This window comes from Cavia porcellus, unplaced genomic scaffold (assembly GCF_034190915.1).
Source record: "Cavia porcellus strain 051 isolate PalLab524CR breed Dunkin Hartley unplaced genomic scaffold, mCavPor4.1 scaffold_7, whole genome shotgun sequence".
Taxonomy (NCBI): Eukaryota; Metazoa; Chordata; class Mammalia; order Rodentia; family Caviidae; genus Cavia; species Cavia porcellus.
The window spans coordinates 18762925-18884820 of record NW_026947490.1 but is presented as its reverse complement, the minus strand read 5'-3'; the positions used below and the strand labels follow the sequence as shown (position 1 = coordinate 18884820).

Below are 121896 nucleotides of genomic sequence, written 5' to 3'. Positions count from 1 at the left end.
GAAGTCTGCTGTGATTCTAATGGGCTTTCTTTTATAGGCGATTTGCTTCTTTGGTTTTTTTTTTTTTTGTACCGGGGATATAACTCATGCCCTCACACTTACCAGGTTTATGCTGCTGAGCTAAATCCCCAGCCCCCAGTGATTTGCTTCTTTTTTCTAACAGCTTTTAATATTTTGTTCCTGTGTTGAATTTCTCAAATCTCGACTATTACATGCCTTAGTGCAGATTTTTTTTTCATCATGGCTAATGGAGTTCAGTATGCCTCACTTAACTGCATTCAAATTCTTTTTCCCACCTTGAGACGTTTTCTGTCATAACTTCTGTGAACAGGTTTTCTATGTGGCTTGTGCTGTCTCCTTTTTGATTGACTCTGATGAATCTTCTGTTGTTGTTCTTTGCATCATCTAGCAGCTGTTGGATTGATTTTTCATGGTCCCTTGCTTTTTAAAGAAATCTTTCTTTTCATGATTACTAACCACAATCCTGTCTTCTGATTCTGAGATTCTGTCCTCACATTCGTTTATTCTGCTGTGGATACTTTCGATGGAATTTTTAGTCTCCTGGATATTTGCTTGAATCTGTTCTATGGATTCTATTTCTTCCCTATGTTGGGTGTTCATGGTTGCCATCATTTTCTTAAGCTCCTCTGTTTAAAAAATCTGTATCTGTTCTAGAGTCACTAACCATGTCTTTTATTATGGTCATCATCTCTGTAGTTATCTGAGAGATTATTTTACACTTTTTCTTGTTTTCCTTTCATTTTAAAGAGGATAAAACAGAATAAAACAATAAAAACAAACCAGTGTAAGAAATACAAGACTTCAAAATATTATGAAATCAACAATAGTTAGCATAATGCCCCTTGACATCTTCAAAGTAGCTGCAGAAAACTTTGGACATAGTTAAAATCAAACAGAAGAGAATAAAAACAATAAAAACAAAACAAATGAATGCAGTAAAGGACTTCAAAACAAGCCAAAAGCAAATCCAAAATTGCTACCATAATGTATCTTGCTATTTTTGAAATAGCTGCTCCTGCCATCAGATATAATCAAACAAAACAAAAATCATGTTTTTCTCTAGAGCCTTATTCCCCTGTTTTGTTACTTCCACTGGTACCATTTCAGAGAGTCTGTTACAAGATCCTACCTCTTCAATGTATTTGGGACAAGAAGCTGCTCCCTATTTGGTCCAGCCCCTGGTTCTTTGGCCTGGCCTGTAGTATTGTTTGTGGCCCTCAGGCAATCTCAGTCTTGGCATGAGGAAGAGCAGCTGCTTAGGACAGTTATATCACTTTAGCTAAAGTGACAGTCAGCAATAACAGGAGCGTTGAACACAGCCTATGAAATGACGAAACTCTGGTGTTAATATGCCACCTCTAACTGTGTGAACTCTCTTTATCATTATATAGCAAAATCTAAAATAAACTAGCAAATGTATACAGTAAATATGTCCTCAATGTGGTGATTTTACCCTTGGGAGAAAAATGTAAAAGGGAAAAAAATAAATAAAAGAGAATTTTAAAAAGGGTTAAGAGGAAAAAATAGAAGAGGAAGAGATCAGAGGCAAGACTGGAGGAAAAAGGAAAATTGTGCAACTTTGGGAAACTGGTGAAAAAGACAGATGGGAAAGAAAAGAAATAAAAAAGAATAGAATACAAAAAACAGGAAACAATGTTCACATTCATACAAAAACAAGAACAAACAAGAAAAAGTAAAACAAAAACAAACATGGCCACTTTAGGGTATGTCTCTGTGGCCAGTCCTAGTGTGGGCAGAAAGAGCCCGGACCCTGATGCCAGCTGTAGGTTTACAGTGGGGTAGGGGATAATCCCAGCAAGCCTGCGCCTTTAGTTCCACTGAACTTGAGGCTGGCTTCTTGCTGTGAGGTTGGAACCCGATCTGGCCAGCCTGCAACACTCTGTCTGTCCCTTGCTGGTTTGAACGTGGCTCCTTGACCTCCTGTGGACTGGAACTGAGTTCTGCCTCACCCTGATGCTGGGAGCCTTTAGATGGAGCCAGCCCAAAGCTGCTCCAAGTTCTGAGCTCAGGTGGTCTCTCCAAGATGGTAAGTGGCCAGCTGTCCTCTCCTGAGGACATCTGAACCTGGATAACTCACCAGCTACTGCAGTCGGCTGTGTCCACTGCTCTGTTCTACTGGTGTGTTTCTCCATGGAGGCCTCTGGGGTTGCCAGTAGTCACCATGCACCTGCAGGTTCAAGCTGAATCCCCTGCACAGTGAGTCAGGGCTCGGAGAGGAAGTGCTACTTGCCACCTCCTTCTTTATTTTTATTATTTATTTATTTATTGCCACCTCCTGTGTTGAGATTGCTCCAGTCTCCCCATGGGCTTCTGTTCTCATTTCAGTCTTTCTGGGTTCTGGGGACCCACTTCACTGCTTCTTGTCTTCCTCTCTTTCCTGTATTCCAGCATCTGAACACCAAATCTCAGGTGGTTTCTGTACTCTTCCCACTCCACCATCTTCCTGGAAGTCTCCAGAAATAGGAATGTGATGTAGTATTTTTCCTCTTCTCTTGTAAAACAGTGTGTAGAAGCCGGCTCCAAGGCAGGGTGGCATGGCAGAGGAAAGTCACTGAGAAGAACAGTCTGGCGAAGCAGGGGAGACAGAAGGCAGCACAGCAGCCGGGGTCCCCTGGTATCTGGTGATTATCCAGGATTGCGCTTAGCTAGGACCTCAGCCTGTGCCATCTTCCAGGGGCCTACTCAGGGCTTTTCTGTGTCAGCTGGGCTTCTCTGTCCCTTGGCTCTGGGTTCCAAGTGGGACCTTTATAAGAGCCAAAGCAGCCATTACTTTTGTTTTTGTGTATTTATGTATTTATTGTGAGATATAGCGTCACTGTGTAGCCTAGGCTGGCCTCAAACTCACAGCAGTCCTCTTGGGGCAGACTCCCAAGTGCTGGGATCATGGTGAGCACCACCGTGCCTGGCTCTGTCCTCCTAACACGGCATCAGGGTCCCAGTGCTTCGCTGCTGCTGCTGTCCCCGACCCTCTCAGATTCAAGGGAAAGATCACAGAGCTCACTGCAGCAAGGAGGATGTCTGTGTTTCACTGCAAGAAGAGCATGTAAGATGAAAAGTTACTTTATGGCCATTACAGAAAGTTAGACATTTTTTATTGGCTATATTATACCATATGTTGCCTGTGGGATATTGTACATTAAGAGAAATGGACTACTGTTGCACATATCCATGTGAATAAACCAAAACAATGAAAAAGGCAATCACCGAAGAATTTATGTAGTTTAAAATATGCAAAATAGTGCATATTATTGAGGGATACTTACAAGATAGCAAATGCATAAAAAAGTGAGAAATGGTAAACTCCAAACTTGCCTCAAGGGATGGGGTGTGTCACAATTGGAAGGTAGCATGTGAGGGTTCATAGTAGTGACGCTGAAAGCCAGGTGGTAGCCACGGGTATTGTTATTCTTCATGCTTTTCGGGGTCTCTCTTAATTAAAAAATAATTCTCCTATTCTGAGTAAGTCACCAGGTTTCTCTCTTGGAAGGCAATCAGTGTTGCTTGGATTCTGTATGTCCTTCCGGAAGTGTTTGGAATGTTTACAAGTATAACTGTTTATCCACTCAGTTGGTCACATATACTGTATTTTCCTTTTTCACTTAATACATCCTGGAAGTCATTTTGTATCAGTCCAGGAAGTTCTGTTGTTGTTGTTCTTGTGGTTCTGAAACAGGGTCTCACTGTGTAGTTAGTGCAGGATGGCCTTGAACTCACAGGGAGCCTCTGCCTCGGCCTCCTGAGTGTTAGGATTACACGCGTGGGTCACCGTGCCCATCCAGGACATTTTGAACAGCTGGGTTGAGGTGGGATTCACATTCCTGCAGATTCACCCATGCACAGGCATATCCAGTAGCTTTTAGTTATTCAGAGTGGGCATCTGTCGATGTCCGCTCCCGGCCGGCAGGAAGGACACACGACACAGTCTGGTAGTGGACAACCTTTTCTTTTTATTTTCCTTCTCCGTACAGCCTGCCCTGGGTTCTCCCAGCTGAAGCCTCCTTTGGTCCGCTCTCCGCGGCTCCTCTTGTGCTTCAGTCTGCCCCGAAGCCTCTATCGGTCCGCTCTCTGCGGCTCCTTCTGGGCTTCTACTTCCGGGCTTCTACCTGGCTTCTTCTTCCGCCCAGGGGTGGCACCGGTATATATACGGGTACAGTGTCCAATCATGTTAAAGTAAGCAAGGCAAGCTGATTGGCTAACATCATCAGTTGCCAGGCAGACTATATTGTTGAGCGGGTTGTTTACGCGGTAAGCAGGAAACTAACATATTCGATGGGAGGGGTAATCTACCTCAGGCCTCACTCTTTACTACAGGCCTCACGTCCGCCAAGTGAGGCGACCGGGCTCGGGGCTGCGGCTCCCAACATCTCCCCCTTTTTTATTTTTTATGAATGTGCGCATCGTAGCCCTTCCTGGACTGGGTGCAGAGGCTTATGCCCTATGCGTAGGCCCACCGTAGGTCCTTGGCTTAGACCCTGGTCGGCCGTCCCATGGTCTGCCAAGGCCCTGAGGCCCTCGTCCTTTTTCTAGGGCCAGGCACAAACTGGACGGAACCTGGATGCACACAAGCTTGCACTCATTTCCTCTCCGTAAAGAAATCCCCTCGGAGAGAAATTTAGACCTGGGCAGCATCTAACAGTCCAGCGGCTTACGTGCAGGATGGGGTAGGGCCTGGCTTAGGTCGAGTCATGCTGGGGAGGCACGCTCTTACCCGTCATTGACTCATCTACCCTGCTATATCATAATTTTTTAGAGGAGGAGTGTGGGAAGCTCACCGTCCCTAGACTCGGTCGTAGGCTAGGCGAGCGAGCCATGCATATGCCTGAGGATCTTCTTGTCCATTTCGGGCTACCGCTATTTCTATTCATCTTGTTGGTTGGTCTGTGATGGATCTCCAGTAGGGCAGGTCTGATCTTCAGTCGAGGGCTTTGTTGCCCGTGTCAGTCTCTCCGGTATCCACAGTGGTTCTCGTCCCGGTTCCTGTGGGAAAACACAAACCGCGCCTCGGTTCCAGCTGATTACCGGATCCGGGCCCATCCATTGTCCTGTCAGGACATCTTTCCACTTCACCCACCCTTTATGGTTGGGGGAAGGGTTGCAGTGCTCCACAGCTGGGGAGCGATTATCATTATTTAAATTTAAAAAATTGTGTGTGAATAGTGCCATGGATAATCGTGCCTTTGGGGCCAGGCCTTGGCCTACTCCCCCTTTTTGTTTTTGTAAAATTTCTTTGAGGCTTCTATGAGCCCTCTCAATGATTCCTTGACCTTGGGGATTGTATGGGATACCATGTTTTAATTGAACCTCCATCATTTTGCAGAACTCATTGAAAGCTTTGCCTATATAGGCTGGTCCATTATCAGCTTTTAATATTTTTGGTTTGCCCCATGCGGCCCAAGCCGCCAGGCAATGATTGATCACATTAGACACTTTTTCACCTGTTTCTGCTGTTGCAAATATGACGCGAGAACAGGTGTCTGTGGAAACATGAACATATTTAAGAGTCCCAAACTCCTGTATATGTGTGATGTCCATCTGCCAAACATCACCAGGGATCAAACCTCGAGGGTTTACTCCCCCTTTTTGTTTTTTATTTTTTATTTTTATCTTTTTCGTTTTTTTTTTTTTTTTTTTTTTTTTTTTTTTTTTTTTTATTAGTACCAGGGATCGAACTAACAACTGCACACTTGCAAGGCAGGCGCTTAAGCCGCTGAGCTAAATCCCCAGCCCCTTTTTCCTCGACCGGCGTTTTTCTCAGCCTGCTCGGCAGAGTAGCCGCCCATGAAAATACCGTCTGCCCAGCGGCGCGACGTCATAAGACTGCGGTCGCGACAGAGTGAAACGGGGCGTCACTTCCTGTGCCGGCTGAGGGAAGGGAGGGTTTCCTGTGGCGGCCTCTCGGCGGGGAGCCGCTTTTAGAAAAGAGCTCCAGGGCGGAGCGGATGGCTCTCTATCTCCTCCCCGCCAGAGAGCGCCGGGGAACCGAGTCTGACCATCAGCGCGCCGACCCTCTCCCACAAGCATTCTCTTGTTCCACCCCCGGTCTCCCCGATTGGCGTTTCTCTCAGCCTGCTCTGCAGAGGACTCTGCATACCAGGCTCGCCAATCCAGGTAACCACCCGAGGGCAGACACGCCCCCGCCAGCTGAATCCAGTCCGCGGGGGTGAGGGGCCCAGAAGACAGATTCTCCAGCATGGCAATGGTGTAAGGCGCAGTCGGCCCAAAAGTTGTAACTGCATTTTTAAGTTCTCTAATCTGCTTTATCTCAAAAGGCTCCCGTACATTGCGTCCCTGGCCTATAGCCACTTGTACAGGAAATATCCCATAGGGGTCACTATCCATCCCAGGTGGTGGATGTACCTCATGAAACAAGCGTCTCCCCTGCCAAAGCCACCTGTGAAAATACCGACCTGCCGGCGGCGGAGCATAAGACAGCGGCCGTGATTGGTCGGAGAATGGGGGCCCGTGCATCACTTCCTGTTCTGACAAAAGGGGGGGGGGCTCCCAGGCGGCCGCCTCGTGGCGAGGGATCGCCTCCGGAAACGGCCCCCGAGGTGGGGCGGAAGGCTCTGCCTCCCTCTCGCGCCGGGGCGCACTCAGGAGCTCTCTACTCTTCCGCAGACCAGGTTGAGCAGAGCGCAATTCGCGGGGCAACGCTGGAAAAGAACCCTGCGACTCCTTATTGAGCGATTTAGGCTCCTGACAGCTGGTCTCTTTGGCCTCCTTGCCATTCAACTTTCCCTCGTCCTCGGAGTCAGACGACTCCGAGGCTAGAGCCCCGTCCTCCTCCTTAGCATCCTTGTTCCCCTTGACAAACACCTCTCGGGAGCTCCCTGACTGGGCCTGCTCAGATACCCTGCGTACTTTTGTAAGCTCTTGAGAGCTTTCTCCACAACCACCCTCGCTCTTAGTGCCGCTACCTAGCATGTTTCCCATTTTTTAATATGTTACTCACCGCGTGAGGCCCAAGGAATCCGCCACTTACGCGTGAGCCTGAGGGGAGTCTAAAAGCCCTGTAGGTGCGCGCCACCCAGAGCCCAGGCTTATCCCCAACTCACCTGTCTCGCAGCTCTGTACTGGAGCGTTGTCCACTTCCACGTCTCGGGGGTGATCAGTCCCCGGGCGGGCCTCCAAATGTCGATGTCCGCTCCCGGCCGGCAGGAAGGACACACGACACAGTCTGGTAGTGGACAACCTTTTCTTTTTATTTTTCTTCTCCGTACAGCCTGCCCTGGGTTCTCCCAGCTGAAGCCTCCTTTGGTCCGCTCTCCGCGGCTCCTCTTGTGCTTCAGTCTGCCCCGAAGCCTCTATCGGTCCGCTCTCTGCGGCTCCTTCTGGGCTTCTACTTCCGGGCTTCTACCTGGCTTCTTCTTCCGCCCAGGGGTGGCACCGGTATATATACGGGTACAGTGTCCAATCATGTTAAAGTAAGCAAGGCAAGCTGATTGGCTAACATCATCAGTTGCCAGGCAGACTATATTGTTGAGCGGGTTGTTTACGCGGTAAGCAGGAAACTAACATATTCGATGGGAGGGGTAATCTACCTCAGGCCTCACTCTTTACTACAGGCCTCACGTCCGCCAAGTGAGGCGACCGGGCTCGGGGCTGCGGCTCCCAACAGGCATCCATCACCACAGTCAACTTCAGAGCATCTTTGTTACCTATAAAGAAATCCTGCGCCCCTTACCCTTCATTCCCCACATGCTCCATCGTGCCTCCTCAGCTGTACGCAGTCATTAATGTGTTTTCATCTCTCTGCATTTGCCTGTTCTGGAAATTTCACACAAAGGGAATCACATGTGATCCTTTTTTTTTTTTTTTTTCGTCAAAGAACTGAATGAAATGACCATGAAGCAGTGGCAAATTTATTTGAAAAAGTAAAAGTGAAGCATGAGGGAGAAACTGGCTCTGCCTAGCAAGCTTGGCCAAGTGAAAGAGAAAAAGCAAGATACAAGTACGTGTCAGAGAAGACAGTACAGGCTTTTGCAAGGAAAGCCGCAGTAGTGATTGTTTTCTTGAGATTTTTAGATTATGTACTTATTAGTACATGTTTGTAGTACACAGGGATTATTTTATCATAGGGAGTCTGTATGTGTTCATAGCACTTTAATCCTTTTCTTTCTGTCACCTTCCCCTCCCCTCCCTCCCTGTTTTCTCCAACTCCTAATTACCTTTCCATTTGAAAAAGCTCTAGTTCCATTCTTTTCTTCAATTCTTCTTTAAAATTTTTTTCTCTCTTTCCCCCACCCCCTTTTTTTGGTCTTTCTTGAGACAGGGTCTCACTATGCAGTTCACGCTGGCCTTGGACTCACTTTTCAGCCCAGGCTGGTCTCAAATTTGCAACAATCTTCCTGCCTCAGCCTCCCAAGTGCTGGAATTACAGGCGTGTGCCACCGTGCTCAGCTCTCTTGTTCCCTTTACATCCTTTATTTTGCTCTTAATTTATATTTCAGGTTTCTCATATAAGAGAAACCATCCAGCCAGGCATGGTGGCACATGCTAGTAATCCCAGCACGTGGGAAACTGAAGTGGGGGAATCACCATGAGGTCAAGGCCAGCCTGCACTACACAGCAAGGCCCTACCTGCTGGAAAAAAATATATCGAAAGCTAGATGTGGTGGCATTTGCTATAATCTCAACACTCTGGAGACTGAGACAGGAGGATCATGAGTTTAGGGTCACCCTGGGCACATTAGTGAGATCTTGCCTCAAAATAAATAGATAAGAAAGAAAAGAAGAAGAAATTTGACTAGTGATGTAGCTGAGTGGTACAGCATTTGCTTAGCAAATAAATGCCAGGCCTAGTGTGAACCCCAGCCCTTCAAAACAAAATAAAGACAGCTGGGTGTGGAGGCTGAGGCAGAAGGACTCCATAAACTTGAGGCCAGTCTAGGCTATGTAGTAAGACCCTGTCTCAAACCAAACAACAGCAAAAATATTTTAATTTTTTCCCCTGGTACCGGGAATCAAACTTAAGACTTTGTGCTTGGCGGGCAGGTGCTATGCCACTGAGCTATATCCCCAGCCCTCAACAACAAAAATAAATGAAACAAATCAAGAAATCTAATGTGGGTGCCAGGGGGTGAGGGCACACAGTTGTAATCCCAACACTCTGGGAGCCCGAGGAGGCCAGACAATTGATTGCAAGTTTGAGTCTAGCCTGGGCAGCTTATCGACTTAGCAAAACCTTCCCTCAAAATTAAAAAATAATAAAGGCTGGGGATACAGGTCAGGTCAAATGCCCTGGGTTCAATCCCCTAAACTGAAAAAACAAAAACTCTTTTTTTTTTTGTCTTTTTCGTTTTTATCGGTACCAGGGATGGAACTCACGACTGCCTGCTTGCAAGGCAGGCGCTTATGCCACTGAGCTAAATCCCCAGCCCCAAAACAAAAACTCTTAACAGGGAAACAGCTCTCTAATGCACAATTCATGTTTCCATTTTATCACTTGTCTTGATAATGTTCATCATTGCTATTTTCCCTCTGGCTAAGAATCCAACTCGAAGTCTTCTGTTTAGATGTTACATAAGGATTTCTTTAAACAGTGAGCGGTAAAATAACAGCACACGAGTCCCAAATTGCTGTAGGAAGAGATGGCCGGCTCATGTGGCGCCACCTTGTGGCAATAGTGTGAATACAGTAAATAGATCCCACAGGTGGTTGTCAAACTATCCCTACACCCGACCCAATCTGTCCTGAATATGGAATCTAGGGCCTTCCCACTGAGCCACATCCTTTCCTCACCCCCTTTCCCTCTTTCTCTTTGAGATAGGGTTTCATTAACTTTCCCAGGCTGGGCTTGAATTTATGATTCCCCTGCCTTAGCTTCCCAGAGTGCTGAGATTCCAGGAATGTGACACCACACACAGCAAAACTGTTCCCTTCTTGATGCTGTAAAAAAAAAAAAAAAATTGCCTGGTAGAAATACTTTGATTTTTCTTCATAATATGGGAGAATATGTTTGTTGTGGTCAGGGTTTGCAAGGGAAAAGAGTAAATACAGGATGCATAATTTACAGGATTATTTCATAATATTCACCCAAAGAGTCAAATGCAAAAGAGTGCAGGAAGTCTGTCCACAAAGTAGAGACTCTAACAATCCAGCTGAGGGTCTAGATTCCATGGCAATGTCCTATATGAGTCTGCTTGAAGACCTAGAGCCCGTGGCAATATCCAGCACAAATCCAGCTGAAGGCCACGACAATGTCTCATGCAAGTCTGTATCAAGGATCTGCACTGGGAGGGCCCAAAGGTCAATAGAAAGTCTGTGCCAGCTAGGGTGAAGGATCTGTGCCAGCGGGCTGAGAGATCTGCATTGGGGCCAAGAAGTGATGCTCGATGTAAGGACCAGAGCTCCCTGAAAAGTACCACAGCCATCCTCAGCAGCGAGGCCCTTGCTCTTCCAACGATGAGAACAGCAGAGTTCATTTCAGGAGAATCAGCAGCATGCCATCTTCCCCTGCAGTTCCTTTTATGCTGTTGGCAACAACCCTCAGGTGGGCCATCCACACCCAGTACCAAGCTGATTCAGTTCAGCTGAGGGTTACAAGTTGCCCATTAGTTAACCCACCTGTCTAATTCACATACTTTCATTTAGCATAAAACGGCTGGCTATCTTTCAAATCTGGACCCTTAGGAGGTAAGTCCAGTGCTGTGGCTGTGGTGGGCTTGACCGGGGATATCTTTGGGAACAGATGACATTCTGGCTGGGTAATGGTTGGCAAGAGATGTCCCCTCTTAGGACCTGTTTACTTCTGCAAAATAGGCAAAAGAGCATTCTGAATGCCTGTAATTCCAGCACTGTGGAAGACTGAGGCAGGGGAACTGCATCTTCAAGCTGTCCTGGGCCAGTTAGTGACTTAGCAAGACCCCATCTGAGAATAACATAACAAAGGGGCTGGGAATGCAGTATATTTTTGAGGAGGGTTGAGACAAGGTTTCACTATGCAGTTTGGGCTGGCTTTGAACTCACTATGTAGCCTAGGGTAGCTTCGGACTCGAGGTGATCCTCTTGCCTCAGCCTTCCAAGTGTGGGGATTTCAGGCATATGCCACCACACCTGGCTTGTAAATATTTTTTGAACCCTGAGTTCCAAGTATGTGCCAGGCATTCAGGCATCATTCTATAAGCTGGGAAGACAGTGGTGTCCAAAACAAAGTCTTGAAGAGGTGAGGTGGCGGGGCTGGGGATTTAGCTCAGCGGCATAAGTGCCTGCCTTCCAAGCAGGCAGTTGTGAGTTCGATCCCTGGTGCCGATAAAAAGGAAAAAGACAAAAAAAAAGAGGTGTGGTGGCACATGCCAGGGATCCGAGGCCTTGGGAAGCTGAGGCAGGACTGCTGTGAGTTCGAGACCATCCAAGGAGTTTAAGGCCAGCCTGAACTATGAGATGTCTCCAAAAAAAAAAAAAAAAAAGATGCCTGAGGATTAGCTCAGTGGAAATGGCAGAGTGCCTGCCTGGCAAGCACGAGGTCATGAGTTTGATCCCTGATACCAAAAAACAAAAGAGAAAAATGTAGGGTAGGGCAGGAGCAGCTGGAGATGATTCAGAAGGCTAGGCAGGGGCAGCCACACTGGGCCCTGGAGGCCACGGAAGCCCTGATTCCGGGCAGCACAGGAAGCCAGCTATGTGGATGGGAAAGGCACTCAGTCTTACTGTTACACAAGTAGATATTAATGAAGAAAATATGAAAAGCATTCTTCTATGAAAACATTTATAACGAAATAAAGAATACCAATAGAGGGGCTGGGGATTTAGCTCAGCGGCATAAGCGCCTGCCTTGCAAGCAGGCAATCGTGAGTTCGATCCTTGGTACCGATAAAAAAAGGAAAAATGCAAAAAAAAAAAAGAATACCAATAGTTAATACAGTGTACCATAATCTTAAAAGAATGTCCAAAGGGGGCTGGGGGTTTAGCTCAGTGGCGTAAGCGCCTGCCTTGTAAGCAGGCAGTCGTGAGTTCGATCCCTGGTACCGATAAAAATGAAAAAGACCAAAAAAAAAAAAAAAAAAGAATGTCCAAAATGTTACTCAGAGTTTAAGTCATAGACCATGAAGACTCTTAGAAAAAGCTGGTAATAGCACAAGATGTTCTTTTAAACAAAAAAAGAACAAAAACGATACAAATTTCAAAACAACAGGAGAGTAAAAACAGTTAATATAATGCATATTGTTATCTTCAAGGTAGTTGTTCAGATTATAAGATACAGGCATGAAAAAATAAACAAAGCACAACCCTTTGATTAAACTGGTTCAGCCACTGTGGAAATCAGTATGGAGAGTCCTCAGAAAGCTAAGATGTTCTTTGCAGTGAACTAAGAGGAACTAGTAATATAAGTGAAACAAAAACAATAAAAATAAATGAAACAAATAGGTATCTTTTAAAACAACGGAATGGAGAATTTGAGAAAATGCTCAGTCTTATCAAGAGCAAGGTGGGGGATGATACAAGTTTATCATCCTAGCACTCAAGAAAAATTTAAAACATAAAAATCGCAGTGTGTTGGTACTTACCTGTAATTTCAGCACTCAGGAGGCTGAGGCAGGAGGACCACTGAGTTCAAGGCCAGCCTGAATTATGTAATGAGACTTTGTCTCAAAACAAAACACCACACACACACACACACACACACACACACACACACACACACGAAGGGTAGAAAAAACTTCATTTTAAGTTCTACACAAATACATTGGCTTAATATAACCACTGAACCACTTTGGGAGTTTCTGGTGGATTATGAAATCAAATGTGCATGGTGTCTGCTATTAAACCCTTTGAAACAGAAACATTTTATAACAAGGCAATTGGGGCCGACGTTGGGATGCCCTGAGGCCTCTGCACCTCTGCCAAACACCGAACACTGCTGGAAAAGGACCTCCCTAGCACCGCAGGGAGGCTGAGGCTTTGACTTCCAACTGAAGATACGAGGTCAACAATTCTTCATAGCATGGGCTCTTTTTCAAATATTTTAAACAAAAACAAAAACTTTGGTTTTTTTTTTTTTTTTGTATTTGTTTGTTTTGAGACAGGGTTTTAGGATATAGTTTAGGCTGGCCTTGAACTTACTGCTGGACATAGTCCAGGCTGGCCTCAAACTTGTGGCAATACTCCTGCCTCAGTCTCCTGAACACTAGGATTATAGGCATAAGCTACCATGTCCCAAAGAAACCTTTTTCTTAGTGGTTTCAGATTTCTTTGAGGATCTGATCAAGGCTATGGATTGCTCCCCTGAAAGTGTTTGGTGAGGATGAGAAAGTGGGTCCTCATTCTTCCTGCTGTGTCTCTCCCTCTCCTCTCTTCCTTTCCCCTTTCTTTTGTGGGATACTGGGGATCAAATCCAGAATCTCTGCTCTGAGCTGTATTTCCAACTCTTTAAAAATCTTTGGCTGGTGGTGGCACACACCGGTAACCCCAACACTCGGGAGGCTGAGGCAGGAGAATTGCTATGCATTTGAGGTCAGCCTAGGTTACACAGTAAGTTCAGCCAGCCTGCAGTACACAGTGAAATCTCATCTCAAAAACACTTTCTTTTCTTTCCAAGACACGATCTAGTCAAGTCACTGAGTTGCCCAGGTGGACTTGCACTTGCAGTCCTGCTGCCTCAGCCTCCTAGAGTTCTGTGTCTCTAAATTGTCCATGTGGGCCTTGGGACTTAGCTCAGCAGCATAAGTACCTGCTTGGCAACGTGTGTGAGTCCGATCCCTGGCACAAAAACAAAAGCAAAAAAAAAAAAATAAATTGTCCATGTGGGAGAGAAGTTTCTCCCTCAGTGGCCACTGCCACTACTGCTGAAGTTAGAGCCCCAGGCCCCACAGGGATGGAGTAGAAACCTTGCTGTTGAAGGCTATGAGGTTCCTGTGGCTGCTTCATGAGGCTTCCTGGGCACCAGGTGAAACCAATCACTGTGCAAATGTTTGACTTGGAAGCTGGGGCCTATTTCTGCTCCCTGGGGGCAAAGAGGAGGTTTTGAAGAGATGTCTTCCTCATCTCTTAGGAAAGGATCCTTTTTTCCCCCTCTACAGGGCCTTTCACATACCGACCTCCTTTTCATTTTGAGCCAGTCTGGCTAAGTCACTAAGTTATCCAGAGCAAGCTCCAACTTACAATCCTCCTATCTCAGCCTCCCAGAGAGCTGGAATTATAGGAAATGTACCACTCTGCTAGGCTTCATCTTTTTTGTTCTAAATCTAGTGGTGTTTGGGCAGATTTTGGATAAGAAGTTACTGTTGTAGCTCCCCAGAAAAATACATGTGAGCCCACAGTTATAGTTTTGGGCAGGAGTTCACAGAGTAGATTGGAGGAAAGAGAATGAGTTTGATCTTAGAAAATTTTCGCTGGGCACGGGGGCACATGCATGTAACCCAGCACTTGGGAGGCTGAGGCAGGAAGATCACCATGATTTAAGGCCAGCCTGGGTTACATAGTTCAAGGTTAGCCTGAACTACATAGCAAGTCCTTGTCTCAAAATCAAAAACAAAAACAAACCTCCTCCATTACTTGTGATGTTGAAATTGAGAAACTGAAGACCCCCCCAACAATAATTAAATGATTTGCCAAAGCAACACACAAAGCAACACAAGGAACAGAAGTAAGGTGAGGACTTCCCATTTTGCAACATGATGTGTGTTAAAAGCACAGGTTGTGGTACCAAACTGCATGGGTTCAAATCCTGCCCCTCCTGATTGTCCTGGGAACTTGAACAAAGCCCAGTAGTATCAGATTGAGTTGTATTTATAGAGAGCAACAGGGTAAGTTAGTAGGAGTGTGTTAAGCACAGATCTTGCTTGTAACAACTATTACATAAATCCTGTGTGTATGCACATGTGTGTGAGGGCTTGCATCAAACCCTGAGCCTTCACACTGAATTACATCATCAGCCCTTTTTTTAATTTCTATTTTTCATTTATTTTTAGACAAGGTCTCAATAAGTTGCTAAGTTGCCCAGGTTTGGCTTGAGCTTGAGATCCTCCTGCCTTAGTTTCTCAGAGTATAGGGATTGTAAGGCTGTGCCACCATGCCTGGCCAATTGCTACCTAAATTCTATTAATATTGTTTTGCAATGAGGAAAAAGCATGGTCAGAGGAAAGATGTCTTTTTTTTGGTACCAGGGATTGAACTCATGACCCCATGCTTGCAAGACAGGGGCTTATGCCGCTGAGCTAAATCCCCAGCCCAAAGGTGTCATTTTGGACAAAAAAGACAGGAAAGACATCATTAGACTCTACCCATCTCCCTGGGCCAGCAGTTTCCCAAAAGCTCAGCAGGACCTATTAGTGTCCAGGAAGTCAGCACGGGTGGTTCTCAGCACTGAAAAAGAATATTAAATACAAGAGCTCAAAGAAGGAAAAAAAGAAAACTTATACAAGATTACACCATATGGAAGGATAAATACGCTGGTGTGGTGGCATGTCCCTGTACTCTCGCACCCATAGACAGGCAAGGGGATCAAGGCAGGTTCCAGCCAGATTGGGCTACACAGTGAGTTGAAGACCAGTTTAAATTGCATATTGAGAGCCTGTCTCAAAAAGCCAAAAACAAAACATAAGGGTAAGCAGCATTTGATGATACAGGTGGAAGCCATCAGCCTTGAAAACTGGTGCTCCCAAGGAGTTGGTTCATACCCAAGCTCAAGGGGGTTTTGGTGAGAGCTCAGTGTCATCACCCATCATGTGCCCTACGAGGAACAGGGGTCCCAGTTAGCCTATAGAGACCTAGAGGCAGGAGGATGGGCATGGTGGCATCTGCCTGAAATTCCAGCATTTGGGAGGCTGAGACAAAAAGATCACTCCAAGTTTCAGGCCAAGATGAAGTACACAATGAGACCCTGACTCAAAAAATTTTAAAAAAGTGTCACTGGGCTGGGACTGTGCATTTCCCAAAGCTAAGCTACCTGGGTGTGACAGGCTGGCTGTTTCCCATCACAGAGAAAGATTTCTCAGGACAGGGAGCATTTACAGAGTAGCACACACTCATGGGAATGCAAATGCTCAGAGAAATGAGACACATTACATAAATACACATTTGAACTGAGTGTATTTATGCTCTTCTTGGGGTCGAAAGCTATGAGAAAAAGTGGCTACCCAGCACCACGCCCACAGAAGGGTACAACTGGTTAGCAAGCATGTCTTTTTTTTAAAAATAGGTAACTTAAAAGTCTTCTGGATTCATTCAACCTTTTGTTTACTTCCTTTTTTCTTTTTCTTTTTTTTTTCTGGGGATCGAACTCACAACCACATGCTTGCAAGGCAGGTTTTTTTCTTTTCTTTCTTTTTCTTTTCTTCTTCTTTTTTTTTTTTTTTTTGGTCTTTTTGAGACAGAGTCTCACTATGTAGTTCAGTTTAGGCTGGACTTGAACTTGTTTACTTAATTGGACCAATTTATGGCCTTTTGATGATGAGGCTGGTAAGAAGAAGAGTAAATTTAGCCAAGGAAAGTTGGCATGGAGCTGTGTTGGGTGACTTCTGCTAAGTCCTGCAAGGTGAAGTCCTCTTACAAAGTTTTTTTTTTTTTTTTTAATTGGTACCAGGGATTGAACTCACGACTGCCTGCTTGCAAGGCAGGTGCTTATACCGCTGAGCTAAATTCCCAGCCCCACAAAGTATAAGTTTTAATTATGATTTTCTTGTCTCCTTTTTACTTATCTTTTATTTCTTTTACCTCAGAAGGGCTTATTCTGCTTTTCTTCCAGTACTGGGAATTGAATCAGGGTCTTTACACTAGCTATGGCCACAGCCTTTTAAATTTTTTTTTTTTTGTTTTTTAGAGATAGGTTCTCACTAAATTACTAAATTGCCCAGGCAAGAGAAATTTTGACCCTCCTGCCTGCCTCCCAGAGTGCTGTGATTACAGACATGAGTCACTACACTCAGGTAGAATGGCTAATTTTTTTGTTTCCCTTGAGTGTGTGCGTGTGTTTTTGCATTTTTTTAAATTTTTAAAATTTTTTTGCATTTGTTTTTGGGATGTGCCTGAATTCCTCCTCCAGATGGAGGTAGATACAGGATTCAATTCCCTGCCTAATATTACTTACCAATGCCTACTTCTCAAACTTTGTGGCATATTGAAACCTAAATATAGGCAGTAGCAATCTATCTCTCAATCTATGTGAAAAAACGGTGTGAAAAACAAAACAAAACAAACAAACAAACAAAAAAAAACGGTGTGGACGCCTGGTGTCTTGTAACTATCTTGCACACTAGCTGCTAGGCTGGCCAGCATCTGTGTAAAACTACCACCTCTCCTTTGGTACTGGGGATTGAACCTGGACCTTTACACCGAGATGTACCTTCTTCAGCCTATTTATTTAAACAGAGTCTCGCTGAGTCCCAAATTGTCCAGGCTAGGCTCAAACTTGTGCTTGTCTCGCCTCAGCCTCCCAGAGTGCTGACATTAATGGTGTGTAGCACCACGCCCGGCTTCGTCAGGCGATTTTAAGGTCTTTGCAGGACCAATTGTTCCTTAACCAAGCTACGTAGCCCATATGCTTTTGGCTATATATAATGGGAAGGTAGCACTAATATTTTGGAGTAAAAGATTTTCAGATGGATAAAAACCATACTTCCCATAAAACACTTCAACCACCCAGCGATTTGTTTCCATTTTGGATAGCAGTGAGGCATAAAAACCCGGCCTCTCCACAGTCATCAATCAAAAGAAAATTCAAATCTGAAGTTGTGTGGCTCAGAGCCTGAGCTCAACCTGACAGACACTGCCGGGTGTGGTGGCACACGACTCTTAATCTCAGCACTCGGGAAGCTCCTTGTGAGTTCGAGACCAGGCTGGGCTACAAAGTGAGCTCAAGTGCATAGTGCGACTGTCTTTAAAAAAACAAAAACCAAAAACCTACAGACACAGTGGAAGACAAGTTTCTCCAACTCCTGTGCCTTGGCCCTTTAAAAACCTCGCGTAGACACCGCACGAGCAAAGCGTATGTAAATAAGGACCAGAGCTTGCCGGGAAATAATCACTGCGGCTGGCCTGTAGGGAAAAAAGGCATCAGAGTCCTACTGCGCCTGCGGGTCATTACCTCTTTTTTTTAATTCCGCGCCTAAATTAGGCCCTTTACCTTCGCAGGCCCAAATTGCCTAATTTAGTACGCAGGCGCTCTGAGAACCCAGCGCCTCCCTCTTGAGTTTGCGCTCGGGAGCCCTCCCAGGCTCGTCTTCGCTCGTTTGTACGTCACTTCCTGTTTGTGGCGGGAGAAGGCGGTATTTCCGGCTAGAGGGTGGGAGGGGGCGGTAAGCGGGGGCTGGGGGGAGGGGGCGGGGGGGCCCGCGCCGCGCTAGCCGTTGGGCCTGGCTCCGAGAAGGCGTCGCCGCCGCCGCCAGGAAACACAAGGAGCGGGAGAAGCGCAGCGTGGCGATGGGCGGGGGTAGAGCCCCGTCGGAGAGTCTGGGCGGCCGCCGGTGACAGGTGAGTGCGCCAGCGCATGTCCCCAGGCGCCCCCCCCCCGCGATGGTCGCGTCCGGGCCCCCCGCGGTGCCGCGCTGGGCCGTACCACCCGTGCCCGCCGGGCGGGGTCCGCGGTCCTCGAGCCCCCCCTTCCGGAACTGAGTGGGGGTGGCCGCGCGGAGGCGGGGGCAGTAGACTGGGAGGGGGGCCCGGGCGCGGGGGTGGGGGCGGCTGAGGCCGGGGCGGGCTGTATCTCTGGAGTAGCGTGGGGAAGGAATTTACCCGGCGTGCAAGGGCTAAACCACTGAGGGGCTGTGGCCCGCGCCGGAGGGGTGTAGAGGAGATCGTGCCTTGGTTTCAAGTACTAAAGTACCAAGGGCTCACTGTTTCAAAGGGAGAGGACCGTCCCATACTGGGAGTTTCGGGAAGGAGTTCTATAGTCTATTTCTATAGAGGGGTGGGGGCTTGTGAAGAGGGGCCTGTGTCAAACGTGGCTGGGATGGGGCTGCTTGGGCTATTCCACCGAGGCACGGGGGAGCCATCCCGAGAACGCAGAGGAGAGCTGTGTCAGGGCGGGAGGACAGTGATGTTTATAATCACTTGAGGGACAGGGCGCAGGGGGCCAGAGAGGCTCAGGTGGGTGTTTAGGGGCGTACTTTGAGAGGACCGGGATGCCGAGCGGTGAGGAGGGGCTCCAGCTTCCTGTATTTAATATGTAGGAGTGGGCGTTTATACGAAACTCCCTTTGTTGAACTTTAATAACTTTGGGGAGAGCTGAATGTTTACTGCTGTGCTTGGAACCCTGGAGTCGTCTGCTCGCGACTCCAGAATCTTCTCAGATTATTTAAGGTGTGTAGGACATCCTTTGTCAAGTTTTTTCTTCCGGGGTTAGAGGAGATAGGTCTTAGAAATCACTGAAATTTTCTGAGCCTTAGGCATCCTGTTAGGAAAGAGGAGGGGGTACTGGGCTAGGAATTGAGAAGCTGTGCCCCTGGCCCTAAAGGCTGACTTTGGAGGAAAGAGTGTTTGGAAGGGCAGCTGTGCTTATCAGGATTCTGAGACCTCGTTTCTCATTTGGAATCTTCTTGGGGCTTAGCAAAGGCTGGCGCTGGGGTGCTGGAGTAATTACGACTTTGAATTGGACTGCTGGTCGACCTTGTCCACTCTTCCCAGAGAAGCAGCAAGAGTTAAAGCCCCACCCTGACCTTGCTGGGTCTGGGCACCAACACAGACTACTTCAAGCAAACTCATCCTGGGCCAGGGGCTGTTTGTGCCTCCTAGTTACAGCCAGTCTGTTTACTGCTCCCTACCAGTTGAGTGATAACAGTTGGCCTGAAGGTGAGGCCTAGAGCTGTTTTCACAGCTGTTCCACTCTGTATAAGCCAAGGGGACTTTCAGGAGGGTGCCCCCGGCTAGGCCCAGCCCAGCCCTGGAGGAAGGCTGTTTTGAAGGGTTGGGGGCAGTCAGATTACCCACAGATCTGGTTTCTCATTGTGATCATTTGGTGGGTGCTGGAAACAGCCAACCCTCCATATGTGTGGTCAGTGCCCTTGCTCCCCAGGCCAGCTTGTGACCTTGGCTTGCCGTCACCTTTGCCTTGGGTCTGGATTTCCAGAAAGGCTGGCCTGAAGTCCCTGATTGATCCAGCTGACTGGGCTAGTGATATTATGGTCAAGGGGACAAACGGTGACCTCTGGTCTGCAGCAGTGGCTTTCAAGCTGCCTGACTTCCATGGGTCATGGTTCCTGGAGAGAAAGGTCCCTTGAGTCATTGAGGCAGTGGACATGCTCTAGGGTTTTCCTCCATTAGAGGTTCATTCCTTGTAGTTCTGCTAGCATTTAGAGGGTTTGCCTGATGGAGTTCCTCTTTCTTTCTTTCTTTTTTTTTTTTTTCTTTTTGTCTTTTTCCTTTTTATCGGTACAGGGGATCGAACTCAATGACTGCCTGCTTGCAAGGTAGGCACGTATGCCGCTGAGCTAAATCCCCAGCCCCTGCCTGATGGAGTTAATAGCAACAATGGCCATGAAAATAGATGACTGATTGTGAGTGAGTGCATTCTGTGTGCCATGCTGTTCAAGAAGCTTCACATAGGTTGGTTTGCTGAACATGTGTTTTAGAGTGGCAGACATTGTAGGTACTATCTCCCTTTTTATTTTTATTTTATTTATTTATTTTTACTAGCTCCCTTTTAGAAGAGGAAACTGAGGGCCAGGGATTTAGCTCAGCAGCATAAGTGCCTGCCTTGCAAGCATGTGGTCGTGAGTTTGATCCCTGGTACAACAACAACAAAAAAAGGAAATCGAGGCACAGAGAGACATCATTTCCAGTTAGTAGACAGTCTATGTTTCTTGAACATTCACCCTTTGCTGGACGCATGCCTGTAATCCCAGCATTCAGGGGGTTGGGGCCGGAGGATTGTTGCAAGTTCAAGACCAGACTGGGCTACACAGTAATCTCAAGGCCAGCCTAGCTGCATAGGGAAACCCTGTCTCAAGACAAAACCAAGCAAAACAAAAAACTACACTTTCAGTTTTTCCCATTTCGTAGAGTCCTGTTAGTGAGATAGGAGAGTGATACCCATTCACAGATGAGGAAACCAAGGCACTCACTGTGAGATGAAATTATTTCCTCCCAAGTCTGGAAGTGGTCAAACTATGATGTGAACTCTTTGCCCATTTGTGCTTTTGAGTGGTCCGCTTGTTAATGGGTGGCTGGGGCAGTGGCTTTTGTTTATGAGCAGATACTCTGTCTGACCCTGGGCTTGGGTATTTGGTGTTTGTCTCCGTTTTGCAGTCAGACATTAAGTGTTGGAGGAGGAATTGACTTTTCCCTAGGACCCTCAGAGGCCAGGCTTGGGTTCGAACTCATGTTCATTAGGCTCTGATACCTACCACATACTCTTTGCCTACTAGGTCCCAGGCTGGAATGGTATTCTGTCTCCTTGATTCCTTCCCTTTGTTCCTGAGCTTGGGGCTACCATGAGTGCTCTGCTTGTGGCCTGTCCAGTATTTCTGGGTTTGCTGGGGAAACTTAGTGTCGCCTCAGAATTGAGCTAGAACTTCTTTTAGCCTTGCCCAGGTGTGTGCTGGGAGGAGGAAGAGACAGAGAGAGCTCTGCAAGGGTGACACAGCTTTGGGGCTTGCAGTCAAGGCAGGATGTAAATGGCATGGGTGTGAGTGCTGGCATTTTCACCTTCTGGCTGTGTGACCTTAGCATACGGTGTTCAGCTCCATGCTGTGGGCTGAGAAAGGCACCCAGTTTGGGCTCTTGTGAGGATTCAGTGGGTTAATCCACAGGAAATTCCTCCAGTCATGCCTGGCACTGCGGCAGTCTCAGTGGAAGTCAGTTACGTTACAGAACCGAGGTATCCTCTCTCACAAGGCTGGCCTTGAACTTACTATGGAGCCATAGATCACTTGGAGTGATCCTCTTACCTCAGGCTCCCAAGTGCTGGTATTACAGGTATGTGTCACCATGCCTGGCAAGGTGGACATTATGGATTCTCTCCATATGTTAGGCTCTGTGCTCTGTGTCCTTCCTCCATATACTTTTGTGGGATCTCTGCAGCCCCTTCAGCAGTGCAGAAGGTGGGACTGGGCAGAGGGTAGGGCTGCTGGGTCCATGTGACCAGTATGGGTTTCATCCTGAGGACACTGTGGAGCTGGGAAAGGCTTTCATTTATCTGTCAGCACTTAGTGATTGGTTGATTGATTGACTGATTTTGGTGGTACTGGGAGTTGAACTCAGGGCCTTGTGTATGCTAAACAAGCACTATACCATTGAGCCCTAGCCATCTGCCACCACTTGTTGAGCACCACTATGTGCCTGCATTGTATCAGGTGCTGGAAGTGGGTGCAGTTGTCAGAATCTCTGTCTTCCTGGAGACAAGGATAGAACAGCGTGAAAAAAAGCAAATGGCAGGAGCAGGGAATGGTTCTGAATGACATGAGACAGTGAATTGAGGCCTGGTTCTAGGGGTTGACAGGGAGCTTCTTTAGATGGCATGGTAGAGAAAGCTGCCTGATTGGGCAGAATAAGTCAGGGCAGTCATGGCTGGGGATCCACAGCACATAGGTCTGAAGGGAGGACCCAGCCCGGTAGGTGCAGGGGCTGGCTGCACAGGGACCTGTATGGCTGGGCATAGCAAGTGAGGGGCGCCAGGTGAGGGTGGGGAGAGCGTGGTCCCTTAGAGCCTTGTTGACTGCTAGAAAAGGAGTTTGCAGTTTGAGTGGGAGCAACCTGGTCAGATTTTGGGTATCAGAAAGTCACTCTGCCCTTGAGTTCCCAGGCTTCTGCTCAGGGACAGAGTGTTACACTCCTGTCACTTCCCCCTTGAGCAGAATCACTGCCTTACAGCTGGCAGAGGCCCAGTGGTCACTTGCCTTTTCTGTGGTTTTCACACTCTGTTCCCCAGAGCCCAGGGCTGGTACCTTTAGGGAGAGGGGTGGGCAGCTCTGTGGGCTGATTGCTGCCATCCCTTCCCAGCGCAGCTGGCTGGGCTGGTAGCAGTTAGTAGTGTGGAGCAGCAGCTACACTGATGGAGACTGTCTTCCCAGTTGGGGGTGAGGGGGAGTAAAAAGGGTAAGGATGTTCCTCTCCTTTAGCTGAATAATCAAGGAGGGTTTCCCTAAGGAGATGATGTGGAGAGGGCCTGGAGTGCCATGAAGGAGCTGTGACAGGGCCTGGGTGACCTGTGGACATAAAAGCATTGGCTGTGATTCCCACTTGATGATGGTGAGACACTCTAACCTGCTCAGGAAGCGTTGAGGCCAAGTAATGAATTTGAGTGGTCTGGTACCAGGGTCTCCCCAATGCACAAAGGTTCTTGTTACTCTAGGTGATAGTGACTTCTAATCACACCTATGAGTTTTGTCCCTAAGTCATAGTACAGTAAACTAGAGTCCTGCGGTTTTTTTTTTTTTTTTTTTTTTTTTTTTTTTTTTGCGGCTTCTATGGGGGTACTGTACTGGAAGAAGCAGAGTCCCCTCAGAACAAGCCTCCTGAAGTCTCCAGAAGTCCTCTGGGCTGTGATGTCGGGAAGGAACACCTCCTTCTGCAGTAGATCTCAGGCCTCTGGAGGACCCAGTGACACCCCTCTCTGTGCCTCTCTTCAGCTTCCCAGAGCTCTTAGCAGAAGGCTCTCAGTCACCAGGCCTCTGGGCTGCACGGTAGGGTGGTTCCGTGGCAGGCTCTTACGGACAGCCAGCCAAGCAGCGAGAGGCCCAGCTGGGGGAGACGCCTGGGAGCAGGACCAGGAGGAAGGGAGGGCGCTTGGGAGGGGCGCAGGGTGGGATCTCAGTCCAGTCCCTTTGGGGTAGGACCCACTGCCACCTCGGCACCCACAGCAGGGCCTGGGTTCCCTGGGCACGCCAAGTAGGGACAGCAAGCCAGGTCCAGCTAAGAGGAGACTGCATGTCAGAGAGGTCCTTGCAGGAAGTCCTTCCAGCCCAGCCGTCCTGCCTGGAAAGTTCGTCCCATCCGCAGATGTTCCTGAGGGTGAGGCCTGCAATCAGACTTTTCTCGATTTGCTACCTTGTGGACCCTTGTGAACAGGCAGCTGCCACTGCCTTGTTCCCATCCGGCCTGCTTTCAGTACCCTCCCCCATTGGACTGCCTGATAGTGGAGAGCCCCCTTCCAGCGCCCCTCACCGAGGAACCCAGGGAGCCCTGGTCCATCTCTGCAGTGCAGCTTGCTCACCTGAAGATGAGGCTGTGTTAGAAAGCACCGTGTCCTGAAAAGGTGCGTGATATGCTGCTGCCGGTTAGGCTGGGCCTGCTGGGTCCCTGAGAGCAGAGGAGCGTTCTGGGGATGCCATCCTGTGCTTGTCAGTTGCCAAGAGTGGGTTTGAGGCTGGAGCCTTGGGAGTGTCGGGAATTGGTTAGCTGAGGTGCCTGCCTGGGCGGGCTGTGCACTGAGCCGCTTTAAGCACCCCTGATGTGTTACTGCTGTAAACCTGCTCGCAGCTTCCAGTGTGGGCAGTGTCATCACCCTGTTTTTGTAAATGGGAAATAGACATAGAGAGGCACATAGCATACCAGTGTTAATCTCTCTCTTGCTTTTTTTTTTTTTTTTTTTTTTTTGGTATTAAGGGTTGGACCCAGGGCCTTCACACTAAGCTACAGCCCAGCCCTTTTAAAAATTTTTAAATTATATGGGGTTGGGGATTTAGCTCAGTGGCATAAGCGCCTGCCTTGCAAGCAGGCAGTCGTGAGTTCGATCCCTGGTACTGATAAAAAGGAAAAAGACAAAAAAAAAAATTTAAATTTAAATTTTTTATTACTACCTTTTTTTTTTTTTTTTTTTGTCTTTTTGAGACAGGGTCTTGCCATGCAGTTCAGCTGGCCTTGAGCTTACTTTGTAGCCCAGGCTGGTCTTCAACTTGCAACGATCCTCCTGCCTCAGCCTCCCGAGTGCTGGGATTGTTCTTTATTTTTGAGATAGCTTCTCACTATGCAGTTCAGGCTGGACTGGAATTTACCATAGCTCAGGCTGGCCTTGGCCTTGGGGCAATCCTGCCTCAGCCTCCCAAGTGCTGGGATTACAGGTATGTGCCACCACCACACCTGGCCTAATTAATTTTTTGAGACAGAATCTTCTTATGTAATTCAGGCTGACTTGAATTCACTATATAGTCCAAGCTGGCTTAAAACTTATGATGACCCTCCTGTTTTAGCCTCCTAAATCCTGAGATTTGAGGCATGAGTCACTATTCCTATTTACTTTTTAATTTTGAGGCAAGGTTTTGATAAGTCACTAAGTTGTCCAGGCTGTGCTTTGATTTGGGATTCTCCTGTGTTAGCTTCCCAAAGTGCTGAGATTTCAGGCATGCCAGTGTTGTTCTTAAGAGTAGTTAGCCGAGCAGCTTCTCTGTGCTGGGCATAGCTCCAGAGCTGAACACATCTGCCCTCATTAGTCCTCCTTGAGCCTGGGTTCCCGGGCCAGTCTCCTCATTTTATAGGCGAAGAAACAAAGGCACCAGGAGGCTATTGCATTTGCCTCAAGTCAAAGTATTAGTAAGTGACAGATACGAAATTTGAACCCAGCTGGATCCAAGGTCATGCTGCCTTTCTTTAACTGCTATTAAGATTTTGTTTGGCTTTCATTGATTACTTTCAGTAATGTTCTTTATATGTTTTATTATCCAGTTTAGGATCCCACAGTGTATTGGGTTGTCATGTCTCATTTGGCTCCCTGATCAGAGGCAGTTTCCTGTATTTGTTGGCACTGAGTTTGGGAGATTATTGACTTGATATTTTGTGGAATACTCCTCAGTTTGGTTTTCTATTTGCTTGTTTTTCTTGCATATTCTACTGAGTTTTTTTTTTCAAGAAAAAAGATGAAATGTCTTTCTAATCACATCATAACAGGAAGTACATGAGTTATCTATGTCTTCTGACTGATGGTATTAATCTTTTTTGTTGTTGTTGTTGTTTTTTAATTTTTACTTTTTGGCCTTTTAGACAGAGTCTTGCTATGTAGTCCATGCTGGCCTAGATCTCACTATGTAGCCCAGACTGGTCTCAAACTTATGGTGATCCTCTTGCCTCAGCCTCCTGAATTGCTGGATTATAGACATGCACCACTATGCTTGGCTAAAATTTTATTTTTATTAGTACACGTTTGCTTTACATAATGATTATATTCATTGTGAGAAATTGGTACATGTACATAGCACATGGCAGTTCTATCTCAGTCCCCCCCATCAAGCTGCCTTTGTAAAATAGCCCTTCCCAAATTTTTATGCTAATAAGGAGACTGAAGCAGCAGGATCAAAAGTTCTAGGCCAGCCTGGGCAACTTAGTGAGACTCTATTTCAAAGTAAAATAAAAAGGACTAGGGTGTAGTTCAGTGATAGAACACTTGGCTAGTATGCAAAAGCTCCTGGGTTTAGTGTCTGGTACCCTGCTTCAAAAAAAAAAAAAAGCAAAAGCTTGGTATTACCTCTGTGGCTGCTGTTACTAGGGTCATCGTAGGTTTTATAGTGAATTCTCCCTTGGCTTTTTCTTCTAGACAGAACTGGCACCCCATAGGCCTCAGTCATCCTGGAAATGCTTCCATTGGAGGCCTGATCTGGAGTTGGGCTGTGGCTGCTTCTCTTCCCGGAATGGCCCTGTTGCCTTGGCCTTGGGCATCCTTTCCCCAGAGGTCAGGGCTCGCCCCTCTCCTGCCTTGGGTCTGATTCCTGAATAGCAATGGGGGCCAGCCCTGGGCTGTTTTTTATAGTCCTTCGCGTATTCCACTCTGTCACCAAGTATTTGTTGAATGTGTAGCTCTGGATGTTGGAGAGTGGCAGTGAGCCTAGTGGGGAGGGCCGCTGAGGAGAGATCCAGCCTGAGCCAGCCCAAGAGGAAGGCTCTAGAGGAGTGTGGGCCGTGGCTGGAGGCCTGGAGGGCGGGATGTGCCCAGCTGTGGAGCGGCTGTGGAGCTGGCCAGCGTGGCGCTGGAGCTGAGGGCGTGGGAGAGGAGAGGGAGGCAGGGCCCGCGACCCTTGCTGTGATGAGGAGCCAGGGCTTTAGCGGGCGAAAGGGCAGGGCGGAGGGTGGGGAAACACTGCGTGCAGCAGGCTGGCTGGATCCCTGTGGCCCCGGGAAATGGGTGAGGGCCCCACAGCAGACCACACTTTGCTTTGGAGACTGGGACTCACAGGGCCCAGGTTTTCAGGCATGTCCAAGGCCTTAAAGTGAAACATCTGTAGACATTCGTTTTTTAACCCTGGATTTCATTTAGATGTAAGCCAATACAGGCCTAGATGGTTCTTTCCTAAGCACCTAGTGGCCATATTAATGTATGCCATTTCCATGGTCTCCTGGCTCAGGATGGCCCTTGGAGTTCATGGTTGGCCTTCATGCAGTGGCTGCCTCTACCAAGGCACTATCCTTATTCCCTGCTGGTCACGGAGCATATCTCAGTGGTCCCCATGCAGTGTAGAGTTCTCTAAAACATCTTTTGAGAGAGCACCGGCATATGCGTGATCCCACCTGTCTTCCCACTGGATTTCCAGCAGAGAAGCCGGTGGGTAGAGAACAGCCCTGTGTACCCATAAAGTGGCAGAATCAGGACTGGAGTTTACTTGAGGGGTGAATGGGCCATGTCAGTCCAGCCTCAGTTCTAGAGGTGTTCTTAGAGTCGCGCCAGGGTGCCTACCCTCTCAGGTTGAGGAGAATCTCTCTCTTCCCCGCCTAGGTATCTAAGAAGCCTCTAGAGAGTGATCTGTGGAGCTGTACACTCACTATACTACTGTGACTACTTGTGCTTTAATGAGTTAAAATTAAAATAAAAATGCTGTTCCTCCACTGTGCTTGCAGCTGTTCTGATGCTTAGCGCTTAGTGAGCTTGTGTCCACCAGTGCAGGTGCAGGGTCATCCTCCCCGCCAGGTGTGGTCTTCTCATCTGTAAGAATCACCTGCCTCTCAGGAATGTTGGGAGGACTCACATTAGTTTGATGCTGGCACTTCATGAGTGCTTGTTGAGTACATAGCGTGATTGAAAAATATGGTGAATGTTTAAATTCTAAAACATAAAATTTATTACAATAAAAAACACATTGCCATTAAAGGCCCCCCCCCATAGTCTCCCTCATTTTGAAGACAGTTATCTTATCACTCTTGCCTCTTTCTTTCTTTCATTCTTTCTTTCTTTCTTTCTTTTTGAAACACAGGCTGGTCTTAAACTCACTATGTAGCCCAGGCTGCCCTTGAACTCACAATGATCCTCCTGCCTCAGCCTCCAAGTGCTGGAATTACAGGCATGTGCCCTTTTCTGAAGTAATTCTGGAAATTCTTTTTCATCAGTGTCTTTTGTCATGCTGTCTTGGCTGCCTCAGTGTCGTGAATTGACTCTAAAGATGTATGGCAGTTTGTCAAGGTGCTGTGTCCTATTCCATCCTGTTCACGCAGTCTGGTACTTTGTGACTTTTGGCTCGTCCTCTAAGTCAGAAAAACCTTGGATGATGAATGTGTTGAGTTGGTTCAGGACATCCAAGCAGCCCCAACAGTGTGCCTCAGGGAGGGGAGAGGACATCCAGAACTGCTTCAGAAGGTGACCAGAATGGAGGGATAAGTGTGTGCAAAGCAAGGGGAGGATTCTGAGGGGATTCATAGCAGTGTGTCTTTTCCTGTAAAAAAATTTTTTTAAACATCTGTGTTGGTTCCTTTTCTCTCATTGCTAAGACAAAAAACGCAGTGCCCAAAATCAAGGAAGGAAATGTTTATTTATTTATTTTGTGATACTGGGGATCGAACTCACAACATCACGCTTGCCAGGCAGGCGCTTAGGAAATGTTTATTTAGCTCACAGTTTGTGGAGGTTTCAGTTCATAATCAACTGGCTCTAAGCCAGGTGGTGTGGCACAGGAGCAGCAGTTCATGGCAGCAGAAGATGGCAAATGCAAGGAGAGCAAAAGGGGAGGAGCAAGAGAACAAGCCTCTTTCCCTCCTTTCTGTTCCTCACCCTAGGGCGGGTGTAGCACTGACACCCAAAATCTGAGCCTTGGATCATGAATCAATCACAAAACTCTAGAAACCTGTCCCCATGATTCCATAAGGCTTTGGGGGACATCTAGACGCAAACCATTATAACATCCATCCTATTTTTTGATTGCACTACATCCGAGCCTTGGTTAAACCCCTTGTGTTTGCTCTGCAGTGTCCCTGGGATGAAGTGGGCACTCAGGCCTCCAGGCCCTGTCTCAGCTCAGAGGTCCCACAGGGGAGGCAGATGGTGATGACGCAGAGCAGTGTGTGTGCAGGAGGGGTCCTGCTGAGTGTGCTGGGAGAGCTCAGCTCTGCAGGGCTCAGCGACAGTAAGGGAGGGGAAGGCTCAGGGTTCCAGTGGTATGGCTGCTCAGGAGTCCTTTCTGTCCTTTATTTCTTCATCTGTTAAGTGTGGTTCTGTGGTCCCCAACTGAGACACGAGCTAGGTGTCAGGCCATTGCACAGGGACAACAACTGGCTAAGAAGGCTGTGATGTGGTCTGCACCTCATGGAGGACCTGTGCTTTGGTACTGGGGCAGATGGTTTGCCGTCCTCCTGCTGCCTGCCTCAGCCAGCCCACCCCACACTCCACCGTCTCACTCTGAGAGAGAACCTCGGTGTTGTGCGCCGACTGCCAGCTTCCTGCCCCTCCCCACCACCGTCTCCTGGAAGAAGCCTGGCTCACGTGGCCTTGCTCTGCTCCCTCGCCTGCCTGGAGTGCTCTCCCCCGGTCTTCACGTGAATCTCCTGTTTCGCATCTGGTTCAGTTGTCGCCATCCTGGGGAGCGCTTCTGAGACCACACTGTGTGAAACCAGAACCCCTCCCCGCTTCCCCCATTCCTAATCCCCCATATGCTGCTTTTCTCTCTAATAGTTGTCATTTGGATATACTGTGTAAGTAGCTTATTTTGCCACTTAGATAAGTCCCAACCAGCAAGGGTTCTGTTTTAGTCCATGCTGCGCTCTTGGTGGCCTAGGCAGTGCTCATATAAAGTTGGTACCGTATTTGTGGAATGAGCAAATGAAGAGGTTCTTGTTTCACCCTCACATGGGCGAACTCTGAGCACAAAAGCTGTGGTTCTATTTGTCATCCCTTTCTGGAGTTAATTAAAGCTCTGGGCCTGGCCCTGTGCTGGGGCCAGGAATATAGAGGAGACTAGGGCAGACTCTGTGGCCTGATGGCACTCCCAGTCTGGGGAGGGAGACCACATTACCCAGATAATAGAGCAGGTAGCTAGGCAGTGAAGGTGAGTCCTGTGAGGGGTAGGGAAAGGTCTGTCCTTGGTGTGGGAGAGGGGCAGTCAGGAAGACTGGACAGGTGAGTGATAACATGTGCAAAGGCCCAGGGGTGAGAGAACAAAGAGCCTCTAAGGGACCAGGAGAAGTGGGAATTGCATATGTTTGTGCTACTTGACTGATGCTGTGGAATGGAGAAAGGGGAGGCAGATGGACCCTGACATCCTCTGTAATGGCCTTGGATGTATGCTGTGGGTACCTGAGAGTACTCTGAGTAGGGTCAGAGCTGTGCGTAGAGGATCCTGCCAGCTTGGTCCAGTATTCTTAGTATGTTTGACATGATTTCTGTAGGTGCGGTAAGCCCCTGGGAGGCAGCTTGGGGGAAAGGTGTATGTGGGGGCAGTGGAGAAGGCAAGCAAATCTGTTCTGATGCTTATTCTTGTCCCGGTTTCTTTTGCAGCCTGCCCACACCCTCATCCTGCCCCCAATTCCACCTGCTCTGAGGAGCCAGAAGGGGTAGGTGGAAGGCGGTGGTGATGAAGAGAAAGAAGCAGCTTTAGCACCACCTTCTTTCTCACCAAGGAGGCAGAATAGGTACGAATTCACATGTTCAGAAACACACAGATGGGAAGCGAAGTTCCCACGTCTCCACCCTCCAGAGGAAGTCATGATCCTAGTAAGAGCCGGGCTCTGCTGGGAGGACTTGCTGTGGATCAAGCTGTGTAGTCCCCTGCAGCCTTGGAGGTCTGTGCTCTTTACTATCTGTCCTGGGCAGATGAGGAGAGGGACGGTGACTTGCCTAAGGCCTCACAGGCAGTGGCAGGGCTGACTGTGGAGGTCTGGTATTTGGTTCCTGAGGCCGCTGTGACTCCTGCACTAAGGATTCAGCCTCTGTTAGCACATTTCCTCCTGATTTATTTTTCTGTGCATGTGATACTTAAATGCCCCGTCATCCTTCTTATGGCCTGAAGACTAGGACACTGCACCCTGTAAGGCCCCTCATTGATCCCATAACTTAACTTCTCTGAGAGGGTGCTGCCCATGAATTTTATGCCCGAGGCTTCAGCTGAGTGGCTTTTCAGTAATGTCTATGTGAGAAAAAGTAAGCACATGGTAGAACTGAGTTGAAGTGGTATGTGAATGTGTTTCCAAAAGGCCGTGGTCATTCTCTAAGCTCTGTTGGGCACCTTTGTTACCAGGTGCTCGGGATGGCTGCTGCGGTGGCACTGAGTGGCTGGAGCCTCTCAGGCTGGGTGCTGTGGTGGTGCATCCTTCCCTCCAGAGCTTGTGGCAGAAGTCCTGCCCATTGTCCTTGCACAGAAGACAACCTAAGGCTTGAGAATGCTGAAAATCAAGGAGCAGAATCTGGTTTCCCTACCTCTAAAGGCTGTGTGGCCAGTGTGATGCCAAGCCAGGCCACTCGGGGCTGTGTCTGCTCTGTGCTTTCTGTTTGGGTCATTTCACTTGCATGCTTTGTTTCTTTATAAAGAGAGGAGAATGCCTACCATGCTGTGTTTCCGTGCAGGCTTGGTTTGCTGGTGTGTGGAGCACTCGGTGGGCTTGGTGCATGGTAGTGCTGTTGAGCAGTTCATTGTGTGAAAGATCTCCGCAGCACCAGGCTCCTGTTGGGAGCAGTCAGGTTGTTTTCAGATTTTTCCTACTTCAACAGTGATATCTGTGGAACAGTCGAAGCCAGCTGTGGGTGGCTTTGTCTTCCCAGGTGACATTTGGAAATACCTGAAGACATTTTTGATGGCCTCAGAGGGGGAGAGTGTGCTGTTGGCTTAGTGAGTAGAACCGGAGATGCTGCTAAACCTCCTGTGGGGCACAGGACAGCAGGAGTTACATGGCTCCGTATGTCACTAGCGCTGAGGTTCAGATCCTGCCTTAGAACTCTGTCTGATGCTCCAGCTCTCCAGGCACATGTATATTTTGTGTTTCATCAATTTTGCTAAATTACCCACACAAAACATGGACCAGTTAATAGGATGGTGAATGGCCAGTGGCCGGGAGGGAGTTGCTTCCCTCTGCTTTTGAATTCTGCTCAGTTTCCCACAAGCAGATCTACTGTCAATGCCAGGTTTCTGCCTTTGAATTTGCTTTCTGAGCAGATCTTTCTCTCGGAACTGTGGCAGGGCCAGGGCCACAGGGAGGCAACAGGCTCCTGTGGGTTCCCTGTCACTGCTTTAGTGAGGCTCAGCAGTACCAGGAAGGAGCCCCAGCCCACTTGTGTCAGCTCCCGAAGGTGCAGGTCTGCTTCCTGCTTCCTCCCTGAGCCCATCTGTACTGTCTGGCATTGAAACCAGGTCAGTGAGAGGAGGCGAGTGAGGACTCAGGAAGAGGTGACTCAGCGAGAGGCAGGGACAGAAATTGAGCTTATTTTGAGTAGTTGCTGGGCACAGGGCTTCATTCTACACATGTTCACAGACTTCTAAAATTTATTATTATTATTTTTTTTGTGGTAGTGGGGTTTGAACCTAGGGGCTTAACACTGAGCTACATCCCAGTCTGTTTTAAACCAGGCTTGGTGGCACATGGTGGCATGTAGTCCTTGGGACACTGAGGCAGGGGCATTGTTGTGAGTTCAAGATCAGTCTGCATTTCATAATGAGTTCAAGGCCAGTTGGAATTACACAGGGAGACGCTGTCTTGCCAAAACAAAAGCTGAAAAAAAAATTTTTTTTTCATTTTTTTAAAATTTTGGACCTGGTATATAGCTTAGTGGCATATGAGCCTAGCAAGTATGAGATCGTGAGTTTGATCCTGGGTACCAAAAAAAATTTTTCTTTTAAATTTTGAGATAGGGTCTTGCTAAGTTGCCCAGGCTACAGCTGCACTTGTGATTTTTCTGTCTCAGCCTCCCAGAGTGCTGGGATTACGGGTGTGTACCACCATGCCCAGCTTTCCACAGATTGTTATCAGGTGCCCACAGTATGCTCATGGTGATGTTCTGGGGATCCAGCCATGATCAAAATAGGCAGGAGCCTCTGCCTTCACTGTGCTGACATCGTAAGGCAGAGATGGGCAATAAACAAGTAAAATGTAGACAGCAGTGTCTGTGATGATGTCTTATGGAGAAGAACGAAGAGTTCAGGGGGTGTGCTGGGAGAGCAGGATGGCTTCTCAAGGAGAGTGCCACGTGAATGGAGCCCCCGCCCCACCACAGGAGCAGCAAGTGCAGGGCCACTGGTGTGCAGTACCTTTGGGGAAAGGACAGGGACATGGTGAAGACTCACAGGGTCCTTGGGCTCCCATCAGGATTTGGGCTTTTGTCCTGGGTGACGGGGTACAAGATCATTTGAGCAGAGGAGGGAAGTTCTGATTTTGCCCCAGATCCTGGCCTGGAGGCGGGTGTGGACCAAGCCCAAAGACCCAGCTGGACCTCACAACTCCTGTAAGTGGCAGGAACCGTCCTGACTCTTGTAATACAGATGAACATAGTTCCTGCCCTAGGCTGTCCAGCTAGGACAGGTGGTCGTCTGAGAGCCCCTCCCCCTCTCCCCTTGAGGTGCCAGTTTAGATCCTGCAACCTGATGGAAATCCCTCTTGGGATTTGAACCCTGGCTGTGAGACACAATTCTGGTGGAAGGGGGTGTTCAGTTTGGAAATTGTTGAGAAATACCATGAGCCACACAAACAGAGAAATAAAAATGTCACAGATATAATTTAAAGTCTTTAACTGTAGAGTGTTTTGAGACATAAGGATAAGTTAGTCAGTGGTACCCATGTACTTGGCAGCTATTTAAAAATACCTCACTATAAGCCGGATGTGATGGCACATGCCCATGATCTCAACACTTGGAAAGCTGAGGCAGGAAGATTGCTAGGAGTTTGAGGTCAGCCTGGACTACATAGTGAAACTCTATCTCGAAACACTAAAAAAACGAAAACAAATCCAAAAAACAAACCAAACCAACAAATAAACCAGCAGTACAGCAGAGCTTCCTTGAGGACCCTTCTCCCCTCCCCTCCCCCAGCTGATCACTGAGGGCACAAGCCACTTCTCCAGTGAGGTCAGTGTACAGGAAGGAGCACCGGGAGTGTCACTAGCCCGAAACAGCAGAGACCAGGACTGAAACCCAGAACCCCTGGACTCTGTAGTCCTTCACCCAGGATGCCTGGAAAGGGGTGCCAGTGGAGGCAGGCTTGCTGAGTAGGTGAGGAGAGGCCTGCTTTAGGAATGGAGAGGCCCAATTTGGAATCCTCCAAGTCATCTGAACTCCCAAACAATACCAAAAGTTACATTAAAGATATTTTCTGCAGGCAGCAGAATCAGTCATCATGACCATAGTGGAACACTGTCAATTCCCAGAAATCCTCCCCTCTGTTCTCGCAGACAAGCAGTTCTGCCTTTGTGATAATTGTTTTCCTTGATTTTTCTGTGCAGTTTGATGAGCGGGAAAAGCAGCTCTAAACAGAGTGTACTCCCTGCCCTGTTCTGGCCTTGCTGTGAGTAAACTCAGCCTGGCGGTGTGATTTCATGTCTGAGTTCTCCCACTTGATCTCCCGCTTCCTCCATGGTGTGTATCAGCAGTGTGGCCACTAGCTGCTGCATTGCAGCGCATTCCATGTAGGAATTCACCAGTTTCTCTTCCACTCTTGTGCGGATGGGCTCCAGGTCTGTGGGCAGTTTGGGAGCATTGTCACTGTTGTCCTGTGGACCTTCTCGTACGTGTCTTTTGGGAAACAGACATGCTGTTTTCTTTCTTTTAATTTTTTTTTTAAGACTAGTTAAGTGCAGTAATGAGACAGGGGGGAAAGAGTAGAACAAGGAGTTCAATCTGTACTGACTGTGAACAGTCAATTGAGATAACTCACTACCTTCGGACCAGCCGACATGCTGTTTTCTTCTGTGGGACTGTAACGTTGCTGGCATATGGGATAGGCATATAATGAGTTACAATTCTTACTGCCAGTTTTCCACAGAGGTTGAACTGTCTTACAGTTCTACGGGTAGTGAATAGGAGTTCTGATATCTCTACATTCTTGCCAGCCCTTGGTATTTGTTTTTTAAACCTTAGGTGTCCTAAGCAGGTGGTTCTAATCTGCATTTCCCTAAAACTAGTGAGATTATGTGTGTTCCTTAATCATTGAGTGCCCTGTGAGTTGCCTTTGTTCTTTTCACCTGGCCTCCCAGGTGGCTCACATCTGGTCACCAACTGTGGCTCCAGCCCAGGCCCTCTGCACACACAGGCCTGGCACCCTAGGAAGCAGCGAGGGGATGGGGCCACGTAAGGGCTGCCTGCTGCGTCCTCAGCCTGCAGCTCCCCAGTGGCCAGGCCATCCCCTTGGCTGCGCTGCCTGGTATTTCATCACTGTAGGACTGTGTCATAGACACCTCGGCTGAGGCGCCACCCTCAGTGGGAGGACGCAGGGGATCTTCCAGTTCCTCCCCTGCTCTTGCCTGAGCTGCTGCCGACTTCTCATTTGCTGAGACGAGACCATAAAAAGTGGCTCTGGCAGACTGAGCTGGGTCAGGGCCTCTACCATTCTCAGCTGGGAGACCCAGGTAAATGGCTTCCCTGCCCTGAGCCTCTGTCCTCACCTGTCCCCAGCCCTGGCCCCTCTGGTGGGGTGTTGGGACTGCGGGCATCCTGCCCAAGGCCACTCAGCTGGCCCTGCTTTTCGGACTCTGAAACCCTGATTACTCTTGGTCACACCTGAGTGCCTTCCCTTGGCTTTCGAATATTAGTAGTCATGTACTCGGTTGTTGACTGGCTGCCACAAAGTGAGCTGAGCTCTGTGCCCCCAGCGGGAACTTAAGTGCTGCAAATAACCGTGGTGCTGCAAGGTTTCAAGAGGTGATACCACTGGGCCAGTGAGGGTACCCTGGGTTTCTGTTCTGTTTCCTCTTGACTACCCTTCATCTTATTTGGGTTTTTTGAGACAGTCTTGCTATGTAGTTCAGGCTGCCCTCAAACTCACTGTGTAGTTCAGGCTGGCCTCAAACTTGCAGCAATCCTCCTGCCTCAGCCTCTTAAGTGCTGGGATTACAGGTGTGCGCCTCTGTGCCCGGCTTCAACTGCCTTTCTTTGGCCTTCACATTCTCCATCTCAGCTCTCCAGGGAGTACTTGGAACTGCACTTTTAGCAGAGAAAAGCAGGGTCAAGCTCCAGCTCCCAGGTGCAGCCAGGAGGCCATCACATTCTTCCCTAGCTCCACTAGAACTCAGCTCCTTCCATCTCAGGGCCTTTGTGTTTGCTGTTGCCCAGCCTCTGAAGTTCTTTTCTCTGTGCTTCTGTACCATTCACTTCCGTGATTACTCTGGGTGTCTGCTCACCTCTGCCTCCAGCAATGCATTCCCTACCAGTCTTTCACAGCCACCTGCTGACCTTTGTGTGTTTGTATGATTCTGCCCTCCCTGCCAGAATGTGAGCTTCATAAGCCATCCCGGGGTCTCTGCTGCTAACCCCAGCAGTATGTGCCACTCAGGACGCTCAGAGAAGGTTGTCAGTATGGTAGATGCAAGTGTTTCTGTGGCCCCATCCTGTCCTAGGCTGGCTGTCTGGGGAACCTTGCTCACTCCTTGTGCTCAGCAGGATCAGAGTGTGCTGGTCCACTGAATTAGCATTGATTGGTGTGGAGAGAGCTGCCTGCAGAGTTGCACGGAGAGCACCTGAGATTGGGAGGGCTTCCTGGAGGAGCACTGGTTCACTGAGACCTCCGGGAGAGGGAAGAGCATGCTCAGAAGGTATGGAGGGTGGAGGCCAGGGTGAAGGGCCTGAGAGACAGATGCCCTGTGTGGAGAGCAGGTTGAGGGGCAGGCAGGGAGACTGGAGAGGTGTTTTAAGCATTGTCGTGGTCATTTCCTTTCCTTTCAAGGTGATTGTGTGGGTGCATGCAGGGCCTTAGCGTAGAAAGGACTTTGTTTTGGGTTGGTGCACACTGGGGAGCCATGGAAGGCTTTTGAACAGGAAGGAACAAGGTCAGATTTAGGTGGAGTTGGGGTTCAGGAGCCCCAGGAGAAGGCCGGGGCTGTGGAGAGGCTATTAAGAGGCCTAGCCAAGGGTTATGGGGACAGCCAAGCGATGCTGGGAGTTGTGCAGGCTGAGTGAGCAGCAGGCAGCCGTCCGAGGGCAGCAGGGGCCTGCTCCTAAAGTCCTTGACTGCTAAGCTGAGGAGTCTGACGTTTTTTGCCAAGGGCAGCGGGAGCTGTGGAAGGGTTTCAAGCAGATTTGAGGGTTGCTTTAACTGTCCAGTGGTGGAAGGTCAGCAGGGCAGGGAGGAGGCACAGGAGGACCTTACTAGCCAAGCCTTATGTAGGGTAGGCAGGGAAGGGGTGTGCGGTGTGGCCCAACTACATTAGGGGTTGACTTAACCAGCTTTGTAGGGCTGAGGGCTCCAGCTGTCTTGTGTGGTTGGGGGTGGAGTATCCTGCCTGCTGGCAGGGGAAGCCCCTTACTGCTGTTCCTGGCCCCCAGTCCTCGCCTTTGAGAAACTTGGAGTATAACCGTGGTTGCTCCCCCTTCTGTTTACTTCCCGTGGCTGTCCATCTTGCCTTCCCTCCCGCTTCCTCCCATTTACCTCCCTTCCTTCTGCCCAGGGCCTGGGCAGCCTGCCACTGTCACATGCCAGGCAGTACTGTGTCCAGCCCATCAGCTCCCCTGGGGCACGAGAGAAAGCTGATGCCCAGGGTGTCCCTAGAGCCAGCTGCCATTTCTCTGGGAGCCACCGTAGCTCCTGACCTGCTGTCCGCAAATAACCCCAGGCTGGGAAAGACGAAAGGCGCCTGGGGCTCCATGGCCCCAGTCCAGGGCCCAGGCTCCAGGTAGGGGCCCAGCTGGCAGCTGCCTTGCGCCCTTCTCCCTTCTCCGGGAACCTGAGACGACGCAGCAGCCTTCTCGGCGTCTGTCAGTCTGTCGGCTGCTCATTCCTGAGGACAGAAGCAGAGGTCTTGGGGAGGGAACCAGGACCGGGATCAAGCCCCCAGGAGTGGCTTCTAGGCCCACAAGTGCATATACAGTAGGTTACTTGTCAGGATTCTGAAGCTGAGGCCTTGGACACTGTCTTTCTCAGTCATTGGGTGGAGGCAGGGAGGGAATTGAAGTGGGGGAGTGACTGCTGGCTCCCATGTGGAGGGGATTTGGAGCGGGGGAGAGAGTGGACTGTGTGTGCTTAATTTGCTGAAGGTAGCAGGTTGGTGGCTCCTTGGTTTAGAAGGCGAGGGGAAGAAGGAAGAGAGAAAGGAGGGAGTGTTGGGGGCAGGCAGGCAGGCAGATGCTGGTGGCTTTGAGCACACCCTCACTCTTGGGTGCCTAGGGCTGTCTGATTCATCCAGGGTTACCTCAGCACCGGGGCATGGGAATGACGCAGGGGCGGGCCTGCAGCTACCTTGATTGGGAGAGAGCATGAAAGGAGGGGCCTGAGAGCAGGGCTTGGTGGCCTATAGGCCAGGGAGCTCTGCTTCCCCCAGATAGGGGTTTCTGGGAACCCAGCTGTGTCTGTCCCACTTCCCCACCCCGCCTGGCTCTACCTGGTACAGAGCTAGGTGAGCGGGGCTGCATTACCTGAGGAAAGAGGCCAGGGTGGGTCCCTCCTACTCTGACAGGCTCCTCTCTTGTCTTACAGATTGAACTCTGTCTATATCATCTCCTGCATGTCCAGCTGTCCTGAACTATCCCAAGGTAGGTGACAGTGTGTCACGCTGCCACCATGAATGAGGTGTCTGTCATCAAAGAAGGCTGGCTCCACAAGCGCGGTAAGGGGCTGTTTTTGCCCACCACATTGTGTCTCCTCTCTCACTTGACTCTCCTGTTTTTTGAGACAGGTTCTTGGCAGTCCTTGAACTTGCAGCAATCCTCCTGCCTCAGCCTTCCAAGGGCTGGGGTTATAGGATTGTTTACCATGCCTGGCCAGCTCTCCTTGCATCTGTCGCACTGGGTGAAGAGCCAGTGTGCCCAGCCCCCACCGTATTCCTGCTTTACAGACTCCTTCAGGGTCGGCTGGGAGGGAGCTGTGGGTCTGCATTCTGAGCCCAGAGGCCAGCCTTTAGGACCTGCCTCTGGTCTGTAAGCTCACTCATAACCCCATTTTGTAGACGGAGAAATGAACCAAGGCCCAGAGAGGGGAAGTCATTTTACTGAGGCAGCGTGGCAAAGGCAGTGCACTGCATTCATTCCGCAAGTGTTCGCAGTGATATGCCATGTGGCCCTAGGCTCTGGGACATAGTGGCACCCTCATGGAGTTCACATTCCAGCAGGGGTGTGGACAAACAATAAGCAGACATACGACTTCAGGTGGTGATAAGCGCTATTGGGAAAAGTAGAAACTGAGGAGTGAGGGGCTGGAGGGAGAGGGGCTGGTCAGGGAGGCCACACCGAGGAGTTCAGTGAACAGAGCCCTGAGAGAGACACAGGACTCGGTCACACAGGGACTGGGCAGGGGTGTTCTGGGGAAGGGGCAGCGAGGACAAAGGCTCTGGGGCAGCAGTGTGCCTGTGTGTTCTAGGAACAGCCCGGCAGGAGTGGAGTGAGCAAGGGCGAGGCCGGGAGTGACATGATCCTCCTGGGTCGGGCCCTGCAGGCCACACAGAGGCCCTGGGCTCTTAACTGCAGGCGTAGGACGCTCTGGGAAGTTGTGAACCAGGATGTGGCTGGTTGCCTTGTACCAGTGGGAAGCCGAAGCCTTGTGAAGTCATGGAGAGGGAAGAGAGCAGGCTTCAGGTCCTAAGGCCACTTGTCCCCACATTGGCATTTGAACCATGTGAAGCTGGGAGGCAACTAAGATGAAGGAGATACTGAGAGCCAGCATTTCCCTGCCTGGCTTCAGGGTCCCCTTCCCTGGTCAGGAGGAATGCCAGGCTTGGGCGGTGGCTCTTCAAGCACTCTAATTGATCCGCTAGACACAGAGCAGCCATTGTGGGCCAGGCACTGTCCTAGGTGCTAGGGAGCTGACATCCCATCGGCTTGCATTCTGGGAGTGGGCAGGTGGCCCCAGTGAGGGACACATGTCCAGTGATGGTCCATGCAGTAGAGGGCAGGCAGGAGCAGGGCCACCATCCTAAATTGTGTTCCCCTGTACCTGCACCCCCCCCCCCCCAAGACCAGGCCTCTCTATCAGAGGAATTAGAGGGGAGCCATTTCCAGCTGCCTCTCCAGCCCAAGATGGGATTCAGGGTACCTCAAGCCAGCCCCTGAGCCTGAGCCCTGGTTTGGGGGTCTCAGTGGAGCTTTTTACACCTTGGAAGACATTAAGGCTCTAACCCTGGCTCTGTTACTTCCTGTCAGTGTGATGCTGGACAAAGGTGGGTCACCTGTCTGAATCCTGATTTTACATCTGTAAAATGGGTCCACAGCCTAAGTCCCAGATGTTGTCAGCACCACAAGGTCAGGGATTTTCATTGGTTCATTCACTATGGTATCCCTAGCACCTCAAAAAGTGCTTGGCAGGTAAGCACAGTGGCACATATTTGTAATCTCTGCTACTTTAGAGACTTGGGCCGAGGAGCATGAATTTGAGATCAGCCTGGGTAGTTTAGCAAGAGCCTGTCCCATAAAGGGGTAGGGTGCTTGAGGATATGGCTCAGTGGTAGAGCACTTGTCTAGCGTATGTAAGACCCTGGGTTCTGCCCCCATTACCACCCTGAGCCCTGGTTCAGGCCACACAGAGGCCCTGGGCTCTTAACTGCAGGCGTAGGATGCTCTGGGAAGTTGTGAACCAGGATTCTCTCTAGACCCTGCCCCCTATGTTCTTGACATACCATAGGTGCTCAATGAATGATTGCTGAGTGACAGATTGAGGTGGGAGGGGTACACCAGAGCCTTGGGCTCCTGTTACTTACTCAGCTCAAGCTTCGCAAGACCTGTGGCTCCCTGGGCTCAGTGCAAAGAGCCTGGAGGTGGCTATAGAACCGGGGACTGTTCCTCTCTAGTCTAGACTTAGCTGTTGGCATTAAATGAGTCTCAGCCTCTCTTTGGGCTTCACCTTTTTATCTTTTATTTTCATTTTCTTTGAGTCTGGGTCTCACTATGTCGTTCAGGCTGTCTTCAACTCACTTGATGATCCTCCTGCCTCAGCCTTTTGAGTGCTAGGATTAGAGGCATGAATCACCATGCTTTATTTATGCTACCAGAGCCAAGTAAACTGGCCACAGGCTTGTCTCTGTCTGCTGCGACAGTCCAGTTTGGACACACCTGCCTTGGTTTTTGCAGCGCAGGAGCACATGCACTCCTGAGCCTCCCTGGTGCCCATGATCTGAGCTCAGCAAAGCAGGCCCTCTTCCTGCTGCTGTCTTGGCACCTGTGCCATCCCACAGCTGCTACTTAGCGCAATGGCTGCCCTGGTTTGCTGAACATCCACCTTGCCAGGCTGTAGGGTTTTTCCTGGGCCAGCATTGGATGTTCAGTGGTGGCTGCCATCTTACAGCTAAGCACCAAGCACAACTGCCCGAGGTTTCAGCAAGGTTTCAGAGCAGAGCTTGGCTTTGGTCCCATGGAGTGCTGAACTGACATGCTGCCTCTTGCTTGGCATGCGCTCAGAGTGTGGCTGAGCCTGGTCCCTCCTGCCGTGCGCGGGTCTTCGCACACCTCTGCCGGCTCACCAGGCTCTGCATGGGCCTCTTCTGCCAGTGCAGAGACACATAGCCTGGGGTCAGGCATGTGGTCTCTGGGCTATGTGCTGGCTCTTCCAGGTGGTGGCTATGAAGATCCTTGGCAAAGAAAGGATGTCTGTGCCTCGGTCTCCTCACTTGTAAATGGGGATAAGACTGTTAAGACAATTGTTCCTTTCTTTCTAGATTCCTTTTCTTGTTACCAAAGTGTAAAACACCACAGAGACATCCCTGGATATTAACCTAGCCCCATGCCAGTGTGCCTGGAGGATACAGAGCCAGATGGTTGTCAGAAACCCCAGTCCTTCCCAAGCAGTAACTGCCATCCTACCCTGTAACTGCACACAGGAGGGCTGTTTTGTTTTGTTGATGCAGGGTCTCACTATGTAATTCAGGCTGGCCTTGAACTTGAAACAGTCCTCCTGCCTCAGCCTCCTGAGCTCTTTTTATTTTAAACTGAGGTGAAATTAACCATTTAAAATCATACTGCGGCCCTTAGTGTATTCTTGATGTTGTGTAACTGCTTTTATCCAGTTCTAAAATATCTTTGTCACCCCCAAAAGCAAAGCATGTCTGTCACCCAGTCAGTCTCTGTGTTCTCTTCTCCCGCATCTGTTAGTCAGCAGTGTCCTCACTATATTTATGGGTTTTTCTGTTGTGACTGGATACTTCATAGGAAGAGTCATGTGCAGCCTTTTGTGTCTGGCTCATTTCACTTAACATAATGGTTTTGAGATTCCTCTATGTTACAACATGTATCAGTAATTTTCTTCTTTTTATGACTAAATACTTGATTGCATAAATACCTCACATTTTATTTATCCATTCATCTTTGATGTACTCCACGGTCTAGCTTGTGTCTGTTGTGCATAATACAGCTCTGAACAAAATGCACAGTATTTGTTAGAATACCTGTTTTCAGTTCTTCCATGTGCATATCTAGGAGTAAAATTGCTGAGTCATATGTTCTATATTTATAATAAATATTTGTAACCTGGGTGTAGTGGTGCAAGCCTGTAATCCTAGTATTTGGGAGGCTGAGGCAGGAGGATTGTGTGAGTTTGAGGCCAGCCTGGACTTCATAGTGAGCTTCTCTTATTGTCTATCTGTCTGTCTCTGTCTGTCTGTAAATATGGGGCTCATATATCCTACATTTATTACTCACAGAATATGCTATATTTAGCTTTTTGAGGAAGCAGCAAACTCTTTCACAGTGGCTATACCTTTTTATGTTCCTACCAAAAATGCACCACGTTTTCAGTTTGTCTACATCCTTACTAATACTTGGTATTTTTTAAAAAAATCTTTATTATAGCCAGTCTGGTGTGTATGAGAGGGGTATTTCATTGTGGTTTCCATATATGTTTTTGTAAGGACTAATGATACTGAGAATGTTTTCATTTTGCTTTTCATAAAATGTGTTGTCTATGCACTCAGGGCCCTCATACTGAGCAAAAAAAATTTGGTACTGGGAATCAAACTTAGGACTGTGCACTTATAGGCAGGTGCTGTACCAGTGAGCTGTATCCCCAACCCTAAAATTTTTAAAATTTTGAGACAGGGTCTTACTGAGTTACTAAGTTCCCCTGACTGGGCTCAAACTTGTGATCCTCCTGCCTCAGCCTCCAAAAGTGATGGGATTATAGGCACGCAATACCAATGGCTGGCCTGCCAGACTGTTTTAATTGCTGTAATTTCATAGTAAGGTTTGTAATTGGGACATATGAATCTTTGTTCTTTTTTTTTTTTTTTTTTTTAACTTTTTATTGGTACCGGGGATCGAACTCAAGACCGCCTGCTTGCAAGGCAGGTACTTATGCCACTGAGCTAAATCCCCAGCCCCTAGGGATGTGTGAATCTTTAAACTACATTATTTTTGAATATTGTTTTAACTGTGGGCACTTTACAATTCTATCAGAATTTGAGGATTGCCTTTTCCTTTCTGTAAAAAGAAACCATTGGAATTTTGTTGCATTTTCTATATCTCTTTGGACAGTGTTACTATCCTAACAATGTTATCTTTCCAATTCAGGAACACAGGATCTTTTCATTTATTTAGGTCTTTAATTTTTTAATTAATTTTTTGTCTTTTTTTTTTTTGTCTTTTTCTATTTTATCGGTACTGGGGATCGAGCTCATGACCACCTGCTTGCAAGGCAGGTGCCTATGCCGCTGAGCTAAATCCCCAGCCCCCAATTTTTTGTCTTTTTGGGACAGAGTCTTGCTGTGTGCAGTTCAGGCTGGCCTTGAGCTCACTTTGTAGCCTAGGCTGGTCTAACAACAAGCCTCCTGCCTCAGCCTCCTGAGTGCTGGGATTATAGGTGTGTGCTACCACTCCTGGTTTAGGGTTTTAAATTTCTTTTGTGATTTAGTTCCCTCCAGGGCCTTGAGCATGATGCCAGGCAAGCACCTTGCCACTAAGCCATTTGCCCAGACATTTTCATTTTGTGACAGTGTAGGGAAAAGGAGTCTATAAACAGGAAAAAGCCTCATTGGGCTTTGTGGCTATTCCAGACCAAAACACAGTTAAAACTTTATTGAGAAAACAATTAACAAGACAAAAACTAGTAAGTCAGCAGTGTTCTAACCAAATCAGCCTAGATATCTACCCCCACTTTCCAGGAAGACAAGGTGACCAGTTAAAAGAGCTCTTGGCCTTTGGGTACGCCTAGCACTTGGAAGACTGAGGCATGTGGGTTACTGTGAGTTTGGGGCCAGCCTGGACTTCACAGTGAGTTCAAGGCCAGCCAGGACCAAGTAACGAGACCCTTTACAAAAAAAAAAAAAAGACAGTTGTTATTTATTACGGATATTTTTGTCTTAGTATGTTTCCCTTTACTAGTTAACTCAACCTTATATGTAAAGCGCTTTTAACAAACCCATAAATTCTTCTACAGAACAGCAACAAAGAACAATGCCTACATAAAAATTTGCACATACACAGTAGTACCTAGGGTGGGACCGAGGAGCCTGAAGTATCCAATCAGGATATAGTAAGTTGGGGGGACAGGGTCTTTCTGCCACACTCTAAAAGGGCTGAGGTCAAAGTCCCTCGGGTCCTCCATCTTCCCGAGCCTCCTACTGTGATTCATTTAAGATAGTTATCTCTCCTCGTTTTTTTTTTCCTCTTTCCAAAAAAAGTCTTCCTTTCCCTAAACCTTGTATCTCTTGTATCTCTGGCTGGGGATTTAGCTCAGCAGGTACAAGCACCTGCCTGGCAAGCATGTGGTTGTGAGTTGGATCCCTGGTACCAAAACAAAAACAATAAAACCTCCTTGTATCTCTAACGTTTGATTAATATGAAGTTTAAGAATCCCAGAGAGTTGTTCCCCTCCAAGGGGCAGTGGTGCTCGGCACCTGCCTTGGAGCAGTGGGTGGTGTTCATCCTCTGGACACAACAATGGAATCTCATGAAGTTACTCAGGCAGGCTTTGAATTTGTGTTTCTCCTGCCTCAGCCTCCTGAGTTTCCAGGATTGTAGGTGGGTACCACTAAACTCATTTTCTCAATCTGTTATAGTGTGAAAGTGTTTTACCTCATTGATTAAATTAATCCCTATTCTTTTGGAAGTTATTATAAATTGAGTTTAAATTTTTTTTTTTCAATATTGGGGGTTGAACTCATGACCTCGTGCTTGCCAGGCAAGCACTTACGCCACTGAACTAAATCCCCAAATTTAAAAATTTTTAAAATAAATCTTACTAGTTTGGGAGGAATTGTTTTCTTAATGTCCATTTGTTTTATTTGTTGCTGATGTATAGAAACAACTGATTTATTGTGTGTTGATCTTGCTGAATTTATTAGCTGTAGTAATTACTTTGTGAATTGTTTTTGTTTTTGAGACAGGGTCTTGCTGTGTAGTTCAGGCTGGCCTTGGACTCACTATGTAGCCCATCCTGGCCTTGAGCAATCTTTCTGCTTCAGCCTCCTAAGTTGTGGGATTACAGGTATGCACCAGCATGCCTGGTGAAAAGTGAGCTGTTTTAACTGGGGCATTCCACATGGCAAATGCCTGTCCTCCTGCCTGCTGGTGTGCTGTGGGAGTTAAGGACTGGGCACAGCACTCTTCTACACAGTGTGGTCAGCTGATGGCAAAGAGCATTGACTGAGAGCTGGTAGTGTGATAGGCTCTAAGCTGAGCTTCAAGGCTGCCCTCTCATTGAGATGCAGTTCACATACCTCACCATTCAGTCATTTGAACTGTACAGTGTGATAGTTTTTAGTATATCAGACTTGTGCAGCCAACATGACTAATTTTAGGACATCTTAGCATCCTGAAGGGAACCCTGCCACCATCCTGGTGGCTGTTACTCTCCAGCTTCCTGAAGACTGTACCTCCCAAGTAGATTTCTGCAGAGAGACACTGCATGATTATGGATTGGTCAGCTCTCCAGTTCCTTGGACAAAACACCAAATAAATGCTGCAGCCTCTAGGAAGAGAGGCTCAATTTGGCGCCAGATTTCAGAATGCTGAAAGCCGTGGCCAGCTGGTTCCAGGACAGAAAGGCATGGTAAAGGAAAGCTGGTTATGTCCTGGCGCCTGGGAAGCCGAACACTGGGGAACAGCACCCTGGAGAGATCCACTTTCACACTCCGGCCTGCCCCACCTGCAGCTGGGCCCCTCCTCCTTACTACACATTCAGCTGGGAGCATGTGGAGTCATCCACAGATGAGTGCAGTGCCTCCCTGGTCTAATTGCCTGTCCAGGAGTCGCTTTGTTCTGTGAAGTTGACATTAAGATTAACAATGGGGGGTCACACCCTGGCAAAGCCACCATAAGTTAAAATATCATTCCATTGAAAATGCATTTAATATATGTAACCTGCCAAATACCATTGCTTAGCAACACAGTCACAGGGCCCATGTGACTAGTGTGGCCGACAGGGAGCCTAGCATTGTGAGAGCAGGCTTCCTATTGAGTACCACAAGCCTGGGAAAAGACCACAACTCAAAAATTGGTGTTTTTTATTTGTTTGTTTTTGTTTTTGAGTCAGGGTATTGCCATGTAGTTCAGGCAGGCCTTGAACTCACTGTGTAGCCCAGGCTGCCCTCAAACTCATAGTGATTCTCTTGTGTCAGCCTCCTGAGTGCTGGGATTCTAGGTGTGAGCCACCAAGTCTGGTCCACAATTCAGAGTTTGAAGTACACTTCCTACTGATTGCCTGTCTCTTTGACACTGTTATAGGAAGCTGAATCATCATAAGTCAGTGAGTGTCTGTAATTGGTGGTCCTTTGAGATTGACTTTGTGAACTTAGCGTAAGATACAGTTTGTCCTCATTTATCAGTACTTCCTTTCTTTTTCATGACCAGACAATGTTGTATTACATGGTACCACCGTGTTTTGGTTACCCATCATAAGCTGATGGGCTTTAGGTTGTTTCCACTGACTATTGTAACACTTCTGTGACATCTGTGTGTAAGTTTTTGTGTGGATGTGCATTACACCGTCTCATTTTAACCCTTAGCCCTCTGTGGAATGGATCCTTGTACACTAGTGTGTGTCCCATGAAGTGTGCTTGCATATTTATGATCAGCACAAATGGAAGGGGTTGAGGAGCGCTCAAGAGAGTGTGGCAACAGCTGTACCTCCCAGCACAGCAGTATTTTGATATTTGATTCACCTGCACCACTGTGTTGATGTCAGTCAGCCTTATGGAATTTGGGCTCACAGGGCCATAGGGCATTTGCCTTCTCTGGGACAGTCCTATGCTGGCAGGGATAGCTTGCTTCTGGCCACACGCTGAGGCAGCTGGTGCCTTGGGGCACTTTGCAGGCACCTTCCTGCCAGGCATGATCTGCGGATCACTTGGGCCAGGCCAGTGCCCAAGCCTGTGTCAGCAGGGCCACCTCGCGAGATCCCCAGGAGAGACTCATCTACTCTTCTTCCCTCTGCCGTACCCCTTGGGAGTCACTATCATGCTGGGCTTCCTGCCTGTCTGCCTGGGACAACCTAGCCCTGACCTCTCTCTCCCTCCCTCCTGCCTCGTTTCAGGGGAGTACATCAAGACCTGGAGGCCCCGATATTTCCTGCTGAAGAGTGATGGCTCCTTCATCGGGTATAAGGAGAGGCCTGAGGCTCCTGACCAGACTTTACCTCCCTTAAACAACTTCTCTGTAGCAGGTGTGTGTCAGGGTAAGAGGCCAGGGCTCTAGAGCTCAGGGAACAAACAGCTGGCAGGTCTTGGAGGAACCAGGAGTGGCTGAGAGGCCTGTGCTGGGCCTTATCTTGTATCTAGTTCCCACCATTTCCTTGCTGTCCCTCCTGGTCAGCTGGGACCTGTGGGACTGTCCCACGGGGAGATGGAGCTTGAGAGGTGAGAAGCCAAGGGCGTTTCTGCCCAGCCAGCCCTGCCGTAGTTCTAGCCTCACCTGGCCCTGCCCTTCCATCCTACTCTGGCAACAGTTCCTGTCTCTGTCCCTCTGACCTAGAAGGGTCGCAGCTTCCTATTCAGCTGACTGCAGTGCTGACCTCATGTCCTTGGTTCCCTCTGTGGTATCCTAAATGGTATTTGTTTCCTAGCTGGATCAGCTTCCTAAGCCTAAAGTCCTTGCCCAGTCCTTGCAGAACACGATCCTGCCCTTGGCTTCCTTTCCCTTTCCTGTTTCCTTCCCAGCTGACCTGATTGGCAACATGTCTTGGTTATTGAACCTGCTAAGAGTGCTTCATAGGCTGCCCCTTCTTTAGACCCACCTTTTCAGGTGTACTCCAACCCCATTTCTCCTCAGGTCCCTATTACAGTGACCTCCCCAGCTCACCCCTCCAGGATCCCAGACCCAGTCCCACCCTGTTCTGCAGAAACTTTTTCTCTGGTCCTCTCTCCATGTGCCGACAGTCTTGACACATCTGTGACAGCCCTAGTGTTTCTCTTGAACTTTATTTGCCTCCAGCTCCTTCTTGAACATTCTTTCCTGAGTATTCCCTAGGTCCTTCATGCTCACCCTGTCCTGGTTGTCCTTCCAGTTTCCCGCTCCATCTCCATCTCAGGAGTAGTCCTGCTATGCCCGAGGCCTGGGCCAAAGTACCCTCTCATCCCCTCCCCTGCTGCCCTTGCCCCCTGCCTGTGTACCGCTCTGCTTCGGTGTGTCTTCTCTCTAGCTGGGTCCTGCTGCGGCCTCCTCCCTGGCTTCTGGCCTCCACCTTCATCCTCCATGACCACCAAAGGGTGCGATCTTGCGCTGTTCATGTCCCTTCCCTGGTTCCCTGCTACCCCAGGGACAAAGTCCAGACTCCTTCCCATGGCCTCCAGAGCCTTGCTGGCCGGTGCCAGCTTATCTGTCCAGCTTGTCTCTCCTTTTCTCATGCTTGGAGCAGGTGGCTCCTGGGTACCTGGACCCCTCTCACTTCACTAACTGAGTTCCCTTTGCTTTCAGGGGTCAGTTCAGAGTGCCCCTTCCTCAGGGATGCCCCAGGCAGGATTGTATGCCTCCTCTGGTGTTTGCCATTCCAAACTGAGTCTTCATTGTCTGGTGGTCAGGCTGCCGCCTTTGCATGCTAGATTTGGAGCCTGTGAGGGCAGAGTCAGGGCCCCTCAGTCTATCAAGGGTTCCTGGCGCCATCAGCACATCGGAATTTGCTTGGGAACTGCAGGCTGCAGGCTGAGTTCTCTCCCTACTGTCTCCTTCCCCATCACAGAATGCCAGCTGATGAAGACGGAGAGGCCGCGGCCTAACACCTTTGTCATACGCTGTCTGCAGTGGACCACGGTCATTGAGAGGACCTTCCATGTGGACTCTCCAGATGAGAGGTGAAACTGGGCCTGCATGTGGCTGCCTTTTAGAGTGGCCAGGCCTGCTAGGAGGGGAGAGGTGCAGATGGATGAGTTCCCACTGCAGTAGTGCCAAGTCTGCAGCCCTTCTAGTGTAGGGCACCCCCAGCTGGTACTGAGAAGAGCTTGGGTTTTTGGTTTGAAGACCTCACTGTTTGCAGACTTGAGGGGCACCACAGTGTGCGAGGCAGAGCTTTTACTCAGTGATCTGCAGAGGGTCAGGAATCTGTGTTCCTAGTGAGTTCTTGGTTCTGAAGCAGTGGTTGAGAGAGTCGTGGGAAAAGACCACTTAATAATCAGAAGAAATGGTAGATTCTTGTGGTTCAAAAGTCAGACCGGGGCTCGGGGTATGGATTCTACTCCCAGTTCTTCAACAAAAAACTGAAAGCTTTGCTGCATCCCCCTCTGTGCGTCCCCCCCCCCCCCCCCAGTTAATGACCACGTTTCGTGTGCTGGAGGAGCAGGTGGGGTCCTCCTGTGCAGCCCTGAACTTGCTGCTGTTGCTTTACAGTGTGTCGCCGGGAACCCTGCTGCCTCCATGTATAGAGAACCGCTGCTGTCACCACAATGTTTGTTTTGCTTTTTTAACAGCTGGCCACTCGTGTTCCTCGGTTTACTTAGCAGTTTGTTAATGGCAACTGGGGTGGTTCCCAGCCTCTGGCTCATCACAAGCAGTGCCGAAGTGAAGTTACTTGTTTCCTGTGTACATGAGTCCTGGATGATGAATTCTTAGACGTAGGAGCGCTAATCACAGGAATACTCGTTTGTGAATTTGAATGATGTGTCTGTCAGGGTGTCTGTGACTGTCCCTACAGCTCAGTGTTTTCCAGCATTTGGATTTTTGCCAGTCTGAGCAGAGGGAAATTGCAGGAAGTTTGTCTCTCTCTCTCTGGATGAGTTTGACCCTGAAGGGCCATGTGTGCTTTCTTCCTTTTTTTTTTTTTTTTTTTTTTTTTTGTCTTTTTCGTTTTTATCGGTACCAGGGATCAAACTCACGAGTGCACACTTGCAAGGCAGGCACTTATGCCGCTGAGCTAAATCCCAAATGCCTGTGCTTTCTTCCTGAACTGCCTGTATTGTTTGCCTCTTGTTTTATTGGGTGGCTGGTCTTTTTCTTATACCTGAACTTGACTCTTTGTAATGAGTGGCAAACCTTTTCCCTCCCTCTTTATCTTTTTGGACCATGGTTTGAGAAACACTTGCCAAGCTCTTTGGTAGGGTGGGGCTTTGGCTGAACCCCTGAGGAAGCCTAAAACAGGAGCCTCCAAGAGAGCTCCACATCAGGAATGTTCCAGGTCTGCATTGTCCACCACAGGGGCAGCTAGTTGTGTGTGGGCATTTGGAGGATGATGATGAAAGGATGGGATGGAATTTTGATTTTTTCAGTTTCACTGGCCATACATGTACCTTGTGGCTACCCTTGGATGGTGCAGTTCTAGCCTGCCCAATGCTGTGTCACAAGATACTACCACAGTCTATACTGTAATTATTGTTGCATGTCTCCCTGAGGTTAAAAATATACTTGCCCTATCAAGGGGAACAGAATTGCCATCTTGGGCCAGCTGTGGTGTTAGTTGAATACTGGGGACCAAAACATCGGCCACCTGAGAAAGCAACTCTAAACTGCTAAGTCCCTAGGATCTGAGTGTTACAATGAGTTTTGAAGGATGGCTAGTAGTTGGCCATGGAAAAGGACTGAGCAGCTCAGGGGAGCCCTGGGGGTGAAACACTTTGTGTGTTCCAGGGACCACAGCAAGCTGTGCGTCACCAGAGAATCAAAGGGCAGGAGCCTTGGAAGAGGGGAAATGGGGGCGCTGGAGACTAGAGAGCCCAGCCAGGGTTTTTGGCCCCCAGATGGAGATCCCTGCAGGGCTTGGCAGGCACTTAATAAACTGGGGTTTATCCCAGGGTTGGTAAGAGATTCAGGGGGATGATAAACAGGAAGCCCTTGATTTAGCAAACCTGGCACATGGTTTGCAAGCCTGGAAACAGAGCAGTGGGGAGCTGCCAGCTCAGTTTAGTAGGCAAGAAAGATGGTCTACTTTCCATTTTTGCGTGATTGGTACCATTCAACGTGGGGAAACTCCTGTTACTGAGACTATGGGGGCTGAAATGTTCCCGTGCCCTTTTGCCATTCTTGGCACTTTTTGTTGTCTGCTGCAGAGGAAGCCACTGGGTCAGACCCAGAGATCGCAGACTTCCAATTCCTGACCCCAGCCTGAGGAGCCAGGAATCTAGCAGAGGGGAGACCTCCTCTACTCTGCTCACAGCCAACTGATGCTGTCCTTGCTGCCCCACTCCTTTTGGGCCTGAGCCCTGGGAGAGACAGGGTGGCAAGACTGACGGGGCATGCTGGGGCCAGGCATCATGGTCACTTCAGTGCTGCCTTGCTGTGCCTTTGTCCTGTTTGCCTCATCTGACTAGAGATTTTGTTATTTTCCTTTTAATTGTTGTGTGCTGAATTAAGCGCCTGTTCATACTTTATTCTGTACTACTTTAGTAGGTGTCTGCTACAAATAAGGGTCTTCTCCTGTGTCACTCCTGAGATACAGTGGCACATCCTTAGTCTGAAAATCTAAAACCTGAAATGAGATGCTGCAAAATATGACCTTGAGAGTCACTTTGAAGTATTTCAGACTTTTGGGCTGAAGATGGTCAACCATATAGTAATGTCTGTGCACAAATCCTGAAAACCAAAAACTGTGATGTCAGAAGCGTGGCTGGTCTCAAGCATTTTGAGTAAGGAATACTTACCCAAATATGTGTTTCCTTTGTCTGCCCATTGCACACTTGAATTTCCCAAGTTATCCCCATAACGTTTTTTTGTTTTTAAATATACTGAGATTGAACCTAGAGCCTTTCATTGAGCTCCATCTCCAGCCCCTTCTTTATTTTAAGACAGGGTCTTGCTAAATCACTGATTTATGCAGGCTGGCCTTGAATTTGTGATCCTCATACCTGTGTCTCTCAGATGTTGGAGTTATAGGCACGTGCCACCATTCCTGGTCTTAAAAAAGATTGATTTTGTTGTTTTTATTTTTTGTTATGTTTTTTTGAGACAGCATTGCTATGCAGTTCAGGCTGGCCTTGAACTCACTATGCAGCCCAGGCCGGCCTCAGTCATAGCAGTTCTCCTGCCTCAGTCTCCTAGGTTCTGGGATCACAAGTGTGCACCACCATACTGGCCCCAGCCTGTTTTTATCTAGTACTGCCCTTCGTCCTTCTCCCCACTGCCTTCTCTCCTGAGGTATGTGATATTCTTGACAAGCCAGGCCAGTTGATTTGTAGGCTGTCCCGTATTCTGGACTTCATCCTAATGCCTTTTGGCATCATTGCTCTGTTGCCCCGTGCCTATCTTTCCTGTAAACCAGAAGTTCAGTCTGTAGCAGGGTTGGCAAAATACAGACCTGCTTCTGTTTTGGTATTTTTGTTGCAAAATGACCATGTCCATTTGTTATGCATTGTCCCTAGTTGCTCTGTCCTGCTGTAACAGTTGTGATAGAAACTGTGGCTCACAAAGCCTGAAAATTTGTTTTCAGGAAACAGTTTGCAGACCCGTAGTTTGGACAGGAGTGCTTAGTAGTGTGCTAGCTTAGTGCAGCCTTTTGGTTGGAATTTCTTTGCTCAGAACCAAGTGACTTTTAGTCACACTTGGAGTCAGTGTGGGTGTGTGTACCATGTCTTCCAAGTCCCGCCCTTTTACACGTGCTGCACACACTCCTACCTCAGGGCGCTAGCATTTGCTGTTCCCTTTGCCTAGGACCTCTTTCCAGAGACTTTATGGCTGTCTCCTTAACTTCTCAAAGTCGCTGCTTACTTGTCACCTTCTCAGAGCGTCCTGCCCTTCCCACCATGACTCTCTAGCCTTACCCGGCTTCATTGTTTTTTCTTCGTAGCAATTATCTACCTACCAATGTGCTATTTGATATTTATAGGTTTTTTGTTGTTGTTTTTGGGTACCAGGGCTTGAACTCAGGATGTACACTTGCAAGGCAGGCGCTTATGCCTGCTGAGCTCAATCCCCAGCCTTTAGTTTGATCTTTCTAAAACAGGGTTTCACTGGGAACTTCAGGCTGGTCTTGAACTCACATTATAGCCTTGAACTTGCAGTGATCCTCCTGCCTCAGCCTCCCAAGCCCTGGGATTACAGAAGTACACTACCATGCCCAGCCTATATTTATGGTATTTATGCCTGGCACATAAATAGGTGGTCAGTGAATATTTGTTGGATGAATAAAAGAATAATTAAAACCAATTATTTGTGAACCAGACCCCAGTCTAAGGATGATACATGTAATAATTTACTTTATCACATAGGCTGAAGCTGCCTGAGCAGAGAGGGACCTCAGGTGCCATAAATGCCCCTCCACGTGGATGGGCCCAGTCAGCTTGTCCTCCCATGCTGGGTGGGGGAGAGCCCAGTCACCCCTCACTGAACATTTCCGTCAGGCATGGTGGGTCCCACTGGGCAGGGCAGCATGGGGTAGGCCCAGGCTCTTGGGCAGGGTGGCTGCCTGCCCTGTCCCTTTTTGGGCTCAGCTCCTTGCTGTCGAGATGACGGGGGAAGTGCACAGAAGCCTCCAGGCCCCACAGCGTGGAGTCCCTTGGCATCCAAGGCTGCCGGCATGTTTCTCTCACTCTTCTCCTGCCCTGCCACCCCTCACCAGCAGGGTGTGGCCCTGGTCAGCAGCCACTGACTTGACATGGAAATCAGTTCTGTTGTCACCCGGGTCATACTCTTTAGCTGCTTCATGTGGTGTTAAGGATTAAGGCCTAGATCCCTAAGTGAAGTAGCCCCTAAAACCCACTCCTTCCTGTCCACGTCTGGGCCTGTCCTTCCTGCCCTCATCGTTTCCCCTCTTCTGCTGGCCCCAGTGATGCTGGCTCTTGCTGTGCCGTCTGCAGATGGGCAGACTTCTTCCTCCCCTGGGGCTCTGCCCTGCTGCTCCCACTGCCTAGATCCTTTCCCTCCCCAGCTGTCTGCAGCTGGCTCTGTCTTTCTGTCTCATTGGTTTCACTGCAGATGCCTATTGGAGGCACTGAGGCTGGGCCATGTTCCCATGATATCTCTCTGATCCTGCCTGGGTTAGGTGCCACCTCCTCAGAGAGCCCTTCCCTGTCTACCTCTGGTCCTTGCCTTGCTGCATAATCCTCTCTCATCCAAGGGGGGTGCATTCTAAGCTCCAGAGATGCTGAATAGTGCTCAACCCTGCATGTGCTGTGCTTTTAGCTATCCATACACACTTGCAATAAGATTTGGCTTATACATTAGGCACAGAAAGCAGTTAGCAATAAGAACGGAGCAGAACTACACAAGATTTCATCGTAACACTTAGAGTAGTATGCAGCTTGAAACTTAATTGTTTCTTGAATTTTCTATTCCGTATTTTTGGATTACCACTCACTATAGGTAAGTGAGATTGGGGGAAGCAAAACCATGTTTAAATGGGGGCATGCTGTCCTTTTAGCCATGTTCTCTGCTGCCTCCTCAGTGTCCAGGACAAGGCTTGACTCATAGAAGGCACTGAGCAGATATTGGTGGTCTGGCAGGTGGATCCTCACGGCTCTTTGAGGTACTTCCACAGTGCCAGGCACTGTTCTAAGTTCTTTGTACCCAGTGTCTCATGTGCCCTGTGTGACCTGCTAGTGCCTACGTTGTGTGTCAGCTGCTGCACCTGTGCAGTGTTGGCTTTGGGAAAGGATGGAACTGGGCTCACACCCAGGCCACCAGCTCCGGAGTTTGCTCTCACTACTGAGCCCTACATTTTGTGGGAGGCCAGGTGCGGCCCAACTCAGAGCCATCAAGCCAGTATGCAGCAGAACTGAGGCCCAGGCCCTGGCTCTCGACTCCCAGCCTGTACTGTGTGCTGGGCTGTGCCCTGCTGGCTGTTGCTTGGGCAAACAGCACTTCCCCAGATGTCTTTCCCTTGGCCCCAGAGCCCAGGTGAGGGACAAGAAGGGTGCAGAAGGTATCCCTGGTAGGGGAAGAGCTCCTGGGTGATGTGGAAACACCCAGGTTTACGTTCCTGGTCCTCCACTTGCTGGCTGTGCATGTAGGAAAATGTCAGCCTCCCTGTGTCTCAGTGTTCCCATTTGTAGAGTGACATTAACAGTACCTGCTGCCTAGGCTGTTGGAAGGATGAAAGGCATTAATTCACACAGAGCACAACAATGACTGTCTCTGTAGGTGGGTGTATCGATGCTAGTGTTTGCTGGGGAAGGTCCTCTGTGGACAGTGGTCCATGTCACAGCTCTGAGGGGTGGTGTCCTTCTACTTTGACCCTGGGCTCTATGGCATGATGTGTCTTGCTTTTTCTTTTCTTTGTTTTTTTTAAGACAGGGTTTCACTGTACAGTTCAGGTTCACCTTGAAATCACTTTGTAGCCTAGGCTAGCTTCAAACTCACAGTGATCCTTCTGCCTCAGCCTCCCAAGTGCTGGGATTACAGGTGTGCACCACACACCTGGCTCCATGAACCTTCTTGAGAGTATTCTCACTTGATCCTCTTGAGCCTTGTCTAGGAATCACAGCTCCTTTGGACTACTGGCCCAGAAAGGGTGGCATGGGGCCAGGGAGTAGTAGAGTGGACCTGGGTACAAGCCCCAGCTCTGCCTGTGTGATTGCCACGAGTGACTGTACTTCTGTGTCCGTCAGTCTCCACATCAACATCTCCTTGTTGTGTTCTTTTTTTGGTCGTTTTGAGACAGGATCTTCCTGTGCAGTAGTAGTTTAGGCTGGTCTTGGGCTCACTTTGTAGCCCAGGCTGCTCTTGAATTTACAGTGATCCTCCTGCCTCAGCCTCCTGAGTGCTGGGATCCTCCTCATGTTCTTGAGAACCAAATGAGATGACTGTGGAACTGCCTATTCATGGCTGTTTCTTGAGTTTTTTGGCTAGAAGGTGGGTGGGTTTCCCTGGGGATTTTGTGTTGGTGTCCCCTTTGGGTGGGAGCTCCTCCAGACACTGTGTTGCAAACCCTTGAGGAATGTGCTGGACAGAGGTTTTTGCTTTTCCTCTGGATTCTGAGTGTTGCTGTAACCATTCAACCTTGGTCCATTTGGAACTGGCCCCAAGGCTGGTCAGGCTGCAGGACAGCTCAAGTGACCCTGACTACCTCATGCATCCTGGATGGTGTCCGTGGCTCTTGGTTGGTGGGCTCGGTCTGGGCCTCCCGTGTCCTCTCAGTACCTTCCATGAGAGTGTGAGAGCTTTGCATAGGGTGGGCAAGCCAGCTTGGAAGGAGTGCTCCTGGTCCACCCCAGGTGCCAGTCTCTCAGAATCACTGTGAGAGCTACATGTTTTTCTTAGGAGATCTGTGATTGTCTCTTTTAGTCCACCATCTTAATCCTCAAAATCAGCCTTTTATTTCTATTTATTTATTTTTGGTTTTTTTGAAACAGGGTCTCACTGTGTAGTTTTAGACTGGCCTTGAACTCACTGTATGCCCAGACTAGCCTAAATCTCAAAGCAGTCCTCCTGCCTCTGCTTCCCCGAGGGATGGGGTTACAGACATGCGCCACCACACTCAGCAAAATCAACATTAAAACTTTTCTAAGAAGACAGCTGTGATTGATAAAGCATATCATAGGATGTGTCTCTACCCTCCTTCTAGCCCTTTTTGGAAAAATAGTAATAATAAAACAGGGATTGGGTTTTAGGCTGCAGCTTACTCCAAAGTGGGTACAGTTAAAACCATTTGAGAAACACTAGCTGGAGGTGCTGGGTCAGGGAGGGATGAGCCCAGCCCCACTTTGCCTGAGATTGCATTGGCTTTACTGTGCCCAGGCCGCAGGGCTGCCCCACTTGGCCTTTACCTAGATACTCACTGAGCACCCTGACAGTACTGGGGGGCACCTCCATGTTTGAACATGGAGGTTGAAGCAGATGCAGATCCCTGCCCTGCAGGACCAGCACGAAGGCTGTGGTGCCCCTGGGCTCTGCTTGGTGGGGAGGGGCAGTATATCAGTGCTCAGTGCCTCTGTCCTGTGAAGCGTGACGTGGTATTCATGCATCTCTCTTACAAGACAGGATGGAAAAATGTGTGAGGGAGGCCAGTTTGAGAAGGCAGAACCTCTTGTGGCTTACTGGGCTCCTCTGAGCTTAGTCCTTGCTCAGTTCAGCCAGCCACAGAGCTAAGTGACAACAACCTGCCCTCGGGGAGGCCAGTGGCTTTTGTGAGCCTGGCTGTTTGGCTTGGGGCACCCACTGTATTTTTTTCTTGCATTTGTTTTGTAGTCTGTGTCATAGTTTCCTCCTGTGTAATGAGGCAGTAGCAGGTGGTCAGTAAGCTCAAGTGCTTTGTGTTTATTTTAGAAGCCTCTTCGTGGTCTCTGGCTCCCAGTTCCCCTCCCTGGAGGTGGTCAGGGCTCCAGAGTCCTGACTGCACTTGCAGGATATTGGTGTGCACCTGAGCATGTGTGAGCAGAAAGTCTGTTTTCTAACTCTGATAGTGTAGGACTCCACAGAGTCCTGCACCTTCCTTTTTTTGTGTGAGCTATCTAGATCCCTCCAAGCCCTCGCCCAGATCTGCCTCTCTCTCAGCTGCAGGCTGACTGCAGAGATGCTTCCTGTGCGATCTCGCCATCCCACAACAGCCCTGTGTAAACTGGCGTGCTCCAGTATGTCCAAGATGCCACCATCTGGGAGACACACTTTTACATAACACCAGGAAAGCAGTGCTCAGTTAAATGATGACAGACTGCTAGCCCTAAGGTGTGACTGTATTCGCCAGTGTCCAGCATGGAAAACTATGCTGTATACCTGAGGGGAATAGAAGTGGTCCCTCTTGCCCCGCAGGGACGCAGTCCTAGGCGTAGGGGACCAGGCTCAGGCTTGTCTGCACTGTCTCTCCACTCGTGCCCTGGAGTCCATGGGCAGGGCCCTCAGTGCCTGGGCAGCACCAGAGCTGCAGCGCCTGCCATGAGGGTGGTTCTGGAAGATGTGTGTGAAGGGCTCAGCCTGCTCTTGGTTCCTGGCTCCTGACAGAGCTGGCTGCACTCACTGCGGCTTATTTCAGTCACCAGGATTTGGGAAGTTGCCTGCTTATTTGTTCTTTGAATTACCTCTTTCTTAGCGAATACATTTGCTTTCTCCCACTAGTCATGTTTTTTTTCAGGCACAAGCACAGTAGACAGGCACTCACATACACTGGATTGAGCCACCTAAGGTTGCTATATGGTAGATCAAAATAGGGCCATGTGAGCAGTCATTCAGCCTAATAGTTTTTCTTTTTTGTCTCTGTTCATTTGCACTTACTGGAAAGAAAGAAAGTTTGCAAGTACTGAAAAAACTTGTTTCCTAGCAGCTTGTAACACTGCTCCGCTTGGGTGTGCACAGGCCCTGCCGGGCAGACGATCTGTCCCTCTAGGGAGTCCTGCCGGCGCTCTGGCCTTGTAAGATTTTCTCAACTGCTTTGGCTCTCGGCCGCTTTCTTTTATTCTTGGTTTTCCTGTACAAGACATCAGTGACTTATAAACTTGAATTGGCCACTTGTTCTGGAGGAGCTGGGGAGGAACACTGTCCCTCCTTCATTCAAGGCTCAGGGTGGTGGCTCCTTCTCAAGGGGTTGTGAACAAAAGCAGCCTCCCCTTTTGATTGTTTTAGCACTGTCAGGCCTCTCCTGGGAGATGGAGGATTCCTCTCTTGGTACATTTCCCCCACCCGAAGCAACAGGCCTGTAAGATGTCAGTCAGGCCCCATCAGTTCTGCTTAGCTCACCCGTTGCTCCCCAGAGTCCTTAGAGGGGTTTGGTGTCTGCTGTCCCATTGGAGGAGGTTGGGCTGTGACTTTTCTGGGAGTTGACCTTCAGCCCTCTCACTCCTGAGGCCAGGGACTCAAGTGTATCCCCAAACAGGGAGGAGTGGATGCGGGCCATCCAGATGGTTGCCAACAGCCTTAAGCAGCGAGTTCCTGGTGAGGATCCCATGGACTACAAGTGTGGCTCCCCAAGTGACTCTTCCACGACTGAGGAGATGGAAGTGGCAGTCAGCAAGGCACGAGCCAAAGTGGTAAGTGCTGGGGCAGGTGGCCAGGGGCTGGGGCTGTGCTGGCCCTGTCTCCCTTGGTTCCATATAAAGTGTGCAAAGCTTTATCCCAGAGACTACACAGTGCCATGTGGGACAGGATGGTTGTCACAGAGGCTGCTCTGTGCCATGGGACCAGGGGGCTTTCCCCAAATAGAAAGCTCCAGGGCCCTGCGTCTGAGGCCTGTGCCTGGGAGAGCCTGGGGCTGTAGGCCACTTGGGACAGTTGCTGCCCGGTGCCCCTCCCACTCAAGCCTCTGCCAGCGAAGCAACATCTTTTGGTTTTTCTCTTTCTTTGTTAAAACTTCCTTCCATGGGCCAAGTGCCAGCACTGACCGACCCTGCTCTCTCTCCACCCCACAGACCATGAATGACTTTGATTATCTCAAACTCCTCGGCAAAGGCACCTTTGGCAAAGTCATTCTAGTGCGGGAGAAGGCCACTGGCCGCTACTATGCCATGAAGATCCTGCGGAAGGAAGTCATCATTGCCAAGGTAAGTGCTCCGGGGACTGCCATGCACTCGCTTCTGTGGGGATGTCAGGAGGCAAAATGACAACAAATGTAGTTTTAGGTCTAATTGGCTTTTATTTGTGATTCATGAATTGGGGGCAGAATCCATTGTGCACAACAGTGAAAGCTTCCACTGTACAATGGCAGACAGTGGGCTTTGTAAGTTGGCAATAAGAGGGGAAAGGCCGGCTGGTTAACATCAGGTTACCCTTTGCAGGAGTTAAAGCAGGGAAGACTTCCTTATTATGCTCAGGTGGACTGGACTTTCCTGTTTTGAGGAAAAACTGCTCTGTCTTAGGATCTCGCTACTTCTAACAATCCTTGTGATTCTTTGGCATTAAGCTTGAGTGACTCCATTTTGGGTTTGGTCTGGTCTGCTAAGGCCTAGTACAGCTCACTCTAAAACACTGAGCTATGTTGTTCGTTTGTGTGGTGCTGAGGGTGGAACCCAGGGCCTTGTGCATGAGAGTCATGTGCTCTCCCACCCGGCTACCCTTCTGCCGTCGTGATTTATCAGGGACCACAGTCTGGTAGGGGACAGCACTTGGGAGTGCTTGCAGGGCCCGAGCAGTGTTACCGCGGCCTTCTGCTGCTGTAGCTTCATTTACCCCATCTTCTGGGCTCAGTTCTCTAAGTGCCCTGTCAGAGAAGCGGAGCCTGAGCCCGGGGAGGAGTTTGCCTGCCTTCCACTCCCACACCCCACCCCGGGCTGTAGGCAGTGCAGGGGCTTCACTCAGTAGGTGCTCTCAAGGCCCGAAGGAGGCCCCTTGCCATGATAAACGGGGAGGCTGTAGGAAGCTAGGTCATAAATGGAACTCTATTTTTTTTGCCTTATTTAACAGATTTTATAGTAACACATTTCAAACATACATACATTTTTAAGAAGAAAAATATAAGGGGCTGGGGATTTAGCTCAGCGGCATAAGCACCTGCCTTGCAAGCAGGCAGTCGTGAGTTCAATCCCTGGTACCGATAAAAAAGGAAAAAGACAAAAAAAAAAAACCAAAAAAAAAAAAAAAAAAAAAAAGAAAAATATATTGGACTGTCACGTAGCAGTGATTGTGTTAAAACAATTGTTTCATTTCATTAGCTCTGCCTTCTACTCTTTTTTTTTTTTTTTGGTTTGGGAGTATTTTAAGGCATATTTTAGCTATCGTATCTTTTTGCCCATACAAACTTAAAAAATGTGCCTTAAGCTGGGCATGGTGGCGCACTCCTGTAATCCCAGCACTTGAGAGACTGAGGCAGGTAAATTATAGCAAGTTTGAAACCAGCCTGGGCTACAAGGTGAGCCCAAGGCCAGCCTGAACCGCATAGCAAAACCCTGTCTCGAAAATAAAAAAAAAAAGTGCCTTAATGGGTGAAGAATTTTAAAAATATGTAGTGCCGTGACCATATCCAAAAAAGAAACTTAGTTCCTGATACAGTGGGTCCAAGCAGGGCTTGGGAACCCCAGTAGTACACTGATATTTTGGGCCACATCATTTCTCACCGTGGAGCAGGGGGGCTGCCTTTTCCCTTCTGAGAGGTTTAGCAGCACCCACCAGGCATGATGGTAGAAAATAACTTTAGATATGCCACAGGGAATGATGTGCTTAGGGGAGAGCCAGCTCCAGATGTCTGTGAGTGGCTGAGATTTGGAAGCTCTCCTGGTGGGCCTGCTCTTGGTCAGACCTGATGCTGGGCTTGTGTTCAAATCACCCAGAGGTTTGTGAGGCAGGGATGTCCCCCACCTTCAACCTTACCCCCAAGTTTCTGCTCAGCAGAGCTGGAGTGGGGCCCGAGAATTTGCATTTCTACAAGTTCCCAGGCCAGGTCAATGCAGCCTGTGTGCAGACCACACCCTGAGAAGCGCTGCTTTACTCTGCAGCCTTGGCTAGATCCAGTTCCTTCTTTGGGCAAGAGCACGTTATAGCTGCTGACTCCCACATCCTCTGTGGCATCTTAGGGGTCTCATAACATCTGTTTGTTCCCTCGGTAGGGCTGTGCATCATTACGACAAAACAATAGGGATAAACAACTTGTAAGGACAGAAGGTTTATTTTGACTCGCAGCTTTGGCCGTCTCTAGCCATGACGGCTTAGCTCCTTTACTTACTCCTTTACTGATGTACTGCTGGCACAGTACATCATAGTGGGGGTCCTACTGCCACTTTGAAGGCACTTTCCCAGTGACCTACCTTGAATAGAAATTAGACCCTATCTCTTAGAAGAAGTTCCATCATCTGCAGGTAGCATGATGAGCTAAGGACCAGGCCATCAACACATGGGCCTTTGGGGGACATTCAAGATCCAGATTATAGCAGGATGTTACAGTTGGCCTGGGTTTAGTGGCACAGCCCTCGTCCTTCCGTTGTAAAGTCCTCATTGACTTTCACCTTGTGGTTTGGGGCAAGCCACTGATAATCCTTATCTGGGTACATTATTTAGTGAGAGCTCACAGATGGCCCTGTTGTCTTTTTGCTGGTATAATGCAATTGCATTTCGCCAAGTTCTTGCTGCTCTGTCTGTTAAAACTGGTGGTGGGGCAGTAGACATGGTACTGCTCCTAGCCACTCACTTGCACTCTCTGTCTGCAGGATGAAGTCGCTCACACAGTCACGGAGAGTCGGGTCCTCCAGAATACCAGACACCCTTTCCTCACAGTGAGTTGCACCTACCTTCTCAGGCAGTTAGGAGGGAGGCCTTTACTTCAGGCTAGAAGCCAAGGAGTTGAGGGAAAGAGCCCAGACCTGTCGCTCCAGTGGGTGGCCTTGTGTGGGTTGGGCATTGGCCCCAGGCATTGCCTGAACCAAGCACTGGTTTGGTATCATCTTCATAGACAGTGGCTTCATGTAGGCACCTTAAGGGACCAGAGATCGCCTGACAGGACGGTGCCAAGAAGTGTGGCTGCTCTCTGTCTGCGTGAGGGTCTCTTAGTCCAGCTCATCCAGACGGGAGGATATTTTGTTTTGTTTTGATTTTAAAATTCCGTAATGTATTGTTGTGTCTCCTGTCAAGGTACATCAAGGGGCTACCTCTTTGGGAGGTATCTTTTGGGCCATAGTCTCTATCAGGGTTGGTGGCTATCAGTTCAGTGGCCTAGACTGAGGTTAACCCATGTGCCTCTTTTGTAAACTGGAGATTGAACCCAGAGCTTTGCACTGAGCTACATCCTCAGCCCATTTATTTATTTACTTATTTATTTAGAGACTTCATAAGTCTCTGTGCCATTTCTTTAATTCAGCTGCTGTCAGGTATCCTATTAAGTCATAATGTTTGTTCACATGAGATCTAACAAGGTACTTGAAGGATAGTACAAAGCACTATAGTGTGGTGACCAGAGTTACCCAGGGGATCTTTGATGGATCTGCTGTAGTGCTTCCTAGAGCATAGTTTGGGAACTAAAACACTCTTTGTTGGTTGATAGTTTGTCTACCCTGTCTATGGAGCTCCTAAGCCATTGATTGCCATGGCCAGCCACTGTGTGTGTATGTGTGGGGGGGAGGGCGTGCGTGCGTGCATGCAAGGGATAATGTTTAGTATAGTTTACTGTTAAAACAGAAGTCATAGTTCTGATTTTTCCTCAGCTGTGCTGCCTGGGAGTTGAACCCATCTGCTGGACTCCATGTCTCGTGGTCAGGCTGGGGTGTAGGGCCGTCTGTGTGCATATTCTGGGCAGAGCCTTCTCCTTCCCCATGTCTGACCCAGTGCCCTCCTGCCCTTGTTCCACAGGCACTGAAGTACGCCTTCCAGACCAACGACCGCCTGTGCTTTGTGATGGAGTATGCGAACGGCGGGGAGGTGAGCTGCAGCCATGGCCTGACTTCCTACACATCTGTCGGGGGTGGGGCTACCTTCGATGGAATGGCCAGAGGGACTTTGAATGGGATCCAGGCCTAGCCCCTTCCCTGCTGTCTGAAGCAGGTGGCATCATCTCTGTTTCCTAGCTGGAGGAACTGAGGCTCAGGAGGCTGAGTAGCTTTGCAGGCTCACATGGCTGGTGACTGAGCTGCTGGAGGAAGGATCCAGCCTGAGTCCTGAAAGGCATGGAGCGAGGCTGTGGGGCTGCTGGGTGACAAGTGGAAGGGTGTGCTTAGAGGCTGTGGAGAAAGCACCCAGGGGTTAAAGTCTACCTGGTCTCTGTGTCCTTCCCTCCTTATGCAAATAAATGTCCACGTCCCCTTGTCACCCACTTGTCCCTCAGCCCCTCCTCTGCATGCAGATGGACTCACTAGACTGGCTCATTTGTTTGCTTCGTTCGATTTGGTCTTGCTCACAGTTTATTGTCACTTGCTCGTGACTTGTGCTTCTCCTTGCTTTCCTGCTGTCACTCCCTCCTTCACCTGTCCCTTCATCCTGTCCTGCAGATCCTCTCACTGGTACCTGCTGGCTGTTGTCACTCTTTATCCCCTGCTCTTTTTTCTTTCTTCCTGTGAGCTCTTGTCAATTCACAGTCCCTTACTCAGTCCCCCTGGCGCCGTGTCACGGGGTGGCTGTGGGCCCCTCTTCCTCTTGGGGCTGGGGTTTGACCTGCTCCTCACCCTTTCCGCAGCTCTTCTTCCACCTGTCCCGGGAGCGAGTCTTCACAGAGGATCGGGCACGGTTTTACGGTGCAGAGATCGTCTCGGCTCTCGAGTACCTACACTCACGGGACGTGGTGTACCGAGACATCAAGGTGAGCAGGTGGCTGGGGTGGGCGGCTGCAAGCACCATCCAGGCCCAGGGTGGTACATGTGTAGGATTCACACCGAGGAGTCAGCCTCATGGCTCTGTGGCGAGGACTTTTCCGAATGCCCTGTGAACAGTCCCAGCTGTTGGTGAAAGTGTCCATTTTCACAAGCCATATGTATAAAACATTGTTTTTTAGCCAAGAATACAGCTCAGTGGCCTGCCTGGCAAGCACAAGGTTGTAAGTTTGATTCCTGGTACAGAAAAAAATAAATGTAGGCTACTTTGAGACAGGGTCTAGTTCTCTAGTTCAGGCTCTCTTGGGACTCACAGTGGCTGTCCAGCGTTAGCTTCCCTAGTGCAGGGGTAAGGTGTGCACGAAGCTTACTGGAAGCCTTTGGAAAGTAGTAGGCCAGTGTCCTCCACAGCAGAGCAGCTGCGTTCACCTTGGCATGCGTGCGCATGCACCCCGCCAGGGAGTGGGCCACATGCATGTGGTTTTTTCACAGGCAGGATGCCAGGCAGCAGGAAGGGAACAAACCACAGCTATTCAGGAGCGTGGACGTAGCCTGTAGTCATCACACGGGAAAGCCAGAGTGGAGGAGGCGGAGCCAGTGTTTACAGATATGCTTGTCGCCCCTCAGTGTTAAAGCCTGCAGAAAGGAAGGGCTGGGGATGTGGCTCAGTGGTGGAGCACTTGGCTAGCATGCAGAGGCACTGGGTTCCATCCCTGGCATGACAAAGGGAAAAAAACCTATAAAGAGAAGCAAGGAATTAAGTTATTTCTGAGGTCCTATAACTAGGAAAGGGCACATAGAGCTCCCGGGACACTCTCAATGTAATTTCTTGACCTAGTGGAAGTTACACAAAGGCACCACTGCATTGCCCATTTGTTTTATGTTTTTTGTTCTTTCCTGGTGTCTGTTTCATAATTAAAAGAAAAATATTTAAAATGACATACAAGGGGCCAGGGATTTAGCTCAGTGGCACAAGTGCAAGGATATGAATTTGATCCCCAGTACTGGGGGTAAAAAAAAACCAAAACAAGAAAGGTGGTGCCCTTAGTGGCAGTAGATCTTGAGAAACTGCAGTCTTCCCTTAGCGAGTGGCCAGAGCACAGAATAGTGTTGGGTCTGGCCTTCCTCTGAGCTCAAGGGCACACACTTAACCCTAGTGGTGTGTGTGTTTCCTCACACATGCTGCGGCCATCCTAGCCACAGGGTTGATGCCCAGGAGCCCCAGGTGTGACAGTTAACACCTCAGGCCACAGCCTGAGGGCAGGGCTGGAGTGACAGGGAGCCCTAGGAGGACATGTGTCCTGTAAACTGACTCTTCCCACAGCTGGAGAACCTCATGCTGGACAAAGATGGCCACATCAAGATCACTGACTTCGGCCTGTGCAAAGAGGGCATCAGTGATGGGGCCACCATGAAAACCTTCTGTGGGACCCCGGAGTACCTGGCGCCTGAGGTGCCTGGGCTGGGGTCACAGGAGCGCGGACACCAAGGGTGGCGGGCCCCTCGGACCTGTGTGCCTCTCTCCCTCAGGCCTCTGAGGGTGGGACTGAGCCCTCACATCTCCCTGCGCTGCCCCTGGTGTGCGCCTGGCACTTACTGTCCCTGCCCCTCAGGTGCTGGAGGACAACGACTATGGCCGTGCAGTGGACTGGTGGGGGCTGGGTGTGGTCATGTATGAGATGATGTGCGGCCGCCTACCCTTCTACAACCAGGACCACGAGCGCCTCTTCGAGCTCATCCTCATGGAGGAGATCCGCTTCCCGCGCACGCTGGGCCCCGAGGCCAAGTCCCTGCTGGCCGGGCTGCTGAAGAAGGACCCCAAACAGAGGTGAGGGCTGGTGCTGCCCCACCCAGCCCAGTGTCCCTGCTGCCACTGTCCCTCAGCCTGGTGGCCGTAGTACCCACGGGGACACTTCTGTGGGTTCCCAGTACCTCTTGTCCCCTGTGCAGCCTCTGATGGTCCCTACATGTGGCACTTTCGTACTTGGGGCCAGTCCTTGACACTACCTACATTGGTGATTTATGGAGACATTGAGGGGTCGGGCAGCGCTTTTCCTGGCCTAGAGCCACTGAGCTGTATGTAGCTGAGCAGGATACAGATGAGTCATTTTCCACACCTGCCCTGTCACCTTCCTTCCTGGACTCAAGGCGAGGGCAGGCTGCAGGTGCACATGTATCCTGATTGGTCTTCCTGCTGTGACATTGGCCTCAGAGCTCCCTCCCTCGAGCTCTTTCCCCGTCTGTGGAGTGGTTGTTTGTGGTCACAACAGAATCTTAAGGCTGTGCCCGCTGCTGTGGGAGGTGGGTGCTGATGACTGTCTCTGCCCAGGCTTGGTGGGGGGCCTGGCGACGCCAAGGAGGTCATGGAGCACGGGTTCTTCCTCAGCATCAGCTGGCAGGATGTGGTGCAAAAGAAGGTGAGCACCCCACCCTCCCCCAACAGGAGCTTTAGGGGCCTGGTCGGTCACAGACGAGCGGCTTGGGGCCAGTCCTCCGGGTCCCTGAATATGTGCTCCTGTCCTCTGTAGCTGCAGCCACCCTTCAAGCCTCAGGTCACTTCTGAGGTTGACACGAGGTACTTCGATGACGAATTCACTGCCCAGTCCATCACAATCACACCCCCAGACCGCTGTGAGTATTGGGCCACTGGGACTGATGGGGTGTAGGCAAGGTGGACCCAGCTCCCCAGGAGGATCCCGCAGGCCATCCTGTGCATCTGGGCAAGGGCCATTTGCTGTCAGTCCTTCTTGGACCCGGGAGAGTCACCACAGTGCATTCCAGGTCCTGGGCTGGCAGGAGACACCAGTTGTTGGGCTGGATGGAATTTTTGAGTCTTCCGCTGTCTGTGTCTGTCTGTGTCTTACTGTGAACCCACCCAGGCTGGACCGGAGACGGCTGTGACTGAGCTAGCGGTTCAGGTTGGGGGAACAGCCCTGAGTGCTCAGGGCTGTGTAGGGTCGAAAGATCCTGGGGAGAGGGGAGGAGAGCCTGACACTGATGTCATCCCCAGGAGTGCCCCAAGGGTGCTGGCGGAAGGTAGTTCATTGCAGATGGGGAACAGTCTGCAGGTGGAACCGGGGTGTTCAGGGGAGGTAGGAGGACGTGGGGGTCAGAGTCAGAAAAGGATCTCAGGAATGAGCCATCAAGGGAATGAGGACCTTTTTTTTCCCCCCTGCTGTGTGCAAAGCTACATCCCTAGCCCTTTACTTTTGAGACAGGATCTTAATAAGTCACTAAATTGTCCAGACTGGATTTGAACTTGCTTCAGCCTCTCAGAAACTTAGAATTCTTTAACTTTTTTATTGTTACATTTTTTATTGGTATACTTGAGGCAGATATGGTGATCACATTCACCATAGGGCATTTGTACCCGTACGTGCTGTAGCTTGCTGCTTTTTTGTTTTTTTTCCTCTTTCCTTTTCCCTCCCTTCAACCCCTCTTCTCCTCCTCATTTACAAAAGCTTTGTTTCCAGGTTTTTTTCCTTGTTTTTTTCCCCCTCCTTCCTTTTCCCTCTCCCCCTGCCTCATTCTCCTTCTCATTGGAACATTTTCCTAGAGGGCCGGGATGACAGGCATGCACCGTCATGCCTGGCTGAGCAGGGGTCCTTCGCGTGGGGAGCACACAGGGTTTTGTGCGAAGGGATAGGGCTGCATCCAGGCTCTAGAAACTCCTCTGGCTACACGCAGAGGGAAGGGTGGAGTGAGCAGGGCAGGGCAGGGCAGTCAGCTGGAGAGGTATAAGCTAGAGCCTGGTGGTGGTGCGGGGTAGAGAAGAAGAGGGACGAAGGGGACATTGGGAGGCTGGGTAGGCTCACAGGTGTGTCCCAGACGGGCTGCCCGAGGCCGGCCTGGGAAGTGGGCTGTCGTTGCGGGTGGCTCCTTCAGCAGCAAGGTTGTGAGTCTTCCCTGACCATTCTCAGGGGGAGCCCCAGCTGGCTGAGGGCTTGTCCTGTGGTCTCAGTGTAGCCTTTTCTGAGGGGTGTTCCCTGGGAAGTCCAGTGGGGTGTCCCTGACCATCTGCAGGCCAGTCACCCCACTCTACCTCCCCCCCACCCTGTAGATGACAGCCTGGGCTCACTGGAGCTGGACCAGCGGACGCACTTCCCCCAGTTCTCCTACTCGGCCAGCATTCGAGAGTGAGCAGCTGCCACCACCAGAGGACGCACCCATGGTCGCCGTCCACCGCCTGGGTGGATTTTTTAAGAAAAACTTTTTATTTTGCCTTTTTGGTTTGTGTTCCCATCCTTATTTCCCTCCCGGTTTCCGATCTCTTCCTTCAGTCCTTGTCTGCCCCGCAGCGTTCCCGCAGCCTGCCTTCACCACCAGCCTCCCATTTGTGCCCAGACCAGTGCTGGAGGACTGTCCACCTCCCACCCCAAGATGGGCTGTTGGGAGGATGGAGTGAGTCCAGTTTTTAATCAACACCAGCCCCGGTGAGGGCAAAGCGTGGAGCTGCAGGGCTGGCTTGGATTTCAGCCCAAACACTCATGGGCGGCTGCCTTCGCTGCTGCTTCTAGATGGAGGCTGCTTCTGGGATGCCCCAGTAGACTGCTGATGGCCTTCTGTGCCTGTGGCTTGGCTCAAAGGCCTCAGTCCACCCAGTGCCACCCCACTGGGGACAAAAAAGCAATAATGTCAAGGGACAGGCAGAAGGTCTTTGGAAGCTATGGGACCAGGGGCTTTGGTCTCCTTGGACCTATGATGTAGGGAACCAGGAAGGGGACGTGCCCTCCCTGTCCCCCCAGCTGCTCTCCTGACCTGTGGGTACAGCAGGAGGAACTTTTGGGGGCAGCCTGCCTACCCTGCCCACAGCCCCGTGCCTTACCAGGGCTTCCTTCCAACAGGCCTTACCTCCCACTGGACCCTGAACCTGGCCCGGCCCCTTGGAGGGTGGAGCTAGGGTCGCCTCTTCTTTCTGCCTGGGGAAGGGGGACGCCAGCCACAGCTGTTACACATCCCTCTCAGAGACAGTATTGGGCCCAGTGGACTCGGGTCAAGGAGGAAGTGGGGTGGGTGTCTGGTACATACTGGCGTACAGTAGCCTCTGCAAACAGGGTTTCAGCCCCCTCCCCGCCCCCATCTCCAGGGCCCACTTTCTGAAGCCTTAAGGTGAACATGAGCGAGAGCCTGTGTCCATACTGTGGACTACGTTGTGGTGCAGACGTGCATGGCTGTGTGTGCACATGTGTAAGGGTGGTGTGTCCAAGCCCTCGAGTGCGCGTGGTGTGTGTTGGCTCGGGCCCCACCCCGGCCTGAGCGCTTCATCCTGTGGGGGAAGTGGGCGCGTTGCTGCCCGTCCCCTCCCCTTCCCCTCAATGTCCTGGGGTGTTTTGAATTCAGTTTTCATGATCTTGATCTCCCTGCCCCACCTCCCGTACTAGGCAGTTCTCAGAAAGGCATGTGGGGGGTAGAGGGCTTGGTCAGGGTCTTTTCTGTGTGTGTATGTGGTTTATCTGACAACTCTTCCCACTCCCCACTGGCCTTATTCCCTGTATTTGTACGGTACAAGCAATAAAGACACTCATTTCAGAATGGGGCCAGCCTGCACTTATGCCGGCCACTGCCTGCCTGGCCTTGCCATGGTTCTGGAGTCTACTCTGGGCACCGTCCCACCTCTCCCTTGCTCTGTTCTTTGGGCCCTGCTGAGCCAAGGGGAGGAAGTAGGGGAGGTGGGCAGGTGGGTGCTGAGCCTAAGCTGAAGAGGGTGGAGGTCTTGAGGGAAACAGCTGGAAATTTGGGAAGGGTCCTCTGGCCTAGGGCAGGGTGTGGCAGACAAGAGACCATTCCAGGGTCTCAAATGCTGCTCAGGCTGGCGGAGCAGGTGGAGTGGTGGGAGGGTTGGGTGGCCCCAAACAAGGAGGGTGAGCCCTGGAGCTGAGCGGAAGAGCCCTAGAGTGGGGCTTTACTTCACAGCCCCTTCCACACCGGTGCCTTGAGGCCCTAGGATCTGTGGTGTGTTAATGGTATTTGTGGTTGCCATCAGCCAGGAGCACCTGAGCCTTTGGTTATGGCTGCTTCTAGCTCTGGGGGGTCACTCCTCTGGCTACTGCGTCCCTTTAGCTGGAGCTGGGACTGCTATCCTTAGGTCTCCGTCTGCACGCCTGAGTTACTGAGCCAAGCCACCTGGCTGCAGCAGGGATCATGTCATGCAGAGGGCGGCACAGATGAATCCATGTCAGGTCTTGTGGGGGCACGAGGTTTTCAGTGAGGACCATGGGAAAGTTGAGTCCATGTTGGGATCTGCCACAGCCACGGTGCAGAGTGCTGGTGTGCTGCTGTTGGTGGGGGCTTTTCTGACTATGTGTGGACCTTATTGTCTTTAATTGCAAACCAGGTATGTGTGCAGGGTGCTTGTAAGGTTCACAAAGGCCTGTAAAGAAACGCCCTTTGCTCTTCCCTCCAGTCCTGGCCACGCAGTGAAGGATGTGGACAGTTTGTTCTCCCGGCACAGCGTGGCTCACTGAGGTCTCCCAGTGTGGGCACATTCCTGTCTACCTCATGCTTTTAGTCCTCCTCTCAAGCTGCATGGGCAGGTCCCACACTGGTCACCTGCTTCTCTTAGTGGGACGTGTATCCTTAGATGTATTGGTGCTTCTTAGCTCAAGGTGAACAGTTTTAATAAATTTTACAAATTTGAGTATATTGGTCTTTTTTGGTGTCCATTTTCAACATTTCATGAAGATGTGTGTGTGTAAATGCAAATGTATAAGAAGAAAGTGACACCCCAGGCTCCAAGACTCTGAGCCAACACTGTACTGTGATGGCTTAAGTAGGTTGCTCCTGTGTGGCATGGGGGATGCACATGAGCAATCCCAGCCACTTGGGAGGCTGAGACAGGAGGGTTGCTGTGAGTTCCAAGTCAGCCTGGACTGCGGGGACCTTGTCTCAAAAAAAAAAAAAAAAAAAAAAAAAAAAAAAAGATTCCTCCCGCCTTTGTGTATCACTCTCCTACCAGGTACTGCCCTGCCCGGCAGGACTGATTATCTGAGCCTCACCTTTGCATTCTGAGGACCTTCTGGTGCCTGGTGCTGACTGAGCTGCCCCTTGCTAGAAATTTACTTTAAGTTTAGGGTTTTGCTTTTGTTTCCTACTATTGGAGTGCTGTAATAAACCTTAAGGACCCATCTCCATTTATGCTTTTTTGGCCTACATTCTAGGATCTTAATATGTGTCAGAGAGTTTTCCAAAAAAATTATAGTGACTCAAATATTTAAAAGTTTGAAATAACTACAGACTTGCAGGAAACATTTCAGAAATGGTACTAAGATGATTCTAGGGCTGGAGCAGAAGTACAGTGAACCTAGAGCGTCTAGTAATGTACAGAGGGGCACTGTGCTGAACCCCAGAAGGGGTTGGGTGTGCTTGGTATTTGTGAAGCCTCAAAGCTCTCTACCAATGAGGCAAAAGCTGGAAAACAAGAAAACTGCGCAGTGTGGAATTTTCCCCTCAAGTATAAAAGAGTTTGCACTGGAAAGTGCAATGAGAAGAAGTGCACAGGTGTGGGGTGCACAGGGTGGGAGGCTCCTCTAGAGTACAGAATGGAGGAGAGTTGATTCTCAGAGACCTGACAACAGCTGTGTTAGCACCAGCAGTAAATCATGTTGACAGTGTGTACCGCTGCTGGGAGGTTATCAGGATTGCTCTTGACTGTGTCCTCTTCCCAAAATACACAATCCCAGAGATGGCCAGGAGCACGCTGCTGATCCCTGCACTTGGGAGGCTGAGGCAAGAGGATCACTGCAAATCTGAGGCCAGCCTGGGCTACATAGTGAGACCCCGTCTCAAGGAAAAGCAGAAACACCATAACCCTGGTCTAACCAAGGGAAAGGTGACCATGAGCGAACCCCAGTTGGACAGTGCACTGAGTTCCTGAGCAGGAGGTCTCGGGACTGTCACAGTCATTTGCTAAAGACAAGGAAATCCTGCAAGTAGCTTGGATTTAAACATGGACACAGGCTGAGCCAGGAGAGACCTGAGGAGATGGACTAGAGGTTCTCTGGATGGGATCCTGGGACAGAAAAGTCAGGCAAGGATTTCATTTCATAGCAGGTGAAACTTGGCCCCTTAGTCCTGACAGCTGTGCCTCACTAAGTCTTAGTAGGTAAAGCAGGTGTAGGATAGATGGCTCTGTACTATGTTTCAGCTTTCTGTAAGTCCCAACAATTTTTATGTAAAAAATACATAAAATAGGGCTGGGCATTGTAGCTCTGGCAAAGCATTAGCCTAGCATGTTCAAGTTCTGGGTTCCATTCCGGTAGTGTAGGGAAAAAAACCCTTTTCCTAGGTTCCTCATGTTTTCCTAATTGGCAAAATTGGCATTTTGTATCTATTTTACCTCTCCTCCCCACTTCATATGCATACATCTATCCCTAAACAAGAATTCTGTCTTCCATACTGAGTCTACTTCCCAGAATCAGCCAGCACCGACACAATGCTCCTCTACAGACCTTAATTCCATTTTACTGATAGTCACGAGTAATATCTGCATATTAAAAATAACAAAATGGGGGGCTGGGGATTTAGCTCAGCGGCATAAGCACCTGCCTTACAAGCAGACGATCGTGAGTTTGAGTCCTGGTACCGATAAAAAAAAAAAAAAAAAAAAAAAAAAGCATCTTCCTGGCTAATGCCCAGGAACCCACACTGGATCTAGATGCCAGGTTGGGAACTCATGGGACAGTTACTCTGCAGACTTCTGTCAGGCCTTGTTGCTTGCTGTGTCTCTGGTTAAATGCAAGTTGCTTTTGGCTGAATTCACATGATGAGCCAAACACGCCCCCCCCTAACCTGTGAGGCAGTGCATGATGACCATCTGCTCCCTGCAGTGGTGATTGATGGGCCCTTGCAGGTGTCTGTTAGGTCTGTACCCTGTAGGGGATAGCCCAAGTTTTCTCTGTTGGAGTGGGAATGGAAGGAAGCTAGGTTAGCGGCGCACCTGAAGCCTCCCCTCCCCTTTCCAGCTGCACTAACTTCTCAGTGAAAACAGCAAGTGCTTCCTACCTCGGGATCTTTGCTCACGCACTTCCCTTCACTTAAAATGGTCTTTCCTCTGCAGTCCTGGCTCTTTCTCAGGTCTCATCTTCAGTGTCATCACCTCACAAGACCCTTTGGACCACTGTCTCTAAATTATGTCCACCGTGTTTGTTATGGTTGGGATGCTCCCCCAAAGCCTCATGTGGTCATGGGGGGTGGGTTTTTCAGAGGTTGCTGTATGTAGAGTTTGTGATTGGTTCATTGTCTAGTGCTGGGATTGGGGGTTGTGAGTGCCACACCTTCCCTAGGGCAAGTAGTCTGCATAAGATAGAAGGGAGGGAAAGAGACTTGCTTCCCCCTTTTGCTCTGGCCGCTTTTAGTATCTTCTGCTGCCATGAACTTTTGCCCTCTACTATGCCACCCTGCCTTGGAGCTTTGATTGTGGCCTGAAACCTGCACAGACTGTGAGCTATATCAACCTTTTCTTCTTTCGTTTTGAGAGTGGGCTATTTTTGTCTCAGCAATGAGAAGAATAACCAAGACACTCCTAAATCATTCAACAAATATTTATGTATTACTATGTCAGGCCCTGTCATAGGCATGAAGGAAGAAGATGAATAAATGCCCATGATGCTCACTGCCCACATGGTGCTCACATTCAAGTCAAGAGGAGGACAATAATACATGCTTGGCTACAAGGCAGCAAGTGCTAAGGGCACAGTAAGTGCAGGGATAAGAACAGGAAATCCTTCAGATGATGCATTGCCTTTTGTGGAGACGGTAACATGTGGTGACATCTGAGTAAACACCTGAAAGGAGAGCTGGGATGGAAACAGTATCTGGGAAAAGAACATACTGTGTCAGGCAGAGGGAAGAGCCAGTGCAAAGGCCTAAGGGTAGTGTGAGTGCTGGAGAGGAGAAGGTGGGTAGGCTTGGGATTGATGAGCTCAGAGAGGTTTGTGTGTGTGTAGTGGAGACATAACTAACATAGAGGGACCTAGGGCTTCAACCTTGCCCTTTCATACCGGAAACTGAACCAAGAGCTTTTTTTTTTTTTTTGGTACCAGGGATCAAACTCATAACCTTGTGCTTGCCAGGCAGGCACTGTGCTGCTGAGCTATATCCTTGGCCCATGAGCCAAGAGCTTTCATGGAGCTATATCCCCGATGCTTTTTGAAAATTTAAGACAGAGCCTGTTGTGGTAGCACACATTTGTAACCCCAGCACGCAGAAGACTGAGGCAGGAGGATTGCCTTGAGTTCAAAACAGTCTCAACTACATAGCAAGACTTTTGTCTCAAAAAACAAAACAAGAATTATGACAGGATCTTGCTAAGTTTCCCAGGCTGGCCTTGAACCTGTGATCCTCCTATATCCTTCTCCCAGAATGCTGGGAGTACAGATGTGCACCACCACACGCAGCCCTGGGCCTTCACCTTGAGGGATATGGGAACCCAGATGGCGTTGTGATCGGAGGAAGATGCAACCTGGCTCAGACACGCACCAGACTCTCTGGCCGCACGTTGGGAGCAGGCTTGGAGCTGAGGGCAGGGACAGTAGCTCTGAGGCCGCTGCACTGTCCTAGACTGATTTTGGTGACTTGTCCCCAGTGCAGAGGCCTTCCTTAAATACTCGTCAAAATGATTTATAGCTCCGACGCCTTTTTGTTTCTGTTTGTTTGTATCAGCCTGTGTACTGACCTCTTTACGACCCTCTTCTAAAACCCTCAGGACAACCCTCTTGACTGAGTTTTGAAGCAGCCCCCAGGGGCTGGGGATTTAGCTCAGTGGCATAAGCGCCTGCCTTGCAAGGTTCGATCCCCGGTACCAACAAAAATAAAAAAATAAAAAGAAAGAAACAACCCCTAGGTTGGGATTGAGAAAAGTGAAGCAGTGCTGCTTCTAGGCGCCAGAATGAAGATTTGGTTGACTTAGGAGGCCGAGGGCAGGCGAGGAGGCCGACCTGCCGACCTATCTACCTGCCTACCTCTCACTCACTATTCACTTTTGCATTCGCGCCTGCCCCAGGCCAAGCGAGTCCTGCGCGCGCGAGCTCAGTGCGCATGCGCTCAGGCTTGTTGAAAGCGCTTGGCGCGCGCCCCTCCCTCCTGCTGCAAGCGTCAGCTCCCGGCTTAGTTCGACGCCAGGCTGACAATGCTGGTGAGTGAGGGGGGCCAGCGCTCCCGGCCCTGCACGGGTCTCTCTTCAGGCACTGAGCCCCCAGCCTGTCTCCCTTTCAGGTTCCCGCTGTCTCTTTCAACCCAGACTCTCCGCGTGTCCCTGTTCCCGATGGCGTCGCGGCGGGCGTCTCCCCTGGGCTCCAGGAGAGGCCCCCGGGGCCGCGCGCGCCGCCAGGGCTGGAGGAGGCGCTGAGCGCGCTGGGGCTGGAAAGAGAACGCGAGTACGCTGGGGACATCTTTGCTGAGGTCATGGTGAGTGGGGCAAGTGTGGCGCTATCCCTGCCCTGGGTAGCAGCCGGCCCAACACACTGTCAGCGAGAAGCCCTGAATCCCATCTCTCCCGCGGCCCAGCAAACTCCCTTCCCAGCCCATAATTTACAGACTTTCCTCCCTCCCACTCGCATGCTGGCGAGGGAAACCAAGTCCTTCACTGAACCACATCCCCAGCTGTCGCAAAGGCGCTGAGTTGCCCTGCTTGAGCTCGAACTCACGGTGCTCAGCCATCCAGAGTGCTGGGATTACAGGTGTGTACCACCGCCAAACTTTCTAGGTTGGGCACAATTCCATTTCCCATGGCCCCCAGGCTGCCTGTAGCCCTTCCTTTGGTATTTCATTGTCCCTTGCACTTGGCACCTCGTATTTATTCCTTTAAGAAACAGTGATTTAACATGTTTTGAGCGTATCATAGGGTTGCTACAACGAATATCTGTTCTCCATTGTAGGGAGACAGACAAGCAAATATATTCTTTAATTACAGAAAGTCACAAAGACCAAAAAACAGGCCATGGTAGTCTTCAGACGTGTGCTTGAAGAGACATTGGAGGGATAAGTTTAACCCACATCCAGCCAGCCTGTCCTGGGCTGAGGTCTCTGTGAAGAACGGAGACCAGTTGTGCTCACAGAAGTCTCCAAGGTCACCGTAGGGGCAGCCTAACAGGGCCAACAGACCAAACATAAAGGGAGACACTGAGTGACTCCTGAGTGAAGATAAAATGGGGGGATAGAGAGGGAAGAAGCAGCACTGGATAAGGGGAAGAGCCTGAGAACATCTGAGAGGAATTAGGATTTCTTCCTAAGGGTACTGGGAGCCATGGAAGAGTTTTGAACTAGAGGGTTCCTTGGTTACACCCTTCTTTGCATTGACCATTCTGGGTACTCCTAGAGAAAAGGGCTGAGGGAGGATTGGTGACAAGAGCAGAATTGGCAAATCCAAGGACTAGGGATGCCCGGGTTGGGGGACACACAATGGAGAGGTGGGTAGGGAGGCATCCAGAACAAAGTCCAAGGTTCTAGAGGGCAACAGTGAAGAGGAGCATAGCTGGATGTGTTGGACTGTGGCGCTGCTGTGACATCCAATGATTGGGGGAAGGCTGTTGCACCCTGGGCTGGAGCTCAAGAGAGCAACTGAGGCACAAGTGTGGAGAGTGAGGGCTTCACCCAACCCCAGGTGTGCCACGCATTGCCCCAGAGGGTTCTGCCTCGAGCCGTGACTCCGGAGATGCGCGCCCTAGTGGTGGACTGGCTGGTCCAGGTGCACGTAAGTGACAGGGAGAGTGAGGAGCACCTGTGTCTCACTCACCTGGGGCCACAGTGGTCATCGGTCCCTCTCCCCAGGAGTACCTGGGCCTGGCAGGGGACACGCTTTACCTGGCTGTGCACCTGCTCGATTCCTACCTGTGCACAGGCCGAGTGCGCCTTCAACGCCTGCAGCTGCTGGGCGTGGCCTGTCTGTTCCTGGCATGCAAAATGGAAGAGTGCGTGCTTCCCGAGGTACTTATGGGGCGGGCGTGGAGGGGAGGGGCCCTTGCTCATTTCTGACTAAACTCCTACCATGTGCCAAGCACTTTATGGTATACTTGGCAGCCTAGCAAATCTGAGGTAGGGGCTGCTAATGTGCCTTCTTAGCAGAGTAGGTGGCCCATACCTGTAATCTCAGCTTTTTAGGTGACTGAAGCAGGAGAATCTCAAGTTCGGGCCCAGTGAGACTCAGAGAGACCTTGTTTCAAAATTAAAAATAAAAGAAGGCCAGGAATGTAGCACAGTTCGAAGGCCTAGGTTAAATTCTCAGTATGAGTCAGGGGCAGGGTGGAGAGGAACAGAAGGGGAGATTGAGGCCCAGAGAAGGCATGAGATTTGCCCAGTTGGGGCTCAAACTCCATCCTGAATAGTTGCAGTAAGAATGTGCATAAACTCGGTGCCTTGTTGGAGCTGCCTGGGAAGTGGGCAGTTTTTCGGTTGTACGGATTGAAAATGAAATGGAGACAGAGAGTTTAAATGCATGTCCTATGTCATGCAGTGAATAAATGCTGGGTCATACCAGGCATTCCCTCTTTGGAGCCTTCGCTATTCACGATTTCCCGACAAAAGTCAATGGCTCTCTTACAGACTAGTTAATGGAGGGAGACATTTGGACTGAACACACTCCAGGCTCCCTAGAGGAGGGGAGTCTAAGGGTACCCCCACCCCCATCCGCAGCCTGCCTCACTCTGCCTCCTGAGCGCAGGCTCCTTCTCGAGGGCCGAGTTGCTCCGTGCGGAGCGCCGCATCCTGAGCCGCCTGGATTTCCGACTGCACCACCCGGGCCCGCTGCTCTGCCTGGGACTGCTGACTGCGCTGACCGGGAGCCGCCCCCAGGTGCACGCGGTGGGGCTGTGGCCTGCGAATGGGGCTGTAGCCCGAGGTTCACCCTGTCTCCCCCGCAGGTGATGCTACTGGCCACCTACTTCTTGGAGCTCTCCTTGCTGGAGGCAGAGGCCTCGGGTTGGGCTCCTAGTCTTCGAGCAGCTGCGGCTCTGAACCTGGCACACCGTGTGCTCGATGGGGAGGGCTCCCGGCCAGAGCTGGTGCTTTACAGGTAGACCCTGGTGTCTGCTGCTTTATGGAATCTCCCTTCCTGGTCTCTAACTTCACCATGTCGGAGAATGAGAGGCACTTAGACTTGATTTCCTGGGAGTGGGAGAGAAAGAGAAAGGGGTGTCTGCCTAGCTTAGCGGATCCCACTTGCCTTTACGGGGTGGGGAAGAGGATGGAGGTGTTTGTGCTGACTCAGGGACTCAAGGAAGTTGAGATCTTCCCAGGCTCTGAAGGATGATGTGTTGCAGATTTGAGAGTGAGACCTCCCCCCTGTCGCCTGTTTTCGAATGGGGTTTCTCTTTAGCTGCTAGAGCCAGTAACCCTTTTAGTCAGGCCACTGGATAGCTTTTCTCTCAGTTTGGGAGCCCAGGGTAGGGTGGATGTCTGCTATCCTCGGTCCCACTCCTTCCCTTTCTGAGGGTCCAGGATTCCCCCAGGGAGAATCAGGTATCTGACCTCCTCAGTGCTCCCCAGGCAAGACCTCGAGAGGGTCCTTGAGAAGCCCCAGGACTCAGGTGTCTTCTCAACCTTGAGCCTCCAGCCTCTTCCCTGCCTCTATTTTTCCACCTCCCTGTTGCAGCCCCGCAGAGCTGGACCCCCTGGAGCCATGCATGGTCCGCGCTGCGCTCCGAGGCCCCGAGCCAGGCTGTGCCGCGGTCTTCCTCAAGTACTCTCGGCCCCAACACCAGGGCACGAGCCTCGTTGCCGCCCACTTGCTCAGCCGCCCCCATCCTGGGCCTCCTTGAGCACCGAGGGCCGTTCTGTAAACAAGCTTTCACTGTATGTTGTCTCCTACTCCAATAAAATAAACTTTTATTCTGAGCGCTCTCTGTCCTGATTGGTTGAATGCCGTTCGCCTCTCGCTTTTGATTGGTAACTTCTTAGGCCTCTCATCGCTCGGATTGGATGTTCTTACCAAGTCCCTCAATAATTTCTGGAGTTTAAGATGCAAATTCTAAACTCTTCCGGGAGGGGGCACTGCCGGACTTCCTCAGCTCTGCTCAAACCAGCAATGGGATTCCTTCAGCTCTGGGAAGAAATTGCAAGGGGTGGAAACTAAGGGGGAACTAAAGAGAGCACGCCGCAGGCATGAGAAATGCTACTGCAGTGTTTCACCCTTTAATATTTATATAAGAACTTTTCACCCTTTATTCAAGTAAATCTAGAAATCTGCAACTCCAGGAACAGCTCAGTGTTTATATGTTGTCAACAAATTTATGGTTGTACATACAAATTAAGCACATCACTTGTGTTGACTTGTGAAGGTCATGGCCTGGTCAGATCCCTGCTAGTAAGAGCCTAATAACTGGTGCTTGATTTACTTAGTCTCCCGGGTACCACTGTGTCAAGAAGTATAGCATCGATCTCACAGAGGGGTGTGGGAAGGATGTTACTTAATAGATGGGGAAGAATTTAAGACAGTGCTGACATTTACCAGCTGTTAAGTGTGAGCAAGGCACTCTGGCAGGACCAGGTACAGGTTAGCAGTGAGGTGCAGCTGTCATTTGTCTAGTTTGCCACTGCCATTTAGTAGGTCAAATATTCATTATGAGTCAATGGATAGCTGTATTTTTCATTAAAAATAATTTGAACACACCTGAGGCACAGAAAGGTGAGTTCACTGCTAGGAAATACAAACTCAGGAATTTTGGCCTCTTAACAGCCAGGGATTGGAGGTGCACAGAGGAATCTGTGTCCACCTATGGATTTTTCAAGGTCAGACCCCAGGAAGGAGGTGAGACCCGTTCAGCAAAGTCACAAGGAATAGTCAAAGATGCTGCTGGGATGGAAGGTGCCAAGTTCAGTTTTGGCCTGTGGGACAGGACCTGTCATGAGACCTCCAAGAACACTTTCCGTGATGGACAGTGGAGACCCAGGCTCGGTGTTTGTGGCTGAAACCCAAGTTAGGGTCTTGGGGTAGGGAAAGGAACAGGGATACATAAAACTATTGACTATCTTCTTAGTCAACAATGATTTATGGATCCTGACTCAGAGCCAGGGATTTGTGATCAAATAACTGAGTGTAATGGATGGTATGAAATCACCCATTAAGCACCAGGTCCTGTGCTAAGTGCTCAATTTGCACAGAAAAATTCAGTTCTGACCACCCCTCAGAGGGACATACACAAGAAGGAAGCAAAAGTGCAGGAGGAGCGAGGCATTTGGCCAAGATCCCACAGCTAAGGAGGCGGCTGAGGAAGCCTAAAGGGCAATCACCTCATTTGCCCTCCATCTTCCTCTGGAAAGCCTCCCACGTTTCCTGCCTTGAGTTTCATTCAGTATCATGCTGCTTTCTCTGCACGCTCTCTCTCCCCAGGGACTTGCGTGCTTCCTCGTTGGCTACCCTTGCAGATGTGAGCTCAGGGAGGTCAAGAAACTACTTTCTCTTGGAGGTAGAGTTATTCCTTCTTCTTGGAACCTGTCAGTCACCACCTTGGCCTAGCGCCAAGACTTCATAGAACCCTCATAGCCTGTCATGTCTCCCCCATCCTAACCAGGAACCCTGTGCTTGTGCTTCCCCTGTTAGCCCACTTTGGGCTGTCACTGGTCACTGGCCTGTCTTCCCATTAGAATGGAGGGCTCAGTGATGGTAGTGTCCGAAAGCCTCTCTTGGGCTTTATTGTGCCCCAGACTCATCCAGAAGAGAGCAGGGCACAAAGGAAGTATCGGTCCACAGTTGTTTGTGGCATACACGAGTGAATTCCAAAATTGATATTACTTCAGGCATGTTACTGGATGTGGAGTTCTAGGTCATGTAAGTGAACTGTCCAAGTGACTAGTAAAAATATAAAAAGGGGATTTGAATTTGGGCAGCTTGAGTCCATATTTTGTATTCTTATCCAACATGTCAGAATGGAAACTAGCTTTCTACAAAGTTGATACCTTACTGCTCTTTCCTTCAAGCTTATCCTTTTCTTCTAGAAATCTTCAGGAGCTTTGGATATTGGAGGGGGAAAGCAGGCAGGAGAATGGGGAGGGAAAGAGGAGTGGGAACAAGGGAGAGGCGGTTGGAGAATTCTGGCTGGGGCTGATTGGAAGGGGAACTGGAAAAGTCTTGAGGGGATTCTCTAGGCCCATAGGGGGCAGCCAGAGTCGGCAGCCGGAGGTGCGGGGGCGGAGAAAGGGTGGGGACCAGCCCCGCGGGGGGCGATGCAGTAGCTGCTGCAGCGGCCGCAGGAGTTTCCCACAATGCAGCGCGGCGCGCTGTCCCCGGTGCTGATGCTCAGCGCTGCCCCGGAGCCTCCACCGCGCCCGCCTCCCGCCCTCTCCCCTCCCGGCCCGGGCCCCCGCCATGGCTCGGCTCGGTCGGGTCCTGCCCCAGAGCCGTCGGGGGGCCTGGCTGCGGCGCTTGACAGCAGCCTGCGAGCCGCCGTGGCGTTTAAGGCGGAGGGCCAGCGCTGCTATCGAGAGAAGAAGTTCCGGGAAGCCATCGGCAAGTATCACCGGGCACTGTTGCAGCTGAAGGCGGCGCAGGGGGCCCGCCCTGGCGGCCTGCCTGCCCCCGCCCCCGGGCCCGCCACCAGCCCGGGGCCCGCCCGCCTCAGCGAGGAGCAGCGGCGCCTGGTGGAGAGCACGGAGGTGGAATGTTACGACTCTCTCACAGGTACGGGCCGTCGTGGGGGGGGTGCAGAAGGGCACGCGGGTGAGATGGGTAAAAAGTGAGGGGCAGTCAGCAGGCCTTGGGGACTGGGGCGTGAGGGGGATAAGCGCCAGGGCTGTGGTCGGCTAGGGAGACTTTAGAACTTGATCAAGGAGAGGACTGAGTCAGGCGGTCACAGGAGTCTCAGGAAGGAGGGTGCTGGGATGCAGGGAATGGACTTTGGGCTGGGTCTTCAGAGCCTCACTTCCCTCTAGTCAGTTTTTCCTCCCCATGCCACAACCAAACCTAAGGTGAAAAAGGCTTACCCTGGATGCACCTCTGTGATTGCTGTTAATACTCTTACTTGCCAAACCCTCCCAGCTATTTGCCAAAACAACGCCTCTGTGTCTTTCGCGCCCTCTAGCGGCGGCGCAGATTGAGCCTGTTCTGATGGGCCAGCAGATTGGCGCCCCCTAGTGGCCCGAGTAACCGCTTTGGCCTTGGGGAAGAGGTAGGGTTCCCTGCAGTCAGGAGGCCAGGCTCCAAGAGGGTCACGTGAGTCCTAGGGGTGCCGGCAGGCTCCTGTGAGTACTGGTGCCCCTGTAGCTTGCCTGCTGCAGTCGGAGCTGGTGAACTACGAACGTGTGCGCGAGTACTGTCTCAAGGTGCTGGAGAAGCAGCAGGGCAACTTCAAGGCCACTTACCGCGCCGGCATTGCCTTCTACCACCTGGGCGACTACGCACGTGCGCTGCGCTACCTGCAGGAGGCTCGCAGCCGAGAGCCCACAGGTAAGGGGCGAGGCCGCACAGAGCAAGGGGCTAGCGCTGAGGGAACAACGGTAGGAGAAACAGGCAGCGAAACAGGCATCTCCCAAGGGCTGCCCTAAGGGAGTGCTGTGCCACCTACTGGATATCTCACACCACCCCTCGGGTCCTTACACATCACCCCCCACCATTCATCACCCCTTCTGTCACCCTCCGCATGTCCACTCACCTGCCACTCACCATTCCTGACATCTATCCAAACACTTGTCATCCAGTCACTGACCAGTCCTGATACCTCCCTGGCCAGCCCCTTCCGGGACCACCTTCCCTTCCTCACCTGTCTTACCCCCATCCCTACCCTCATTCCCCACTCATTCCCTAAGCCTTCCACATGCTCCCCGACTCGTTCACCTCTCAGTCACCCCCTCATCCAGCCAGGGCAGCACAGGGGACACAAGGAAGCCGTGTCTGCGTGTGTGTGGGAGGGCTGAGACTGGGGTGGCAGAGCTGGAGGTTGTTCCTTGCTCTTTGGAGACGATGAGGCGTGCTCCTGTGTTGAGGTGTGCAGCCCGACCTAGCACTCGGTTTGGTATCCAGCCCTGAAGAGGAGGGAAAAAGGATCAGAGCAGGTGCGTGGGGCCGGGCTGGGGGAGCGAGGCGAGATTAGCTCTTCTGCTAAGAGGGCTGCTGAGAACAGACTCCTCGCAGATGTCACTGGGGGCTGGGTGGAAGTGTGTCGGGAGTGTGCAGAGGTGCTCCTGGCAGAGGGCGCAGCATGTGCCAAGGCTAAGGTGTGAAACATCTGTGGCTGCCGGCTGCCTCTGAGCTTGGGGGAAGGAGTGGTGATTCCCTCTATGGGGAGGGGAGCTGCAGATGTCACTGGTGGCCCGAGATGATGCCCTACTCACCTTCCCCACAGATACCAATGTCCTCCGCTACATCCAGCTCACCCAGCTGAAGATGAGCCGCTGCAGCCTCCAGCGGGAAGACAGCGGGGCCGGGGCCCAGGCCCGGGATGTGGTGGGCTGAGGCAAGGGGCCATTTGTTCCCATCCCCCCACCTTCCCGTGGAACTTCCCCCACTCATGTGTTTACTGGTAAAGCACTCGTCTCTGGTCACCATAACCTCTTTGTGTGTGTTGCTCTTGGGACCAGAAAGGGGACATGGGATGGGTTCTCATTCCTTGGTCCTTAGAGACCCAGGGAGGCATGTGGGGTACAGAAGTATCCCCCTGGGGGACAAGCCAGCATCAGGGCCTAGACTGGGGAAAGACACACAGCCAAGTGAGGTAGGGGGCAGGGGTTACCTTTAATGCTGTTTTGTGCCAAATCCCCCATGATGCCCTGTCCCTGAGTATCCCTGCCCACCCTCCCCTCCACAGCAGGGTGGGCACAGGGCTCCACCCCTAGGGTACAAAGGAATAACTTAAGATCCCCTCCCTCCCTCCTTCCCCAATAAATAGAGTGAGCACCCTGCTCAGGGCCTCTGCGCCTTGGGGCATGGCAGGCTGGGGCGGGGCCTGGGGCACTACATTCATGGCTGCCCAGGCGGGCGGCAGGCCTCAGTGGGAGCCGTGGACCCCACACAAGGGCACTGTATTGTCCTGGCTCTGTCCCTCCATGTCCATGTCCAGCAGTGTGGGTTGCACGCTGGGGGGCCCTGGGCTCTCCGGAGTTTCTGGCCTGCTAGGAGGCGATATGCTGAACGTCCGGCCAAAGGAGACCAGTTTCCAGGGGTCCAGGCGGGGACGGCTGGCAGCCGGCCGGGGTCTTGGGGCGAAGGTCAGGGTTGTGGGGCGGCCAGGGAACTCAGGGGGCCTGCGGCGGGTAGGGAACAGGGCCTGGGGGTCGGGCAGGCGGGGGATGTCCAGGGGGTCTCGAGGGCCTGGGGAGAGAGGACCAGAGAAGGTGAACAGGGTAGGACAAAGGTGGTATTTCAAAGCCAGGAACACTGCATGAAAAGTAGTTCCTGGAGTCTCCTGCAGAATCCTATCACAAGTTCTGCAGACCCCGCTGGCCCACTTTCCAGCAGGGCTCCACCGCTGCTGGACCTGGTGGCTCCTCAGTCCTGGTGGCTCCTTCAGCTAGGGGTGACTCTGGGCTGTCCCTTAGCTATTGGAGTTGGCTTTTAGTGGCCCTGAGTGACAAACCTGCCCCTCCTACAGTGGGCTGGTTCCAGCAGACAGATTTTAGGCATGACATTGTCTCTGAGTAGGGATCTAACAGCACCTCCCTGCATAGCACAAGCTGCAACAAGAGTAACTAAAACAGGCAGGCACTGCTGGCTGGGGCTTCGCAGATCCCACCCCTCAGCTGTAACGGCTGGAAGGGTTCAGAGCACAGGGCTGGCTCCAGTCGGTGGCAGTCCTAGTGCTATAGTTGCAGTTATCTGCCAGGCACCGGCAGGCATTAGTTTGCCACCCCTAATTCACCCTGCGCCTGTCACCGGGGTCCCCCCTCCTGTCTGTGAAGGCCTCCGACCGACATCGCTGCCGTCCCTCCCACGCCAGTCCTGAGGGGCCCTGGGTGTGTGCGTTCCCTCTCTCCCCCACTCACCAGGGCCGTGGCCTGCGGGCTCCGGTGGCCCCCGCTGCCCCAGCGCCCCATCCGACGGCGTCCGCCGGTGTCCTCGGCTCACAGGGCGCGCGGCTGTGACGTGGGTGGGCGTGAGTGACTGGCGGGGGTCCTTCTTGAAACTCTCCAGCTCCAGGTCCACTAGGGGGTTGGTGCCGGGCGAGGCCGAGGGCGAGGGCAGAGGCGAAGGCGAGGGCGAGGGCGGGGAGGGCGCAGCCGGAGCGGCCTCGTCGCTGTCGGAGCGCAGCAGTGAACGCGTGGAGTTGCAGTCGGAGACGGACGAGAGCGACACGAGGGTGGTCGAGGGCGCCAGGCCTGGGCCGTGGGCCGCGTCGTCGCGGCGGCCCTGAAGGCGCCCGGGTGGGCTGAGGCCCCGCGGGAAGCGGCCGGCGCGGGGGAAGAAGCCGTCCAGCCAGCGCCTCTGCTCCTCGCCGTCGGCCGCGCGCGCCTCGGCCACGTCGGCGCCGAGACCCACGGCGCCCAGCAGCGTGGCGCAGCCCAGCAGCGCCAGGTCGCAGCGCCGCCGCCCGTGGCCTGGCCGGGCCGAGGGCGTGGCCGGTGCCGGGTCCCAAAGCGCCCGCGCCCCTGGGGAGGGCTCGTTGGGCAGCGGCACCGCGAGGTAGGAGGCGGTGCTGTAGGGGGAAGGGGGCACGCTGCTGCCTCCGTCAGCCTCCGCGAACTCCTCTGTAACCGGAGAGGGGCGTCACTGGCTGCAGGTCTGGCCCTTGGTCCCATGTGAACTCGGTGGCAAGCCATTGACTCCAACAGCAAGATCCCAAAATCCCATTAAGCATCTTTGTTGAATCTTTCTTCTCCTTGCTCTGGAAATGACCTCCACACCACCCAGGCACAAGCCATCCACCTTTCTAGAAATGGCTCCTGCTCACTGCCCAGGTGAAATCCTACCCCTACCCAGCCCTGGGACTGGCTCACTCCTTTGCCCTGGGTTATGTTCCCCTTTGGCCACAGCTCCTCCTCCCTCCTCTTGGCAACAAGCACGCACTTCTTACCCATCTCATTGAGGCTGGCAAAGCCGGGGGCGATGGGGGTGTGTTTGGGGGATTTGCCTAGGTTGGGGGCACTTGATGACCACTGTTTGCTTCCTTCCCCCAGGGCCTTGAGCCTGCAGGGAACGCAGGGAGATGGTCAGCCCTGTGGCTGCCCTGGGGGTGGGCGGGCACAGGGTGGGGGGGTGTAGGGGGACGTAGGGGGGTACCACCCCAGTACCTCTCTTCTCCTCCAGCCCGCTCCTTCTGCAGTGTGGAGCTGGGCCCCCAAGTCCGGCCCTTCTTCTTGCCCCCAACCAGTTCTTCCTTCTTTGGGGGCCCAGTGCGGCCCCATGTCCCACTGCCACCACTGCTGCTGCCACTGCTACTGCCACCACCACAGTCCACAGGAGTCACTGGGTGGAGAGAAGCCACTTGGTTACTGGGTAGTGGTCGGAGTGGCTCCCAGCCTCCAAAGCTCCATTCTGACACCCTCTCCCTTGAGTTGAAGGGGTCCTTCCAGCTCCAGTCGAGACCTGTCCCTGCTGCAAATCCTTCTGTAGCCCCCATGGCTATCAAGACGCAGTTTTCACTCCTTGGCTTGGCACTGGTGGCCCTCTGTAAGGCCTTCCTGGCTGGCTCCCTGGGCCCCTCCCAGCCTTCCTCTTGATTCCCAGCCCTGGGCGATCAGTTCCCTGAGGACGTTCCCACCACACTCTGAATGTACTCTGGCTCTGTACTGGTGTTTGCTACCACTGTGTGGTTATTTGTCGGTATCCCCTGCTAGTGTGACAGCTGAGGTGTCCGGGGCTGGTGGTAACCCTGGGGTACATGGTAGAGGAACAGACTTGGGAGTCAGCCTTGTGCCCTTAAACTCATAAGCACACACCAGCAGCCATATCTTCATATCTTTACCATGTGGCCCCCACTGTGACCATCTCAGCCTTCCGAGCCCTGCCCCCCACCCCCTTTGCACTGGCCTTCCCTGCCTTTTTCCCTGCGCAGCAGCCAGAAGGAAGAGGTTCATCTCATGGCAGCACTGCTCAGCTCATAGCCCTACAAGGTCTTCCTGATAGTGTTTCAAATGAAACCCCGGGGCTGGATACAGCTTAGTGGCAGAGTGTGTGCTTAGTGCGTGTGACCCTGGGGTCATCCCCAGCACTGGGGACCACACCCCCAAACTGGATCCCTTATGCTGGCTCTTTGGGCCCCTGGGCCTTTGCCATTAACCCTGTACTTGCTCTACTCCAGATGACTGGGCCCCTGGTCTGTCCTGTGCCACAATGTTCCAGCATTTTGTCTTTGTTCCTGGCCTTGTGCCCAGCCAGTGTGTGATCTGGGTGCCTTCTCCTTACCACAGCGGGGACAGTTCAACCTCAGCTTTTCACTCAGGCCATCCCTGTGCAAACAGCGATCTTTCTTGGGTGGCTGGCTTTATGTGCCAACCTGGTTGGACTAAGGGGTGCCCAGGGGAGCTATGAGAGCACCGCTTCTGGGTGTGTCTGAGAGAGAGAGAGATTTCTGGACAAGCTCAGCCCGAGTGGGCAGACAGTAAAGAAAGATCACCCCCACTGGACATGGTGAGGCCAAAGGATAGCAAATCCAGGCTCAGCTTAGAAAATAAAAAAGGGCTGGGATACAGGTCAATGCAAGGGCATTAGGTTCAATCCTCAGAATCAGGAGGAGGAAGAGATGGGATGGTGATGACCACCCTCACCACTAAGGTGGGCACCACCCAATCCCTTGAGGGCCTGGGCAGAACAAGAAGGTGGAGGATGGCATCTTGCTCTCTGCTTGAGTGGGCCATCTGCCCTTGGACATCAGTGCAGCTGGGTGCCAGCCTTGGGACCTGGATTAAAGTACAGCAGCTCTCCCAGGCCTCTAGCTTGAAGACAGCAGATTGTGGGACTTCCTAGCCTCTGTAATGGTGTGAGCCAAGCCCTCACAGTAATTCTCTTTCCCTGTATCTATGTGTATTGCATTGATTCCATCCTCAATCTCTCTTTTTCTATGGTGAGGATTGAACCTAGGGCCTCCTGCATACTAAGTGTGAGTTCTATCACTGAGCTACCCACCCCGACATCTCCCTTTTTCTCTCGTTAATTTTTATTTTCCACTGCAGGGACTGAACCCAGGGCCCATGCATGCTAGATATGCACTTCACCACTCCAGCCTTTTATTTTTTCCCTACTGGAAACAAGCCTGCCTACTAACTTTTTTGCAATATGTCTCCGTGTGTGGCCTTGCCTGTCTTGTTCCCTGTTGTTCCTCGGCCAGTATGTTCTCAGAGATGCTTGCTGCCTGACTGGCTGACTCACAGAGGCTTTGGAGATACTTACGGCGGATGGCCCTCAGCCTTGGGATGATACTGGGGCTGGCAGGGGGGCTGGCCCCATCGGATCCTTTCCGCTTGTCCAGGGTTGGAGAGGCCTGGACTGTGATCTTATGCTCAAAGCCTGCAAAAAAGAAAGAGACTTCCCTGAGCAAATGGCTCGTGGTCCATGGTGACAGATATAGCACTGGAGTGGCATGTGTCATTTCTCAACACTGTGGTTCTCAAAGTGTGGTCTTTAGACCAGCAGCATCAATGTGAATCAGCAGCAATGTCTGCATGCCTGTAATCCAGGCACTCTGGGAGGCTGAGGCAGGAGGATTACAATTTCAAGCCAGCCTGGGCAATAGCAACTTAGCAAAAAACTATCTCAAAGTAAAAAATGGAAAAAAGGGTCTATGTATGTAGCTTGGTGCAAAGGTCTGGGTTTCCCCAGTACCAAAAAACAAAACAAATAAAACAAAAAAGGAAAACCAAAAACTAAATTCCTGGCTCCTCCCTTGGCGTAAGGCCCACATGAGAGGCCAGTGTGGTAGCTGTTAGCTACAAATGGCAATGGGACAATGAGATGTGGCTAGTACAACTGAGGAACTGGAGTTTAATTTTTACTTAATTTGAGCTTAAAAAATGAGGTAATTCATTTGGTTATTAGAGACTTAAAACCTGGTTATGCAAGTATACGTTTCCCACTCTCAATTTTGTGAATGCTGAAGTACAGATAAAAAGGTTTTTGTTCCCAGTGCTGTAACCCCAGGCTCTCTTGTGTGCTCTACCACTGAGCTACACCCACAGTGCCCACTTTACTTTTCTGGTACTATGGATTAGGTCCAGGGAATGCTGGGCTATACCCTTAGGCTCAGCATGCCTGTAATCCCTACACTCAGGAGGCTGAGGCAGGAGGATCGCTGTGAATTCAAGGCTAGCCTGTACTACATAGCAAGACCTTGTCTGAAACAAAGTAAACAAACAAAAAAGCTGGGAGATAAAGCTATAAATAAAAGTAAAAGTGACTGCCTAAAAGGTGAAGACAGGAGTCACTCTGGGGGAGAAGTGGCAGGAGGCTGTGTTGGGACCAGCATATGGAAAGCACCTCGACTGGCTTTGAGTCTCTGCTCTCAGGGGAGGTGATCAGAGTAACTCCTTCAGCCGTATGGCTGTGATTTTTTTTTTTTTTTTTTTTTTTTTTTTTTTGGTAGTTTGCTGTATATGTAGTAGTAAAATAGTTTAAAGAGGGGCTGCAGATGTGGCTCAGTGGTACTGAGCCTGCCCAGCATGGTCAGTGAGGTTCCATCCCCAACAGCATGGACACACCCACACATACCCCCCCCCCAACATGCGCGCACACACCCAGACGTTAAAAAAAAAAACAAATAGCAAGAAAAGAATTGCCGGGGTCAGGGGCGCTCGTGTCAACTTTTTGGGGGCTGCTCAGGGGACAGAGGTGGTACCCGAGGGCAGGCTGATGTGGCTGCTGCCTTCCCGCAGTTTGAGCAGGCGGCTGCGCTTGAAGTTGCCCTTGCGTTTGCGGACCCGGGGCTTCTCCTGGCTCAGCTGGCACATGAGCAGGTGCAGCTCACGTTCCACGATGTCCATCTCACGCTCCGCTAGCTCCTGCTCCCGCCGCCGCAGCTGTTCCTCCTGGAAGCGCTGTTCCTGTGCTGCCCGCAGCAGCTCCTCCTCCCGGCTGCGCAGCTCCTGCAGGATTGGTGTGGGGTGGTGGGGGTGGAGGTGGGGCCTTAGCCTCTGGCCCCACCATGCCCCTGGGGCTGCGGGTCTCCTTGGTGCATGCACAAGGACACCTTGCTGTGGGACACAGTGAATTCACGCTCCAGCTTACACTTTACTAGCCAAGGTGGGTGCCAAGGAAGGCCTGCAGTAGGCTAAAAATGGGGTCCTTTACCCTTCCCTTTTATTAATTGATTGACTGATTGCATACTAGGGATCCAACCCAGGTCTCCCACATGCTACGCAAGTGCTCTACCACTAAGCTACCCTCTTTCCTTCCTCTTTTAAAAAAAATTCAATTTGGAAAACTTCATGCATACAGAAAAGCAGAGAACAATGCAAGCCTATATGGCCATCGCCAGCATTAACAGTGACCTGTATTTTGTAAATCTCTTCCCTTCCTTTTCCCTCCTCTCACCCTCACATTTTTTTTTTTTTAAAGATGGAGTCTTGCTATGCAGTTCAGGCTGGCCTCGAACTCACTACATAGGCCAGGCTGGCCTCAAACCCACAGATCCTCCTGCCTCAGCTTCCCCAGTGCTGAGGTTACAGGCATGCATGGCACCTCACTTTTCATTTTTCATTCATTGTAGTATTTAAAGCCAATCCCAGGTATTATGCAGCATCCTCTATAGGTACCTCAATACCTGGGGCTTTTTTCTTATTAATCTGCCAATAGGAAGCTGTCTTTTTTTTTTTTTTTGTCTTTTGTCTTGCTATGCAGTTTAGACTGGCCTTGAACTCAACTTTGTGGCCTAAGCTGGTCTCTTTTTTTTTTTTTTCCAAGCTAGTCTTGAACTCACAGAGATCCTTCTGCCTCAGTGTCCAAGTGCTGCGATTACAGGCATGCGCTACCACGCCCAGCCTGGCTGGCTTTCCTTAATACCAAGAGGACCTGGTATGGACTCAAAGGCTGTAGCTCTGGAGCAGGGGCAGTGCACTGCCCAAGGCATCAGAACTCAGGGGTCCTGCTGCACCCTCCCACCTGTCCCCTCCTTCACCTTCTCCTTGGTGCGAAGGTCATCGAACATGTGCTGAATCTCCAGCTTCCAGTCTTCCTGCAGTGAATGGAAGGACTCCAGCGGCATCTGGAACAGGGCTGACTGTTCGATGACTTCAAGTCGCTTCAAGATGCTGCTGAAATCTGGCCGCCCGTGCGGGTCGGGGTCCCAGCATTCTGGGGTAGGAGGGGAGCAGATAATGGTGGGGTGGGGGTGTAGGAGCTGGGTCTGAAGAAGTCAGCATGCTCGGAGGAAGGTAGGGATTCTGGGGACTATGGACAAACATCTAGGAAGCCGAAGGAAAAGAATTCAAAGTCAAGTCAACATTTCACTTAGTGAAATGCTGAGACCCAGGCACCTGCTCCCCAGGGCAGGGCTGGTGGTGGCATCTCAAGGCCAATGAATCCTAATGGAAAGTCCTCAAGAGCTTAGGGGCTGCAGAACTGTGGGGCCCTCTGTGAGGGAGTCCAGACACAGTCACTGGGGTTCTAGTGCCTTCTCCCTCACTAGCATGGGTGGGTGTGAAGGGGGAGGGCTGGGTCCAAGGGCGCCTGCCACTCAAAGCTGAGCCCACCCTTTCCACAGGAACCCCTGGCTTACCCTCCAGGAGGCGGGCAAAGGGCTCAGGGCACGTGGAGGGGATGGGCAGCGTCAGCTTGTTCATGGCCACGCCATATGCCACAGCCAAGGCATCGATTTCACGGTAGGGGACCTCACCCGTCAGCAGCTCCCAGAGCAGCACCCCAAAGCTGCAGGTCAGGGAGAGACAGGGGTGATGCTGCAGCCCCCTCCACCCATCCTCACCTAAGTCCCACCACAGTCCCACGGGGCCTCCTCACCCAGCCAGCTATTAGGGCCCAAGCAACTGGCTGACCTCCTTGGCCTGGTCCTCAGACAGAGGGGTGAGGTGGGCCCTCTGCCTCCCCTTTGCTCTGCCCCTCTTCTTTAGCCCCCACCTAAAGACCTCCAATGGGTCCCCCAGGTCTGCTGGGCAATTCCACCCTTCTCAGGCCTGACCTTGGATGACCCCTACAGCCTAACCCTAAACACTCTGAGCCCCTTTTCCAGCCCCAGCTTCCTCTTACAGCCACACTGAATAGTTCAGAAAGACCTGTTCTTCCTGCCTCCGGCCTTTGCACATGCCGTCTCCTGGATCAACAATACTATCTTTACAGTCTCAACTCAGGCTGCCCCCTCTGCCAGGAAGCCTTCCTCGATTCCACAGCCCCCAAAGCTCAGTGAGAGGCCGTTCCTCTATGTTCCTGCAGAACCCATAGCACTTACCTCTAAAAACAAGTTAACACTATTTGAACTTAAAGGCACTTACTCCAGGCCAGGCACTGTTCTAGGCACTCTTGATAATCCTCACAAGAGCCCTGTAAGGCAGAAGGCATTGGTATGACCCCCATTTTATCCAAGGGGTAGGGGCAGGCTCAGAGAGGCGGGAGGCCACACAGCTGTAAGTGGCAGAGCCACACTTGATCTCAGTCTGCCTACTTGCTGCCCTTCAAGGGATGCACATACTGGGGTACGTGTCACTGTGCCACAACCACCTGCATGTGCATCCTCCCCAGGACATCTTCTGGACCTTGACTGCTTTTTGTGCAGTTTCTAACATGCAATGGATCTCTGTTCTCTGCCAGAACCTGCTCATGTGTTCCTGTCATTTATTTAAGCACCTACAGTGTGCTAGGTACTGTTCTCAGCAGTGGAAGACACAGCTGTTGTCCTCGTGCAGCTGACAGCCTCTCCTTCCTCCCCAGCTACAGCACAGTGATGTGAGCAGGGTGAAGGTTGCCTGAATTATCCTTTCAGCTAAGTATTTCCATATAACTACACTTGTGACCAGTGGGCTGGAGGGGGTGTGTGGGGCAGCTAGCTCCACAAGGTGTCCTTGAAGAGAAAGGGGTGCCCTTTTCCTCTTTTCCTTCCTACTGGTTGGCATGAGGGCATACGACCTGGAGGTCAAACAGCTGTTTTAGATCATAAGTGAATTTGGGAATCAAGGAAAATCGAGAATTAACGGTGTCTTCATGTCTTCAACTGGAAGACATGATCCCTGCGTGTCTCTGGACACCTGCAGGCGTGCTCTGATTGCAGGGGCTGAGTAGTGTCACTGACATTAGGTGCCTGGGAGCCATAGATATTTATTAGGCTGAGAAGCAGGGGATAGCGCCTCACAAGGAAGCTCCATGCCAACTACATCCTTTTGAGGATGGGGATGGTGCTACCTGCCCATAACCCAAGCCCTCTGGGAGGCCACGGCAGGAGAACCGCAAGTTCAAGCCCAGTCAGAGCAACTTACCGACTTAGTGAGACCCGTCTCAAATAACAAAAAGGGTTTAGGATATAGCTCCGTGTCAAGGTCCTGGATTCAATTCCCAGGTAGGGGTGGTGATACGGAGAGCCTGAATTCTTGCTGCTGGGGACACTATATCCTACGCTTCCCAGGAGAACAAAAACTGCAGTCTCATTTTTCTTTTGGGGTTTCTCTTCGTTGCAGCAGAAATCGATATTTGGTGCCGTAAGTGAATGCCTGATGTAAAGCTAGCTGGAACGTCTCCAAAAGGGCGACCGAGACAGCCTATCTGATTGGTCTCTGACCCAAACTCATAAATCTGTGGCTTACACAACCTGGAGCCTCAGCTTCGTTCCTACCAAGGGGAGACCTGGTTTGGTTCCTACCAAGTAAAGGTGCTGGGTTGTCCATCAGCTCTCTCTGCCTGTGGAAACAGCCTCCTAGCTGGCATCCTGCCATCGCTTCTGTTCTTTAAAATTCATTCTCCACTTCACAGCCAAGGGAGCTATTCACATGCTAAATCAGATCATAAACCATTCATAACCCTAACCCTATTGGCTTTGGCTGCACTCACAGTAAACCCCCCTGAGGCCGCTCTGCCCTGAAAACCCTGCAGCTCCATACAGCACGTCCTGCCCCAGCTGCTGCCAGCTCTGTCCCAGCCACATGCACTTCAGCCAGATTCTGGAACACACCATACTGGTTCTCAGCCCTGCACCTCCTCTGGGTCCCAAATGTGGTGGCGGGTTTCTTGTTATTCAGAACTCAGCTAAAGCATCCTTTCTCAGAAAAGCCATTCCCACAGTAGTCCTCAGCCTTTACAGTGCTTGCTCTGTCTCCAAATTTCTTGCAACATCTAATGCTTCTCCTGTCTCTTAAATTATTTACAATTTTCTTAATTTAAAAATGGCTTTTTAAAGAGACAGGTATGGTGGCACCTGCCTGCAATCCCAGCACTTGGGAGGCTAAGGCAGGAGGAGCGCCATGAGTTTGAGGCCAGCTTGGGCTACATAGTGAGTTCACTGTTAGCCTGAATTACTTAGCGAGATCCTGTCCCAAAAAGCAATAAATAAATAAATTGAATTCAAAAATAGTTTTAGTTTTTTGTGTATTTTAAAAATTGGTTCTCTCTGAGGGCAGGAACTCTGTTTTTGTTCACTGTTTTTTTCCTGGAACACAGTGCAGGGGACTGAACTGGTCGATGGACGGACGGGCGGCTCCAGAGGCTTTCATTTCCTTTCTGACCAAGGGACACTAGCTATGTACTGGCTGGTATGGTCTACAGGGCCTTTAAGTGCTGACATCCCTGTCCTATCTATCTGAATCCTCATCTATTTTGCATTGCCTGGGCTGGAACCCAGGGCTTTGTACACAGTAGGCAAGTGCTCTACCACGGAGCCACACCCCAGCCCAAGTCTATCTCTACCTCTTTTGAACTTTTCCCACTAGTTTAAGTCCCTCTTCAGGGTCATCTCTGCTGCCAGAGCAGGTAATTTCTTCACAGCTTGGGCAGTGTTCTCCTACAGGGGCCCCTCTCCCAGGTCCTGACCTGACAGCCTGGAGGGGGGGGGGCACTCGATCCCTCCTTTCCTCCCCTTCCCTGAGGCCACCCAGGCCTCTCAGCACCTCCAAACATCGCTGCTTTTGGAGAACAGGGAGAGACGGATAACCTCCGGGGCCATCCAGGCGTAGGTCCCAGCGGCACTCATTTTGGTGGTCTTGTGCCACTCGCGGGCCAGGCCGAAATCTGTGATCTTGAGCACCGTGTCTGCAAGGTTGTGGTTCTCGATGGCCTCCAGGATAAGGACTGGCAGTGGGAGGGAGAGAAAGATGGGTCACCCAGACCTGTGGGGCTGCAAACACGGACCTCTGCTCTGTCCCCTCATTACCCTCCAGGGGGTTCTCTGAGGTAGCCAGATTTCAGCCCAGAACTCCATGCATCCAATACCTGCCCCAGGATTGTGGGGAGGGAAGGGCGCTTCCCCCAGGTCCTCTGCTCTCCCAACTCCAACTTGAATTCTGGGGAATTTGATGAATGCCAAGAACCCATGGCCAAGGGCTTGATTCTCCTTGGTTCTGGCCTTGACTTCTTAACCAGCCTGAAAGTGGGCACTGCCAACCAAGCAGGAGCATGTGGTTTTCCTTTTGTCTTTATCACCCTGGTGTAGTTGGAGCCTTGATGCCACCCTTTCCTGTGCCCATACTCTGCACTGTGACTTTGCACCTCTTCCACCACCAAGGCAGAATGTGTTTCCCCATCCGTTGACTCTGGGATTGCCTTGGCTGAGGATGAAGTGGACATGACAGGGTGTCACTTTCATGCCTAGCATGGAAGAGCCTCTGGAGCGTCTGCCATCACTGTGACAATGTGCCTCAGTCAGTAAGCTGGGCCAAGGAAGATGGGCACACTTGGAGCAATGCTTCTCCAATGGTGCCCAGCTAAACTGCTTTACTTCTAGTGGCCTCTAAGTGCGCCAGCGGCGACAGACGACTACTGTGTTAAGACACTGAGTTTTGTTATATAGCATCATTGTGAAAAAGTTTGACTAATGCGTTCTTCAAGCATATGGAATGGCTGCACCTCCCCTGCTGCCTTGGGTTATTACTAACAGGGATCATTGTCATGGCTAGCATTCATGCAAAGCTAAGTCCTTTATACGAATGGACTCACAAGCAACCTATTTTCACTGACAAACTGAGGCTCAGAAAAGTCACTTGGCTGAGATCACATGGCTAGGGAATGGCAGGACAAAGACCTGAACTATTTCTGTCATCAGAGCCTCGTGGCTTAGCTGGTACATTATTTTGCTTCTTCCATCATCTCCTGTTTTTTTTTTTTTTTTTTTTTTTTTTTTTTTTTTTTTTTGGTATTGGGGATCAAATTCATGACTGCATGCTTGCAAGGCAGGCACTTATGCCGCTGAGCTAAATCCCCAGTCCCATCTCCTCTCTGTTAAACAGGGATGATGACACATTTACCTCTGAGGGTTATACAGTAAAGATTTATCACCTGAAGCAGTAAGTCCTGTAAAAGTTATAATAAAATGTGATTTTACTGTCCCTTCTTACTTCCTCAGCCATAATAATAGGATCAGACATCAGCAAATTGCTAAGGTCACACAACTGGTCATCTTGTTTATTTTTTTGTGCTATCAGGAAATGAACTCAGGACCTCAGGCATACCAGGCAGGTGCTGTATCTCTAAGCCATATTCACCGCCCCTTGTCTCTTCTTGAGAGCCTGGCTTCAGTGCCACCTTCTCCTAAAAGCCTGTGACTTCCCAGCTTGTGACTCCACCTCCCCAAATACCCGCCCTTGTTGGGTCTCCATGTCTCCTGTTCACGCAGAAACTGTGCCATGAAGAGAACACTACTGGTCCTACACTCTATTTCTACGTCTCCCTGGCTGGGCCCACAACAGCCTCCTCTAGAAATGGTGGCATGACCACCACTGCCTAAACAACTTTCTAATGGTTCCCACTACATCCAATAATATACCCAGAGTCCTTGGCACTGTCTCAAGGTCCTTTGTGGTCTGGCCCCTGCCTGCCTTTCCAATCTTATCTTCTTCCACCTATCCAATTCCTCCTGTCATGTTCTTGCTGTTTCTCTGGAGAGGTGTGCCAGTTTCCACCTCAGGGCATCTGCCCTGTTGAATTTTTTTCTTTTGGTACTGGGGATCAAACTCATGACCTCACACTTGGGTCTCTACTCAAATGATTTTTTCCCTAACTGCCTGATCCAAAGAGCTCCTTTTCCTATACCTTTAATCTGTTTTATTTCCTTGTGAGCCCCTAGTATTCTCTGAAATTCTGATGTCTATGTATGTATCTACCTACCTACCTACTGACCTACAGGTTATCTACACCTGTTTCCTAGAACATAAGTTCAATAATAAGGGAATAGATTTTTATTTGTTCACTTCTGTAATCCTAGAGCTGAGGACAGTGCTTGGTACACAGCAGATGCTTAAGAATTATTGAACCATGCTGGATGTGGTGGTGCACGCCTGTAATTCCAGCACTTCAGAGGCAGGAGATCCTGTGAGGAGGCCAGCATGGGCTATGTAGTGCATTCAAGACCAGCCTGCATTATGTAGCAAGACTGTCTCAAAAAACCAAACCAAAGCAAACCAACCATACCAAACCAACACCCAAAGAACCAAAGCACTAGATGAGAAGCTCACTGGCAAAGGGTGAATGGGGAAGCAGTGTCATGAAGCTTCTTTTCATGTCTCAGGCATAATCTAATTGTGATCAGGAATAATCTAACTGTGCTGGGAGGAAGGTCTGACTTTAAGAATCCCACCCAATCCAGGTATGGTAGCCTGAAATTCTAACACTCTAGAAGCTGATGCAGGAGGATGGCAAATTTGAGGCCAACCTGGGCTCCATAATAAGATCCTGTTTCAAAAAAACAGAAAGACAGAGACAGAGAGAGAGAGAGAGACAGAGAGAGAGAGAGAGAGAGAGAGAGAGAGAGAGAGAGACAGAGAGACAGAGAGAGACAGAGAGAGAAAGAGAGAGAGAGACAGAGAGAGAAAGAGAGAGAGAGAGAGAGAGAGAGAGAGAGAGAGAGAGAGAGAGAGAGAGAGAAAGAGAAAGAATTGGGCACACACCTGTAATCTCAGCACTCTAAAATGCTGAGGAAGGAAGGAGGATCAAAAGTTTGAGCCCAGCCTGGGCAACTTAGTGAGACCTTGTCTTAAGATAAAGAGGTGCCTCAGTTCACAAACTTAATTCTTTCCACAATTCTGATCCCAAACTGATTTGGACAAGAACCAAATCGAATTCAATGGTTGATCCTATAGAGAAATTTGATTCCATTTTCATCCAATTTGGTTTGCAACCAGAATCACAGAAAGAATTAAGTTTGTGAACTGAGGTCCCAGTGCAAAAAATAAAAAGGGCGCGAGATGTAGCTCAGTGCTGAGGCTATGGGTTCAACTCCTGGTACAAAACAAGCAACACCATTTGCCCTTTGTCCAGGTTGTACTGGTGACAGAAATACTTGGTGCATGGATCATGCTATGAATTAGCAAGATTGAGGAAGCAAGAAAAAGGAGCCCCAAGCCAGGTGTGTTGGTGCACATCTGCAATCCCAGCACTCCGGAGGCTGAGGGAGGAGGACTGTTGCAATTTTGAGAGCAGCCTGAGCTACAAAGTGAACTCAAGGCTAGCTTGGACCGCATAGTGAAAAGGAAAAAAGAAAGAGAGAGAGAGAGAGAGAGAGAGAGAGAGAGAGAGAGAGAGAGAGAGAAAGAAAGAAAGAAAAGAAGGAGCCCTACCTTCAGGAAGAGCATGCTAGAGTCCTGTCTCTACCACCAGCATTAAGAGGAGCTGGAATGTGGGCATCAGTAAGGTGGGGGTCACTTTCCTCTATCTGTCTTGCTTAGTCCCCCTTCTTGGACATGGCCTGGGCATATTATGGGCATTTGGTAGCTACCTGCTCAGTGTACAACTGCGTGGCATAGGAGATGAGGATGACTCAGCCTCTCTGCTGGAGGGGTTTACAGTTGCAGCTGGTAAAGACATGGCAACAAAAACAGTTGGAAGGGTTCAAACAAATGTGAAGCTGTGGGCCTGACGGGAATCAAAAGCAGATGCGAAGTGAGCATTGAGGGCAAGGGGGAACCCTCATCATTCTGGGTGTGAGTGTGAACCACGTGAGGGCAGGGAACATGCTGGCCTCATTTACTGTGGATGGATCCCTTTCGTTTTTAGCATGCCATCCAGTCTTGTAAATAGCAAGTGAAAGAATGAAGACAGAGGGGAAAAAATGCCAGGAAGGCTGGGGATATAGCTCAGTGGTATAGCCCTTGCCTAGCAAATACAAGGTCCTGAATTTGATTCCACACACACACACACACACACACACACACACATACACCTCAAAATTCCAAATGACAAGTGAGATGGGACAGAGCAAGATTGGGACAGATAGGAAAGTTAGGATTTTCCCCTGCTATGTGCCTAGGACAGTGTCTGGCACACAGTACTCTAGAACATGTGGGTATGAAATGTCTAATTTTTGAATACCCTTGGGTAGAAAGCATGGTTCCCTTAGTCCTTGTTGGGTTCCTAACGTAATAGGTGCTCAAGTAATTATCGGCTCATGCTCCAAGATACTCTTTAGGGTCTAGATATGAGTTCTAGGGGGCCTTTCCTTCTACCGAGCCCTATTACTGGTCCAGCCAACCAACCAACCAACTTTAGAGAACCACTGACAGGTCAGGCAGCCTGGAAGCTTTTATAGTCACCACATGAGATTTCTTCCTCCTTCATCTTTCCAGTTTGCCTCAGATGCCTAGCAGGACACCAGGAAGTGGTTCTCAACTAGAGACAATTTTGCCCCCCAGATGAACAGGGACATGTCTGGAGATGTTTTTTGGTTGCCATAGCTGGGGACAGAGAGCAAGGAATGCCAATGGCACTTTGTAGGTATAGAACAAGGATACTGCTACACAACCTAAAGGGTACACAACAGCCCCCAACAATGTCCAGCCACAAATGTCAACAGGGCCAGGGTTGAGGAACTCTAACTCCAGGTAGATAAGGTCCTTTTTGTCTCTTCTAGATGGACTCTGGTTTCATGATGGGAGGGTTAGCACTATGAGTGTGGGCACTGTATCTGTTTTGTTCACAGCAGGGAATGCAGGGATTCTTAGTGTTACTGCTAGTATTTAGGGAGTTATTGTTACTTCGTAGCCTGGGCAGTTCAGTCCTTCCACTTTTCCAAGCCTCCTTTTCCATCCTTAATGGCCCTGACCATACACAGCTTCCCTTTCTTGCTCCTGGCATAGCACCATCTGGTACCCCTCATCCTGTTCCCACCACCTGGGCTTGGCTTCACAGGGTTCTGTGGAAGGAAGTTTTGGGGAGAGGACAGCACTTACTGTTGATGGATTTGAGGTCCCGGTGGATGATGGGCACTGGGGCATCATTGTGTAGGTAGTTCATGCCCCGGGCCACCTGCACAGCCCAGTTGACCAGCACATGAGGGGGCACCCGGCGACCTGCCAGCACCCTGCTCAAGGCACCTCCCCGAGCATACTCCATCACCAGGCAGAGGTGAGGGGGGCTGAGGCAGGCACCCCGCAGAGCAATGATGTTCGGGTGCTGCAGGGCTCCAAACAGTCGGGCCTCCTGGCGCACCTGCTCGGCTGTCACTGCCGGGTCCTTTTCAGGGTCCAGCCGGGCAGCCTTGACAGCTACCTCCTCACCACGCCACAGGGCCCGGTAGACCTTGCCAAAGCCCCCGACGCCGATGATCTCTTCTAGCTGCAGCTCATGGAAGGGGATCTCTTGGGGCAGCCTGAGGCCCGCGGGTGCGGCGGGCGTGCTGGGGGCCACGTAGTTGCTCGGGAAGACGCCCACACGGCCGCTGGGCAGCTGCCCGGTCCACCAGCCCTCATCGCCGGACACCGCGCAGTCCTGGGAAAGCACCTGGACACGGTCGCCCCTCCGCAGTGTCAGCTCCTCGTCGCCGACCGCCTCATAGTCGAACACTGCGGTCCAGACAGGCCCCGCGGGGGTCGTGCCCCATTCCTTGGCCACCACCCCCTCCTCCTCCTCCATGGGGGAGGGGCCGGGGGGCTGCGGGAGGCCGCTTCACGCCGGATGCCCACGGGATGCAGAGGGCGGGCCCGGGCGGCCAGGATGGGGGGCGGTCCCTGCGGGCCTTCGGCAGCTTCTGGGGGCCATGGCTACTGGGGACTCCACAGGAGCAAGGAAAAAAAAAACCTTTAAAAGGCCGGGTCGGCTGTCCTGGCGGAGCGGTTCGGGAATGGGGCGGCAGGCTCACCTGTCCCCACCCCAAATGTCAGGGCGCTAAGAGGGTCTGGCCGCGCGGGGTCCGCCGGCGGGGTCCGAGGGCGAGGGCAGCAAGCAGCCGCCCCTCCTCGCGCCTCTCACCCCGCGCAGCTCCACCGGCGGCCCCCGGCTCCGCATTCCCGGGCCGCGACCGCCAGGCTGGGCGGGGATGGCGAGGCCCCGGGGCGGCCGCCCCGGGCCGGGGTGGCGCGCCCCTCAACCTCCTCACGCGCGCGGCTCCTGGTCGGCCCCCATCCTTTGCACCCGGCTCCTGTTCGGTCCCAGCCCCTGCCCCCGCCCGCGCCTCTTCCAGGGGCTGCCGGCGGTGCTGGACTGACGCGCCGCCCGGCGTCGCGGTGCCGCCTGGGAGTTGTAGTCCCCGGCCGTGCGGCCTCCGGCGCGGTCCGGCCCCGGAACCCAGCTGTCACCTCTGCCTCAGGGGGGACCTTTGGGGCCGAAGGAAGCCTCCGATGAGAGAAGCCTAGCCTCGAACGTTCCCTAGAGCCGGGACTGAGTGTCTGGAGGAAGGGACCAGCGCTTCCCTCTGGCGACGCAGGGATCACAACCCAGTGTAGGGTTATGGGAATTGACGCACTTAGCAAAGCGAAAAAGGGAGTTGAGTGAATGGTGGTTACTTCCCGGAACCTCGAATAAAGCCAGACAAGGTCCCCACGCCGGACAGTCCCTCAGGGACCCCCCCAGCCGAGATGCATGCCGGGAAATGTAGTCCTTCCTCAGGACCAGGCGCTGCGGGAGGTGAACCTGACCGCTGGTTGGGGGTTAGGGGATGATGGCTCCAGCAAGTTGGGGACCGGACACAGTAAGACCTGCGAAGTGTAAACAGGGCAACATGTTTACTGTCACAGCCACGTCTGCATCCCCTACCTTCGTCCCATTTTCTCTGCCTCCGCAGTGGGAACTTGTGTTTTGGAGAACCCACCCTCATCTCATAATATCAGTTTCCGTTTTGAAGGATTTAATATATGTCTTGTGCCAAGTGTTTGTACACACGGTGTCTTCCGTCAAGGCTACAGAAGTATATACGGCAAAACGAGAAGCAAAGGGAGTTTTAAAGATTCACCATTATCACGATTATTAAAACACCACTGTCTCGTTTGAAGAATGATGAAATTCAGGCTCGTGGAGGTGCAGAGACTTGTTCCAGAGCTGTGAGCTTGTGAATGGCAAAATTTTGGGTCTTCATTTTACTTGGTTTCTTCTGGATGGCCTAAGAGTCAGGAGAGAATAGAGGAACTACAATGGGATCCCTTGCTCAGACTTCAGAGCAGAGCAACCAAAGGTATCCCACAGGCTTCCCAGGAAGTTCCTCCATTCTCAGGCGTCTTTGTCTCTGGTAAACCCGAAAAGTTTGCTGGAACAGAGAGGGCTGACTTCATTTTGAGTACGAGTGACTCTTTTATGACGAGATAAATATATTCTAGGAATATCTGGACTTCTGCAAACTGAGCCCAGTAGGAGTAACAAGACAATAAGGGAAAGCAGAGTTGACAGATTGCTCAAAACTTAGGCAACTTGATAAATGGAGCGTTATAAACACAACAATCATACTAATAGAAGTGGAGGCTGAGGCAAGAGGATTGCAAATCCTCCCAGCCTGGGCGATTTGGAGAGACTCTGTCTAAAAATAAAAAATAAAAAAAAGGCTTGGATGTAGCCTCAGGTGAAGGATCTGAGTTCAATCCCTAGTACTACAAATAATTAAAAGTAATAAAGGCCCAAGTTTGTGCCTTCTCCTTGGAAATTCTGGTCTGGAGACAGTAACTTTCGATGAAGACTGTATTCACCAGAATTTAAAATATGATCAAGGTGTAACCTTGGTTAACCTATTTTTTTTTTTGTCTTTTTCCTTTTTATCGGTACCGGGGATTGAACTCACGACTGCCTGCTTGCAAGGCAGGCGCTTATGTTGCTGAGCTAAATCCCCAGCCCTTGGTTAATCTATTTTGATGTAGGAGAAATCTGGCAATTTCATCTGCATTGACAACTGTGCCATGTGGTGTTACCTGGCGGCAAGCGCAATGGTCATTAAGTAAACCAATTGTTTTATCTAAAGGAAGATATTTCTATGGGATTTTCAGGTTTTTTGCTTTATGATGATCTCCTTTTTATTTTTAATCATTAAGACTTCCCCTTCAACTCTGACACAGTTTACCCCAGATTACCTCAAAAGGTTAACTTCTTGGAGAAAACGGCACATTGCCAACTAACTACTGTTGAAATCATTACTCTGTTTACCAAGGGGTTAGGGATTCAAAGTAGGGGGGACGTGGAAGTCTCCCAAGCAGGAGACTTAGGTGAGGAAAAGGACCTTGCTTCATTTTAAACCTGGATGGACGCTGCAATGGGAATGGGGAGATGAAGTGAAATTTCTCAGTTTCATGAAAACGTTTTGGATTTTGAGTGAAATTGTAATGCATGTTATTGTGTAGCAGGAAACCCAACATCAAGCCAGATGGAAGACGCTTGGCACTGAGGAGTTTGGAAAGCAATGTTTATTGATCTGATGCCAGCGGGCCGGGGGACTGTAACAGAGTCCAAATCACCAGTAGCTTACAGTTCACTTTAAATACAGCTTGCAAGCAGGAGGTACAAGGCTGATGGCAGATCATCACATGATTGGGTACATGAATTAAGTCACATATTGTCAGACAAGCTAGTTCTAAGTAGATTTATTTAAAAGGAATTCTTTTTTTTTGGTCTTTTTCCTTTTTATCAGTACCGGGGGTCAAACTCACAACTGCCTGCTTGTAAGGCAGGGGCTTATGCCGCTGAGCTAAATCCCCAGCACCCTTAAAAGGAATTTTTTACTGTAATGTAGGAACATCCTAGGGACAAGGGGAGGACATTCGAGCAGAGCAACCAAAGGTATCCTTGACTGGGCCACTCTGTCCCAAACAAAGTCCTTGAAGCAAGTTGGGAACAATTTGTATTCTTTTAACTAAGGGAAACACAATCTGGGAATAATCAAATTGTCGCAGTGCGTTATCGGAAGAAAAGCAGCTGGACCTAGACTCTCAAGGCCAACTGAATTTAGCAGGATGCTTAAGTGACAAGCAGCAAGAGCATAAGCTGAGGCCACTATTTGATTTTAAACTTTGCTAGAACATGTCTAAAAAAAGACACGTCTAGAAGTTTGCTATTCTGTAGCTGGGCCTTTGCTACTTTTATAACTGTGTCCTTACTATTAATTTTGGGAAAACTTCTATCTTAGCACTAGTGTGTCTTTCATCGTGGGATGAGAGTATAATTTCCTCACACTGCCTTTCCCCCCAGTACTGGGCATTGAATGCTGGTGCTTTATCTTTGGACTGTATCTCCAGCCCTTCATTTTTTTTTTGTTTCTGAGACAAGGTCTCATTAAGTTGCCTAGGCTGGACTAGAACCTGCCTCTTCCTCTAGAATAGCTGAGTTTGCAGGTGTGTGCCATCACACCTGGTGTGATACTTTGCACATGATTTCTTTATGTCTCTAAGATCCCTTCTTTATTCTCCCTCTCTCTCTCTCTCTCTCTCTCTCTCTCTCTCTCTCTCTCTCAGTTTCTCTCCTTCTCTCTCTCCTCTCATAGCCCAGGTTGGCCTCAAAATAGCAGTAATCCTCCTGCCTCAGCCTCCTGAGGCTGGAATCACAGCAGTGCAAACCACTTTACTTATTTATTTATGACTGGAATTTTATTTAGTTTTCTAATGCTATTGATTTTTTTTAAAAAAATGCTGATCTAGGATATGACTTTGTTGAACTCATTCCTAGTTATTTTGGAAGACCTTCACAGATACGTCTCACTTTTCTAGCAGAAAAAAAAAATCACTGTTTGGTCTTTCTAATGCTTATCTCACCTCTCACCTGCTCTCCAACTTTGACTGGAAGTTCCAATGCAAGTTTGAACAACAGTGACATTAATGGCAATTCTTGTCTTACTCTAGACTTTTAAAGGAATAATCCTACGATTTTACTATTAAATGTGATATTTTCAGTAAGTTTCTATAGTCCTGTGTCTCATTTATTATATCCTGTTATCAATTTGCTAAGAGCTGAAAAGATGTCAAATTTTGTCAAGTGTTTTTTATGCATTTATTAATGTGATCTGATGAGTCTTATGGTATTATTGTTATGATTTTGGATTTTTTGAGATATGGTCTTGCTATGCAGTTTAGGCTGGTGTTGAAGCCAATATGTAGCCCAGCCTGACCTGAAACTCATAGTGATCCTTCTGTCTCAGCCTCCTACTTGTTAGATTACAGGCATGTGCCATCACATCTGCCTGGTTTTCTGCTTTTAATTTGTTAATCTGACTCTATCCTTATTTCTACTTTCACCAGCACCAGATTTTAGTTTAGTTTAGTTTTTTTCCGTACAAGGGATTGAACCCAGGGCCTTCACACTGAGCTACGTTTCCAGCCTCTTTCTTTTTTATTTCAAGACAGAGTCTTATTACACTGCTGAGTTGCCCAGGATGAGTTCAAATTTGCAATCTTTCTGCCTCAGCCTCCCAGAGTCCTGGGATTATAGGTGTGTGCCTGTACCTGGCTCAGATTTGATTTACTATTTAATTTGCGGTGTTTTATATTTGTTTTGTTAAGTGAAATTGGCCTGTGGATTCCTTTCTCATGCTATGTTTGCCCAGTTTGGGCATCAGGACCGTGCTGCCTTGCTCAGGGAGTCAGGGAGCCATGTACTTTTTCCTGTGACCTGGAATCATTGTGAATGTTGGGGTTATGTGCTTTGCCCATTTGGTAGAATCTGAATATAAGATTGCCCATGCCAGTGCTCTTTTTGAACAGTTTTTGATAACCATTCCAACTTCTGCTGTGGCTCTTGGTTTATTCAGATTGATCTTTTTCTCTTGAAACAAATTCTTAGGATTTGTAGTTTTAAAAAAATACCCATTTTACCCACCATTTCCTATTTACTGACATAATAACTTCATTATCTTACAATGCAGTTCTAACTGAAGGTATACAGTCATGTTCCATATAGCAGTGGTGGTCCCATTGGAGAACTTCGGTCCCCTAGTAACATCACAGCCTGACGCATCCCTTGTGTTTGTGTCTTCTGGCTGTATCTGAGTACAACATATTGTGCCATGTACAGTTCATCATTCCTAGTAATGGGGATAAATGACTTATTGGTCTTTCTTCCTTCCTTCCTGCTTTCCTTCCTTCCTTCCTTCCTTCCTTCCTTCCTTCCTTCCTTCCTTCCTTCCTTCGAGACAAGGTCTCAGTAAATTGCTCAGGCTGACCTTGAACTTGGGACCCTCCTACCTCAGTCCTCTGAGTAGCTGTGGTGACAGATGTGTGCCACTGTGTCTGGCTTGGTTAATGTGTTTACAATTTATACTATGCTTTTAGCATTATTTTAGAGTATACGTCTTTGTACTTAGTTTTGAAAAGTTAGCTGCAAAGCAATCTGAGGCAGGTTCCCCAGATACCACCATCCCCAGCTGTGTGTGTTTTTTAAAAAGTATGTTCTAAGGCAAGAGAATCACAAGTTTGAGTACAGCCTAGGTAACATGAGAAGACAAGATTGTTGTCATAGAAGATGACAGTTCCATTCATGTTAGAGTCCAGTGGGACAAATATGGAGGTAGGAGACTGGTATCAATTATCCTATTTAGGCTGAAGTTGATGTGTGTCTTTTAACAAAAAAGTAAAAAAAAAAATCCTTGTATAGAATAAGGATATAAAGAAAGAAAAATTTAAAAGATAAAGAAAAAAATGCACACCACAGGGGAACAAAGGTAAATAATGGCTGCACACACTTATAATCCCAACACTCTGCAAAGCTGAAACAGGAGAATCTCAAATTCGAGCCCAACCTGGGCAACTTAGTGACTTAGCAACACACTGTCTTAGAATTTAACTAAGTAAATAAAAAGATCTGAGACTAGGGATTTAGCTCAGTGTCTTAAGTGCTGGCCTGGTAAGTGCGAAGTTGTGAGTTAGATCCCCGTACCCCCCCCAAAAAAAAAAAAAAAAAAAAAGGCCTGGGATGATGGTCAGTGGGAAAGGCTTGGCGGATTTCATCTCCAGCAGAACATGACACAGAGAGAGCAGAGAATGAATGAGAATTTTGCAGAGCTGTACAGAGTGTTTGCATTTTAGGCTAAGTGTTATATTATGAGTCAAAAAGTTTAAAAATTTAGAAGTGTATAAAGTTATAGTAAGCTAAATTTCCTTTATATAGAAGAAAGAAAAATAGCGCTTTGCATTTAGCGTACCCTAAGTGGGCTGTGTGGCGGGGCCGGGCCCTCACATAGCCCGGGTCCTGCTGGCTGTGCTCCTGCTAAGCGCCTTAGGCCTCTGTGCTATTCAGCATCTTTCACACCGCGTTTTACTGTGCCATTTCTATGCTCATAGTACTCAGATCCACAAATACTATTGTATTATTGTGCCCTGTGTTCAGGAGGGTGACATCCTGTCCAGGTCACAGCCTGGGAGCAACAGGCTCCCCACAGAGGCTGGGGGTGTGGCCACCACCCCGCTCCTGCTTGGGTCCCTGCACGCTGTCAGGTTTGCACAACCTCCCAGAGGGGCGCCGATGCCTCGTTGTTCATAGCACATGGCTATTGCCTGTAGCTTTCCTGACACTTGTTCTCTCATTCTTCTGGGTTAAACTTGGCAAGAATTTGATCATTTTATTGGTTTTTAAAAAACCAACTGCTTTAGTCTACTGACAATCTCATTAGTTTTTTGGGAAGGGATGTTTATTTAATCAATTTCTGGGGTTTTTTTTTTTTTTTGGTCTTTTTGAGCCAGGGTCTCACTATGCAGTTCAGGCTGGCCTTGGGCTCACTTTGTAGCCCAGGCTGGTCTCAAGGAACCTCCTGCCTCAGCCTCCTGAGTGCTGAGATTACAGGAGTGCGGGTTAGCTGTTTCAGTTGTTATTTGTCCCTTTTTTCATTGTACTTTTCAGTACTGTGTATTAAACCCAGGGCCTTCACACTGACCTATACTTCCAGCCCTCCCCCACTCTTTGTTCTCAGTTAGGCTCTTTTTTTTTTTTTTTTCTATTTTTTTTAAATTTTATTTAAGGAGAAAAGGAAAAAAAAAGCAGGGAAAGGGTACAAGTTATACAGATTTACAGAAAAAAAATGAACAGTAGGAAATCACTAGTTAATGGATTACATATTGTCATCTTAGAAATAATTGTTCAAGTCACAAAATTAAAGCTTGTAAAGTGGACATTCCATCAATGATACTGCAAACAGTTCTGTTCATTGATCCAATAAAACTCTGTGATATCATTTTCTATCTTATACACTTAAATATACATGCAGTTATATAGTTTGGAGCACTTTCTTTTCCTCTCTTTTGTACCATGACTATTACACATTTTGGGTTTCATTGCTCCCACGGTTCTTATTACTTTTTTGAAAGAGAGTAAAACCAAATGTGACATAACAGAACAGAATCGGTCAAGTCAAAAGGGTGGACATAATAGATAATGTAAAAACATAATACAAGGTGATCAACAATGGTTACCATAATGCCTCCCGCTATCTTTAATAGAATTGCCTATATCGTTAGTTATAATACAATTGAACAAAACAGTAAAGAATAAAACCGACAAAACCAAAACATTGGAGACATTGTAGGTCTTCAAAAGTAGATAAAAGTCAACAAGAATGGGCGTCATAATGAATCTCATTATCTTCACAGCTGATGCCTAAACTTTCGAACCTGATACTATCCAGCAAAACAGAATAGGGGAACATCAGTTAAAAACCAGATGGTGAGAGTAATACAGGGCTTTAAATCAAGGTAATGAAAAGTCAAAGTGGGTTACTATAATATATCCTGCTATTTTTTTCCTTTAATTAAAAGGATAAAGATAAAAAAGTAAATAATGGAGTGGAGATTGAGATAAAAGAGGGCATAACAACAAAACAGCGCAGATCAAAACATAACCATTTAAGCAGAATAGTGTTTCACCACCAGATAATCCTAACCTAAAAGTAGTTACCATATTGTCTCTTTCTTTGAAATCCTTGAGTACAACTTCGTATACTGTAGCATTAAGTATATCAAAACAATGTAAAACCATTCAAGAGAATGACAGCATTACAGAGTATTTAGAATTGACTAACAGAAAATGAACAATGGTTTCTGTATAATCTCCTTGTCTTTAAAAGGTTTTTGCTTATACTATCGTACATAATAAAATCCAATAAGATACAGCCTATTTAGACCATTGGAGACAGAAGGACAAAAGCTAGATGAGACTTCAAAACAAGATGATACTAAATCAGTATTACCTATTAAGATGTCATTTTCTCCAAAATAGCTGTCCTATCATCCAATCTTCTCTGCCTCATTTCTGTTGAGCTCTTTTTCTGTCAGTAGCTGTCAGTTTGTCTTCTTCATTTTGTTCTCTGCTCCATTCGTTGTGGTCTCTCTGCCATTATTTCTGGATTCTTTGTATTTTTCTTTTTTTAGAATATCCTGCAATACTCTCTGTAGAGTTGAATTGGTGGTTGCAAATTCCCCCAGTTCCTCTTTATCCTGGAAGCACCTTGTTTTTCCATCAATTTCCAGGGACAGTTGTGCAGGATATCTCAATCTTGGCTGGAGATTATTATCTTTCAAAGCTTGAATTATTTCCCCCCACGCTCTTCGTGATTTGATGGTTTGTGCCGAGAAATCTGCTGTAATTCTGATGGGTGTTCCCTTGTAAGTGGTCTGTTTCTTGTCTCTTACAGCTTTTAATATTCTGTTCTTGTATTGAATTTCTGGAATTTTTATTATTATATGCCTGGGTGTTGCTCTGTTTGGGTTGTAGGTAGCTGGGGTCCTGTATGCCTCATACATCTGAGTATCTTTACCTTTTGCTAAATTAGGAAAATTCTCCTGGATTATTTCTGTGAGTAGCTTTTGTAGTTCACTTGTTTGTGTCCCTACTTCTTCTTTTATGTTCTTAATCCTTAAGTTATGGATCCTCTTATCATCTTCTTGTCTTTGTATTATTGCTGTTTGTTTCTTTGTTATTTTTAAGAAGTTTTTCATTTCATTCTCCTATATTACAAGTCTGCCCTCCAGTTCAGATAGTCTGTCCTTAGTTTCTTTCAAGCTGTTATGCCAGTCTTCTATAGACTTCTTAGTATCTTGGTAGTCCCTTTGAACCTGCTTCACGTATTCTATGCTTTCTCTGTTTTCTCCATCAAACAATTCTCCCCTTTTTTTCTGTTCTTCCATTCCACCGCCTGTTTTTTCTTGGGTGGTACTTAGCATTTCTCTAACTATTCTGCATACTTCTAGCTTCAGGTCACTGATAACTTCATTCCTGAATTGGTCTATGAGGCTCTCTATATGGTGCCTTATGTGTATTGGTGCGGTGTCTGCTATTGCCTGTTTCTCAGGATTGGGGGCCGAGGAGCCTTTCTTGTTGCTGCCTCTTCCCATGCTGCCTCTTCTTCTCTGTTCCTTATATATGCAAGCTTATATAAGAGGCCCAGCTTCTCTCCCAGTCAGCCACAGCCTGATCGAATTGCGTCAGTTAGGTGTTCCCGCTCACCGATGCGCACCAGGGAGTTACGGACCAGGCAGCCTACGCGTCTCCCCTCCCGGCCACCGTCAGGCTCTGGGATCTGGGTTGGGACAGTCTACCAGGTCCGCCGGCAGCGTCACGCAGGCCAGGCTCTTTTCACCAATCCTGCCTGAGAGGGCGATGTGTGGCTGGAGTCGCCACCACGCCCTGCTCCCGCAGGACTGCTCGGGCCCAGAAAGTCCTCCGCTGGAGTCAAACTGTGGTAGAGTGTCAGTTTCTCTCACTCACCTCACAACAAGTCAGTGCACGCCTCCCTGCCATTCGCAGATTGCCGTTCTCAGAGCTTCTGCGCGTCTCTCTCCTTGCCGAGCCACTGTAGAGGCAGCCAGCCGCCGCGCGGTGGGAAACCCAAATCGCGGCTTACAATGGCGCGGGGTCCAGCCTCCACACTGAGGCTTTTCTGTTCCTGTTTTAGCACCAGGACTGCATTCCAAGTTGGTTTCTCTCAGCCCAGTTCGTTCCTGAGTCAGCAGAGCATATCTCCACCAACTTATGTCTCCTTAGTCCGCACCATTCCTGGCTTCTGAGCCGAGTCTTTCAGAGAGCCTCCGGTAGTTGCTGTTATCTGTCCGCCATGTTCTCCCGGCTGTCCTCAGTTAGGCTCTTGCTTAATCACTAAATGGCCCAAGCTGGGCCAGGATTTGTGGTCCTCTTGCTTCAGCCTCCCAAAGTGCTGGGATTACAAATATGAGCCAGCCTTCCTGGTTCTTTTATCCATTTTAGTGTTTATTTGTTACTCTGTATACCAGGTTTTGGTCTATGGTGCTTTCATTGTTATTTATTTCCCCCAATAATATAATTTCAATTTTTTTAATCCTCAGATTACTTAAAAATATATTTTGAATGTCTAGGTACATGAATTTTCCTTTATCTTGCAGTTGATTTCTAATTTTATTTAATGCACATATTGTGAACTCTATCAATTCTTGGGAATTCCTCTTAAGATTTCTTCTTTGGCCTATTATGTGGTCTTTTGGGTTTGGGTGTTCCCCCCCACCCAAATCCATTTTATTTCAACGAGAAAAAGAAAGACAGAAAGAAAAACAAAACAAAACAAAAAACCCTAAAACTAAATTTCAAACATGTCCATCAGGGGGCAACAATGGTACATAAATTGTATATTGTCATCTCCAAAATATTCACTCAGAACACAAGACGTCTGCGTTCAGTTGTCTGAAAAGTACCAGCATAAATCTTTCTCTTCAGTGAATTCAGGGAAATCAGTAGTATAATTATCTTAACTATTTTTATATACATATATAAAATATGTTGGTTTTTCCAGCTTCTCATACCAATAATACAATATATGATATTTATACGTGAGTGTCTTATTTAACTAATCGGTATGGTCTTTTTTATTATTAAAGAAAGCTAAAACAGAATAGAAAATGGACAGAAATACCCTTTTTCTGCTTTTTTTTTCTCCTTAAATAAAATTTTAAAAAAATGGACAGAAATAGTACATACTTTCAAGGAAAAGAAATAAACAGTAATAAATCACTAGTTGATGTATACATGCTGTCCCCCGCAAATAGTTGTTCAAGATACAAAAGTGGAACATATAAATGGGAATTTAACCAGGGAGACTGCAAACAGTTCTGTTCAACTATCCAACAAAAACTAAGTAATATGAGAATCCTATACACTTAGACATGTACACATTTATTCATATCTTCTTTTATGTTGAGACCTAACAAAACTTATTAAAATCCTTCTGAACAAAGATTAATAATATTGCTGGATTTCACATCGTAACACTCCAGAATCAGCACTGGGTACGGCAGTGCCCCTTTCTTTCCTTCAAAGTATTTGTTCATTTCATCATGTGTCATAAGATCAGTTCTCATAAACTGTTTATAGGTTTTACGCAAGCATGAGTCTTAACATGTATTTCTATCCTTTCTATATTAGAGGGAGAAGCAGAACAAAGCAGGACAGAACTAAACACATATTCCTATAGACACATAAAACTAAAAAGACATATAAAACTGCTGTATAAGAAGTTCTACCATGGTCACTGTGCTGTTTCTTGTTATAATCAACCGAATTGGCTATATCATCAGATAAAGTATAATTGAACATATCAGTACATAACAGAATTAACAGAAATACAACTTTGTAGATAGTGTAGAGCTACAAAAAACAGGTAGTAATCAAATCAGAATGAATATTGTGGTGAATCATTGTCATTTTCAGTATAGTTGTCTATACTCTTCAACTTGATACCAGTAACCTAACAGTTTTGAATAAAATCTGTCAATAATAAGCAGCAATCAAACAAGTCAGATTTAACTAACATCAGTCACGATACAACAGTATAAGTTATACAGGGATTCTAATTGAGTTAATAGGAAATTAAAGATGACCACTGTGCTATGTTCTGATACCTTCGGGACAGCTGTCTGTGCCCTCAGATCCAGTGCTTGTATACAAAGTAGGACGGAACCAGTTCCAACCAAGCAGAGTGGTGCAAGTAATAAGGGTTTTAATTCCTGATACACTATTAGCCATATATTCTGCTGTTTTTTTGAAGACTATTCCTCCTCTTTACTCCCCCGTTATGAACTGTGTATTTTTGGGTTTCCCCAACATTCACAGTTTTATATTGGGGGGGGCAACCTGCTATTTACCTAAGTGTTTCCGAACTTTCTCACTCCTGGGCTGGATTTCTAGTTATAGTTCTTCATGTATTAAAGCCTGTCTGTTCAACTTATCCATAAATACTGGCCCAGTTACCCCTATTATTCTCTGGTTCCCTATCACTTCAAGTTCCATTTTCTCATATCTGATTTTGGTCTATATAACCTTCTTCAGGCTAATCATATTTCCTATAAAGAGCCTCTCAGTGGACCCTACCTCTTGATCCACTCTGCCTGCAATTATCTCTTTTTCCCCTTAAGTTAGTATATTTAGGCCATCTATATTAGAAATTATATCCAACCTTCTTTGCCTCATTTCTGTTGTGCTCTTTTTCTGTCATTAGTTGTCTGTTTGTCTTCTTCATTTCGTTTTTTTTTTCCCATTTGTTGGGGTCTCTCTGCCATTGTTTCTGGAATCCTGGTACCTTTCTCTCTCTTTAGAATGTCCTGCAGTATTCTCTGTAGAGTTGGATTGGTGGTTGCGAATTCCCCCAGTTCCTCTTTATCTTGGAAGCACCTTGTTTCTCCATTAATTTCTAGGAACAGTTATGCAGGATATATCAATCTTGGCTGGAGGTTATTGTCTTTCAAGGCTTGGATTATTTTGTCCCGTGCTCTTTGAGATTTGATGGTTTGTGCCAAGAAGTATGTTGTAATTCTGATGGGTGTTCCCTTGTAAGTGATCTGTTTCTTGTCTCTGACAGCTTTTAATATTCTGTTCTTATATTGGCTTTCTGGAATCTTGATTATTATATGCCTGGGTGTAGTTCTGTTTTGATTGTAGGTCGCTGAAGTTCTGTATGCTTCACACATCTGAGCATCTTTTCTTTTCCTATGTTTGGGAAGTTTTCCTTTATTATTTCTGTGAATAGCCTTTGCAGTTCCTTTGTTTGTACCCCTGCTTCTTCATTCATATTCTTTATTCTCAAGTTATAGATCCTCTTGTCATCTTCTAGCCTTTGTATTGTTACTGCTTGTTTCCTTGTTATTTTTAAGAAGTTTTTCCTTTCATGCTCCCATATTACAAATCTGTCCTCCAGTTCAGATAATGTATCCTTTGTTTCTTTCAAGCTGTTATGCCAGCTTTCAATAGAGTTTTTAGTTTCCTGGTAATCTCTTTGAAGCTGCTTCATGTATTCTATGTTTTCTCTATTTTCTCCATCAAACAATTCTCCCCTTTTTTTCTGTACTTCCATTCCACCATCTGTTTTTTCTTGGGAGGTGCTTAGCATTTCTTTAACTATTCTACTTTTATCTTGCTTTACTTGGTTAAATACTTCAATTTTGAACTTGTCTATGAGGTCCCGAAGATATTGCTTTATGTTTATTGGTGCCACACCTGATATTGCATGTTTTCTGTCCCCATTTTCCTTTGCATTTACCTTTCCTGAATCAGTGTTCTCAGGATTGAGGACTGAGGACCCTTTCTTGTTGCCTCCTCTTTTCATATTTTTTGTTCCTTCCATACAGGTGTATATAGGAGGCCCAGTTTCTTTCTTTGTTGGTTTCAGTTTGTCTGAAGCGCACTGACTAGGTGGTCCTGCCCGCTGCAGTGTCTAATCATGGTCTTAAGTTGCATCCATTTACCTATAAAAGTTCTCCAGTTTATCCTTCTTTATAGCTGAATATTACTCTATTATATAAAAATATCACATCATTTTTAGCCATTCCTCAGTCACTGGGCATTTATGTTGTTTACGAGATCTGGCTATTATAAATTGTGCTGCTATAAACATCAATGTTGTAGTAACATGTTTTTAATTCTTTTGGAAAGATACCCAGAAGGGGAATAGCTGGGTTGAATGGGACCTCTAGTCCTAGTTTTTTGAGGAATCTTCATACTGATTTCCACAGTGGTTGCACCAGTCTGCATTCCTGCCAACAATGGAGAAGGGTTCCTTTTTCCCCACAGCCCCTCCAGCACTGGTTATTGCTTGATTTCTTGATAATGGTCATTCTTTCTGGGGTGAGGCAGAATCTCAGTGTTGTTTTAATTTAAATCTCTCAAATGACCAGTAATGTTGAGCATTTTTTCACATATTTATTTGCTGTTTGTATTTCCTCATCTGAGAAGTGTGTGTTCGTCTCAGATGCCCATTTTTGGACTGGGTCTTTAAATCTGGGAGGACTGACTTTTTTGAGTTCTTTATGTGTTCTTGATAGTAATTCTTTGTCTGAGATACAACTGGCAAACATTTTCTACCACATTGCTGATAGTTTCTCTTGCTGTGCAAAGGCTTTTCAGTAGGGTAAGATCCCACTTGTTAATTCTTTGGGATAGTTCCTGTGCAATTGGGGTTTTATTCATAAGTCTGCCTCTACCAATGTCAAGAGTTTACTTTGTCTTCCAGAAGATTTACTGTTTCTGTTTTAATATTAAGATCTTTAATCCATTCTGATTTTATCTTAGTACATGGTGAAAGATGTGGGTCCAGTTTTAATCTTCGGTATGTGTAGAGCCAGTTTTTCCAGTACCATTTATTAAAGAGGCTATTGCTGTTTTCAAGTTAACATGTTTGGCACTTTTGTCAAAGATAAGATGGTTTAGTGTGTCTAGAGTTGTTTCTGCATCTGGATCTGTTCCATTGATCTTTGGGTCTGTTTTTTTTTTTTTTTTTTGCCAGTACCACTCTGTTTTTATCATGGTGGCTTTATTGCATAATTTCAAGTCAGGGATTGTGATTTCCCTGTCTTGTCTTTGTTGCCCAGGGTTGCCTTTGCTAATTCTAGGTCTTTTCTGGTCCCAGATGAATTTTAGGATTTTTCTAATTCTGTGAGATATACTATTGGAATTTTGATTGGGATTATACTGAATCTGCATAATGGTTTTGGAAGCATGGCCATTTTCAGTATATTGGTTCTTCCTACCCAAGAGAATGGGATATCTCTCCTTTTTCTAATATCCTCTTCCATCTCCTTTTTCAGAGTACTGTAGTTTTCAATGTAGAGGTCTTTTGCATCCTTTGTTATATTGATTTGTAGGTATTTCATTTTAAGGGTTATTATTATAAAAGATATTGTTTCCCTGATTTTTCTCTCAGTGAGTTTGTTATTCATGCATAGGAATGCTATTGATTTTTGAGTGCTGACTTTGTAACCAGCCATGCTAAAGAATTTGCTTATTGAGTCTAGAAATCTTTTGGTGGAGTTTTTGGGGTCTTATAAGTAGAGTGTCTTCTCATATTCAAATAACAATAGTTTAACTTCTTCCTTTCTTATCTTTATTTCTTTCTGTTTTTTAACTGCTCCAGCTAAAATTCCCAGGGCTATGTCAAATAAGAGTGGAAACAGTGGGCATCCTTGTCTTGTTCCTGATTTTAGAGTGAAACCTTTCAGTTTTTGTCCAGTTAGTATGACGCTGGCTGTTGGTTTGTCATAGATGGCTTTTATCAGCTTGTGATAAAGACCATCTATTCCAATTTTTTGTAGGGTTTTTTTTTCATGAATAGGTGCAGGACTTTTTCAAAAGCTTTTTCTGCATCTACTGAGATAAGTATATGATTTTTATCCTTGGCTATGTTAATATGGTGTATTACACTTATGGATTTATGTCTGTTGAACCATCCCTGCATACCTGGGATGAATCCCACTTGATCATGGTGTACAGTTTTCTTGACAATTTGCTGCAGTCTGTTTGCCAATATCTTATTGAGGATTTTTGCATCAGTGTTCATTAGGGAGATTAACCTGTAATTTTCTTTCTTAGTTGGGTCCTTCTCTTTTTGGTATCAGGGTACTGCTTGCTTCTAGGAACAAATCTGGAAATATTGATTTCCATCCAATTTCATCAAAGAGTTTGAGAAATAGTGGTATTGGGTCATCTCTAAGTTTCTTGTATAAGTCAGCGGTGAATCCATCAGGGCTTTTCTTTGTTGGTAGGTTTTTAATTGCATCATCAACTTCATTAATTGATATTGGACTATTTAAGATTTTTATATCTTATTGATTCAGTGTTGGTAACTCATATGTATCTAGGAATCAGTCCATCTCCTCTGTATTTTCCATCTTGTTAGAATATAAGTTTTTAGGCAGGTATAGATGATTTTCTGGGTTTCTGCAGGGTCTGTTGTGATTTCACTCTTTTCATTCCTCATTGCATGGATTTGAGTCTTTTGTTTTTTTGATAAGGTTGGCTGAGAGTTTGTCAATATGATTTAGTCTTTTAGAGAACCAAGTCTTCAATTCATTGATTCTTTGTGCTGTTTTTTTAGTCTCCAGTGTGTTAATTTCTGTTCTGATCTTTATAATTTCCTCCCTTTTATGAGTGTTTGGTTTAGCCTGCTCTTCTTTTTCTAGAAGTTTGAGGTTCAACATTAAGTTGAGTTTGCCCTGTTTCCCTGATATGGGTCTTTACCGCTATAAATTTCCCTCTTAAGACTGTTTTCATTGTGTCCCACAAGTTCCGGTATATTGTATTGTTGCTATTATTCAACTGTAAATACTGTCTAATTTATTCTTTCATTTCATTTGTGACCCACTGGTTGTTCATCAGGGTGCTATTTAATTTCCATGTTTTTATGAAGTTCTTGTGGTTTGTTTTGCTGTGGATTTCGAGTTTCATTGCTCTGTGGTCTGTAGTATGCATGGGATCAGTTGAATTCCTTTACATTTATATTTACTGAAGCATGTTCTATGAGCCAGCATATGGTTTGTTTTGGAGAATATCTTGTGATTATGTGATGCCAAAGCAAGCATAGGAGAATGTCTCATGTGCAGGTGAGAAGATGTGTTTTCTGATGTTGTGGTGTAGAACATTCTATAAACATCTACTAAGTCCATTTGTTCAAAGGTTTGATTTAGTTCTCATATTTAATTACTGAGTTTTCTCCAGTTGATCTGTCTTTTTGTGACAGTGGGGTTATTGAGGTCTCTCAATACAATTGTATTAGGGCTCATTTGATTTTTCATGTCTGTTAGTAATTGTTTTATGTAGTTGGGTGCACTGGTATTTGTTGCATATATATTTATGATTGTTATCTCTTCCTCTTGGATTGTTCCCTTTATGAGGGTGTAGTGACCTTGTCGCTCTTAATCAGTGTTGGCTTGAAATTTACTTTGTCTGCAAATAGAATAACTACCCTCATTTTTTTCTGGATTCCTGTTGCATAGAGTATTATTTTCCATTCTTTGACTTTTAGTCTATGAATTTCTTTTTGAATTAAATGTGTTTCTTGTATGCAGCATATTGTTGAATCTTTCTTCTTGAACCATTCTGCCAGTCTGTGTTTTTGGATTGGTGATTTGAGACCAGTAAGATTGATAGTTATAACGGATAGTGTGTTATCCTTGTCATGTTATTTTCCTGTTGTTAGCTGCCCCCTTTTTTCCCTCTAATTGTTTGTCTTGTGTGGTGGATTCTTTCTATTGGGGTTCATGGAGCTGCAGTCCTTATTTTCTCTTTCTAGAATGTCCTTCAGAACATTTTGAAGTGCTGGTTTGGTGGTCATAAATTTCCTCAGTTGTTCTCTGTCATGGAAGTATCTTTTTTCTCCATCAATTGTGAAAAATAGTTTTGTGGGGGTACATTACTGTGGGTTGAAAGTTGTTTTTCTGAGACTGCAGCCCTTCCAGGAGGAGAACTAGCAGTGTCTCCTGAGAGATCCACGTCATGTTGGAACTTAGGACTCTGGGAAGCCAAGCCAGCACCTCCCCTCCCTGGTAAGCGGAGGTAGGGTGGCAGACTGCAGCCCTTCCAGGGGGAGAACTAGCAGTGTCTCCTGAAATCCACGCCATGTTGGAACTGAAGATGCAGTGAATACAAATGACCATTCTGCCTCCCTGCTTAGCAATAGTGAACCTACTGCTACATGGCCTAGAGTCAAATATCCCACTTCCCCTATCCTCCTTCTCCTCCCCCTCCCCATCCATTAGCAAGTGGGAACCAGAAATCTGAGCATCTCCTGGGAGATTGACCATAGCAAATAAGGGGGACTTCCTTCTATCATTTCTTTGAAGGCAAATATTTTTATTACTGTTATGCTCTTTTCTGATTAGTGGTACTGCTCTATTCAATATTCTGTTTTGATAAGTTCTATAGTGTTCTACATTTCATCTCATTTTGATATACGGGATTGAAAGAACAACTATTATAAAGATAACAAAATATACTGTGATACATATTCCTGTTATCCCGGTAATCTGCTGTGAAGTTCTGTACCAATTTTACTGTACGATCTTAGTTGGCTTTATTCTGACTTATTCTGTTGTATACTTTCAAAATAAAAATTAAAAAAAGGAAGTTGTTTTCCTTTAGAACTTGGAGTACTTCCCTCTTAGTGTTCCTTGACTTGAGAGTTTGTGCTGAGAAGTCAGCTGTAATTCTGATGGGTTTTCCTTTGTAGGTGATTTGTTCTTTTCTCTAACAGTTTTTAGGATTCTATTCTTAGGTTGACTTTCTGGAATCTTGACTGTGAAATGCCTGGCTGTAGATTTTTTTTTGATCTTTTCTAATTTGAGTTCTATATTCCTCATTTATCTGTATGTCAAATTGTTTTTCTCTATCAGGAAAGTTTTCTTTCATGATGTCTGTGAACATTTTAAAATGTCATTTGTGTTATCTCCTGCATGTTCATTGACTCCAATTAATCTTGTGTTATTTTTCTTTGTCTCATCTAGCAGCTGCTGGATTGATTTCTCAATCAATCCTATTTGAACAAAATCAATCCTATTTGAGAAATCTTTCTTTTCTTGGTCACTAACTGCAAGTCTGTCTTTAGTACCTGACATGTTGTCCTCACACTGGGGGCTTTGAATATTTCCAATAGTTTTTATTCCCTTGGATATTAGCTTGAATCTGCTTTATGGATTCTATTTCTTTCCTATACTGAGCTTTCATATTTTTTTAAAATTCATCTATTGTTTTTGTCTGTATCTGCTCTAACGTTGCTAAGCATAGTGTGTATTTGGTAACCTCTCTAGTTATCTGAGAGATTCTTTCTGATTTCATTTTTTCCAGAGCCTCATTCAATTGCTTTGTTGTTATCACCTCAGAGAGGCCTGGTGGGGGCTTTCAGATGGTCCCATCTCATTGCCCCTGGATTTTCCTTTGGTGAATTGGATGTCTTTGGCACTGTGCCATCTTATTTTCTGTGACCTCCCCTGGTTAATCTCAGTCATGGATCCATGACAGCCAGTGCAGTCCTCCATGTCTGCTGTCCTCCTCTGCTGCTGCATCTCTCTGCAGAGGTCTCTGCAGTCACTAGCTGTCACCATCGCAGTGACGGTGTATCCCCAGGGGTGAACAGCTCCTCTAGTGCAGTGAGTCCCATCTCAGGGTGAAGGCGCCAACAGCCACCACATTTTTCTTCCTTGAAGTTTTTTACTCTCTGTGGGAGTCGGTCCATCCTTCAGATTCTTTCTGGGTTCAGGGGACCCACTTTTTTCCTTCTTATCTTCTTCATGATGCTATATTCCAGCATCTGGATGGTGGCTATCAGAGTTTTCTCTGATGCTTACTGCTCTGACATTTTCTCAGAAGTCTGGTTTGGTTTTATAAATGTTCTACATGTGGTTTTTTTGTTTTGTTTTATTTTATTAGGATCTAACTGTGCAATTCAGGCTGGCCTCAAACTCTCAGCCACACTACTGCTTCAGCCTCCTGAGTGCTGGGATTACGGTTGTGTGTCACCACCCCCAGCTGAATGTGTTTTTAAAGAAAGTATATTCTAAGACAGGGAATCACAAGCTTGAGTCCAGCCTGGGTAACTTGTTGGGAGCCGCGGCCGACACCGGTCGCCTTACTTGGCGGACGTAGGGCCTGTGGGTGGGAGCGGAGCCTGAGCTAGATTGCCCCTCCCATCGAGTGAGCCAAGTTGGCGCCTGTTTTCTGCCCCCTGATTGCGCTGGCGACTTAAACAACCCGCTCTGTAAGATAGTCTGCCTAGCAACAGCTGATGTTAGCCAGTCAGCCCGCATCGCGCGCTTTAAACTGATTGGCTACTGTCACCCTATAAAAGTGAATGCCTCTCCCA

At 48.9% G+C, this 121896-nt stretch overlaps 4 protein-coding genes and 1 long non-coding RNA gene across 14 annotated transcripts; 3 read left to right on the top strand and 2 right to left on the bottom strand.

Moving 5' to 3' along the window:
• Nucleotides 1–3969: 3969 nt before the first annotated feature.
• LOC134476853 (uncharacterized) lies at nt 3970–7722 on the bottom strand. The gene is made up of 2 exons (XR_010048633.1): nt 7098–7722; nt 3970–5019 (listed from the first exon to the last, which is right to left on the bottom strand). It is a non-coding gene; the product is annotated as an uncharacterized LOC134476853 (long non-coding RNA).
• Nucleotides 7723–18296: 10574 nt separating this feature from the next.
• Nucleotides 18297–71288, top strand: Akt2 (AKT serine/threonine kinase 2). Of its 7 annotated transcripts, none has more exons than XM_013159155.2 (15): nt 18297–18450; nt 30599–30732; nt 38707–38836; nt 47680–47808; nt 49321–49432; nt 59305–59458; nt 59837–59968; nt 62564–62629; nt 63699–63767; nt 64519–64641; nt 65976–66104; nt 66265–66479; nt 66981–67068; nt 67180–67282; nt 68712–71288. In XM_013159155.2, exons 3-15 carry the CDS (start codon nt 38791–38793, stop codon nt 68789–68791), a joined length of 1446 nt encoding a protein of 481 aa, XP_013014609.1. In that variant the 5' UTR covers nt 18297–18450; nt 30599–30732; nt 38707–38790; the 3' UTR covers nt 68792–71288. The 7 variants fall into 7 exon arrangements, with proteins under 7 accessions (XP_013014609.1, XP_003462041.1, XP_063108830.1 ...); XM_063252760.1 differs by lacking the exons at nt 18297–18450; nt 30599–30732 and adding exons at nt 23737–23925; nt 24023–24169; XM_003461993.4 differs by lacking the exon at nt 30599–30732.
• A 4367-nt stretch (nt 71289–75655) lies between these two features.
• Ccnp (cyclin P) lies at nt 75656–79477 on the top strand. Of its 3 annotated transcripts, XM_013159149.3 has the most exons (7): nt 75656–75782; nt 75863–76054; nt 77250–77339; nt 77417–77572; nt 78278–78436; nt 78505–78656; nt 79236–79477. In XM_013159149.3, exons 1-7 carry the CDS (start codon nt 75777–75779, stop codon nt 79399–79401), a joined length of 921 nt encoding a protein of 306 aa, XP_013014603.1. In that variant the 5' UTR covers nt 75656–75776; the 3' UTR covers nt 79402–79477. The 3 variants fall into 3 exon arrangements, with proteins under 3 accessions (XP_013014603.1, XP_063108838.1, XP_063108839.1); XM_063252768.1 differs by lacking the exon at nt 77250–77339; XM_063252769.1 differs by lacking the exon at nt 78278–78436.
• A 2294-nt stretch (nt 79478–81771) lies between these two features.
• On the top strand, nt 81772–84124 carry Ttc9b (tetratricopeptide repeat domain 9B). 2 transcript variants are annotated; one of them, XM_063252749.1, is made up of 3 exons: nt 81772–82259; nt 82842–83024; nt 83535–83895. In XM_063252749.1, exons 1-3 carry the CDS (start codon nt 81845–81847, stop codon nt 83576–83578), a joined length of 642 nt encoding a protein of 213 aa, XP_063108819.1. In that variant the 5' UTR covers nt 81772–81844; the 3' UTR covers nt 83579–83895. The 2 variants fall into 2 exon arrangements, with proteins under 2 accessions (XP_063108819.1, XP_003462034.1); XM_003461986.5 differs by lacking the exon at nt 83535–83895 and adding an exon at nt 83920–84124 and having other exon boundaries at nt 81777–82259.
• Nucleotides 84125–84289: 165 nt separating this feature from the next.
• Map3k10 (mitogen-activated protein kinase kinase kinase 10) lies at nt 84290–102296 on the bottom strand. The gene is made up of 10 exons (XM_063252748.1): nt 100811–102296; nt 95543–95723; nt 92218–92366; nt 91618–91793; nt 90340–90586; nt 88899–89015; nt 86801–86975; nt 86584–86696; nt 85556–86257; nt 84290–84884 (listed from the first exon to the last, which is right to left on the bottom strand). Exons 1-10 carry the CDS (start codon nt 101490–101492, stop codon nt 84562–84564), a joined length of 2865 nt encoding a protein of 954 aa, XP_063108818.1. The 5' UTR covers nt 101493–102296; the 3' UTR covers nt 84290–84561.
• Between the last annotated feature and the right edge of the window lie 19600 nt (nt 102297–121896).

Excerpts from the sequence above, each read along its gene's own strand:
- Akt2 (XM_003461993.4), top strand. The coding sequence starts at position 38,791 with ATGAATGAGGTGTCTGTCATCAAAGAAGGCTGGCTCCACAAGCGCG. Across the intron at positions 62,630-63,698 it reads CCAGACACCCTTTCCTCACA|GCACTGAAGTACGCCTTCCA; the intron begins GTGAGTTGCACC and ends CTTGTTCCACAG. Across the intron at positions 66,105-66,264 it reads CGGAGTACCTGGCGCCTGAG|GTGCTGGAGGACAACGACTA; the intron begins GTGCCTGGGCTG and ends CCTGCCCCTCAG.
- Ccnp (XM_013159149.3), top strand. Across the intron at positions 76,055-77,249 it reads ACATCTTTGCTGAGGTCATG|GTGTGCCACGCATTGCCCCA; the intron begins GTGAGTGGGGCA and ends ACCCAACCCCAG. Across the intron at positions 77,340-77,416 it reads ACTGGCTGGTCCAGGTGCAC|GAGTACCTGGGCCTGGCAGG; the intron begins GTAAGTGACAGG and ends CCCTCTCCCCAG.
- Ttc9b (XM_003461986.5), top strand. The coding sequence starts at position 81,845 with ATGCAGCGCGGCGCGCTGTCCCCGGTGCTGATGCTCAGCGCTGCCCCG. Across the intron at positions 82,260-82,841 it reads ATGTTACGACTCTCTCACAG|CTTGCCTGCTGCAGTCGGAG; the intron begins GTACGGGCCGTC and ends GTGCCCCTGTAG. Across the intron at positions 83,025-83,919 it reads TCGCAGCCGAGAGCCCACAG|ATACCAATGTCCTCCGCTAC; the intron begins GTAAGGGGCGAG and ends CCTTCCCCACAG.
- Map3k10 (XM_063252748.1), bottom strand. The coding sequence starts at position 101,492 with ATGGAGGAGGAGGAGGGGGTGGTGGCCAAGGAATGGGGCACGACCCCC. Across the intron at positions 91,794-92,217 it reads CTTTGCCCGCCTCCTGGAGG|AATGCTGGGACCCCGACCCG; the intron begins GTAAGCCAGGGG and ends CTCCTACCCCAG. Across the intron at positions 86,697-86,800 it reads CGGGCTGGAGGAGAAGAGAG|GCTCAAGGCCCTGGGGGAAG; the intron begins GTACTGGGGTGG and ends CGTTCCCTGCAG.